This window comes from Salvelinus fontinalis, chromosome 16 (assembly GCF_029448725.1).
Source record: "Salvelinus fontinalis isolate EN_2023a chromosome 16, ASM2944872v1, whole genome shotgun sequence".
Taxonomy (NCBI): domain Eukaryota; kingdom Metazoa; phylum Chordata; class Actinopteri; order Salmoniformes; family Salmonidae; genus Salvelinus; species Salvelinus fontinalis.
Genome location: NC_074680.1, coordinates 24537472 through 24656038, shown reverse-complemented (window position 1 = coordinate 24656038; position 118567 = coordinate 24537472). Strand labels below are relative to the sequence as shown.

At 44.9% G+C, this 118567-nt stretch overlaps 3 protein-coding genes and 1 pseudogene across 7 annotated transcripts; 1 reads left to right on the top strand and 3 right to left on the bottom strand.

Moving 5' to 3' along the window:
* Nucleotides 1-5228: 5228 nt before the first annotated feature.
* Nucleotides 5229-14398, bottom strand: LOC129812845 (rho GTPase-activating protein 11A-like). Of its 4 annotated transcripts, none has more exons than XM_055864762.1 (12): nucleotides 13629-14398; nucleotides 10959-11026; nucleotides 10727-10823; nucleotides 10356-10612; nucleotides 10093-10256; nucleotides 9841-9981; nucleotides 9603-9677; nucleotides 9027-9194; nucleotides 8787-8925; nucleotides 8483-8591; nucleotides 7545-7665; nucleotides 5229-7390 (listed from the first exon to the last, which is right to left on the bottom strand). In XM_055864762.1, the coding sequence occupies exons 1-12, from the start codon at nucleotides 13758-13760 to the stop codon at nucleotides 5841-5843; spliced, it is 3021 nt and encodes a 1006-aa protein (XP_055720737.1). In that variant the 5' UTR covers nucleotides 13761-14398; the 3' UTR covers nucleotides 5229-5840. The 4 variants fall into 4 exon arrangements, with proteins under 4 accessions (XP_055720737.1, XP_055720738.1, XP_055720739.1 ...); XM_055864763.1 differs by having other exon boundaries at nucleotides 10093-10253; XM_055864764.1 differs by lacking the exon at nucleotides 9603-9677.
* Nucleotides 14399-15003: 605 nt separating this feature from the next.
* LOC129812844 (actin, alpha cardiac muscle-like) lies at nucleotides 15004-19121 on the bottom strand. Its single transcript, XM_055864760.1, has 9 exons — nucleotides 19041-19121; nucleotides 17299-17449; nucleotides 16980-17108; nucleotides 16736-16846; nucleotides 16536-16620; nucleotides 15991-16152; nucleotides 15658-15849; nucleotides 15362-15543; nucleotides 15004-15233 (listed from the first exon to the last, which is right to left on the bottom strand). Exons 2-9 carry the CDS (start codon nucleotides 17425-17427, stop codon nucleotides 15090-15092), a joined length of 1134 nt encoding a protein of 377 aa, XP_055720735.1. The 5' UTR covers nucleotides 17428-17449; nucleotides 19041-19121; the 3' UTR covers nucleotides 15004-15089.
* Nucleotides 19122-27534: 8413 nt separating this feature from the next.
* Nucleotides 27535-49497, top strand: LOC129812501 (eIF-2-alpha kinase GCN2-like; annotated as a pseudogene).
* A 4635-nt stretch (nucleotides 49498-54132) lies between these two features.
* Nucleotides 54133-113928, bottom strand: LOC129812843 (cysteine-rich motor neuron 1 protein-like). 2 transcript variants are annotated; one of them, XM_055864758.1, is made up of 15 exons: nucleotides 113178-113928; nucleotides 105573-105734; nucleotides 105173-105346; nucleotides 86280-86522; nucleotides 82187-82366; nucleotides 74555-74758; nucleotides 72344-72472; nucleotides 71875-72028; nucleotides 65905-66026; nucleotides 62281-62499; nucleotides 61066-61281; nucleotides 58960-59172; nucleotides 58037-58162; nucleotides 57242-57420; nucleotides 54133-56650 (listed from the first exon to the last, which is right to left on the bottom strand). In XM_055864758.1, exons 1-15 carry the CDS (start codon nucleotides 113464-113466, stop codon nucleotides 56459-56461), a joined length of 2802 nt encoding a protein of 933 aa, XP_055720733.1. In that variant the 5' UTR covers nucleotides 113467-113928; the 3' UTR covers nucleotides 54133-56458. The 2 variants fall into 2 exon arrangements, with proteins under 2 accessions (XP_055720733.1, XP_055720734.1); XM_055864759.1 differs by lacking the exon at nucleotides 82187-82366 and having other exon boundaries at nucleotides 113178-113927.
* Between the last annotated feature and the right edge of the window lie 4639 nt (nucleotides 113929-118567).

The window sequence follows — 118567 nt, the reverse complement described above, 5'->3', positions numbered from 1 at the left end:
AAAAATCTCTGAAACTGGAAACACTTATCTCCCTCACTAGCTTTAAGCACCAGCTGTCAGAGCAGCTCATAGATTACTGCACCTGTACATAGCCCATTTATAATTTAGCCCAAACAACTACCTCTTTACCTACTGTATTTATTTATTTATTTTGCTCCTTTGCACCCCATTATTTCTATCTCTACTTTACACTTTCTTCCACTGCAAACCAACCATTCCAGTGTTTTTTTACTTGCTATATTGTATTTACTTCGCCACCATGGCCTTTTTTTATATTTTTATTTATTTATATATATATATTATATATTTTGTTTGCCTTCACCTCCCTTATCTCACCTCACTTGCTCACATTGTATATAGACTTATTTTTCACTGTATTATTGACTGTATGTTTGTTTTACTCCATGTGTAACTATGTGTTGTTGTATGTGTCGAACTGCTTTGCTTTATCTTGGCCAGGTCGCAATTGTAAATGAGAACGTGTTCTCAATTTGCCTACCTGGTTAAATAAAGGTGAAATAAAAAAATAAATAAAATGAACAGAGCAAAGTACAGAGAGATACTTGACGAAAACCTGCTCCAGAGCGCTCAGGACCTCAGACTGAGGCAAAGGTTCACCTTCCAACAGGACAGCGACGCTCCCCATCCAACCTGACAGAGCTTGAGATGATCTGCAGAGAAGAATGGGAGAAACTCCACAAATCCAGGTGTGTCAAGCTTGTAGCGTCGTACCCAAGAATACTTGCGGCTGTAATCACTGCTTCAACAAAGTACTGAGTAAAGGGGCTGAATACTTATGTAAATTGATATTGATGTTTGATATTTAATTTGCAACATTAAAAAAAAAACTGTTTTGGGGTATTGTGTGTAGATTGATGAGGGAAAAAACATATTTAATCTATTTTAGAATAAGGCTGTAATGTAGAAAAATGTGGAAAAAGTCAAGGGGTCTGAATACTTTATGAATTCACTGTATTTATTTTAACCTACAGGGGTCCTAAAAGTCCTAATCAAATAGCTAAATTATCCTTGATATGACCATCTTAAATCATTTCCATATGTTAGCTTAGTAGTAGTCATACCTCCAAACCACGTCGCTTCATGCCTCTCTTGCAGTTCTGGAGAGTTTTGTATTGCAAACATGGTTTGAATGGTCCGCTGACTTCAAGCAGCAAGAATCTGATTGGATGTTACATTTCTAGAAACCTCCCCCCATATGCTCGTTGGTGGAACGTGTTATGAACGTGTTACTGTTTTCCGACCGGGAAGGACACATTTTGCAGAGTTATTCCATATGCTAGTTTACAACATTGCAGAAAATGGACGAAAACCTGGAGGAGAAACCTAATTGTGTTTATTACACAACATCGACATCAACATATTTTGACGGGGTTTTAAAATCGGCAACTTACCAACCTTCCTCAACACTAGCTCGCATTTCATCCAATTGGCGACAGATTTTCATGCAAATATTCTGGAATACCAATGTTTCCACCAAATGGACTCGTTGCGGATAAAAATCAGTGCGTGATGACATTATACACAAAATGTACTTTTTTTGCTTAAGTTTTCATGTACCGAAACAAAATCTAAAATGCAATGTGTTTCCATTGCATTTTCAACTCTACGGATAGTTTTGTATAGCAAATATCTGTACTCTGGTCCGGGCACCTGGGCTCTAGCCAACTTCTTGCAGATACAGTTAGGAACAACAACTACTACTCTGAGCCTGCCATCGTGGTGGCCCGCGCACTAGCGGGTAGGCTGTGCGGGTTGGTGATGATGAGATTATTATGGATAAGAGGAAGAATATTTATATTTGTCAAACGAGTCAAGCATCGATCACGTCACCAGAATAAGACACTCGATATTTATTGGAAAGCAGCATCAAGCTCATCACAGTGCACTTTCACCACCCTATGAAGTTCATCATAATTTATTTAATCTGTAGCATAATAAACTGCATGGTTTCCCGAGTCGTAGTGGGAGAACTATATGATGGTTATTATATCAATATTTGTGCATAAAGGCGTTTCCACCACCATTTCCCACATAATACATTTTACAGACACACAAAAAGATCCCACTACGTCGAACAAACAAATGATCTGTTGGCATTTATAAAATTACACCGAAACGTCCTGTTTATACGATATGACTTTACCTGCATAAAAACTGTGGATGGAAATATGGTTATAAACTACAAAAATAATGATCACACACTGTAGCATCTACAACACGAATCTAGTGAGCACTTTTGGAGCTCCGCCCAAGCAAGGCATTTGATTGGTTTCAAGTGTAGCGAGGCGTCACTGATTTACACCGGGTCTCCAACACTATTTCTCAATTTTTCTGCCATGAACTTCCCCAGGCTTACTGTATTAGGGAAGTCTGGTTCTCGATGAGGCTACCTTAGTAGAAACCCAGCCCTTAGAGTCTATGGTAGGGGCATAGCCGCGGGAAGTAGGGGTGCTGCAGCCCCCCCTGAAAAAGAAGAAGTAAAAAATATCTCAAGATTTTTTTCTCCCAAAAGTATTGCACTGGGCCTTTAATAGTCCTGCATTAGCATACCGATATAGCCACCTGTAGAGCGGGTAATTCTCAGCCCCCCCCACCCTCAAACTATTTCCCATGGCTATGGGCACTGGTATTCAACTCTTACCCTATGAGGTCCAGAGCCTGCTGGTTTTCTGTTCTACCTAATAATTAATTGCACCCACCTTATGTCCCAGGTCTAAATCAGTCCCTGATTAGTGGGAACAATGAACAAATAAGTGGAATTGGCTTCAAGGTCTAGAGTTGAGTTTGAGGGCTCTAGGGGGATAAAATATAAATTTCTTTAGTAAAAAGACAGGTGATGCTGATAATACTGCCATCGTCATCTGTGTGTAGCCCAGGTATCTGACACTGTCTGGCCAAAAAGAGTATGGATGCTTTCTCCGGTGAGATGCTGTAGTTTCAGCCACTTGTGAATTGAAGGAAAGTTGGCGAGTGTACAGTGCCCTGTTCGGATGCTGGAATAATTTTGGAAGAACGTGCGAAGGTAACCTACTTTCTGAAGTGATTTGTTTGACAATCAGATGCAAACATCATGACTGGTTGTGTTCATGGCACAATAAACGAGAATACATTTTTACAATAAAAAAAGACCTATTTACTATTAAACACATTTTTAAAATGATCCACACGCAAATGCAACTGTCAAGCCAACACCTTAACCGTTACACTAAAGAGGTTCGAACCTGTCAAACCACTACCTTAACCGTTACACTAAAGAGGTTCGAACCTGTCAAACCACTACCTTAACCGTTACACTAAAGAGGTTCGAACCTGTCCAGCCACTACCTTAACCGTTACCCCGGTTAATGTGTTGGCTTGACAGTCGCTGGACCAGTTTGTGTCCCGGTAACAAAAATATGGACACTGACTCACTCTGATTGGCTGGGCCTGGCTCCCAAGTGGGTAGACCTATGCCCTGCCAGGCCCACCCATGGCTGTGCCCCTGACCAGTCATGTGAAATTCATAGATTAGTGCCTAATGAATTTATGAACTGTAACTCAGTAAAATCGTTGAAACAGTTGTGTTTATATTTTTGTTAAGTATGGATTACTAATGCATTCATTCTACCAATGTAAGACATTCTGGTGAGCACTACTTTATTTAGTCTTCTGGGGCAACAAGTTATGACAGAATAGAAGCTGCATGTATCTAACTATAGCTGATAAACAAATGGCCTCCCAAATGTAAAAAATTATAATATGGCCTACCAAATGTCAGAAATTATAAGCAGAAACTTGTCTAAATTAGGGGTGAAAGTAGCCAGTAGGCTATACAGTCCAGTACAGAGTATCTGTCAAATAAATTATGGAATTATAGTGGATCGAAATGCACAGGTAGCCTACTTTTTGAAGTGATTTGTTTGAACATCAGATGAAAACATCACACATCACCCATGATATGCGAAACTGAGCCTGCGCAAACAAAAACAGTAAACGGGATAAAATGTTTACATGGCACTGTATCCCCTTTAAGATCAGCATATCCCAGGCATCTTATCATAACATAACCTCATAACCTGGATACAAGCTTTTTCGGGTTATTGTAAACAGGATATGTATGGTGTTTATATGCATCTACTCAATAACAGAATATTTCAGTATCCTGAATAATAATGGGATATTGGTGTGCATGTAAATGTGATCAGTGTTAGCTAGCTTGTGTTGTAGTAGTGTGACAATGGCAACAGCAGCGGATATTATCAACTTCAAAGTGGATGTTGCTAATTTGTTAGCATCACCCTTTTCAAGATAAACTTTCAAACTTAGTTTACAAATCATCACCTGGTGAGTGGCAATTTTTTGTTGTTGCGGCTCACTTGCTGTTAGCAATCTCTCTGAAAATAATGATTGTGAAACATTGTTGCATTTAAACTTTAGATCACCGATTAGGGGGAAGAACAATCTAAAAATATATTTGCAATGCAATCTTATTGTTATGATTTCATGGGGAGTAAATGGGCTGCATATTCTTTAACATTATTTGATGCTGTGTGTGACTGCAGTCACCATACCAGCCGTGTCTATGTGTTTGACCAAAACGGTTTCTAATTCAGCACCATGGAGTGCACAGGTATTAAGGTCGCTGTCGTTTCAGCACCACAAGCCTGTCACCTTTGATGTGACACTGTTGTTGATGGTGTGATAGTGGTGTTAGGCTACCACAGGTTGTGTAAACAGTTTTTTTTGTTTTTCTGGTCGCATTATTTTATGCTGTGTGTCACACGTGTCAATGCCAGTTGTCTTTGTGTGCGCGGCAGCCCGAAGCATGGCCAGGCCTGTTTGATTAATTCATAATGGCATCAAAAAGCATTGCTCTTCCTTGACTAGAACGGTCGGACTACAGAAGATATGTCGGGCGTATTAAGCGATGCTATTTTCTTGATTTGATACAACGTAAATGGGAAGATTTTTTTTGTCAGTCTGAAGTCCTAGGTCCTATAGTCAAGTTTTGCCACTGAGTAGTGACAAATTACATACAGTACCCATGCTACATTGCAGCTGCCCAAACAAGTGACTATAGTACACCCCCTTGTGGAACGAAGCTCTAAGGACCAGTAGTGATGTCGAGGTGTTGTTTCCCTAAATTATAATAAAATGTCCTATTGCAGCATTAGTGCTGACAAATGCACACAGTATTATGAATTATTCCCAACTAAAAAAAACAAGTGTTCTGAGTGTTTTGATTTATTTTTCTATTTAACAAAAATTCACATGGTAATGCACTACTTCTGAAGAGATTGGAAATACTAGGACTGTAACTGCAGAGGTGAATTAAATCAATACCGCTTGAAAGGTTTTATCAATAAATCTGCCCAAAAGGTGCCTTGATCGGTTCACATGTTTAATCCAATGCAAAATATATTTTTTTTTAAAGAAAATACATGAAATGTTTTTTAGGGGAAATAGTTTGCTTTGTAGACCTTTACCAAATGACAAACTCAATGAAAAGATAAGTAAAAGCAAATATGAAATCTGGAAACTTCCAGCCATACACCCAACCGTTGAACATTTGGCTTTCACACTAGTCGAACAGACTAGCAAACAAACTCATTCCATTACACTGATATGCATTTGCAAAACTCCACTTTTACCAACAATAGAGTAAAAAAAGGTGCCATACATCAGATCAGTCACCCCAAACACAACTCACGGAGAACAGCATCTAGAAATTTAAATAAATTAAACCCTGAAAACATAGAGGGGAATGTTTTGGAGTCATACAGTGACAGTCTATGTCCAGATAGGGAGACCTGCATAGTAAAAGGAGCAGTTCTACCAGACTAGAGGTCTATGGGCTTGGTGGCTGACAGCAGTCTGCCATCGTTGAGGGGGTTCCTGGGGGAGCCTCTGTAGCCACACACATCCTTCTCAGCCACCTGCTGCACCACAGACTTCTGACCTTCACCTCCTGGGCTGTTCTTAATGGGTGTGTCACCTTTGGCCTTAGGTTGTACCTTGTTGGTCACGTCTCCTAGAGCGCAATTCCTGGGCTTGCGGATGATGCTGGCTGTCTTCTTGGGTGGGACAGGAGGAGGGCGGGTTTTTGTGGAGCAGCCCTTGTCATTTGTGAGTCCTCCCTTGTTGTCTGCCTGGCACTGGTAAGGCAGGAGCAGAGCCCCAGCAGACAGGCCACTCTCCAGGCTGGCAGCCTTCCCCACAGGGGTGGGGGTGTCCTGGGCTCGGCTGGAGGTGTTCCTAACCACTGCAGGCCTCCTGTCCACCAGGAGAGAGTTGATCCTGCGGACAGACTGGCGCACGGGGGTACGCTGGAACTTGAGAGGGGACCTGACTGCTTTGGCCTGTGATTTAGGTGAATATAGGACGAGCTTGTTGAAGCGCTGGATGTGGTCTGCCACCCTTACCCTGCGGGTCTCCAGGGTGCCTGGGGAAGGCAGCTCCACCTGCTGATGCTCCTGCCTCCAGGGATGGGTACTGGGCTCTGGGGATGCCACAGCCACATCATCATCTACCATTACAGATACTGTACCCATGGGGGGTAGAGGGGTGTTAAGCTCCTGAAAGTACTCCAGCCCTGAGGCTCTATATGGAGTGGTCTGGACCCCAGCGGCCATGCTACGTGTGAAGTGAGCAGGGCTCTGGATGTCCAGGGCATCGATCAGCCTACTGCAGTTCACCTGGTCAGCCACAGTCTTTGCCTCTCCCTCCACAGATCTGTCACCGCTGTCACCAGCACACAGCGACCGGTCACAGGCCTTCTCTGACAGACTGCCACTCCCTCCCACTTTAAACAGGGTGCTGTCTATAGACAAGGGAGACAGAGGAACAAACTTGATCTGACCAAATGTGATGTTCTGGTCATCAGCCAGACACCTGTGAGGTGTTGGCATGCTAGAACTCTCTTTGTTTGGTGATGCACCTTTGAGTGTTGAAGATTCAGATTCAGAAGTTGCATCTGTTTCAGTGTTCTCAGGCTGTGATGCCTTGTCCTCTCCTGAGGGGGCACTTTGGTTTCTCGGGACTGCCTGCAGGTCACTGCCTGACTCAGTGAAGGCTTTTTTGATCTTGAGTAAGGTGGACCCGGTCTGGGACTGGCTGAACGAGCCCTGACTCGCCAGGCTCTCAGCGCTGAAGCCACAGCACAGCTTCTTGGGGAAGCTGGCCACCATGGGGGGCTTGGCCACCACGATGGCAGGCTCAGAGTAGTAGTTATTGTTCAGGCACATGTTCATGGGTGTGTCGGTGAAGGAGCCCCCGCCCAAGACAAGACCCCCGTCAGGGGTCTCCCCGCTCCAGGACGTCCGGAGGGCACTGCCGTCATCACACTGGGAGGTCAGCAGGTTGTCCTCTGACTTACTGTAGAACTTGGAGCCTGTGGAGTACAGTGGGCAGTAGCAGACAGCGCTTCCCTCAAGGGACAACGTATAACACAAACACTGATCCATTTCATGCATTACTTTAACTCTTAGCACATTAATTATGAAAGTACATTTAGAATAATGTTCGTTTTTAAAATATGGACTCACCATTCGACGAGCTCTTGTTTCGCAATACAGTCGGGCTAAATTCAGCATCTTTGGCGAAACGAAAACTGGTGGTGCACTCTTGAGTGGCAAGTCGCCAACCAATGGACTCTGAACCCTCTTTCTGAATCGCCAGCATGGAATGAGAAATGACATTGTTGGGATGGAAGCATCTAGGTGTAGCCGTGCACTAGAACGTTGTTTAGATGTATGACTGATGGATTGGAATTTAAGGGTCTTTGGAGTATGTTAAAAAGTTACTCTGAAGAAATGCTTTGGTCAATGTTTTATTAAATTGCAAATATACATCATTATGATGCACTATAAAATTACTGTTGTACCTAAACCAGGTTACAGTTCCATTTATGTAAATATAATATTTGGTTAATATATTAAATGTTTTAAGTCTTAAAATGTTAAGATTTCAAAAATCAAAAATAATATTTAATATCCTAGAATTGAGAGTATAAACATCTTGGTTCACTAGTTAATCAGTATAAACATTCCATCAAATGTTACAGAACTGTCATGCAGAAATAACGGTATTCTCGTCATGAAAATAATAATGTTTGACTTATAGGAAAAATTCATAATAATCTCTTACAATGGGCTCAGTTCAATTTATTAACCCACCATGCATTATTGAAAGTAAACATGAATACACTAAAACTGCCATAAATCGACAGACAACATGTAAGTAGTTAATCCAAAGATTAAAGCTAAAAATACAACCTAAAAATATTAGAAATAAGTGCTTCCGTGCTAAATTGTACCTTACAATTGCACCCTAATGCATAACTGTTCATTATTTATATTTGATTAGTACAATTAAAGTCAATAGGCTAACAGGGGTCAACAAGGCTGTGATTGAGAGCAGTCTTTCCCTTCAATTTGAGTACCAGATAATCAGTGTGAGCTCATACATGGGTATCTAAACTTACAGGGTCTCTGCTGTTCTTGCCCAGGCTGAAGCGGAGGCGCAGGGACTTACAAACGTTTTCTTTCTTGGTGACCTTGGGAGAGAAGCAACCAGCTTTCCCTGACTCCACTCTGAAAAACAGACAAGAACATGTGAGCATACCATTTCAACCATTGTCAAGTTAGACATATGATACATAATTACATACAAATATTCAAGAAGGTTGGTGCGTTTCAGATCGTTATCAGTTTGAATACAGGAACAGGATGCATCGTCATTACCACATAGGATTGGGAAATAGCCTTTGATAAACCACATGCATGTACCCGTTGACAACATGCCGGTGACTCAGTCGTTTGCTCTTTCTCCTTGTGGAGCTGGCACAATGCCTGTTGGACCTCCCAATTGAGGACAATGCATTCTGGGAGGAGTTCAGGGATTCCGAAGCACTGGGGTCCATGTATCCTGAACAACAGGAACGAAAGGGAACACTCAGCACACTCCTTTTAGTCTTTTTATTTCTAAAAATTTACGTCACCCATTTTGATTATATAGGGCCGTGTTACCTGGTACAGGAGTAGAGCTTCCACCAAACAGAGCATTAGGTAGTAACTCTAAAACAAGGTTCTTTTTGATGGATCTCCGTTTCTTGCTGGAGCCATAACTTTGACCAGATTCCAAAGGAAGTTTTCTCTTGGAGTTGGGAGTAATTATCACAGGAGTTGAAGAAAAAACTGGGAAAAATCATGAGTGAATTTAGGTTTATGTACCCCAAGTTACCCAATGAAAATTATTCAGAACAGAGTCAACTGAAATAATTCTGGATTTGCATTGATGGAGAATATTAAAGCCAATGGACAAGCACACAGGCAAAGAGTAGGCAAGACAATTTGGGCAAGCATCAAATCATTTAACGTAATAGGAAAAAAATGCTAACAAGACAGTGTTGCTACTCATTCACTACACATGAGCAAATGAAAACAATCTCAGATCAAATTGAAATTAAGAGTTTCTTCATTTCTGTGAAAGTCAAGCAGCTGATTCCTTGTTGTAAACTGGATGAGATGAATATGTGTTAGAGCTACGGGGGTATGCTCTCATTTGACGGCAGGAGGCGTGACCTAACCTGAATAAATACCTACCACATCCGTCCAACTGGGGAGTATTCGTGGGTGTTCTATTTGTTTTTAACTTATTCCGAGCTCCATTGACCATATCTGAAATGCGAGATAAAACATTCCAGATTTGGAAATTCAATAGAGCTTTACTGAGAAAGCGATAAGCCTACAGCACTGGATAATTTCAATGACCAAATGCTATACAGAATACATTTATTCTACATCAGGCAATGTCCTGCCCAGTTTTTCCACTGTATCTGACCTCCTAAACTGCGCCTGTGTCTCCTCTTGGTCCCAGAGTTTGTGTCTAACTCCTCTAATCCATCTAGAGTAGGGGAGAGAACAGCAGCCTCGCAGCCCAGCATGGCTGGAATCTTCTCCACGATGAACTGAGGTACCACACCTACCACAGAGACACATTTAGAAACTGTGAGCTATATACATTTACTTTTAACTATCACACTTAATCGCCAGTTGATTAATGACACTACAATAACAAAGCTTGAACTGTTACCGAAATCCAGAGCATGTTCTATAAGACAATGGACCACAGCTGCCTGTTGCTTGAGGCGTTTCTCTGTGCTGGCGTTCATCTTGTCTGCCCCGTCTCCAGCGTGCAGGAGGTTGGGAGCCAGGATCACAGACAGGTTACTGCTGTCCATCTTATTCACACCACTTCTGAGACAAAGCAAAACCAGGATGGGAAAGAATGATTGCCCCAGTCCAAAATGGTACAGATATACTATTTAATTACGAGACAAACTTGTGAAATTGTACCTCTGAGAGACTTTGTGGAGGAAGGCGAAGAAGTAATGTAGGATGCTCATGTTTCTGTCAGGCAGTACACAGGACAGCAGCAGGGTGGCAGAGGTCCTCTCCTCTTCTGTGGGCAGCTGCTGGGCCTTGAGGAAGGCATCATGCAGCTCTGTGGGCAGAACAGGATCTGGTAGCTCCCTGAAGAACTGCTTGACCAGGCCAGCAACATCACACGGCAGGGCAGTGGACAGGCACTCCTCACCCTTATCCAACTTCGCCTACCCAGACAAAAACAAACAATGATGCCCTGTGTTTAACTATCCCAGCAGCCAGGGCCTCCCTATTCATATCAGGGTCAACTGCAGCAGGGTCAACCTCCAGCCATCACTCACCCGGAGTGCTTTCAGGCGGACAATGGAACCAGACTTTCTGAACAAACCCTCTGTATCCACATGCTCCAGCAGACTTGTGCACGCATCCATGAGAAAGCTGGGAAAGCAAGGGGGTGGGAGAAACAGACCATGAAAAGGACAAATAATTGGACTAATACACACAAATAAACACAAACAAAATATTGAGTTAAAAAGAAGTAGAAGTTCTAGCTAAGACAGGTGTTTATCTTACCATGGTACACTGCCATTCTCCACATTGTACTGCGGAAGGCTCTCCAGCGGTACACCAAACACTTTCACCTGGAAAAACAAATGTCATTATTTCCACTTCATGTTTGATTTCAATAAGGAAGGCTTTGCACGGCCACTGGTTTAATCCTCCTATATAGGCCTAACTCACTAATAAACTTCGATTTGGTACCCCATCAATCAAACCACACCACAGAAATATCTGTGAAAGGGCACTCAAGTCTTTACATGTGAATCGTCCCTACTCAGCAGAAGGCAATGACAACTGGTTTAGAACGGTTACGCATTCCATTGCCCAAGGCGGTAGTTTATAACTCATCACCTGATCAAATACAGACTATCTGTATGTTGTGCCTGCCAAGTGCCAAACAGTTCTCTTAAGTATTTTAGAGGGAGAGACTAGAAAACAAGTGCTTCAATGTGCTGTTGAAAAACAACAGCCTATATCCTACCACAGACCTGTGCCATTTATTTAATATATTTCTTGCCAGTACATTTGAGAGAATGTATGAGTTAAATGGATAAAACCAATTGCCTTAAATCAAATTAGTCTACCTGCCACCAAGCTCAATAAAACAGTCTGTGCTATTATGTATGCCTCTTTAGGAATTTGTCATAACAGGGGGCAGACTGACCCAAATGTGTCTTCTATTGACATTTTTTTGACTCACATTTAAGACAAGGAACAATTGACTTAGCTAGCTAAATACATAAATCTTAGATAGCTATGGCTAGTCCACCCCTTAACAGCATTACTTGTTGGGGAGTGAACCTCCAACTCAGTTCTGGCTGACAGACTAGCCCTTGATCACGACATGTAGTTCCATTACATTACACATAAGTCATTATGTGTCATTGGACAAAGACATATTCTTTACGGGGTCCTATTTTTAAGATCCCTGACACTCGGGTTGAACATAAACATGCATCGCTTGCGGTACGGATTTGGAAGCATAAGGACCTTATCGTTCATATCAGAGAGAAATAATTTCCCAAAAGGTTAAATTGATAGACACCTTTATAGGGTTGGTGTTCACACGCAGCCATGATATGAAAGTGAAGTGCTTTATGTTTCTAGAAACCTATTACACCGAGAATCAAATCCAATCTACGTTTGTCACGTGCACCGAATACAACATTTATTCGATTCACGTTTAGATTGAGTATTTGGCTGCCAGAGTCAGTCTACCTCTGAACATTACACCCAGTAAGAGTACATCTTGGGTTGGCAGACAGACTAACATTAATCAACAATGAAAGTGAATTACAATGATAGGCTTAACAAATGGGGCTGGGTGAAAGTTAGCTCTTGACAATTCCTGGCAGAATTCTGCCTTCTTCCTACAGTTCTCAGCCATCATTATATGCTGACCAGAGCGGACACTTCGCGTGCTCGAGCATCGCAAAATAAATTTAGAAATCCATGTTATTCAATTATTGCACTGCTCGTGCACGCCAATGTCTGCGTTGCCAAGGGCTAAAATAGAAGTCCTTTCTATTTCTGACGCAGATCTCGCTGAAAGTCCTGCCTCTCCCATCTCCTTATTGGTTTATAGAAGCAGGTACCCACGTGCCATCTCCTCATTGGTTATACCCACGTGGGCGATTGAAAGACGAAATGTTTTGTCGGTTGTAGTGGTAAAAGTGTAGATGCCAATCACCATATAAGTTCAAAGGTGAAAAAGCCTGGAAGGAGGAGAGATGACTAAAAACGATTCGGTTGGCCGTTTTATGTGTGGATTAATTGTCGGAATAGAAGACCTTGTGCATTTCAGGTAAAATAACAACTCAATGTTTATATCCCAGGACAAATTAGCTAGCAAGTGCAAGCTAAATAACTAAATTGCCATACATGTTTAATCCTTTTCGACCTGTCCCCAAATTAATGTAATTGGTTCAGAGTTTGTTTTGATATTTTAACCTGCATGTCGTGATCGCCTTTGGTGTATGGGGACAAAATAAACGTATGCACGATAGGGCACGCGCGCAGCCGGTTTGCGTTCCGTAGCCTCGCTCACGACTGCCTCACATGAACAACAATCCGAAAGATGCGTTTTAACTTTTAGAGTCAATAATAAATCACTAGCAATATGGCTTTCGAAACATGTGGCCGTTATCTTTGATCAGCATGGAATAATCTTTCAAATTAAAAAGATACACTTACTGTACTGTAGCAGCTTTGCACAGATACATACAGTTATGGGTGCCTCCATCCAACAAAACTACACGTCTGTTTCACTCCCCGAGTTACTGTGACGTTACGCTTACACAGGTGTTCAGAGGATGCTAGATAGCCCATTAGCACAGGTGGTTGCATCTTGTTTTCCATAAACTTGCAATGTAACATGGATGTGTGGGAAGGTCACTTTTCTTCCAAAACTGTACAGCAAGTGATGCATGTTAATGTTCAACCCGAGCGTCGGGGATCGTAGCAAAAAAACTAACTACAGAAGACGCCTTAATACAATGACTTCTGTCATGTAATGGAACTGTGAGTCATGAGGGCTACTTTGGTGAAAATGCACCGAATGATGCAAATTAGTCAGGCAGGATGGTTCACAAACAAGGAATTTATCCAGCTGACAAATAAAGTCTAAAATTGTGCACGTTTCTAGTGTGTATTTAGCTTGCAAACTAAACAAAACAGACTTACCGAATAGCTAACTGTCAGCTTGCAGCTGGTGTGAGCTTTGTTTTTGTTCCAATTCTTCGTCTTTATCCCATAAGCAGCACGAAGGTGTTGCACAACAGCCAGACGCATCACATTTCTTTCAATGCTCTTCATCTTTCACTTTAACAATGACTTACACGGTGTCTTCTTAAAATGTTCAACACAGCTACCAATGTACCTAGCCAACTAGCAGATTATCTATGCGTATCCTTCTCTAACGTTCGCATAACAGCTAGCTAAAAGTGGCTAGCTAACTATCCCACGTCCGCACTTCCCTTCCTTTCAATCAGCAACAACTCTTTGCGTACGCGCTTCTTCTCATTCAAAACAATCCATCTAACGTTAATTTGGCAAACCAAATCCGTTGACACAACCTGCAACTAGCTAGGTCGACCATCAAATAAAAACAACCGCTGTGCCAACTATCCAGTCCCAGCAGAATCGATCCTGTTAGGCGCTATCATTATTGTGTAGCATGCCCACGTTCGCTACTGTTAACAGTTAGCTAGCCTGCTGTAGCGAACGTTAGAAAGTTAGCTCAATAACGATTCTCATAGCTAGCTAGCTGTACTAGCTAATTTATAGTACAGTATGCCTAAATCTATATTATAGTATTTACTTGAATACATGTGTCGAAAACGATATGACTATTGTCTTGTTTTTAGCCAATCTTAATTGTCCTAGCTAGCTACATTGCTTGCAGACTACGCTTCCCTAAAATATTTTTTTCTTGTCTTTCAAACGGCAGCGCTTCTACATATTGCGCTCTGATTGGCTAGAATGGGTTCAAATATCAAGACCCACACAAAGGAAATGCAGATGCCTTTATAAGTGCCTGTTGAGCAGCTACTGTACCTGTACCAGTCTGACTGTGCATTGAATATCCCTAAATTGTTAAATAAGTAGACTGTCCAAATTATGCAATAATTGAAAAACAGCCAACAGCTTGATTGCTAGACTCAAGATAGGCTACTGTAAAGTTTAGAAACTGGGCCAGAAATATGTGGAGACATATCTAATGGCAAGTAAAATATGAATACCAACAATACTGTAAAAATGTTATGCTATATTCACGTTTTAAATTAAATAATTCTATGTGCTTTTACATTTGAATAAAATATAGATCTACAAGTTGGTGTATGGCATCTTAATAGGCCTATATCATAATTACATTTTAGTCATTTAGCAGATACTCTTGATCAATTTATGAAGGTTAAGTGCCTTGCTCAAGGGAATATTGACAGATTTTTCACCTAGTTGGCTCGGGGATTCGATCCAGCAACCTTTCAATTACTGGCCCAACACTCTCGCTAGGCTACCTGCCACCCTACAATGCAGAAAAGAGTCAAAACAAATGTGTTGTTACAAGGATCTAATTTTATTACAACATGTATATACAGTAAATGACACATTACAAATGTATGGGTGAAGGGGGTTGACTGTTTAGAAGCACTTCCTGTGAACAATGGAGGGGCCTGCCTCATCGTACTCCTGCTTGCTGATCCACATGGCCTGGAAGGTGGATAGGGAAGCCAGGATGGAGCCACCGATCCAGACAGAGTACTTACGCTCAGGGGGAGCAATGATCTAGAAGATGAACATAGTACAGAGAATTGCTTAGTTTCACGTAGACTCACTGCATATGCATACCTGAACATTTCAATTAACTTGATGGTTGACATCCAGAAGGTTAATATGGTGGTATTGTCCCACACCTTGATCTTCATGGTGCTGGGGGCCAGCGCTGTGATCTCCTTCTGCATACGGTCAGCAATACCAGGATACATGGTGGTACCACCAGACAGCACATTGTTGGCATACAGGTCCTTACGGATGTCAATGTCGCACTTCATGATGCTGTTGTAGGCGGTCTCATGGATACCAGCGGACTCCATACCTGATAGAAGATATTACAGACGTCCATTAATTGACACAGAACACACAATTTTGTTGTTGTTGTAATAGCATTTTGTAATGCAACCATAACGTATAATGCATAAGCATGCCTCACCAATGAAGGAAGGCTGGAAGAGGGTCTCTGGGCATCGGAAACGCTCATTACCAATGGTAATGACCTGACCGTCGGGAAGCTCGTAGCTCTTCTCCAGGGAGGAGGAGGATGCAGCAGTGGCCATCTCATTCTCGAAGTCCAGAGCGACATAGCACAGCTTCTCCTTGATGTCACGCACAATCTCACGCTCAGCTAAGGGGGGCAAGTTTACAGGATGACATGAAGAACTTTCACACAACTGCACAGCAAGAGATTGCTGTAATCACACAGAAATTACAATCTAAAAAATGAGGCATAACCTCGTTGACAGTTAGCTCTCCTACACATCCTTACCGGTGGTCACGAAAGAGTAGCCACGCTCTGTCAGGATCTTCATCAGGTAGTCAGTCAGATCGCGACCAGCCAGATCCAGACGCATGATGGCATGGGGAAGAGCGTAACCCTCATAGATGGGGACGTTGTGGGTCACACCATCACCAGAGTCCAGCACAATGCCTATAGGGAGCAAACAAGGCACATTAGTGAGTCAGACAGACATGACTGACAGAGGAATGGCCGGCTGTCATATGGGAATCATTCCAAGCATTTGTCACATCATAAACTAACAATGCCGCTGACATCAATGGCAGGTGTGCCACATATCCTTCTAAACAGGGTTTAACACGTCCTCGACAACCAGGGCACAATATATCTAGCTGTCTCTGACAACTAAACAGCACACTTATTCAACATATTGTAACACGTGCATCAACTTGATTTGAGTTGTCTACTGTTGTCACACTAATGTGTGACAGCAAACTACAAATTGTATCAGTAATATAGCAACTACCCATGGTTGATATTGATACATATAAGAGGCAGTGTCATGGAATACTGACCTGTGGTACGACCGGAGGCGTACAAGGACAGGACAGCCTGGATGGCCACATACATAGCGGGAACGTTGAAGGTCTCAAACATGATCTATAACACAACAATAAGGGATATATTTCCGAAGTTTGCTTGACGGTTAACCATAGCATTGCTTCTAACAGATCATCTGGATTTGAAGTGGGGGGAATAAAGGAGTTACAAGTACCTGGGTCATCTTCTCTCGGTTGGCCTTGGGGTTCAGGGGAGCCTCTGTCAACAGGGTGGGGTGCTCCTCAGGGGCAACACGCAGCTCATTGTAGAAGGTGTGGTGCCAGATCTGCAAGAATACGAGAGAGTTGAAGTTCTCTGTTTATTATGTTGTTATGCTGCATGTATTTACTTCTAGTCTTGTCCCAAAATCCATACCAAGACTCTGATGTCAGTGCAAGATGTTGTAATCTAGGACCCACCTTCTCCATATCGTCCCAGTTAGTGATGATGCCATGCTCGATGGGGTACTTCAGAGTCAGGATACCCCTCTTGCTCTGAGCCTCATCACCTACGTAGCTGTCCTTCTGACCCATACCCACCATCACACCCTGGAAAAGAGAAAAGAGAGCTTAGGAATTACACTATAACCATCAGAGCCTACATGACAGATGACACAGCAACATACTGCACTCTTTTTGACACAGTTTGACACCCCTCCCCTAAAAATCTGTGTCTGTACAATGACACAATCTATACCAGCCCCAGTTACGTTGTGGTAGTTTTTCCTAAGTACAATACCTGGTGGCGGGGCCTTCCCACAATGGAAGGGAAGACAGCACGGGGAGCGTCATCTCCGGCAAATCCAGCCTTGACCAAGCCAGAGCCATTGTCACACACAAGGGCGGTAGTCTCGTCGTCGTCACACATGGTTAGGCTTTACTGGTATGGTCTGTGGGTGACAGAGCGATATAGGGTTGAGAATGAGTGGTGGAAACAGCTGTAACCCCCCCCCCCCCCCCCCCCCCTAACCATTGATTGCATTTCAAGCAGGCCTTTCCTAATTGTTTTTTGTTCACAGACAATTTATTACTGTACTGACATGGAAAATGTCTCCATGCAAATCCAGGTTTTTCAATATCCTGCATTTTTGTGTCTTTTGGAAGATAATATACTGCTCTCTCTTTCATACAATGGTTAATATAGTTGTATTTATTTTACTACTGCAGTGCAATTTTTACAACTCGTCTTATAACTATTTTGGTGACAGGTAGCGTAGTGGTTAAGAGCATTGGGCTGGTTCGAATCCCCGAGCTGACTAGGTGAAAAATCTTAATTTGCCCTTGAGCAAGGCACTTAACCCTAATTGCTCCTGTAAGTCGCTTTGGAAGAAGAACATCTAATAAATGACTAAAATGTATTTTGAAAATGTTATCAATTCCTTGTATTTAAAATAGCAGCTATCTATAGAATCCTAACCAATGTATGCTTTAAAAAAAATATATATATCCAAGCTTGTTGTGAAGTTACTGATACTCGTGGGCGCAACTTTGGTTTTAGAAGTGGGGAGGACATAATTATAATAAATCTTTTTAGTCTGATGAACACTGCAAACAGCCTACCCGACCATTTGGAGGCGTCCGCATGGTCCTAAAGCACAGAGATGCGTTTGTTTTGTATCACGTTCCAATGATACAACTGGGGGCGGGGCAAAAATGCAATTCCAGAATGTGTCCCCAGTGAAAGTTGTGCCCCTACCGATACTGTATCTCAGCTGTCATGATGGTTCTTATGACATTTTAGGGCAAAAGAGGTAGCTCCAAAAAGGGCCAGATCATTGGCAACAGCAGGCAAGACCAGCTATCTATTTTAAGCTCCACACCCTGGCTGCTACAAACACAGTTTACACATTGTGCCACATTGACCTCCATGGACACCTATCTGGAGCTATTTCAGGCATGGGAGAGTTGGAGCCAACCCAGAGAGCAGCTGTTGGCACATTGTAACACCTCTGTTTACAGCATGGCTCCTTACCCCATCTCCCTATAATTTACATTTAAGTCATTTAGCAGACGCTCTTATCCAGAGCGACTTACAAATTGGCTTCATATAATGGCTTCATTTATTAGACACTTTAAGATGTACCTGACCAGACCAGCATGGATCAGTGTACCGGTAACTGTTTACCAAGTTATTACACAATAATTACCTGCACCCTCCTCACAATCAGCTCATGATTAGTAATGTATCATTCACAAATCTCTGAATAGCTGAATGTTGCTTATTATTTTGGAGCGATACCCTCAATTCATTCCAATAAGCAGTGACTTCAGTTTAAAGTGTACTTCTAGTTCATTCCTCAATAAAGCTACAAAGAATTCTTCCTGGTAAAAAACTACATCCAATGCCAGAGACCAGCTGTGTCTGGTCAGTGCCAGGTCAAGATGTACTCAAATAACCAAAAAGTGGACTCCCAGTCCCGACAAAGTCAGATGTTTTCCATAGAAATAAGTAGTAATAATATGCAAGTAATATGCACTCACCAAGTTGTATTGCAAGACTGATGCTTCCACTGGGACAAAGGGCGAGAGTGAGAGGACCCCTTAAATAAGAGCAGGTCTGGGGATCAGGGGCGGAGCCTGGAGTTCACATAAGTCCAAATAAGAGCAGCTAGAAAAAAGAAAACAACATTGGAAGTAAATGTATGTGAGCAGGTGGGATGAGACTCCTCAAAATGATGAGATACTTCCTGAAAAATGCCAGACTGATCTGCTTTAGAAATAAAATGAGAAATAAAATGAGAGAAGTGAAAATGGAATGTTCTAGAAAAAAGGGAATGTTAAAAAAAAACATGTCTGGGTGTTATAATGGTATTCTTAATGTCAGGCCATGATGTTAGGTCAGTTTTAAATTGTCTTCTTCATTAAAATACTTCATATACACTGAGTGGACAAAACATTAAGGGCACCTTCCTAATATTGAGTTGCATCCCCTTTTGTCCTCAGAACAGACTCAATTCGTCAGGGCATGGACTCTACAAGGTGTTGAAAGCGTTCCACAGGGATGCTGGCCCATGTTGATTCCGATGCTTCCCACAGTTGTGTCAAGTTGACTGGATGTCCTTTGGGTGGTGGACCATTCTTGATACACACAGGAAACTGTTGAGTGTGAAAAACCCAGCAGCGTTGCAGTTCTGGACACATTCAAACTGGTGCGCCTGGCACCTACTACCATACCCCGTTCAAAGGCAATCTTTTGTTTTTCCCATTCATCCTCTGAATGGCACACATACAAATCAAATGTATTTATAAAGCCCTTCTTACATCAGCTAATGTCACAAAGTGCTGTACAGAAACCCAGCCTAAAACCCCAAACAGCAAGCAATGCAGGTGTAGAAGCACGGTGGCTAGGAAAAACTCCCTAGAAAGGCCAGAACCTAGGAAGAAACCTAGAGAGGAACCAGGCTATGAGGGGTGGCCAGTCCTCTTCTGGCTGTGCCGGGTGGAGATTATAACAACATGGCCAAGATGTTCAAATGTTCATAGATGACCAACAGGGTCAAATAATAATACACAGTCAATGTCTCAATTGTCTCAAGGTTAAAACTCCTTCTTTAACCTGTCTCCTCCCCTTCATCTACACTGATTGAAGTGGATTTAAGAAGTGACATCGTTAAGGGGTCATAGCTTTCACCTGGATTCACCTGGTCAGGTTTTCTTCATGTTTTGTACACTGTAGGTTTGCTTTTATTTTACATGTTTTTTTTACACAACAATAAAGATCATTTTGAAATTACATTTGGATTTTCAAAGAATTCTGAAAACTTTTGATAAGACATGATTAAAATAATGGTTCTGATCAATCATTATTTTTGAGATCACACAAAAAGCTGCATTGGTCATTGTAAATGTGGGTTTATGGTGTTGTTTTAAGGAAAGAGTTTGTGAGAACTGAAAAGCAATTCTGACATTTACTGAAATTGAACTTAATACAATTATCTCTAAAAATATTGAGCAGATGTGTCACAGCATTTTTATTGACACACATTTGATGTGGGTGGAGTAGTTAATGGGTGTCTGAGGGAGGAGACACATTATATAAAATCCACTAACTGGTATGAGACACTTATACCATGGCAATATGAGGGCCTTCCTTGTATGCATGGTGGCAAAAACAGATTTTTGGGCCTTCTTAATGAGAGGAATGAGAGGCTTTGGTCCACCAGTCAGTAGAACACTGTATATGTCAGTGGACCAGGCTGCTGCTGGTATGTGGGCTGAGCCCCTAAACTTGGTGAACAGCTGAGGGTAATGACAGTCCTGTCCTTCCTCCGAGCTGGCTGTCTGACTGGCCGCCGTCTGCTATGCTGAGCCCTGATTGGCTCAGCTCTCTCCTTTTAGGGTCATGGTGTGTAACAGGTGTCAATCCAGTGGGGTCATGTTGAGTTAGCAAACTGAGATCCTTATTCGTCCCACCCCCTTCGACACCCTTTAGGCGGGTCAGACAGGGGGACACTGTGGCGGATGGTTATCTTTGGAGTCTGTTAGATTATATCCATGGCTGGATTATATGAGAGCATTTTTCCTCCTCTAGGCTGTCCCACTGGATGTTGGGCCTGCCTATTTATAGGTGTTACTTTGTCGCTATTTCTCCACAGATAGATAGGTGCTGGATGCTATGGGTTAGAATTCCATTGCAGTCCAATTATGTTCTTTTGCCATCCAATGACCAAACCAGCATTGATCACTGATGTTATTGGAGAGATCATTTTTAGAATCTCACACAACCCAATGTCACACAGCTTGTTCTGAGCACAGGCATCTCTTTGAACTCTCTCATCACACCCAGAGCCTTTTACACCAATAGCCTATACCATTGAATATCTATTCCAAAATAATTTATTCAGAATATTTGTTTTTTTATGTACTATTATCCTAATTTGTCATGTAGTAAAAGTCTTGGTCTGTTTTCCCTACTTATCCACTCTGCTTCCTCATCACCATCATCCAGTATTTATTTAATTTTAAATGTAACCTTTATTTAACTAGGCAAGTCAGTTAAGAACACATTCTTATTTACAATGACGGCCTACCCCAGCCAAACCCTCCCCTAACCCAGACGATACTGGGCCAATTGTGCACCGGCATATGGACTCCCGATCACAGCCAGTTGTGATACAGCCCGGGATCAAACCAGGGATCGAACCAGGGTCTATACTGACGCCTCTAGCACTTGAGCCAGGAATTATTGTCCCTGATAATGAAACAACAAATTCGCCAATTAAGACAATAAAGCTATCAGGTGGACATATGTTTGTAGTGAATGGGATTGCATAGATTCGTTGCAGGAAATAGAATTTATCTGCACTCTTGTTTTCTTTAGATGAACATTACTGCCATCTACAGTTGTCTTTTGGAACAGTTAAGTAATGATGTTACGTCTGTGATAGCAAGTGATGCCATGTTCCAGCCAAAGATGGTGGATAAATTATGTCTCACCGGCCTTTCTGTATTATTGATGTTTAATGAAGAAGTTCTCCACGACCCATGTAAAGCTGGGATATATGGTATTTGTGGTGCAAGCTTATGTACAAAAGCCACTTCAATGTGTTTGCAAACGGAATATCATTTAAGAGTCTGAGGATGCACTGTTGAAATTATGATGGGAATCACGTTCCAGTTCCCTGAGTGCCCTGTTAAGGTGAAAGAGGTCAAAGTAGCAAGGTTCAGGGCTGTCGAGAAGCTCTCCTATGCAGAGGCAGTGAAAATTGTTGAAGCATCAAGTAGAGATGATGAAGCTATGGCAGTGGATGATACCCAACAGTCTGTCGATGTCAGTCAGATGAGAGATCCTTAAATATTAATCGTGAAGAAGGTTGATTTTATTGCACAGGTGATTAGTTGTACAGGATAAACTAACAAAAAATGTAAGAAACTAGAAATCACTGTGAAAGCGGCTAAAATGTTCTTGGATCTCCAGGATTTCCCAGCTGAAACATTGCAGGGAACGGTGGTAGGCCTGATTACCAGCGATGATGAGTCAGCCTACAGGGAGGAGGTCAGTGACCTGGCAGTATGGTGCTGGAGCAACAACCTCCCCCTCAATGTCAACAAAACCAAGGAGCTGATCGTGGGGCAGCACTGGAGCAGTTAGACCGCTTCAAGTTCCTGGGGGTCCAAATCACTAAAGACTTAAAATGGCCTAAACACACACACAGTCGTGAAGAAGGAGTGACAGTGCCTCTTCTCTCAGGGGGTTGAAAAAGTTTGGCATGGGCCCTCAAATCCTGAAAAGGTTCTACAGCTGTACCATTGAGAGTGTATTGACTGGCTGCATCACTGCTTGGTATGACAACAGCACGGCCCTCGATCGCATGGCGCTACAGCGGGTACAGCCCCCGAGCTCCCTGCCATCTAGGACCTCTATATCAGACGATGTGAAAAGAAGACACCATAGCAATAGACTAGTTTCTCTGCTGCCGCACGGCAAGGGGTTCCGGTGCATCAAGTCTGACACCAACAGACTCTTGAACAGCTTCTATCCCCAAGCAATACGACTGATAAATAGCTACCAAAATGGCTACACAGACTGAGTTTACCTTGTATCTTTATTTACCTTTTATTTCAATATTTGCACTGTCTCTATGCAGTGTCCTACACACTCACACACACTGTCACTCCAACACACACACAAACACTCACTTCATCATCTGCTCACTCACACATAATATTCACATACATTTATACTGACTATACACACGCACACACACTCACATGCAAGTCGCTGCTAGTCTGTTTATTTTATATCCTGTTTCCTAGGTCCCTTTACCCCTATACATATCTACCTCCATCACTCCAGTATCCCTGCACATGTAAATATGGTATTGGAACTGATTAAAAAAAAAAAAAAAAATCCTGTATGTAGTATGCTTACTTACTTTGTATTTCCTATTCTTATTTTTATTTTCCTAGTAATATTTTGTTATTGACTATTGCATTGTTGGGTTTTGAGTTAGCAAGAAAGGCATTTCACTGTACTTGTGCATGTGACATTAAAACTTGAAACTTTAATAATGTCTATAGATGCTTCCCCTCTCAGGCCCCAGAGCCTGTGTAGAGATCTGAGTACATTTGACTAAGCGAAGGAGTACATTGACTTCTGTTTCGTTTAAAATATATATATGTGTGTGTGTATTTTATTTATATATATCATTTTTTTTATTCTTTAAAGTATCTTTGTTTTTACCCCAAACAGTAGGTGGCGATAATACATATTTTTGTATGTAGTCCACCAGTAAAACCCTTGAAGGCCGTTTATCGGTGATGAGGTTGAAATGGGTGTAGGGTTAGCTGGTAGGGAAAATTCACACTACAGAATAGTAGGCTGATACACAGCCAATACAGTAGGTGGCGGCATGCACCTATAACATTTGTTTGTGGAGCGCCGTATTACCGAAGACGAAGGCCTCCTACCTACTATGTTCCGGTCTTTTTTAATGGGGTGGCTCTCTCATAGGCGCCAATGCTTAGTTCCTTGACAGTATAAGAACCATAAAAATAAAATGTGAGTGGGATGTATCGCTTCCTCTTACGCCTCTGGCTATAGTGGTGCAGTCAATGATGGATGTTCAACGTTTTCGAACCAGACACGATGTCAATCGCGTAACTTTATTCAATATTGATAATGTAATGTTTGGAAGTAACAAAAGACGAGTGTTACGTTGTAGTTAAATCGCCTCGATATTTAGAGGGGTGCGTGCGCGAGACATGAGTGCCCATGTAGCGCAGCTAGGATGAGTTGTCATCAGACTTCTACATGGGCGGACGACTATTCTGTACAACAGGAAAACGAACTAGAAGCGCTTGCATCAATTTTTGGAGAAGATTTTAATGATCTGAGTAATAACCATCCATGGAAGGTTGGCCTACTTTCAACACAATTGATTTATGAATAGATAGTAGTAACTTTTTACCAAAAACGTTGAATCGGTAAAATAGCCGTTTACTTGGCTCCCCGATTAGCATACTGTTAATGCTTTTTGAGCTCAAAACGTTTTTCTGCAAATAAATTACAAAATAATTATCGAACGAGAATGAATCCTCACTGAATAAACTATAAATAGCGCGAAGGGTGTAGTAGAATAACTCTAATAATTTGTCCAGGTAAAACAATATTTGAAGGAGCGTTTCACGATCTGACCTAATGGTAGCCTATATTTTGCGCTTTACATTGTAGATTTGAACATTTGTAAAGCATTTTGAACGAATAACTGTTTTGGAGCCAAATGAGCGGGCTCTTTTACGCGAACAGAGCCAAATGAGGCGACTCACCGATAAGACTCGGAATGTCCATCACTATTGCTAACTTGCAGAAGCAAAGTTGTGCTAATTACACAAACGCCATGCATGTCTATTTGTGGCTAGGTTTCCATGATCCTCTCTGTTTTCTCCTCAAGATCAAAAGACCACTAGAGGTATACCTGTGCCTGCGACCTAATGGACTAAGCAATTGGAAGGAAAGTTATGTGACAGTGGACCTGCAGGTCCAATGCCCACCTACGTACCCTGATGTGTGAGTATCGTTACTCAATCCATCAATGGGATGGATATGTCATGGAATATTCCTTTCGCTAGATTTAGATGTTTATAATGTTGCATACTGTTCCTTAGTATACACCTCTGGCATTAGGAAGACTGTTTGACCCCTATCATGACTCCAATTACATTACATTGGGTGATTCCACATACAGTGCCTTCAGAAAGTATTCACACCCCTTGACTTTTTCCACATTTTGTTGTTACAGCCTGAATTTAAAATTGATTACATTGAGACTGTGTGCAATAATGGTGTTTAACAAGACTTTTGAATGACTACCTCATTGCTTTTCCCCACATATAAAATTATCGGTAAGGTCCCTCAGAGGAGCAGTGAATTTCAAACACAGATTTAACCACAAAGACCAGGGAGGTTTCCCAATGCCTCGCAAAGAAGGTCACCTATTGTTAGATGGATACAAATAAAAATAAATAAGCAGACATTGAGTATCCCTTTGAGCAAGGTGAAGTTATTAATTACTCTTTGGGTGGTGTATCAATCCACCCTGTCACTAGAAAGATACAGGCGTCCTTCCTAACTCAGTTGCCGTAGATGAAGGAAATCGCTCAGGGATTTCACCATGAGGCCAATGGTCACTTTGAAACAGTTACAGAGTTTAATGGCTGTGATAGGAGAATTGAGGATGTATCAACAACATTGTAGTTACTCCACAATACTAACTAAATGACAGAGTGAAAAGAAGGAAGCCTGTACAGAGTGAAAATATTCCAAAACATGCATCCTGTCAAATAATTTGGCAAAGAAGTGAACTTTGTCCTGAATACAAAGTATTATGTTTAGGGAAAATCCAACACAACACATCACTGAGTATTTTTTTTCATATTTTCAAGCATGGTGGTGGCTGCATCATGTTATGGGTATGCTTGTCATCGGCAAGGACTAGGGAGTTTTGTAGAATAAAAATAAACTGAATAGAGCTAAGCACAGGAAAACCTGGTTGAGTCTGCTTTCCAACAGACACTGGGAGACAAATTCACCTGTAACGGCAGTCCTCCTCCTCTTCATCCGAAGAGGAGGAGTAGTGATCGAACCAAGGCGCAGCGTAGTGAAATGACATTTATTGAACACGACGGAAAAACAAACTAAACTTGCATAAACAAACAAAACAAATAAACGATGCAGACAGACCTCAACGACGAACTTACATATAACGTGAAGAACGCAAAGAACAGGAACAGACTACATAAAACGAACAAACCGCAAACAGTCCCGTATGGTGCAAACATATACACAGACACAGGAGACAACCACCCACAACGAACACTGTGAAAACGCCTACCTAAATATGACTCTTAATTAGAGGAACGCCAAACACCTGCCTCTAATTAAGAGCCATACCAGGCAACCCAATAAACCAACATAGAAACAGAAAACATAGAAATGCCCACCCAACTCACGTCCTGACCAACTAACACATAAAACTAACAGAAAACAGGTCAGGAACGTGACATCACCTTTCAGCAGGACAATAACCTTAAACACAATGCCAAATATTCACTGGAGTTGCTTGCCAAGACGACATTGATTGTGCTTGAGTAGTTACAGTTTTGACTTAAATCGGCTTGAAATCTACGGCAAGACTTGAAAATGTCTGTCTAGCCATGATCAACAACCAACTTGAGAGAGCTTGAAAAATGTTTTTTTTTATTTTATAAAAAAAATAAAATAATGGTCAAATATTGTACAATCCAGGTGTGCAAATCTCTTAGACTTACCCAGAAAGACTCACAGCTGTAATTGCTGCCAAAGGTGATTCTAACATGTATTAACTCAGGGGTGTGAATACTTATGAAAATTAGATTTCTGTATTTCATTTTAAATAAATTTGCACAAATTTCTAAGAACATGTTTTCACTTTGTCATTATAGGCTATTATGTGTAGATGGGTGAGAAAAAAATTCAAATGAATCAATTTTGAATTCAGGCTGTAACACAACAAAATGTGGAATAAGTCAAGGGGTATGAATACTTTCTGAAGGCACTAGCTGTATGCCGCCTGAGGCAAATGCCCTGACAATAGCCTCTGATACTGCCCAATGCTGGCCAAATGCTCTGTCTAAACATAAATATGGCTTGCTCGTGATACGGTTTTGGAAACCTTTGGAACTTTTTAACTTTCATATGAGCGTTTTTCAAATACAGAAGATAAACTTACTGTACGCAGTTTAGTAAAGTTACTCCCGACTGTATTTTGAAAAACGCGATCCAGACGGAAATGTTAAATGGAATGGCCCAATGGAAATGCGAGCAGCAAGGTGGGAGGATGTGTCATGGCCGAGGCTGTGTGAAAACATAGCCGGATGCAACTTTGCTAAACTGTGTATAATAAGTGTTATCTTTTTTATTGAAATAACCTTTTTATAAGTGAGAAATTATAAGTTCCAAAGGTTTCCAAAAACATATCGCAAGTGAAGATTAGCAATGTTTCTAAAGGTTAAAACAGAGCGTCGGGACATGGAGTCAGCTGTGGTCCATACCTTCAGGTGCGAACCCAAGAGGGGGATCTGCTGTAAGCCCCCTTGTTACCCCTTGGGTTCTAGAGAGCTAGGCACAAATGTACAGTCAACGTGTCGTTTGGTTTGGTACCATCGCCTGACAATCCTTTTTTAAGCAAAATGTTATAGATGCATAGCAATAATTCACATTTGTTGTTTGCTTGGGCGACAGACCTCCAGAGTTTGAGTTGAAGAATGCCAAAGGTCTCTCCAATGACAACCTCCAGAGCCTCCAGACACAGCTCACTAAACTCGCTGCAGAGCGATGTGGGGAGGCGAGATAGACATATACAGGCAGGCAGACGGATGCCTACAGACAAATCCACTCTGAACCAAACATGTAGATCTGAATGGTATATCTACTTGTAGTTAGGAGTAGATGATCCATGAAATCCTGTGCCATTTTTCAATGGCCGCATCTCTGTGACAGAAAATAGGCTGGGAAGAAAGGGGACGTGTGGAGCCTGGGGCTGATGCTGCTGGCACTTAGCCAGGGCGAGGAGGTCAGGGAGTTCCCGGTGTCTGTGCCCACCACCCGGTCCGCTGACTTCCAGGACTTCCTCAACAGGTATGCCTGCCTGACAAGAACCATCCATTCAGTTTGGCCAGACAGCTAGTCTCGGTGTCGGCCAGACAGCTAGTCTCGGTGTCGGCCAGATAGCTAGCCTCATCCACTTCCATGCCTGGACCTCACATTTTTATGGTGGCAATTAAAACTTTCATTTGTCGTGTGGTTAAAATCTAAATGAAAATGTGTTTTTTACAGATTTTGACTCATTAGCACATGATTTTTGAATGGTTAGCTAGATGATTTAGGAAACTTCTCTGCTTTTCTGTTCAGTTGATGAAAACTATACAGTGAACACACAGGTTCATTTAGATGTATTTAACCTTCCTGTACCTTTTTGATGTATTGTCATTCCACCATGGACTGTGTGTTAATCAGGGTTTGGCTGTCAGAGCTCGTCCTCTGTATTTGGGTGCCAGTCTTAATGTACTGCTGTGTGTATGCAGAGTAACACAATGTGGACCAGAGGATTAGATGTTGATGGGCCACGCCAGGAATGTCAGCTCTGTTCTTTTGGAAGTTTCCATGCTAAATGCACCATTCTCTGTTCTGTTCTGTGTGGTAGGGGTGTGTGTCTGAATGACGCTGACCGCTGGAACACCCAGCAGCTGTTGGACCACCCCTTCCTCAACCCTCCACCTCCGAAGACCCCTCCACAGTGCCAGGACGCTCATCCAGAAGGTGACATCTGTGTTCAGATCAGGGCCACTAGATATTTTCAGTCTCCAAGACTATAATGTTGTGAAAAAATGGTTGCCTTTTTTTAAGAGGCTTGATTCACTATGTAGAATCCTAACGGCTGTATTCTGTCCTCCCCAGACATTGGTGATGATTTTGCGTCGCCGGTCATCCCTCAGTCACATCCTCAACGCTCCGTTCAGCACTGGGCTGCAGAGGCAGTTCTCACGCTACTTCAACGAGTTTGAGGAGTTACAGCTGCTGGGGAAAGGAGCTTTTGGTGCCGTTATCAAGGTAATCCGTGTTTTAATATAGCATAGCTGACGGTAGCATTCCTAGCCTTTGCCTTTTATTAAGTCCATGGTTGTTGTTCACATAATGTTTGTCTCCTGACCCATCTTTTTGTCTCTTTCCATCCTCTCGTTATGTGTAGGTCCAGAACAAGCTGGATGGATGTTACTATGCTGTGGAGTGTATCCAGGTGAACCCGGCCAGTAAGCAGTTCCGTAGGATCAAAGGTGAGGTGACGCTGCTGTCGTGCCTCAGCCATGAGAACATCGTCCGCTACTACAACGCCTGGATCGAGAGGCATGAGACCTCCTCCACGGGGATACTGAGCTCAGACAGCTCCGAGCCCCGGCGCACAGCGGAGAAACTGCCCCAGGTCCGAGCCCCGGCGCACAGCGGAGAAACTGCCCCAGGTCCGAGCCCCGGCGCACAGCGGAGAAACTGCCTCAGGTCCGAGCCCCGGCGCACAGCGGAGAAACTGCCTCAGGTCCGAGCCCCAGCGCACAGCGGAGAAACTACCTCAGGTCCGAGCCCCTTCTCTGGGCCTCAACGAGCTGGGAATCGGCATGCTTGACAACGTGTAGGGTAACGCCCTACCCCTGCCCTGGCGAGCTCGGTGGAGTGGAGCATTTCCATCGAGAGGTCCTCTAGCGCCAAGTGCAGTGGTCACGAGTCCAGCGATGAGGATGATGATCTTTTCTGTGCCTCGTTCCTGTGACTTCTCCTAAGGCATTAGAACTATTGGAGTGTGCAGTACAAAATAGTCTTGATGGTATCGTAGCATCTATCGGAGGTTCGTTTCATGTAGTATATGCTCTGTGAACTTGATATATGGAACTAAAATGATTTACTTTTAGTATTTGTTTTGGTTTGTTTGCGTCTAGCCCATCAAACAGTGACTCAGAGAGTGACATAATTTTTGAGAATGGAGATGATATATCCCAGGTTAGTGTTTGTGACCCGATTTAGAATCATAGGCATTTGACGACCTTTCCTACTTCACAGTAAGGCCATTATTTATATATATATGTTTTGTGCAGAAACACCTTCTTGAACATGTGAACTTTCATATGCCTTAATTGCAAACTTGTATGGGATCTGTAAATATGAATGAAACATTTAAATTATGAGCCGAGTTTAGCCATAGAAAAAGCACTGTATGTATGGAGAAAGGCAAGATCCATGATTGGCTGAGATAATGAATGGAGACAATAGAGATATTACTTCCTGGAGGACAATGCCATACTGACTTGTGCTTTTACATGTGAATTCTTAAAGAAATGGGTGGGGCTAAGGCATAAGAGATTGTGAACGATGCTTAATAGGGGCGTAAACAAAAAAGAGCTCTCTAGAAAGCGTGAAAATCGTTCAAGGGCATTATTCTCCTACTTTTCTCCAAAGTGGGATAACAAGTTAATCAGATTTCAAAGAAGCATAACTTTCCCATGTTTCCCCTCGACTACATGATATAGTTTTGGAGCTCTGAGTGTACTTATGTAAAACAAAAGCCAATCTTGAAAAGTTGACACAAGCTCACCTTGAATTCAGTCACATATATTATCACCAAGTTGTGTGTTACTTTCATCAACTGAATCAATGTAACCACCATCCCTCAGGAAGAGGCAAGCAATAGAATGGGTGGTGACACGATAGAGAGCACAGACTCTCTTTATCTTTACATCCAGGTAAAGCTCCGTTCACTAGCACTCAACTAATACCCCACTAGAGGACACTGTTCTATGTCTAATATCTAACCTGTGTTCTCTCCTCCGTCCAGATGGAATACTGTGAAAAAAGCACTTTACGAGACACCATTGACCAGGGCCTCCATTAGGACATGAGTTGCCTGTGGAGGTTCTTCAGGGAGATCCTGGATGGCCTGGCTAACAGGTGTGCCTGTGAACCCTCCGTCTCCCCTAATTAATGTCCTCAGAGTGTACTGCAGGGTTCAATGTCTGCTTTAGGGTGTGGAACAGAGATGTAACGTTTAAGAGCCGAGACTTTGAGGAGAGAGGTGGGACTGTCCTGTCACATTCGGTTAGGAAGGAGGGAGTCCAGGACAGTCACTGCTTGTGATTCTACTGTTCCACTCCAAGTGTCTGCTAATTCTTTAGATCCCAATGTCAAAGGTTTTTCTAGGTTCATAGTGGAAATTGAAGTGGGATATAATTTTTCCTGTAGGAATTAATGATGACTCATTCTCCACCGTTGCAAAATTGTATCTATAGGAATAGATACAATTTATTCATAGTGTTTTGAAATGTGTTTGATGTAAAACTGTTTTAAAGGACCCTCTTCTCTTTTTCTCACACACTCAAATGTTTTGGTATGCATGTTCCTTCCTTCCAAGCTGTTAAAGCACGGGTTAGAACAACAATGATGGCATGCATGTGACATGCTTTCAGCAATGGTTCCAATTAGCACTCATTAATCACCTCCACCCTTCCAACAGTGGATGATTCCTCGAGACCTCAAGCCTGTCAACATTTTTTTGGACTCTCAGGACCATGTGAAAATTGGAGACTTTGGCCTGGCCACAGACCATCCTGCTAATGTGGTATGCCTTAATGTCCTCGGGTTCCGCTGTCTCCTGGGGATGGAGATTCATTAACTGATACCTTGAAGTTCATGTTGAGGTCTCTAAAGCCGTGTTCTCAAGTCGAGTCCCTTGTAGAACGGGTCGAGTCTCAAGTTCTGTCCAAGACGTGCATTATAAGCGCAAGTCGAGTAGTCAGGTTTTTTTTCAAGTCAACAAAAAAATAATCTATACATGCAATGACTTGTTCAATTACAAATCTTTCTGTTTGAGGCTACCAGACAGCCCTTTTCATTATTTTGTCTATAACACATTTAGATTATGTAATAATGTTAATAACAAATTCCAAATGCAAGCTTCATAAGTCAATTATTATTTTCAAGCAATTTTGACGTACCAGAAGACCACTAAGGCTAGTAATTGTTGCTTGATAATCCATTTCTGGTGAGCTTGTAAAGGTAACCGTTAGTATTCTTGATCACCAATATTTTTTTGAGCTGTATATTTATGGCAATCCTCCCTACAATTTGATGATTACACTGCGCCCAATCCTATAGCTGTACAGCAAATCAACAATCTGTTTGCTAGCTCAGTAGTTATCAAACTTTTTTTTCTCGCAACCCCCAAAAAGCAGTGTTCAAAGTTCGCGACCATGCACGCACAACAGCTGCACAAATGTAACTTCTCATTATAGCCATAAACGCTGATGCGTTTTCAAAACGCAAGATACAGAAATAAACTGTGTTTTTCGCCTGCATTTGTAGTTGAGTCGTTTCCAATGCTCATTGCCAACTGAACTGGGTAGCCCTTTTCTTCCTCACAAATACCATAATTAATTCGCCAAAATATGTTATCATCCCATAATGCAATGTTACAGCTATCTTTAGACATATAGCCAGCCAGTAGCCACCCAAACTAGGCCTATCTGAAATAGGAAATGATCAATGAAATAATATAGGCCTACATAAGCAAGTGCTTTCTGGTCCATAATTTCTGGATATGCAAGCCTGCCTTTGCGCCAATGCTGATGACTGGTCATTGGTCAACAATCAAGGCATCAGTCACAAGTCTTAATCTAACCATGATGGTGTTTCCAACCCCAGTGCAGCTCAGTGTAAACAAGCAAAACTGTAGATTTGGAATCTTCTGGCAAAAGTGGAATGTTGACGCTTTAAAAAAGTTTGAGTATTTCTTTTTGTTCTGTGTTTCCCAAATAACTCAAGAATGAACAAAGAACTGACTTTGTAGAAATCATCTCTTCCCTACAGGCCGCAGCAAGTATACTGGATATTGAGGAGAGTGGCTCTGTTCTGATTCTCAAACCGGACCCAACAGGTACTGAGAAGCAAAATCCCTCCTTATCTAACTAGCTTATAAAGTGTCTCAGGGTCTATGACTATATATTTGCAAAATTGATTATGTATCTTTTATTTCTGAACAGGGAATATGACTGGTATGGTTGGTACTGCCCTATATGTCAGTCCAGAGGTGCAAGGAAATACCAAAGCCACTTACAACCAGGCAAGAAATATGAATGGAACACACACCAATGTCAATTCAGAAGAATAAAATAAAGATTTAAAGAAACTGTCTCAGAACAATCATTCATTCAAAAAAGTAATCTCAAAAGTAGTCTAGGAATTATATCAAGGGCCTTGACTCCTGGGTGGAGCATAGACTAGTGTCCTCTATCTGTTTAGAGGCAGTTCAATGTTTTCCAACAGTGTTACTGTATCCTCACTAGGAAATATATAATTCAGGATTGATTGTATATACCAGATATAAAGGGAAGAAGGCTCATCCTGTGATCTGTGTTTCTCCTTAGAAAGTGGATCTGTTTAGCTTGAGTGTTATCCTGTTTGAGATGTCCTACCGACCCATGACCACCGGCTCTGAACGAATCTCAGTCCTGAGCCAGCTGCGCATGGTCAGTCTGTCCAGCACAGAGAACACAGACTGGGGCGGGGGGGCCACGGGAAGGGTCTCACTCGCTCATCACTGTCCCATTACTCTGTCATTCCACTCTGCTGGAGGACATCAACTTCCCTGAAGATTTCCCTGAGTATAAGAGTGGAAAGCAGGTGAGGAAGGAAGTATTCAATTCATGTTATACTCTAGCTCCCTGAAGTTGTGTGAAACTATGTAGAAGTAGTAGTTCACTTTATAATCCCACAATGGGAAGTTGTTAACGAAACCAAACTGAGTGACATTACACAGTATAGCTAGTTTGACTTTGATAGACTGATCCTTAGCCCTGTGTCTTATCTCAAATGAAGGTTATTGGCTGGCTGCTGAACCATGACCCGGCCCTGCGTCCCACGGCCAAGGAGCTCCTGAAGAGTGATCTGCTGCCCCCACTCCAGATGGAGGAGTCGGAGCTCCACGAGGTCCTCCAGCACACCATGGCTAACGTCAATGGCAAGGCCTAACGCACCATGGTCAACCAGCTGTTCTCCCAGATCACCTCCCCCGTCATGGACTACACCTACGATATCGACCTCCACAAGGTACCAGGCCTACTGCTCCGGGCAAGGTACCAGGCCTACCCACTGACGCAGTGGAGCAGACCCTCAAACCTGGCCTAGCGGACTACCACACAAACACAACCCAAAGCCAACCAGACATGAACACTTGGGCATCACTATCCTCTCTACCACGTCATAGCATCTCAGACCATTGTTTGTGACAGACAGGTATTGAAGAAATTGTTGAACGCAGAATAGAGTGGTCCAAAGTAGGAAGAGCTACCCATCTCCTCCTGTAGGTGTCACTGTAGACACAGTAATGATGCTGCTTCTGTGATCATACAGATCTCCTGTCATCTGGTTCACATAATGGCGAAACTGTTTGAGCTTTCATCGATGCCTTTTGATTCCTAACAGACTTTGTTTTACTGCAGGGCAACTTTAATTTCGACAGTGCCAGATTGCAACCGTATGTGTACGAAACAATCACCAGGATCTTCAAGAAACATGGCGAGTCCAGATTCAGACTCCTATTTTAAGAGCTGAAGTCGTTTACTCTCTTGGGCAAGTGACTTGACCCATTCCACTTTAAAGTTGCTGCTATGAAGACCTCACTGGGGCCTTGACTTGAACATCTGTTCACATACAGTACCAGTCAAAAGTTTTAGAACACCTACTCATTCAAGGGTTTTTCTTTATTTTTACTATTTTCTACATTGTATAATAATAGTGAAGACATCAAAACTATGAAATAACACATATGGAATCATGTAGTAACCAAGAAAGTGTTAAACCAATCAAAAAATATTTGAGATTCTTCAAAGTAGCCACCCTTTGCCTTGATGACAGCTTTGCACACGCTTGGCATTCTCTCAACCAACTTCACCTGGAATGCTTTTCCAACAGTCTTGAAGGAGTTCCCACACATACATAACTGACTTCAGTGGGCAAATGCTGACCTTCGATGTGCACTGCTACGCTGGAGAAGTGTGCCCTTCACGGATGAATCCCAGTTTCAACTGTACTGGGCAGATGGCAGACTGCATGAATGGCGTTGTGTGGGCGAGAGGTTTGCTAATTCCAGTGTTGTGAACAGAGTGCCCCATGGTGGGGTTATGTTATGGGAAGGCATAAGCTACGGGCAACGAACACAATTGCATTTTATCAAAGGCAATTTGAATGCACAGCGACGTCGTGTCGAGATCCTGAGGCCCATGGCCATACCATTCGTCCGCCGCCATCACCTCATGTTTCAGCATGATAATGCACAGCCCCATGTCGCAAGGATCTGGACACAATTCCTGGAAGCTGAAAATGTCCTAGTTCTTCCATGGCCTGCATACTCACCAGACATGTCACCTATTGACCATGTTTGGGATGCTCCCGCCAATATCCAGAAACTTCACACAGCCATTGAAGAGTGGGACAACATTCCACAGACCACAATCAACAGCCTGATCAAGTCTATACAAAGGAGACATCATGCTGCATGAGGCAAATGGTGGTCACACCAGATAGTGACTGGTTTTCTGATCCACGCCCTACCTTTTTTAAGGTATCTGTGACCAACAGATGCATATCATCTGTATTCCCAGTCATGTGAAATCCATAGATTAGGGCTTTATGGATAGATTTAAACTGACTCATTTCCTTACAAACTGTAACTCAGTAAAATAAATTGTTGCATTTTGCGTTTATAATTTGTTCAGTGTATGCTGAACTTATTATCATACATTTACAATAGTGTCTCTGTGGCTGTCTTTCCAGGGGCTGTGTGTCTCCAGACCCCTCAGGCACAGGAAGCTGTATGAAGGCAGTGAGCCGGCCTGCTTGATGGGCCACAGTGGCATGCTGGTCACCCTGCCCTACGACCTCTGGGTGAGCATCAGGAAGCTGTATGAAGGCAGTGAGCCGGCCTGCTTGATGGGCCACAGTGGCATGCTGGTCACCCTGCCCTACGACCTCTGGGTGAGCATCAGGAAGCTGTATGAAGGCAGTGAGCCGGCCTGCTTGATGGGCCACAGTGGCATGCTGGTCACCCTGCCCTACGACCTCTGGGTGAGCATCAGGAAGCTGTATGAAGGCAGTGAGCCGGCCTGCTTGATGGGCCACAGTGGCATGCTGGTCACCCTGCCCTACGACCTCTGGGTGAGCATCAGGAAGCAGGAAGTACTACACGCTCCGTTAACTAGCCCTCACTGATCCCAGCACTCAGTGGACTAGGGCCAGAACAACCCCGAGACAATCCTGGGACTAACTGTGTTTCCACAGTGATTTATTGTCATCTTGCATGCACTGTTTACTTATTCTCTTTTGTCTCCATTCCAGATTGCATTTGCAAGATTTGTGGCCAGAAATAATATTACCCATTTCAAGAGGTAAATCTCATAGTCAATCACTGAATACTTGAATATATCCATTTCATATGTATGTTCAGTCTTTGATAAACCTCTGAATGTAATCCTGTGTGTGTGTAGGTGGAGCATCAAGCGTGTGTTTATGTCCATTGTAATGTAATGGTGTGAGTGTGCAGGTGGAGCATTGAGCGTGTGTTCCGGCCCAGAAAGCTGGACAGGGCCCACCCCAGGAAGCTGCTGGAGTGTTCCTTTGACGTCATTGTCCCCGTCACTAATAGCCTGCTGCCTGACGCTGAGACCAATTTCACCATCGCAGAGATTATCCAGGAGTTCAGTGTCCTGCAGGTACCACACTGTTACCACTCCGTCTAGTAATTCCTCTTACCATGTTACTACCCCTGTCAGTCTAGCTAAAGTCACAGACCATGTTGTCCTTTACAGTACGCTCCCTGTCTCGCCTCAGGCCCAGACACTACTGTCCAGTTTCTGTCCCTGTTCCTGTTCACTCCTTGGGTTCTAGACAGTGCTGGAGGCCCAGTTCACCCAGCACGAACCCATTCCAACCCAGGCCTGCTTTGCTCTGCTAAAGGACCAGCATGCCTCCAGGACCCCTCTAAAATGGTCTACCTCTCCCTGATTGCACCACTTACTGTATAACCCCCCCCCCCCCCCCCCCGTGTGTGTGTGTGTGAAAGCTTTTAAGAATATATGCCACTCTGGATGAGAGGGCAGCAGCCAGCCTGTGGCTGTTATTCACTGAGCAGTCCTACAGTACTGCTTTAGGGATGAGGCTGGACTGTAATTGTGCACAGGTGTAATTGTGTTTTGATGATGCTGTTAGGAGAGGAACTACCACTCTCTCTCTACCAGGAGAGAAGCTGCTGGGTGGTGTAATGGTGTGTTGTTGGATGTTGTGTTAGGAGAGGAACTACCACATCTACCTGAACCACACCAGCCTGCTGAAGGCCGTCCTGCTACACAGCGGCATCCCTGAGGACAAACTGAGCCACGCATCGAGCATCCTCTGTGACGCCATGGTTATTACTACGCACACGGCGCTCATGTGCAAGTTAAACACACCATGCACGCGCACATTGTGTGATATATAAGTTTTGACTGTTACATCTTTGTTCTACAACTGTAACTCTAAAATGGTATCCTGTCTCTGTTCATGGAGTGAAAAGCTGACCAGGAGAGAGGTGGAGGCCAAGTTCTGTAACCTGTCCCTGTCCAACAACAGTGTAAGTACCCCCTGTTGTCTCTGGCCTCTGGTGCTTATGACCGGTCTGGTGAATTCATCAGTGTCTCGACTTTTCTCTGCTCAGGGTCCGCCTTTCTTGAACATTGCCTTGCTCTCAACCACAGAATGTCTTTTCTGTGTCTGATGTTTTCTGTCTCTCCCTGTCAGTTGCAGACGCTGTATAAATACATAGAGCAGAAAGGAGACCTGCAGGACCTGGTCCCCCTCATCACCTCTCTCACCAAACAGAAGACTGCAGTCACCCAGCTGGCAAAGCAGGGCCTTAAAGACCAGGAGGAACTCACTGGCCTGCTCAGGAGACTGGGAGTCAAGATACAAGTACGGCTATTACTAGATCTCCCACTTCCTAACTCTTACTCAGAGTCTGGTGTATAAAGAGGATGGCATTGCATGTGTTTTCCTGTGGATTTCTAGATTGATTGATTCTCTCTCATATTTGTGTGTCTTGTAGGTGGTGGTAAATCTGGGTCTGGTTTATAAGGTGCAACACCATTGTGGGGTCATCTTCCAGTTTGTGGCCTTCATCAAGAAACGCAGACGCACAGTGCCAGACATCATGGCTGCAGGAGGGAGATACGGCCACCTGGTAATGTCCCCATCTTACCACCCTCCTGCTCAGGTCCTTGGAGGTGTTGAACTATCAGGGTTTAGTCCTTATCAGAGTTCTCTTCCTGTAGATCCTTGAGTTCCGTGGCCCAGCATCCTCTGCTCCTGTCCCTTCCACTGTAGGGGCCAGTTTGGCTCTGGACAAGGTCTGTGCTGCCAGCATGGAAGAGCCAGTGAGTACTATTAACAATTCATCAGTGTTAATGACCCACAGATACAGAAGGTCATATTTGATGATGGCTTATTACTTTGAGCCTCCATTAAAGCTAATGTCCGTTATAATCCAGCCTCTAAAATGTAGCTGTTTTGGGAAAGGCTCACATTTTTCTATACTGTACAATGACAGTTGATGTGTCTAACCCCTCTGTAATTAACTCAGAATGTGTGTGGAACTCTCTGCGTGTGTGAGCACGTTTTAACCTAACTCTCTGCGTGTGTGAGCACGTTTTAACCTAACTCTCTGCGTGTGTGAGCACGTTTTAACCTAACTCTCTGCGTCTCCTAGCCCTCTATCAGTTCGTGTGACGTGCTGGTGGTACCAGTAGGCCACACCTCCATGGGCCGAGCCATCAACGTGGTCCAGAAGCTGTGGACAGCAGGGGTTTCTGCTGACATTGTCTATGACGTGTCACAGGTCAGTGATGAGCAGCCCGTAGCACCTTCTGCTGTGACAATACCTAACCAACAGGGGGTGACACCTCCATTCTATTCTACCCCACATGGACAGGCGGACCAAACTGCCTGTGAAGTTATTTACCTTGACCGTATGTGGAACTGTAAACACTCAGGGAAACGGGATCCAGTTTGAGTTTCCTTTCAAATAAGTCTGTTAGAGTATCACGTTTAAGAAACACAATGCCCAGTTGTTTCCTTGGCCGACTTTCATCATCTCTGTTACTGTAAAGACTTCAATAAGCAGTTTTTGTTTTCAGTTTGTAGTTCAAGTCTGTTGACCAACTCTAACCTGGGAAGTGTTGCTGTGTAGTTATCACCCTGGTGAATGTGACTGGTGTCGTGTCACTGTGCTGGGCCATGCCTCTCACATTCTTCATGTTTACGTGACGGCCTGTTCTCAGGCCAGGAGGTGTCCGTGTGTCTCTCTCTGGCAGAGCCTGCAGCCGACTGCTCTCCTCCCCCTGCCCTCTTACGTTCACCCTTTCTCACTCCTTCTCCCTCTTACCCTCTAGTATTCTCTCTCTACTTTTTCATTTGCTCTCTTGTTGTCCCATCGCGAACTCTATAACATCACTGATTGCTCAACTCCATCCCCCTGACCTCCCAGCAGCAATTCAAACCTTAGCTTTGTCTGAGCTCACACTGCTCTGCTGGAGAGAGACAGCATGTCGGTCCAACACATCAGGGTTGTAAACGATGCCATCCTCATGGTCTAATGTTAACCCCTTTCACATGCACTGCTTTTACTGGTCAAATCTCCAGTAAGTGCTAATTTATTGTCTGGAGATGGTTCCACTTTATTTTTGTTGGGTCTAGTTTCAAGTTTTATTGTCACGTGCACAAGTACAGTGAAATAAATGCCTTTCTAGCTTTTACTAGACAAATATGGTCAACCCTTTCCACATGCGGTCACCTGGGAGGCATATGGCAGAACTGGTTGGCCCTCTCTGTCTCAGTGATAGAGCCACTGTGAGGAAGCTGGTGGGGGAGTGAGACTGCTGGAGAGCAGAGCAGAGGTGATATACAACACAGAGATTGTTCCTCAGTAGTCTACTGTTCTGGTCTGACCCAGCTCTGCCTGCCGGAGGAAACATGTCTGGCTGTATTTGATTAGGATAAATCCGCTCTGCTGCTCACACACGGCCACGGGTGACTGCACTACCTGGACAGGCTCAGGTCTGGGCACTGGGCAGAGCAGCTCTCCGTTCCAAGCAAAACTTGGTTCTCCGCCGCTCCGGAGGAATTTGAGGCACAAGTGAAGCATTCCACCAGCACACATTTAATTATCCAGACTGTACGCTGCCATGGCCCAGTGGTATCTCAGCCATCCCTGTTCTCTCTCCTGTCCTTGCCACAGCACCGGCTCTGACATTTGGGGCGGCAGGGTAGCCTAGTGGTTAGAGCGTTGAGCTAGTAATCGAAAGGTGGCAAGTTCAAATCCCCGAGCTGACAAGGAACAAATCTGTCGTTATGGCCCTGAACAAGGCAGGGGTGTGTTACTAGGCCGTCATTGAAAATAAGAATTTGTTCTTAACTGACTTGCCTAGTTAAATAAAGTTTTTTTTTTAAATGTGTGAAATGGGGGAGTTTTTTTGCTTTTTATTATAACATTCCAGTCCTGTTGTCCAAACGTATGGCACACGCTCTCTGTTTTCACAGGAACTGATGAGCCATAGGAAAGCCACTGAAATATGCCTGAACCCAGCTTTTAATACACCCTTAAACCACCAGAACTGCTTCCAACTCGTACTCTTAGACAGAAAGCCCACCTTTTACTAAACACATCACATCAAACTACTTTTCCCATAATCCCACTGTCATCTTACATGAGAAACATGGGGCTGAGGGAGGGCTTATCCTCGAGTGGCGCAGCGGTCTGAGGCACTGCATCTCCGTGCTAAAGGCATCACTACAGACTCTGGTTCGGTTTCAGGCTGTATCACAACCGGCCGTGATTGGGAGTTCTGTAGGGCGGCGCACAATTGGCTCAGCATCGTTCGTGTTAGGGTTTGGCCGTCATTGTAAATAACAATTTGTTCTTAACTGACTTGCCTAGTTAAATAATACACTGTATAGTGCTGAAGGGGTCCACTGTAACCACAACCCCTATAGCAAGCACATGTTGTGTAATAACATGCAAGGCAGGTTCAAGTTCACCTAAACCACACATCATAGTAGCAGTTACTGTAAATGTTAGTCTGGGTCTTGAAATGGGTTGCAGGATCTGGAGCCCATTTGTGATCTTCTTGGGAGCAGGATGTACTGTTTTTACACTTGGCTATTACAAAGTAGTGTTTGCTTCTACAGCCGTCTAGAGTAGGACCAATCAGAGCCGTCTAGAGTAGGACCGATGTGGTTTCTGCATTATGATGCATTTACATGAAGCGTTTACATTCTTTGGCAGCCATGTTAGCTCTCAATTAACATTACATGAGGAATATGAAAAAATACTATAAAAATTAATAATGCTCATTCACCTAGTTCAAGCGAAAACAATCAAACACATAAAACCCACTGTGAATATCTCCATTGTTAGCAAATGACGGTAATTTATCAGTAAACGCTTTCCCCTCATTTTTTTTTACCGTTATTTTACCAGGTAAGTTGACTGAGAACACGTTCTCATTTGCAGCAACGACCTGGGGAATAGTTACAGGGGAGAGGAGGGGGATGAATGAGCCAATTGTAAACTGGGGATTATTAGGTGACCATGATGGTTTGAGGGCCAGATTGGGAATTGAATGAGACACACAGGAGATTAAAACCAACTGCTCTGGAAGGTTGACGAAGAGCCCTGATAGAGCCAGAGAAATGGCTCTTCTTTCTTCTGTGTCATCTCCATTCATGAAAGAGAACATCCATCAAATCCTGCATAGGCTCCTTGTTCTGAGCGTCCAAATACAACTAGGCAGTGAAAACCAAAAATGGAGAGGGTTTAGCCCAGTCTTTGAGCAGGGCTACAGGTAGTGAGGCTGATATTAGCCCAGTCCCCTGTACAGACTGCCTGCAGTGGAGCTTTAACCGTGCCTGTGACCTGGCCTAGGGCTCTGGGTGTTACTCACAATGGAGAAACTCAAACAGCAGTCAGGCAGACAGGACAAATCCTTACCCCAAATGAGCATTATGATGTATTTGACATTTTAGCAGAGTGACTTACAGTAGTGAGAGCATACATTTTGTGTATTTTTCCCCCCGTATTAGTCCCCCGAGGGAGTCGAACACACAACCCTGGCGTAGCAAGGGCTTTCTCTACCAACTGAGCCACACGTTCTATAGCAGCCATGTACGCTCCCCATTTAACATTACATAGGGAATATTTAAACAATGCTATGTAACTGTAAATCTAGAATTAGTACAATATTCACATTTCTAAAAGTTGGCCTAACTCTCAGTATGGCTTTGGTGTTAGTGTTTCTTGTTCCCCTCTGTGTCTGACTGTGTCGTTGTGTTCAGTCCCAGGAGACTATGCTGGAGCCCTGTAGACAGGCTGGCATCACCTGCATGGCCCTTTTTTTTATTTTTTTATTTTACCGTTATTTTACCAGGTAAGTTGACTGAGAACACGTTCTCATTTGCAGCAACGACCTGGGGAATAGTTACAGGGGAGAGGAGGGGGATGAATGAGCCAATTGTAAACTGGGGATTATTAGGTGACCATGATGGTTTGAGGGCCAGATTGGGAATTTAGCCAGGACACCGGGGTTAACACCCCTACTCTTACGATAAGTGCCATGGGATCTTTAATGACCTCAGAGAGTCAGGACACCTGTTTAACGTCCCATCCGAAAGACGGCACCCTACACACAGGGCAGTGTCCCCAATCACTGCCCTGGGGCATTGGGATATTTTTTAGACCAGAGGAAAGAGTGCCTCCTACTGGCCCTCCAACACCATGTCTCAGACAAGGACGGGAACTACATCAAGGTAATTATAATGAAAATGTATTTATTTAGCGCTTTTCCAGATGCTCAAAGCTCTTTACATAGTAACTGTTCTTTACTGTAACTGTATATGATTCTAAGTCCTGGCTGGAATGCAGCACTTTGATACATTCTCTTGGCCAGCATCTGACTACGTAGTCTAAAAGGTAATTTGCCTTTGTTGGCTACTTCTCCTACTTGTACAATAATTGGACTGCACCTGTGCTGTGAGCTTAGTGCATGTAAATGGTCTTGATATGAATTCCAAATGGTTTGATGTATACATTAGTTTGATATGAAAAATGGGAATTTAGAGTGAACGTTTTGTGTTGGAAGCAGGTCTGATTTCCCTTCCCTGTCCCCAGGTCAAGTTCTTTGAGAAGGAAAGGCAGTCCGAGAAGAGGATTCCAGAGTCTGACCTTGTGGATCACATTGTTCAGAAATGTCGGACCAAATTCTTTGAGGAGAGAAATATCCGGTGACAACACGGTTTATTAACCCCACGCACAAACTCTGTAATAGACTTTCAGTGTTGTTGGGGAAAGAGACTCATACAGCTGTTTGTCTCCTCCAACAGGGAAACCTCTGAGACTGTCTCTCTTCAGAACACCAAGGGGTCACTTGTCAATGCCTCAGGTACAATTGAACAGCCTTCTTCTCCACCCTGTATCCAGGGATGACCCTCCATTACCATTGACTTGGTTCTGGGTTGGATTTCATACGAGCTCCTGCATGGTGTTAGAGCTGTGTTGAATGGATAATTAAAGGGTGATGGTGAATATGTGAGCTGCAAGGTGATTTAATGACCGTGTTACATTTCACACCACCTCTAGCTCACATGCACAGTATATGTGAACCTTAATGCAGCACAACGGCCGTATTAGTCTGGGTAACAATTATGTCTTCTCAGTCTACTGGTGTCTGGGTGATGGTGTGAGAAGGCTGACAGCTAGTCAGAGAGGAGCTCAGCTCAGGCATATTCCCATGGTCTCATTAGTTTGTGTGTGTGTGTACGTGCTGTGACTTGACAGGATCGTCAGAGCAGCACGGGAGCAGCGCCTCCAGTAACATCAATGTGTTACTTATCTCACCAGAGGTGTCCTCCAGCGCCAGACGGCGCTACGAGACCCAGGTCTGTCAATCAATCACGCCGGTCACTCATACCTGTCCCGAAGTCGACTTTTTAACAGATTGAGCTCAGCCCAGTCACGCAGCCGACCACGAGACAATTCTCCCTGGCTGTGGTTCCCAGCTCTGTCTCACTTTAGCACTGTGGCATCCGTCAAGGTCAGACAACACGACGGCTTTTACGCACGCGGCCAGCCCAGTTTAAACGCCATTGGCTCACACGGAGCCCAACTGCATGTGAAGATGAAGTGGCTTTTGTTTCCCAGTTTCATTGTATTCATTGGAAAAATGACTTTTTACATTTTTTTCACCCTCTTCTTTTCAGATTCAAACCAGATTGCATTATCTTGCTAGCAATTTACAGAACAAGAGCAATGCCATCGAAGTTCTGGCTGTAAGTCATTTGCTTTTTCCCCCGCTTTACATGTTATCGGTTGAATCCATGTGTATAATAGTGGAATAAGCACAGAAGTTAGCTGATAGCTATAATAGCAAACATCGGCGTGCAGTGGGATTTAGAGTTCCCCTGGAGGTAGATGGCTACAAAGTGATTCCAGTTGCCGCAGAACAATAAACAGAAAACAAAAGGAGAGGGCAAGTCATTTGGAGCTAAATTGCTACCATATTTCGTTTATTTGTGGTTTTGGAGTAAATTTGAAAGGAGGTATTCACTGAGTAAATTATACAGCGTAGTATTTACTGATACGACATACTCCAAATACATTTGTCATTCCATATGTTTGTGTCTGGTTCCCATCAGAGTTAGAGGCTAGATGCTGGAGCGTGAGGTATTGAATTTGAAACATTACAGACATAATCGCCTTGATGCCGGTATGTATTTACTCAGAGCTATAAGTCTGCTTCCAGGTCACGTCATCAGTAATCCTACCTGTCTGTCATAGGTAATACCCCTAACTAAAGAGAAATGCAATTTTCTCAAAATATAAAGGCATAGAACCGTCAGCTTATGTTCCATCTATGATTTCCTGCGAGGGACCTTTACAGTAGTGCCCTTAGTGGTGGTGAGAGCACCATGAATGAGGCAATGTTCTGCTCACAGACTAAATTGATGCAGCACAGTGTGCAAATTAACTTCATCACTTTTAGCTGAAGGAACTGAATCTTCTGTTTTTTGTTCCCACTGTGCAATGTGTCTTGATAATTATAGTTTATATTTGGCTGCTGTGGTTACATTTACTTCCTTTAGAAAACAGACAACATGCTATGTACAGTGTGGTCTGGAGTACATGGTGAGATAACATCCATTGTCTTTGTGGAGTCTTAACGCACCTCCCTCTGTTGTTCCGTCCCAGGTGGACCTGCCGAAGGGAACTCTCATCAACTTCCTATCATTGGAGGTCTGTACCCAGCTCTGCTTATCATGACCTATCTGAAACAGTTAATTAAGGATATCTTGGCAGGATAGAGGAGGGAGGAAGTCCTGTTTCCTTCCTTGTCACCTTCACTCTGTCCTCCGCCAGCAGTCCTGCCAGGACCCTTTAGGTCACCTGCCCTGTCCCCCTCGCACAAACACCACGAGTTACAAGGTGTAAACTAACATTCCAAACTCCTGACCGCAGGGCCTGCCAAACGAAACCAGGAACCCCTGGCTTTCATTTTTATTTTTTTAAATGAGAATGTAAATTATATGGTGTTAAGAAACATGCTCTGAACACAAGCAGTGTTGCATAACTAAGCAGATGCTCGCTCCAAATAAATGGCGGTCCTATACAGTTCCCCTTTCACATCACACATGTGGATTTGTGAGTGTCAGAGAAAACACTTTCGCTATATAAAACAAATTACAATACATAGTGTGTGTGTGTGCCCAGACTCACAGGAAACCATGCATCACACGGACTAATTACCCCACAGAGCAGTGAGGGCCTGGGACTCGCAGATCTATCTTTTATATTTCCCACCATTTAACTGCACATGGGGGAGTGAATGTATACACAGTCTCTGACACGGTAACTACAGACTACATAAACAGCCCTGTTTGTTTGATCGCAGCCGCTATGTTGAAAGTCTGATTGCTGGTTTCTCTCTCGCTCTCTCTTTCTGCCACTCTTCTCTCCAGTTTGATGGAGATGAGCAGTTCAACATCAGTCAACATCAGCGTTAAACGTCTGCTGTCACATCTCCCCAAGCAGCGCTACCTCAAGTCCATCTGTGAAGAGATCCACTGCTTCAAAATCCTAAAATGGTGTGTAGCTTTTTTTTCTTCTTTTCTTTCTTTTTTTCCCCAGGCCCTGTGTGTTCCAGGGCAGGCAAACCCAGGCCAGCCGTAGTGTGAGAGCAGGGCAGTAGACCCCATGGCCTCGCCCCTGTGCGCTCCCAGGGTCTGACTCAGGCCTTGACTCACATTTTTTATTTTAAAAGTCATGAAACCTGAGGAAAACGGTCGAGAGCATTAAAGGCCCTTTAAAAAACAGACTTCCTTTTATGACCAGCAAACACCAGAAAAGCCCAGCCCACACTCCAGAAAAGCCCAGCCCACACTCCAGAAAAGCCCAGCCCACACTCCAGGTGTGTGGATGTCAGTCAACTCTTCAAACAGAACAGGTCAGAGATAACTACAGTCTATAAAACACCAACTCCTCAGATGATCAGATTTCCATTTGGGGTAAGGATTTGTCCTGTATGTCTGAGTTTCTCCATTGTGAGTGACACCCAGAGCCCTAGGCCAGGTCACAGGCACGGTTAAAGCTCCACTGCAGGCAGTCTGTACAGGGGACTGGGCTAATATCAGCCTCACTACCTGTAGCCCTGCTCAAAGACTGGGCTAAACCCTCTCCATTTTTGGTTTTCACTGCCTAGTTGTATTTGGATGCTCAGAACAAGGAGCCTATGCAGGATTTGATGGATGTTCTCTTTCATGAATGGAGATGACACAGAAGAAAGAAGAGCTATTTCTCTGGCTCTATCAGGGCTCTTCGTCAACCTTCCAGAGCAGTTGGTTTTAATCTCCTGTGTGTCTCATTCAATGATGAGGGGAAAGTGTTTACTGATAAATTACCGTCATTTGCTAACAATGGAGATATTCACAGTGGGTTTTATGTGTTTGATTGTTTTCGCTTGAACTAGGTGACTGAGAGGAACAGATTCTGTGCCTTGAGAAAGTATTCACACCCCTTGACTTATTCCACATTTTGTTGTGTTACAGCCTGAATTTAAAATGGATACCATTTAGATTTTTTGTCACTGGCCTACACACAATGTCGCATAATGTCAAAGTGGACTTATGTTTTTCAACATTTTTACAAAATAATAAAAAATGAAAAGCTGAAATGTCTTGAGTCTATAAGTATTCAACCCCTTTGTTATAGATATCCAAAATAAGTTCAGGAGTACAAATTTGCTTAACAAGTCACATAAGTTGCCATGGACTCACTCTGTGTGCAATAATAGTGTTTAACATGATTTTTGAATGACCACCTCATCTCTGTATCCCACAATTAACTTTTTGTCCTGAATACAAAGTGTTATGTTTGGTGCAAATCCAATACAACACATTACTGAGTACCACGACACATGTTTTCAAGCATAGTGGTGGCTGCATCATGTTATGGGTATGTTTGTAATCGTTAAGGACTGAGCAGTTTTTCAGGGTAAAAAATAAATGGAATGGAGTTTGGCACAGACAAAATCCTAGAGGAAAACCTTGTTCAGTCTGTTTTCCACCAGACAGTGGAAGATGAATTCACCTTTTAGCAGGACAATAATTGAAATGTTGCACAATCCAGGTGAGGAAAGCTCTTAGAGACTTACCCACAAAGACGTACAGCTGTAATCGCTGCCAACAGTGCTTCTACAAAGTATTCACTCAGGGGTGTTTGCAAAAATGTCTAAAACATGTTTTCACTTTGTCATTGTGGGGTATTGTGTGTAGACGGGTGAGGGGGGGAAAAAATGTAATCAATTTTGAATTCAGGCTGTAACACAACAACATGTGGAATAAGTCAACGGGTAGGAATACTTTCTGAAGGCACTGAAAGTGGGCCAAAGGCCACAGTAGTAAACAGTCGCCTGGCTGCACTGTGCCTATATACTACTCTGCCCATATGGCCCCGCAGTCATTGAGCAGCAGCTACAGCCACTCTTTAATTTACGTCAAAACAGACTCCTAACTCGCTGCCCGCCAGATCATCTGAAATACCCTGTGAAAGAATGAAAAGAAAGGGCCAATAATGATGGTGACAATGAAATAAGAATAGTCCAATTAGGCTGTTTTTCCACAATGAACCGGCCAGTTAAAACTTACCAAACCAACTTTACCTGGTGTGGTAGGCTTTCACAAGAAAGCAGTTATAGGTTATGTTGTTTGTCGTTGATGTCCATAGCAATTGTTATGCATTCCCTTTACATATGGAAACATATACACAGAGAGTACAAAACATTAAGAACACCTTCCTCAGAACAGCATCAATTCATCAGGGTAAGGACTCTGCAAGGTGTCAAAAGCGTTCCACAGGGATGCTGGCCCATGTTGAACACAATACTTCGCACAGTGGTCAAGTTGGCTGGATGTCCTTTGGGTGGTGGACCATTCTAGATACACACTGTTGAGCGTGAGAAACCCAGCAGTGTTGCAGTTCTTGACACAAACCGGTGCACCTGGCACCTACTATCATACCCCGTTCAAAGTCACTTAAATCTTTTGTCTTGCCCAATCACCTTCTGAATGGTACACATACACAATCCATGTCTCAAGGCTTGAAAATCCTTCTTTAACCTGTCACCTCCCCTTCATCTACACTGATTTGAAGGGGATTTAACAGGTGACATCATCAATAAGGGATCATAGCTTTCACCTGGTCATTCTGTCATGGAAAGAGCAGGTGTTTATAATAGTTTGTATGCTCTGTGTACTTCAACATAGCCTGCTAATGGCCACTTGCGGTTGTTTGGACAAACATTGCGTTATTGAGAAATGGGCTTTGGTATTGGGACTTAATGAGTGTGTTGTCTTTGCAGGGTTGCTGTGGTGGTTTTGTACAGCTACAAGGACGACTACTACAAGATTCTTCTGTAGCAGCTCCAAGCTGCTCCCAGCACAACAGGCTTCCTGTGGCGCTTTTCTATATAGAGAAACAGTATCTGTTTAGAAATATGACTTTCCTTTTGAGACTGTGAACCTAAAGGGAAAAGTTAACTTTTAGTGTTAAATTGTGATCCAGTTACAATCAGCTCTGAACCTCACTGCATTTTGTGCTCCTCCCTACAACTAGAAGGCAAAAAAATGGTTTCTAATCTTCTTACTGTACCTGCTTTAATGTGTAACGGTTAATGTACATTCTGAAGAGGAATGTTTTTTTGATTGCAGATAGTGTTGCTATATTTCCAAATAAATGGCCAATTCCATATTTTTAAAGTGACATGATGAGTAATGGCATTAAATCTCATATTTTCCCTCAGTTTGTGGTTCTCTTCTGTGAGATTGCAGTAGTCTGCGGGAACAAAGAATATAGTCATAAAACAAAGCAGCTCCCAACCATAGCTGAAGAACTTGATGAATAGTTATGGACTGTGGATATTCTATTACTGAGATATCTATGGGGTTTTTGACTGACTACTACGAATTTCCATTTTCCTGTTGAAATCGAACTCCGATGGTATGGAAGAACCATTATGCTGTAAGAAACTAACCTTTGGAAGAAAGGCACCTCAAATAGGTGATTGAGTTTTCAGAGCAGTCTTCACTTCCTCATGTTGAGGTTTATGAGCAAATGGTGACTGAAAGGTTGAAACAGAGGCACTGTCCACAGTGTGAATGCTTCAGGTTGTCCGTTCAAGCCTTCCTGGCCCAGTATTTTTCTGTCTGTCGTTTTATGAAGCCCTGACTGAGGTCTGGCCATTGCATTTCTCATCCATAGAGTCCTCTAAACCAGGGATCATCAACTAGATTCAGCCGCGGACTGATTATTATTTTCTTGAGGATGGTCAGGGGGCCATAACGTAGACTGCAAATTGACAGCAAGAAGCCTAAACCAATATATTTGAGAAAAACATTTCAAACCTTGCTTACAGAGTGATGGAGTGCTGCATCAGATGACCTGGCCTCAACCCAATTGAGATTGTTTGGGATCAGTTGGACCGCAGAGTGAAGGAAAAGCAGCCAACAAGTGCTCAGCATATGTGGAAACTCCTTCAAGACTGTTGGAAAAGCATTCCAGGTGAAGTTGGTTGAGAGAATGCCAACAGTGTGCAAAGCTGTCATCAAGGCAAAGGGTGGCTAGTTTGAAGAATCTCAAATATATTTTGATTTGTTTAACACTTTTTTTTTTTTTGGTGACTATGATTCCATATGTGTTATTTCAGTTTTAATGTCTACACAATTATTCTACAATGTGGAAAATAGTAAAAAAAAGCAAAAAACCTTGAATTAGTGGGTGTGTCCAAACTTTTGGCTGGTACTGTGTGTGTGTGTGTGTGTGTACACACTACCGTTCAAAGGTTTGAGGTCACTTAGAAATGTCCTTGTTTTTGAAAGAAAAGCACACAAAAAAAGTTCATCAACATAAAATTGATCCGAAATACAGTGTAGACATTGTTAATGTTGTAAATGACGATCGTAGCTGGAAACATCAGATAAAAAAAATTAATATCTACATAGGCGTACATAGGCCCATTATCAGCAGCCATCACTCCTGTGTTCCAATGGCATGTTGTGTTAGCTAATCCAACTTTATCATTTTAAAAGGCTAATTGATCTTAGAAAACACTTCTGCAATTATGTTAGCACAGCTGAAAACTGTTGTGCTGATTTACAGAAGCAATAAAACTGGCCTTCTTTAGACTAGTTGAGTATCTGGAGCATCAGCATTTGTGGGTTCGATTACAGGCTCAAAATGGCCAGTAACAAACTCGTCAATCTATTCTTGTTCTGAGAAATGAAGGCTATTCCATGTGAGAAATTGCCAAGAAACTGAAGATCTCGTACAACGCTGTGTACTACTCCCTTCACAGAACAGCGCAAACTGGCTCTAACCAGAATGGAAAGAGGAGTAGGAGGCCCCGGTACACAACTGAGCAAGAGGACAAGTACATTAGAAGGTCTAGTTTGAGAAACAGACACCTCAAGTCATCAACTGGCAGCTTCTTTAAATAGTACCCACAGAACACCAGTCTCAACAGTGAAGAGGTACCCCCGGGATGCTGGCCTTCTAGGCAGAGTTCCTCTGTCCAGTGTCTGTTCTTTTGCCCATCTTAATCTTTTATTTTTATTAGCCAGTCTGAGATATGGCTTTTTCTTACAACTCTGCCTAGAAGGCCAGTATCCTGGAGACACCTCTTCACTGTTGATGTTGAGACTAGTGTTTGCGGGTACTATTTAATGAAGCTGCCAGTTGAGGATTTGTGAGGTGTCTGTTTTTAAAACTAGACACTAATGTACTTGTCCTCTTGCTCAGTTGTGCACCGGGGCCATCAATTTTTTGTTATTTTAATGGACCCAAAAATTAGCTTTTCTTTCAAAAACAAGGACATTTCTAAGTGACCTTAGCAGGCACATTTGTGGCCTGCTGGAGGTCATTTTGCAGGGCTCTGGCAGTGCTCCTCCTTGCACAAAGGCGGAGGTAGCGGTCCTGCTGCTGGGTTGTTGCCCTCCTACGGCCTCCTCCACGTCTCCTGATGTACTGGCCTGTCTCCTGGTAGCGCCTCCATGCTCTGGACACTACGCTGACAGACACAGCAAACCTTCTTGCCACAGCTCGCATTGATGTGCCATCCTGGATGAGCTGCACTACCTGAGCCACTTGTATGGGTTGTAGACTCCGTCTCATGCTACCACTAGAGTGAAAGCAACACCAGCATTCAAAAGTGACCAAAACATCAGCCAGGAAGCATAGGAACTGAGAAGTGGTCTGTGGTCACCACCTGCAGAACCACTCCTTTATTGGGGGTGTCTTGCTAATTGCCTATAATTTCCACCTTTTGTCTATTCCATTTGCACAACAGCATGTGAAATGTATTGTCAATCAGTGTTGCTTCCTAAGTGGACAGTTTGATTTCACAGAAGTGTGATTGACTTGGACTTACATTGTGTTTAAGTGTTCCCTTTATTTTTTTGAGCAGTGTGTATATATATATGTACATACAAACTCAGTTTTTCACAATTCCTGACATTTAATCCTAGTAAAAATTCCATCTTAGGTCAGTTAGGATCACCACTTTATTTTAAGAATGTGAAATGTCAGAATAATAGAGAATTATTTATTTAAGCTTTTATTTCTTTCATCACATTCCCAGTGGGTCAGAAGTTTACATACACTCAATTCGTATTTGGTAGCATTGCCTTTAAATTGTTAAACTTTGGTAAAACGTTTCAGGTAGCCTTCCACAAGCTTCCCACAATAAGGTGTGGTGAATTTATGCCCATTCCTCCTGACAGAGCTGGTGTAACTGAGTCAGGTTTGTAGGCCTCCTTGCTCACATATGCTTTTTCAGTTCTGCCCACAAATATCTATAGGATTGAGGTCAGGGCTTTGTGATGGCCACTCCAAAACCTTGACTTTGCAATTAAGCAATTTTGACACAACTTTGGAAGTATGCTTAGTTTGATTGTCCATTTGAAAGACCCATTTGCGACCAAGCTTTAACATCCTGACTGATGTCTTGAGATGTTGCTTCAATATATCCACATAATTTTCCTCCCTCATGATGCCATCTATTTTGTGAAGTGCACCAGTCCTTCCTGCAGCAAAGCGCCCCCACAACATGATGCTGCCACCCCTGTGCTTCACGGTTAGGATGGTGTTCTTTGGCCTGCAAGCCTCCCCCTTTTTCCTCCAAACATAACGATGGTGATTATGGCCAAACAGTTCAATTTTTGTTTCATCAGACCAGAGGACATTTCTCGAAAAAGTATGATCTTTGTCCCCATGTGTAGTTGCAAACTGTAGTCTGGCTTTTTTATGACGGTTTTGGAGCAGTGGCTTCTTCCTTGCTGAGCGGCCTTTCAGGTTGTGCTGATATAGATACTTTTGTACCTGTTTCCTCCAGCATCTTTACAAGGTCCTTTGCTGTTGTTCTGGGATTGATTTGCACTTTTCGCAACAAAGTATGTTCATCTCTAGGAGACAGAACGCGTCCCCTTCCTGAGTGGTATGACGGCTGCAGAGTCCCATGGTGATAATACTTGTGTACTATTGTTTGTACAGATGGACGTGGTACCTTCAGGTGTTTGGAAATTGCTCCCAAGGATGAACCAGACTCTTGCAGGTCTACAATTTCTCAGGTCTTGGCTGATTTCTTTTGATTTTCCCATGATGTCAAGCAAAGAGGCACTGAGTTTGAAGGTAGGCCTTGAAATACATCCACAGGCACACCTCCAATTGTCTCAAATGATGTCAATTAGCCTATCAGAAGCTTCTAAAGGCATGACATCATTTTCAGGAATTTTACAAGCTGTTTAAAGGCCCAGTCAACTTATGGAATGTAAACTTCAGACCCACTGGAATTGTGATACAGTGAATAATAACTGAAATAATCTGTCTGTAAACAATTGTTGGAAAAATGACTTGTGTCATGCACAAAGTAGATGTCCTAACCGACTTGACAAAACTATAGTTTGTTAACAAGAAATTTGTGGAGTGGTTGAAAAACGAGTTTTAATGACACCAACCTAAGTGTATGTAAACTTCCGACTTCAACTGCGTATATATATGATTTTCTTTTACTCTGAAAACTTGGGGTGCCAAATAAAACCTCCCGCGGGCCAGTTGGGGAACCCTGCTCTAGGCTTTAAGAAACACCACACACAGATCTCTGGCCAAATCCTGTAACACAACACAGATAAGCAGAGCAGAGAAAGTATGCTAAAGAGAAAAGGGAACATTAAAACCTTTGGCAAACTAAGGGTGAGGGAAAGCTGATCACCTTCGGCAGCACTGGGAAAGAGTAGTTAAAGGAACAGATGTCATATCTAACCATGTTACCTCTTTTGAACCCAACAAGCACAGCACACTTCCTCATTGCAAACATGATCTCACCATGGAAATGACACAAACACTGAAATGTCTTCCCAAAGTTAAAGGTAAAGTCATTTTTGTTCACACATTTTATTTTTTCAAAATAAGTGTAAATGTTACAGTTCAACATCTAAGAAAAATGTATTTACAGTTGGCAAAAGTAAAATAAATAAGCTTGAATAACAAAGCAGATAGAAATGGTAAATGGTTTACAATATCGAAAATGTACAGCAGCTTTGGCTACCAAGTTCATTTGCCAAAAACACATGTCAAACTATAGATTAGTATTAATAAATAAAACTATGTGAAAAAATAAATAAGGTACTCTTCTGTCCACTACTTTTATCTACCTTTTTTACACATAGGAAAAACAAATAACTGTAAGCTTTTACAAGTCGCATCTTCACTTCATTTAAAGCAAATGGTTGTGATTCAAACAGACCCAAATCTACAGAATTACTTTTACAACTCTTCAATAGAAATCTACATTTGTCTCCACCCAGTTTTGACATCACAATGGTCTTTGAATCGAGAGAGTGGCAATGTAATTATGAAATCATGCCCAAAGATTTCTTATTAAACCCCAGTCTGTTTTGTAAAGCTCCAAAGCACAGCTCTTTCACTAGATCGATCAGATTGTTAATAAGCCAAGACTGTGCTGCAACAGTATGTTAACTTGAGTGGTTTATCATTACGTGATAAATATGCCTATCAAATCCCCGATGAAGCCTTTATCCCTCTAGGAATTCTCCCCCACAGCTTTTTAAAACACTGGATCCTTACAAAAGTGCTAATTTTCATGAACATGCTCTGATGTTGTAAAGTACTATTATTTACAGTTCATAGCAGTCTCCTTGAACCTCTTGCCCTCGTTCACTGTAATACATTATAAACTGGTGGAATGGGAAGACCTTCAGTCAGGTTACCTGGGTATGGAATACATAGCACATCAGTTGAACTCTTCAAAATGTACTGAATTGGGCTAGAATATGTTATTATAGGAGAAACAATGAAATCTGATAAACATTTAAGGCTATTAATGCACATGTTAACATTCTCTGGAAACAGTAGCTCCTGTTTGCGCATGGCTGTACATTAACTTATATAAGTGAGGCTTACTGTATATCGACATTACTCATGAGTCACTCCAGAAGGTCTGGCACTGCTTCTGTAGTTTCTTGTAACGAGTCGTCTTATCTGCAAGCTATAAAATAAGTCTGGATTCATGTTAATCCACTTCACCTTGAAGTCCATTGCCATTTCTATATGAAGTTCAGTCAATGGGATGATTCCTTCTGAAGGAAACCAGACTAAGAGTTATTGAGTAGAGAAGGATGAAGGACCATACTGTATTACAGACGGACACACTGGCTTCACGGCTGAGGCAGACTACATTCACTCGTACTGTATTTTTTCCCTCTCTCCAGGGTAGCTGGTTGTTTTCTGAATGGAATGACTTGGTCATCATCTTTGAGGCAGACAGGAACCACTACAGTAAGTGGCAAGAGAAGAGCATCCTTCCTCTGCATTAATGGAGAAAGTTTAGTCTGGTGATTGCAATGTTTTAATCTTGCCACCACGGAGACCATCACAAAACCAAGAAATACACTACTAGTACACATAGAAATAGAAGGGTAAAAAAGAAGCTAAGATGGATACCAAACGTTCTGAAGCAGGAGTATGGGTCTATTTTCCCTGAGTCTGCTGGGTTCTGATGTTGCTCAGTCATTGACTGCGGAGAGGAGAGAGTCATGGATCTAGCCATATATCTGCTAATCCCTCCCATCCAATTTTGATTACAACTGGAAGACCAGTTAAATCTAAAACAATTGTTGATCAATTGAGTGCTGCGCTGCAGCACATGGAAACCAGCAGACTGGAGACCATCTAGTCTAGAACCCAAACTGCTGTCCTAAAGCTTTTATACTCCTATTAGCTTCATGTTCCAGCTCCAGAGGAGGCGAGAAACAAAAATGATCATGTTCCCAGTGCAGAGCTCTCTGGCTGAGTAGTAGCCTCTCTGGCTGTCTTTCTGTCTGGTGAACTGTATGGCAAAGTCCCAGAATGGCCACATCCTCCTGCCTCCCCTGTCTCTCCTCACCACACCAGCAGCCAGGCCACAGTAAAGCTCCAAACGCAGGATATAGCAGTATGATAAAGCAACAGGAAGTTGCAATGTTTTGTGTTTCGTTGTGGATCATCAGTTTTACTGCCACAGAGAGAGAGAGAAGGGGGGAATCCCAGACGTGTGTGGCTGTACAGTACAATATATAGTTTTGTGGATCGATCACCATGGAAATGTGTGAAAGAGAGAAGAGGAAGTACTGGGTAGCCCTGCGGGCGGTGTAGAGTTTGGGGGTCCGGTTAGGGGGTTGGTGGTCGGGGGCCTGTAGTGATCTAGCGCTGCCCCCTGCCCTGGCCCATACTCAGCTTCGCCCGGGGGATGCTCATTCTCTCTACACACGGTGAGCTCATCTCTGGGGAGAAGTTGATGCTGCAGTCATTCTTCACGCTCTGGAACTTGTTCTCCTTTGAAGGTTCCATGTACACCAACGAGTTCTTATTCACATGCTTCTTCAGGATCACAGTCTAAGAAAGAAGAAGAGAGAGGAAAGATTCCCTGGGTTTCAAATATCAATTCTCTTGCCAGTTATTGATTGGATCCTACTGCTTTGGGTTAGCGTGCACTGTGTCTAGTTCGGACGGGAGAGACTGTTCAGAAAGTATGTGACGATTTTCTGTGCCACTAGTCTTATTTCATGGGGGTGTTGTAAAACTATCACATTTGCTGATAAACTTGACACAGTTCAAAGTGCTCCTTCAGAATTAAGTCCTGGAAAAAGACATAAATCCCTACTTTATGACACCCTGAACACAGGTTGTAGCAGGAGCTGGAAGATCAAGAAAAACCCACGACCCACCCACAGATTAAAACCCAAATCAACCGCCCGCCCCACTCTGGTGCTATGATTTAGCACCACAGGGGTCTAAGTTTGGGCAGCAATGCTGGGTTGCAGCAGGTAGTTTAGCTGTTAAAAGTCTGTGCCCTTGAGCAAGGTACTTAACCCTAATTGCTCCTGAAGTCGCTCTGGTCTGCTCAAATGTAAATGTTGCAATTCATTGGTGAAACTGCGTTCAGTACAGGGCCTAATGAGCTGATTTACCCACAATGCCTCTCACCTTCTTGGGGGCACTGTAGCAGGACATCTGCACCCACTTCTTTTTCTTGTTGATGAGGAGCGCCACGATGAGGAAGATGATGATGGCCAGGAGTAGACCGGCCAGTATCCAGGCTGCTGATTGGTAGATGAGAGCCATCTCAGTTTGGCTGGGGAAGTTCTCTCCCAGGCTGTTCCCGTCTGCAAGGAGAATCAAACAGTATTAATATCAGCTCTCCCCCACAGACTAGACTACACACACTGCTGTCACACGGGCCAATATTGCCATTACATTATTCCCCTTCTAATTAATTGAGATGAAAAGCAGCTCGTGCCCTTGTTTAGTGTTTGGCAGTTTTCCCTGGCCAATACCTCAGATACAGTCTTCAGATGAATGGTCTCTGTCCCAGGACTCTTATTGGTTAGTATTGTTTTGGCCACATCGATTCATCATGTGTCACTGGATTTCTCATTTGTCAAAGTGTCCCTATATAATATATATATATATATATTTTTTACCTTTATTTAACTAGGCAAGTCAGTTAAGAACAAATTCTTATTTACAATGATGGACGACGCTGGCCCAATTGCGCGCCGCCATATTGGACTCCCAATCACGGCCGGTTGTGATACAACCTGGATGACATGTCAAGTCACAGGGCTGAGCTGAGGCAGGTGTTACCACCTAGTCCCATATTATTACTATTATTAGTTAACCATCGCTGTGGGCCATAGGAGGAGTGAGTGAGTAAGTGAAAGAGAGGGAAAGACAGACAGACAGACAGACAGGCAGGCAGACAGACAGTGTTAGTGTTACCTGTAGCAGCAATGATAGGAGGTACGGTGGCAGTGGTGATCCAGACTGTGTTGTCCACTGTGGTAGTAACCCTGGTCTTGGGGTCCTTGGTCGACACCATCATTGGAACAGACGTTGTTGTCATTTCTGTAAATCAGAATATCACAACCATAACTCACATACCCATTCACTCATGTAATGTCAAACACACTTGAACCAAAAACAAATCCCCACATAAGTGAATGTAACAGAAGGTTATTGTTTGGATGAGTGTCTGTAGATCAGGTGTGTTTACAGCACGTGTTCTCTAAGCTTCCATGACCCTCCTTTGTCAAGTGCTGTTTTCCACCGAGCAAATAACCAAAACAAAGATGAAACGGCTAAAAATCACAGGGAACAATGCAGACCTGTGCCAAGGTTTTCCTCTATAGGAAAAGCTCTCAATGGCAGGCCGGCTCAGCCGGAGACAGGAAACACGTGTGAATGTGCGGATGCTTGGGGAATGTTTTTGGTCGGAGTGGGTTGTGTCACATGGAATGTTGCTGTGAGTAACCGTGTTTGCCCATGCAGCGCCAGCAAGACTGGCACTCAGGACGCGACTCACACATGCTTTCCTTATTCTAGCTAAAGACTTTTCCTCCCTTCCTACAAGTTTCACTGTGAATAATAATTTTCTCAATAACAAGCTGTACCTTGTCCCAAAGGAACGACTTGTTTTAATGCATGCTTAATATGGGTTTTTCACAGTTTTCACAAGATAAGACATAATACTGTATTCTACACACCATAATTACAGTGGACATCATTAGAGAGGGTAACAAGCAGTGTGCTCTCACCCAGCTAGACTTTCACACACACACACACACACACACACACACACACACACACACACACACACACACACACACACACACACACACACACACACACACACACACACTTACCCAGACAGTGAGGGCAGCACTGGCCCTTGCGCAGGACGGGCACCCTGCAGTTGGCAGGCGGGCAGCGCTGGGAGAAACACTGAATGGTTCCGTTGTTGCAGGAACAACTGGTGCAGGCGTTGGCCTTCCAGGTGTCCCCAGCCAGCAGCACGTCTCCCTCGCTGGAGATACAATACTCCTGCTGACTGGTGCTCACTGGGAGCAGGGGACCCTCTGTGGATGGAGGGATGGATGGAGAGAGAGGCACACCAAGGGTTAACTTTATCACAGATATTCCCCAGGCTAACACCGGCAGTATAACATCTCCCAGGCTAACACCGGCAGTATAACATCTCCCAGGCTAACACCGGCAGTATAACGTCTCCCAGGCTAACACCGGCAGTATAACATCCCCCAGGCTAACACCGGCAGTATAACATCTAACAGGCTAACACCGGCAGTATAACATCTCCCAGGCTAACACCGGCAGTATAACATCTCCCAGGCTAACACCGGCAGTATAACATCTCCCAGGCTAACACCGGCAGCATAACATCTCCCAGGCTAACACCGGCAGCATAACATCTCCCAGGCTAACACCGGCAGCATAACATCTCCCAGGCTAACACCGGCAGCATAACATCTCCCAGGCTAACACCGGCAGTATAACATCTAACAGGCTAACACCGGCAGTATAACATCTAACAGGCTAACCCCGGCAGTATAACATCTCCCAGGCTAACACCGGCAGTATAACATCTCCCAGGCTAACACCGGCAGTATAACATCTCCCAGGCTAACACCGGCAGTATAACATCTCCCAGGCTAACACCGGCAGTATAACATCTCCCAGGCTAACACCGGCAGTATAACATCTCCCAGGCTAACACCGGCAGTATAACATCTCCCTTGCTAACACCGGCAGTATAACATCTCCCAGGCTAACACCGGCAGTATAACATCTCCCAGGCTAACACCGGCAGTATAACATCTCCCAGGCTAACACCGGCAGTATAACATCTCCCAGGCTAACACCGGCAGTATAACATCTCCCAGGCTAACACCGGCAGTATAACATGTTAATCCAGAGCAATTATTGGAACGGTAGGTCTGTGTTTGAGATGAGATGATTTTAAGTGTACAGTAAAAACTAGCAGGAGGCTAGCTAATGACTAGGGAACATATGGCTGCTGTGCTCTCTGTCAGTTAAATCTCAGGCTTATCTCTGTGTCTCATTGCCCCCGGGCCCATAGATCAATGGCCTTCCTGTGATCAAAGCCTTGGTTAGATTGTATACATATCGGGAGTACTGTACGCATACTGTACATCATGGGGCCTGTCATTGAAATGTGCGTTATTCCGACATTCCTTAGAGCCAGCCTCATACATAAGGGCAAACTGCTATTCTGGGGGGAGATGTGGTGATAACGCAGCTAGCCGAGCATTCCCCAGGAGGCTCTGTGGGTTTCAGGAGCAGTCATGCATTTTTTATTTGTGGGGCTCATGCTTGTGGGGCTGAGGGAGGAGTGAGGGGCGGGAGGAGGTGGTGGGGAGGGGTGAGTGTACTGAAATAGTGCAGATGGTCACCAAGTCTGTTCTTCATAACAGGGGGTGAGGTCACGTGACCTGACCAGGAGAAACTAGTTATATAGGCTATAACTAGGGGCCAGAGTTTTTCCTAGTCATATCACATTGCCAGGAAAAACTCCCGGGCCTACAAATGACCAGTGGAAACAGACAGGGTTGTCCACATGTGTTCCTGTCTGGAGGATATATACCAATGTAAACCCAGCCAGTTTGGTCTGGTTTCTTTATAAGCCTGACATTAAACTGTCCAACAGCGTTTAACATGCACCCAGGAAGGCAAGGCTCCACAGTCCACAACCACATACTGCTGATAATGGCTCCAGCTTAGATTTATCCCACTCTGACTGACCACAAACTGACATTTCTTTCTGGAGTTATTCCTGGATGTACTGTAAGGGCTTTTGATATTATCTGAAATTGCTCTTGTCAAGGCTAATATGATGATGGAGTTCTACATTTACAGAGAAGAAAATGGCTTGGCATTAGATGCTTCCTAGTAAAGCAGCCTATGACAGATGCAGGGGATGTAAGGTACTGTACCTGGGCAGACATGGCAACAGGTGTCCTTGTTCCTGGTTGGGGCCTGACACACAGCAGGGGGACACACTTCAGTGTCGCACAAGACGCGGCCCTTCCTGCAGGTGCAGCGTGTACAGTCGTCCAGGTTCCAGGTCTCTCCCTCCACATAGAGTTCCCCCCCAGGGGCCCGGCACACCACCAGGTCCCTGCCCTCCGGCTGACCACTTCCTGATTCATCTGGACAGATGATATATAGGTTAGGAAAGACCGAGAACAGCAACACACTCAAAGAGTGCAGAGTCTACAAAGAACAAGATTCCCAGCTTACCACCCTGCATACCACTGCTGGCTTGCTTCTGAAGCTAAGCAGGGTTGGTCCTGGTCAGTCCCTGGATGGGAGACCAGATGCTGCTGGAAGTGGTATTGGAGGGCCAGTAGGAGGCACTCTTTCCTCTGGTCTAATAAAATATCCCAATGCCCCAGGGCAGTGATTGGGGACACTGCCCTGTGTGTAGGGTGCCGTCTTTCGGATGGGACGTTAAACGGGTGTCCTGACTCTCTGAGGTCATTAAAGATCCCATGGCACTTGTCGTAAGAGTAGGGGTGTTAACCCCGGTGTCCTGGCTAAATTCCCAATCTGGCCCTCAAACCATCATGGTCACCTAATAATCCCCAGTTTACAATTGGCTCATTCATCCCCCTCCTCTCCCCTGTAACTATTCCCCAGGTCGTTGCTGCAAATGAGAACGTGTTCTCAGTCAACTTACCTGGTAAAATAACGGTAAAAAAAAAACAAGATTCCCAGCTTACTACAATTAGATGTGTGACATCATTGCTGAAAGACTAAAGCCTGGCAGTTACACAACTATGTGTGGTTGTGTAGGATTGATATGATAGGATTGACATTTGTAAGGAGTTAATGTCTTGTCTACTGACAAACGGGCGACAAAGTTGTAGACTTCTTTCACTCCTAAATATTTGAACAGTCCACTGAGTCACTCCCATATAAATATCCTGAGTGACTCTGGGAGAGGTATGGATGAAGAGGCGTGGGTGTGTAACTGTGTATCAGTGTGTGTTGCTCCTTACAGAAACACAAAGTGTTCATGGAGCCTGAGGACTGGGTTGACTACTGGGGCAGTAAGTGGGCTCTTAGGAGAGTGAGATCCTAGGGGACTGTGATCTGCCAGACCTGTGTGTGTGTTGATAGACCAGGTGGCTCCAGACAAGACGTACCTTCACAAGTGGGGCAGCACTGGTCAGGTCTGACCACTGGGTTGGGACAACTGGGCACAGGGCAGGATATGAACACACACATCTCTCTCCCAGTGTGGCAGTAGCAGTCTCGGCAGCCGTCGTGCCAGCTCTCGCCCTTCTCATAGCGGTGCCCGTTGGAGGTCAGGCAGTAGCTGGGCATAGGGGTGGAGGCAGTGGTGCTTGGCAGGTGGCCACTCTCTGGAAAATAAACATGAACACAGACAAACAGACGTTAGGCAGGGAGGGAGGCTGGTGACTTGAACCTGTGAGAAACAGTCACCAGGGATGTTTCAGGGCATTAGAAATTCAAAGTGGAAATTTCATTAAGAAGAATTATTTACGGTTTATAGTAAAGGCAGCAAATGTTATTGTCTTGGCTCAGTTACAGTCCCTGGATCCTCTCAGCTCCACCTTCACCAAACACCAATATGTGACCTTCCTTTTAAAGTCCCTTTATTTCCCAATAATCCATTTACAACAGCACCACAAATAAATAAAGTTTAATCATTTCCCTGAGGTTTTTGGCACCGGTCCCAAAGCTGAGGTCCTGTGTTTCTTTTGAGGGATAGGTTTAGTTTATAAAACCCCACAAATGCCAATAACTGGCCTCCAATGTGTTTTAGAATAGACCCAGTGTGGCTGTTAAGTCCTGGGAGAACAGTGTTTTAAAATAGAACGTACTGCAGTAGTTCAGTGAATCGCACCATGTTTTCACATCCAGGGCAGATGTTTGTCTCTCTTCTCTCTTAACACACTGATATAACACATGGTTATACACACGGAAAAAGGTACAGCTCCCCAAAAGTTTCCTATCCATAAATACTTGAACAGTCCACTGAGTACCTGATCCAAGAGTATCAAAATAATGTCAACAACAGGACCGTGGAATAGACAGAAGTGTCTATGTGTGGTGAAATGGACCCACTGCACCGGCGTCTTGCTAAGCAAGAAACCAAAAATATATGCCAAGCTAAAATATTTATAATATTACTGAAAAAAGAAAATAAACACATCAAATAAAACTGGCAGTGTTTAAGTAAGCTGTTCGCAAACTTTCTTTGACTTTTGTGGTTGGTGAATCTAATCAGACATGCACACACAGGCCTCAGAGAGAGTTAAATAAAAACAAGAGTCAAAACATCCATTCATAAGACCAGCTAAAGGTCCCAGCAAATCACATCTGCTACATAGTGGGAGAAAGTCAACACTTCAGAGAGACTCGTATCTCTCTAATTCACAGTATATATCCTACTCCTCACCCTGAATCCATTTTACAGGACACAGACACGATCACTCTCACAATCACACACACATGGTCACACACAAGGTCACACAAAATGTCACAAATACACACGTACTGTATTTATTTATCTGTATATGTTATGTATGCTATGTATGTATGTATGTATGTATGTATGTATGTATGTATGTATGTATGTATGTATGTATGTATGTATGTATGTATGTATGTATGTATGTATGTATGTACAGTTGAAGTCGGAAGTTTACATACACCTTAGCCAAATACATTTAAACTCAGTTTTTCACAACTCCTGACTTTAATCCTAGTAAAAATTCCCTGTCTTAGGTCAGTTAGGATCACCACTTTATTTTTAGAATGTGAAATGTCCGAATAATAGTAGCGAGAATGATTTATTTCAGCTTTTATTTCTTTCATCACATTCCCAGTGGGTCAGAAGTTTACATACACTCAACTAGTATTTGGTAGCGTTGCCTTTTAAATTGTTTAACTTGGGTCAAACGTTTCGGGTAGACTTCCACAAGCTTCCCACAATAAGTTGGGTGAATTTATGCCCATTCCTTCTGACAGAGCTGGTGTAACCGAGTCAGGTTTGTAGGCCTCCTTGCTCACACACGCTTTTTCAGTTCTGCCCACAAATTTTCTACAGGATTGAGGTCAGGGCTTTGTGATGGCCACTCTAATACCTTGACTTTTTTGTCCTTAAGCCATTTTGCCACAACTTTGGAAGTGTGCTTGGGGTCATTGTCCATTTGGAAGACCCATTTGCAACCAAGCTTTAACTTAATGACTGATGTCTTGAGATGTTGCTTCAATATATCCACATAATTTTCCTCCCTCATGATGCCATCTATTTTGTGAAGTGCACCAGTCCCTACTGCAGCAAAGCACCCCCACAACATGAAGCTGCCACCTCCATGCTTCACGGTTGGGATGATGTTCTTTGGCTTGCAAGCCTCCCCCTTTTCCCTCCAAACATAACGATGGTGATTATGGCCAAACAGTTATATTTTTGTTTCATCAGACCAGAGGACATTTCTCCAAAAAGTACGATCTTTGTCCCCATGTGCAGTTGCAAGCCGTAATCTGGCTTTTTTATGGTGGTTTTGGAGTGGTGGCTTCTTCCTTGCTGAGCGGCCTTTCAGGTTGTGTTGATATAGGACTTGTTTTACTGTGGATTTAGATACTTTTGTACCGGTTTCCTCCAGCATCTTCACAAGGTCCTTTGCTGTTGTTCTGTGATTGATTTGCACTTTTTGCACCAAAGTACGCTCATCTCTAGGAGACAGAACGCGTCTCCTTCCTGAGCGGTATGACGGCTGCGTAGTCCCATGGTGTTTATACTTGCGTACTATTGTTTGTACAGATGAACGTGGTACCTTCAGACATTTGGAAATTGCTCCCAAGGATGAACCAGACTCGTGGAGGTCCACAATTGTTTTCTGAGGTCTTGGCTGATTTCTTTTGATTTCCCATGATGCCAAACAAAGAGGCACTTCAAGGTAGGCCTTGAAATACATCCACAGGTACACCTCCAATTGACTCAAATGATGTCAATCAGCCTATCAGAAGCTTCTAAAGCCATGACATCATTTTCTGGAATTTTCCAAGCTGTTTAAAGGCACTGTCAACTTAGTTTATGTAAACTTCTGACTCACTGGAATTTGAATACAGTGAATTATAAGTGAAATTATCTGTATGTTAACAATCGTTGGAAAAATTAAGTAGATGTCCTAACCGACTTGCCAAAACTATAGTTTGTTAACAAGAAATTTGTGGAGTGGTTGAAAAACGGGTTTTATTGACTCCAACATAAGTGTATGTAAACTTCCGGCTTCAACTGTATGTACAGTATGTGTATATATACTGTGTGTATGTATGTATGTATATTATTGTACTGCTCTAGGGATGTCATTTACTATCATGTATTGATTTGGACCTTTTTCAGATTCTTTTCCACTCTTTATGCGATGCAGAGAACACCGGAAGAAGAGTGATCATTTAATTACCATAGTGAATTATTGTAATATTTGTGTCAATTAATCCCATAAGGGATGGTTTGCCGATTTGACTCAAAATAAAATGTAATTCACTCACTCACTCACTCACTCACTCACTCACTCACTCACTCACTCACTCACTCACTCACTCACACACTCACACACACACACACTTAAACACACACGCTCACTCACACACACACATGGTCACACACACATGGTCTCACACACACACACACACTACTTTTGTTGTTATGGAAGTGTAGTCGTGTGAACGGCTGACCCAGAGCGATGGATATTGATGCGGACCAGATGAGACAGACAGACAGATGAGCACCATACCTTTGCACATGCAGATGGAGCAGCCCTTCCTGTTCTGCCGGTAGCCATCGCTGCAGTGCTTGTCACAGGTGAAGGGGGGACACTTGACACAGCGACACATCTCACAGCCGTGCTTATTCCTCCTGTGGGATAGATAGAACACACAGATGTCTTTATCAGATATGTCATGTGAGAGGGCAAGATAAGAAGGCTATCTTTACAGCTCAAATGGTGCATGTTTCAGTGAAAGCTCAATAGCCAGTAGTCTTGTGAGCGGTCTGGTGGAATGCTGCCGTGGAGCCAGATGGGCAGGTATGGTATAATAGATACATGGTTCTGTTAACCCCTGGTATATTAGTTGCCTTTGAAGAGGCCAGATAAAAGCAGCACCCTGGAACACGTGAGAGCCCCATGGTGCACAGCGCAAACACCATATCAATGCTAGAGTCTAGGGCACTGGGTTTAAAGCCAATTCGGATGCTTTCCATTTGATTCAACCTATTCAGATAGTTACTGTATTGCTACCAAAGCCTTTGGCTGATATGTGAGGCCCAGAGCAGGGCCAGATGATATTAATGCAGCCAGGTTGATTAAGGGACATAGGTACTGAGAGGCCCTGCTCTCTATTAACTATGAGCTCATCATCATGGTTGATTTGTAAACAGAGCAGGGAGTTAAATTCTGTAGAGAGCAGATACAGACCCAGACACAGGGATGAGTTAGTACCAGAGGAAAAACAAACCCTGAGGAGTTTGAGAGACGATCTACATGGGGACTGAAATGAAACTAAACCCCCACTAAATGTCCTAAAGCTATGGAGGATACAAACAGAGAGAAAACAGCCTGTAATTTAGCTAGGAACAGACGCAGATCATGTGACCTAGTTGGATCCAGCTATGGATATCATAAAACGCACACTGAGTGTACAAAACATTAAGAACACCTTCCTGGCCTCCTGAGTGGCGCAGCGGTCTAAGGCACTGCATTGCAGGCTTTACTTGGCTCATCGCGCTCTAGCGACTCCTTGTGGCCGGGCACCTGCAGGCTGACTTCGGTCGTCAGTTGAACAGTGTTTCCTCCGACACATTGGTGCAGCTAGCTTCCGGGGTTAAGCGAGCGGGTGTTAAGAAGCTCGATTAGGCGGGTCATGTTTTAGGGGACGCATGACTCGACCTTCGCCTCTCCTGAGCCTGTTGCGGAGTTGCAGCAATGAGACAAGATCGTAATCATGAAAATTGGGGTGAAGGGGTAAAAAATTACAACATTAAAAAAAAAAAATGAAACCTTCCTAATATTGAGTTGCATCCCCCCCTTTGCCCTTAGAACAGCCTCAATTTGTTGGGGCATGGACTCTACAAGGAAAGTGTTCCATAGGGATTCTGGCCCATGTTGACTCCAATGCTTCCCACAATTGTGTCAAGTTGGCTGGATGTCCTTTGAGTGGTAGACCATTCTTGATACACACGGGAAACTGTTGAGAGTGAAAAACCCAGCAGGGTTGCAGTTCTTAACACAAACCAGGGCACCTGGCACCACTACCATACCCCGTTCAAAGGCACTTAAATATTTTCTCGCCCATTCACCGTCTGAATGGCACACATACACAATCCATGTCTCAAATGTCTCAAGGCTTAAAAATCCTTCTTTAATCTGTCTCCTCCCTTTCATCTACACTGATTTAAGTGGATTTAAGAAGTGACATCAATAAGGGATCATAGCTGTCGTGTCTTTGGCTATGCCGGATTAAGTGATATGACATGCTATTCTATAAAATCCTTTTCCTGTAATTAATATTACCTGATTAAGCTAATCATGTAAATGTAATTAACTAGAAAGCCGGGGCACCACGAAAGAGTGTTTATAGAGCTGTTATCTTCTGAATAAACTCTGAAAGACCTAGTAATATTTTACATCAATAGCAGTCAATATTAATCGTCACCTTATTTCAGTCTCAAAGTTGTAAATTCTTGGTTATCTTCACGAACCCTGGCTAACAAGTGTAATCAGCAATACAAAATTGGGTTTAATTATTTATTTAGTAAATACCTAACTTATCACACAGAATTACAGATACACAGAATGAATCATACCTTGATTACAAATGATGTCATAAAGGAAAACGCCCCTAGCGGACGGAACAGATATGACAGCTGGTTACACAAAGAACGGGGGTTGGGTTTGAGTGAAAGAGCGGGAAGACTTGAGGAATAAAGGGAGAAGCTATGTCTCTATCGGCCGTAGGCAGCTACTCTATCGTAAATACAGAATGTTATGCATTCTAAATTACCGCCCATTTGGATAAGGAAAATGCAATAAATATTTACTCTGAGCTGCGCTTCAATAGGTTGGTGGTAGATGGAAGGCCGTGTTGCCCAACAGAGTCCTTTGTCCTTTGAAGAGTGTCTCTGGTGGTAAACAGAATACGTTGTAGTCTCGTCATTGTGTGGTAGATGGGATACTCTGTCCGTCCTTTCCTAGCCCACGTTTACAGCGGCTGCTGCTAACTCAACGGCTAGGAGGAATCACTTCTGTAGCGAATAAGAGTTCAAAGTTCATACCATTCGCAACCAAAGCTCACGCTGAGGTTGGCTTCGTTCTGTAGTTATTATCTGAATCCTTCTGACATCGGACCGTCGTCCTATTGTACCCGGAACAGGAGGTTACATTTTCATCAAGGGCTTATATAGTGGAGGGAGAGAAGGGTGTGTTTCATAGTTTATAACCCATGTTTCTTCACAGGGGCGGGCCACTGATTGAGCAGAGCTCTATTCTTATGAAAACCCAATTATCTCATTTGGGAAGCTAAAATTACATTTAATCTTTTCACAAATAGTTTCATTTAACTTCTCTGGGATATGTGGGACAGTAGCGTCCCACTTGGCCAAAAGCCAAATTTAAATATATTACTATAAAAAACAATCTTTCATGAAATCACACATGAAAGACACCAAGTTAAAGCTACACATGTTGTGAATTCAGACAACATGTCTGATTTCAAAAAGGATTTACGGCAAAAGCACACCAAACGATTATGTTAGCTCAGTACATAGCCACAGAAAAACACAGCCATTTTCCCAGCAAAAGATAGTAGTCACAAAAAGCAGAAATAGAGATAAAATTAATCACTAACCTTTGATGATCTTCATCAGATGACACTCATAGGACATCATGTTACACAATACATTTATGTTTTGTTCGATAATGTGCATATTTATCTCCACAAATCTCGGTTTACATTGGCGCCATGTTCAGAAATGCCTCCAAAATATCCGGAGAAATTGCAGAGAGCCACGTCAAATAACAGAAATACTCATCATAAACTTTGATGAAAGATACATGTTTTACATAGAATTAAAGATACACTTGTTCTTAATGCAACCGCTGTGTCAGATTTCAAAAAAACTTTACGTAAGAAGCACACCATGCAATAATCTGAGACGGCGCTCAAAAATAACAAAATTTCTCCGCCATGTTGGAGTCAACTGAAATACGAAATTACATCATAAATATTCCCTTACCTTTGATCATCTTCATCAGAATGCACTCCCAGGAATCCTAGTTCCACAATAAATTGTTGTTTTGTTCGATAATGTCCATAACTTGTGTCTAAGTAGCTACTTTTGCTAGCTCGTTTAGTGCACATGTCCAAACGCTCGCGCAGATGCAGGCGAACTCGGACGAAAACTTCAAAAAGTTATATAACAGGTCGAATAAACTGGTCAAACTAAGTAGAGAATCAATCTTCAGGATGTTGTTATCATAACTATCCAATAACGTTCCAACCGGAGAATTACTTTGTGTCTCTAGAAGTTATGGAAAGCAAGACGATATCGTTTGGAACGCGCGTGACCAGGAACTGGCATTCTGCCAGACCACTGACTGAAACACCTCCCATCATCACCTCCCTCTCAACATCACAGTATAAGCTTCATTCCACGTTCTACAGACTGTTGACATCTAGTGGAAGGCGTAGGAAGTGCAAACAGATCCATATCTTACAGGGAATTGAATAGGCGATGAGTTGAACATTGACCAGTCTCAGAATTCTCACTTCCTGTTTGGATTTTTTCTCAGGTTTTTGCCTGCCATATGAGTTCTGTTATACTCACAGACATCATTCAAACAGTTTTAGAAACTTCAGAGTGTTTTATATCCAATAGTAATAATTAGCATCTGGGATAGAGTAGGAGGCAGTTCACTATGGGCACGCAATTCATCCAAAAGTGCAAATGCTGCCCCCTATCATAAAGAAGTTAAATGCATTTAAATTGCACAACAATTCCATGTGAATCTGATAACTATAATGTGTAGACTTTCCCAGATACAGTTTATGTCGTCCTGTCATCAGTCATAATGTCTCAGATGACAACCGAATTGACATCATATTCATTAAGTACCAATGCATATTTTCAACTGGTTCTTTTACCGAAATAGGGTTCCTTTCCCTCCACTTGTTTGATGTTCCAAGACTCTCTATGTTTTACAAAGGCTATTCAAGAGTCCCTCAGTAGAGTCAAGAGAGAGGGAAGGGAGAAAGGTATTTATGGGGGGGGGGGGTTCATAAACATTACCCACAGGCCAACGTCATGACATAGCTTTCACCTGGATTCACCTGGTAAGTCTGTTTCATGGAAAAAGCAGGTGTTCCTAATGTTTTGTACACTCAGTGTAGATGAGCAGCAGGTTGAGAAATGATGTTGATCAGATGGGCTCATCTATTACATCACTCCAGCCTCTCTTTCTATTTGTGTCTCCCACGCTCTCTCTTTTTCTGGAATAAGTAACCCATCTTTTCAATTAAACATTGAGCTCGTTAGGTGGGATTAATTATACTATTAGTCTCTGTCGGCCACATAAATAAAACAGGAGATTAACCCTGTGTCCCACAGCAGCCGATCCACTAGCAGAGGGCACATCTCTGCTGAAACGGCAGTAAAGGCAGTATGGAGAGGCCAGGCTAAGCTCTGAGCTGGCTGGGCCCTCCGTGTACAAACACAGAGACAGAAAGTCTGGCCACCTTGGGAGCTGGGCTTTGTTAAAAGGTGGTGTGTGGAATTTTGTGCACCATGCTTGGCTCTGGGGCTGCTGTCTCTGTGCCGGCCCGGGCAGCAGGAGAATGCCGTGCACGTCCTATCAGATCCGATGATGATTTAGACCCATTGAGGAGGGGAAACGCTTTAAGTCCTCCTTTGTGTCCTGCCCAAGGCGCTCAACTGTGCCAAATGTCAATGTAAACACACCTTTAGGGCTCTGACCCACTCTGACAGCCCACTGCTCAGTGGTCACGCTTTCCCCCCTCTACATTGTTGAGATAAGAAAACTGGATTGTTCAAAGCAAGTATAGTTTATGAGGTTTGTATTAATCGTGGTTTAGTCACATACGCCACAAATTATATAGTTGATGATATATTCTAGAGTTCTCTGCAGAGGTCATAAATGCAGCCTATTTACACAAAGCCGTCTCTGTGTCTTTTCACTGGTCCATTTCAGAAGCACCACTCTGCTAGAAAAGTGATGCATTACTTAGCTCATCGAGGATTCAGACTTCTGAAGCCAGTCCTGAACCGATGCTTATGAGTGATGAAGCCACCGCTTCCTGCTCCTCTTCCCCCTTGGGTTGCCGCTCTGCTGGAATCCTGTGCAGACATATCAGGCCCATCTTGAGCGGAGGCTCCAGAGAGCATGGTTCAGATACAAGAAGAATCTCATTGTATACAATTCATAAAGGCCGCTTTTGTGCAGATGCGTTTTTTAGCGTTGTTTTGAGACGGAAAAATGATTTATGAAATGTGTTTTTCCAGCTAAAGAAAGAGTGGATTGTATGTCAGGGCCCATGTCAATAATAAACCACACAAATCACCATTCCTTCAGGCTTTGGCTTTTCAGTCGTGACCAGTGGGTCTGTAACAGCCTTTGAGCTGCGTGGAAAATAAGGGGTGAATAATGAGCAGTGCTTAACTTGAAGATGTGTAGACCCTTCAGAGGACTTACACATATCCGTAGGGGCAGGTCTTGCTGCAGGTCAGGGGTCGGCACTTGGGCATTGGAGAGCTGCACTCACACACCTCGCAGCCAAAGTCATCCTTCTCGTATCCCACAGGGCATTGCAGCGAGCAGTATTTCCCCAGGTCAGGGCAGGAGTAATCTGAAACAGTTCACATGGAGGTCACCTTACCATAGGCTGGCTCATCCATCAACACCATGTTCGTTTTCTATAGGGATTTTCATTAGCGAATTCCAATGACAAAAAAACTGCAAATACCATGCAGCCATGGTAACAAATGAGGTGCGACAGATATTTGCTTTATGTTTCTGTATTGGAGATAATGTGCCAGGGATTTGACATTTGGAACAAGTTCCAGCATGTCTGTGTTTATGGTATGTGTGTGTTCATGTGTGTTCGTGTTTATGTGTGTTTATGTATCTGTGTTTAACTCTTTGCGTCTGGTGTGAGACTCACGGTTGAGGCACTGGCAGAGCAGGCAGCCGTTGTCGTCCTGCTGGAAGCCGTAGGGGCAGTCCTTCCCTGAGAAAGAGCAGTTCTCCAGACGAGGACATAGCATAGGGCTCACCGTCTCATACGAAGGCTCTGTGGGACAGAAAAGCAGGTTATAACCTTCATATGATGCTGCTATAACACTCACAGACATGTCATACTATACCTGCCTCTGTGAAGCCTATAACACTCACAGACATGTCATACTATTCTCAAATTAGGCTTTTATGAGAGCAAAGAGTAAAGAGCAGTAGACTTAGACACACAATGTTACACATCCATCTCCATGCCAACAGAAATGGTTCAGTGTTCACGTTGCTGCCATCTGAGAGAGAGCGCTGTGATTAGAGATAAACGCAGGGCCATTACACGAGATATAGGTGCTCTCTATCAGAGGGCTTTGATGAATGAGCACCTCACATGTTGTCTAAACGACCTGGAGGAGTGCAGGAGCACGGCTTGGCTCAAGCACAAACAGAGAAGCCCGTGTGTGGGAGTCTGGTGAGTCAGAGGCTGGCACTGGACAGACCCAGAGGGCCACATCATCACTGGAGCCCACCAGGGATGAGGTGTAATGCTGGCCTGAGTCACACATGTACAAGCCACAACCAGGGGAAGCTAGGTGGGGGTTTAGTTGGGGGGGGGGGGGGCTCTCCATTATCTTGTTACATTCGGAGGGAGGAGCACCAAACGAGCTGTAACTAATTACGCTCACAAAGAAACAGTGATCCACTCCAATTAAGCTTGATCCGGCAATGCAGTCCGGAGGCTCTGTACGGTAGGTGTGACGTGATTGCGGAGCCTCAGGAGGCTTGCGGAGGCCAAATCAAGCTCTCTCCCGCATCACCGTGAGCCTCCCAAATTTTGTAACAATGCGGAGAGCTCCGTATAGCTCCGCACTGACATGATTGGTTGAAGGTAGGTTGGGGCGGTACGTCCTGTATAAACACAAACTCACTTCCTTGACAACATCCTTCACAACAGCTACGCTCTGCTCCGTGAAGCACAGGAAATATGAATGCCCTGACTTCTGCAGAGGCCGCATCGCAGTAAATGCTGTGTGGCCAATACAGACACCGGAATGACCATAAATCAGATTTAACCCCTCAGTCTAAGCCACACCTCATGCAGGTGGGTCACATATTGCGGGCTGGGCCAATAAAAAATCACAAAGGAGCCTGCAGCTGAAGAATGCTCCGTGGCCTCCCCTTTAATGAGCGGCCAACATGGCCTCCACATAGCTTCAGGGAGAGAGACTATCCTACAGTCCAGTTCCACCAGTCAGGTTCCGAGCTCAAACTGACTGTACAGCGCAGTAGGAACAGTTCCATTTACCGATGAGGACGTTAATTGCCAGATGTACATTGACATGTTATACATCGGATGTAGCTACATTGACATGTTATACATCGGATGTAGCTACATTGACATGTTATACATCGGATGTAGCTACATTGACATGTTATACATCGGATGTAGCTACATTGACATGTTATACATCGGATGTAGCTACATTGCCATGTTATACATCGGATGTAGCTACATTGACATGTTATACATCGGATGTAGCTACATTGACATGTGAGGGGGTGACCATTAATGGGGGTGAATTCCTGAAAATCAGCTGGCGAGTTGCAAGTTGTTTATGATATCAGTTTTGACAGATACACTATGTTGGCTATATCAAGAGCTCAATGGAATGCCAGATGCAATTGGTGGCGAAGCCCCTGACCCTTACACAATACATCAGAAACATTTCAATTAGACAATGTAATTAGATTAAAAACTGTGAGTTCATGTAACGCTCTTTCCTGCCCTATTACGCTAGTTGAACTGAAAATTCAATCTTCCATCAAAACGTTTGGTATGTCCATTGTCTGTAAATGCAATATAAGGCTACTTCAGAAGAAGTGCAACGTGAGATATTTCCTTGTGAGGAAATTGACTGCTTATGACAATGTGGGCTATGTCTAGAACATATTTAGCATTACATTTGACCTGTTCCTTGCTAGTTTCAGACTTAAATCTCCAACTACTTCAACACTAGCCAATCGTTTTTTCTCAGTTGTATGTTTAAGGCAGTTATAAGTCAGCTGTAGTCCCTGCTACAGGCTGTATGTGATCAAGTACAGTATGTGCATACAGATATTATTTTGTGTGTGTCTCCACACGAACCCTCGCAGAAGGGGCAGCATTCTCCAGGGATCTTGACTGGGTTCTGACAGCTCTGTTTGCAGGCCATGGCGGTACAGTGGGGCTCTCCATCCACACACTGACAGAAGGTGCAGTCATCCTCCTTCCACTGCTCCTCGTGGCCACGCAGCTTGTTGTTCACCCAGCAGCTGGCCTCCGTGCTATCCATAGACAGGAGCTCCACATCTGGATACACAGAGAGGGAGACAGACAGAGGCTGTGATCAGAAGGAGAGAAGCGTGGGAACTATACTGTGCTGTTTGGTATGCCGTCCTTACTTGTAAATGCTGTGTGGTACATATGCCTTATGACACACACTCTACTTCCTAACAGATTCAATAAAATCATCATCATAGTCATCATCAATGCCGTTGTCATCATCAACTACAGTGGAATTAGACACATTCATACAACGCCTATGAATGTGGGAACGCGTCATAGCCATGTTATTGAGTTAACAAAGGACATGGTGGAATCAGAGGTGAGGGAAGCAGGATATTCCTGGAGGGACCAGGAGAAACTGGCCAACCACCAAGACCGGTGGATGAACCCTCAAGAGTCAGGAGTCAGAGAGTGGATGTAAAGCAAATGTACTGGGATCTAATGTACGTAAGTAGAGCTGGATGGAAGAGCATGTCATATTGGAGAAAGATTAGTTAATTAAAAACACAGCGAGACATACATATCTCATTTCCTGTCTCTGCAGTGTCTTTCCCCATAAGAGGAGTTAACCTCAGCCATGTGCATGTCACACAGATACAGTTTCATCCGTGCCCCCAAAAGGCCAAAGAACAGTTCAGGGTTCAGTGCCATAAATTTCACTCCAAAGCAAAAAATCCCATTTAAGAGCATTACAGTGCATTCAGAAAGTATTCACAACTCTTGACTTTTTCCACATTCTGTTTTGTTACAGCCTCAATTTGAAATGGATAAAATAGAGATTTTTTTTGTCACCGGTCTACACACAATACCCCATAATGTCAAAGTGAAATTATATTTTTAGAGAAGAAAAATCAAATGAATTACAAATGAAAAGCTGAAATGTCTTGAGTCAATAAGTATTCAACCCTGTTGTTATGGCAAGCCTAAATATGTTAAGGAGTAAAAAATGTGCTTAAAACTTCTTAAGTATAGGGGGCAGTATTTTTGTTTTTGGCTAAAAAACATACCCATTTGAAACTGCCTATTCCTCAGCCCCCGAAACTAGAATATGCATATAATTGTCAGATTAGGATAGAAAACACTCTAAAGTTTCCAAAACTGTCAAAATATTGTCTGTGAGTTTAACAGAACTGATATTGCAGGTGAAAACCTGAGGAAAATCCAATCAGGAAGTGCCTCTTTTTTTGAAACCTCTCTGTTCTTATATATGCCTATCATCCATTTAAAGGGATATCAACCAGATTTTTCTATGGCTTCCCTAAGGTGTCAACAGTCTTTAGACATAGTTGTTGGAGGGCCAGTAGGAGGCACTCTTTCCTCTGGTCTAAAAAATATCCCAATGCCCCAGGGCAGTGATTGGGGACACTGTCCTGTATAGGGTGCCGTCTTTCGGATGGGACGTTAAACGGGTGTCCTGACTCTCTGAGGTCATTAAAGATCCCATGGCACTTATCGTAAGAGTAGGGGTGTTAACCCCGGTGTCCTGGCTAAATTCCCAATCTGGCCCTCAAACCATCATGGTCACCTAATAATCCCCAGTTTACAATTGGCTCATTCATCCCCCTCCTCTCCCCTGTAACTATTCCCCAGGTCGTTGCTGCAAATGAGAACGTGTTCTCAGTCAACTTACCTGGTAAAATAACGGTAAAATAAAAAAATAAAAAATAAAATAGTTTCAGGCTTTTATTTTGAAAAATGAGGGAGAACGATCACATTGCGTAAGTGGATAGGTGGGGGCTCTCAGAGTGAGTTTTGCGCAACAGAGAAAGGCGGCCATTGTTACTCCCGGGCCTATTGAAAAACCAACACTCCCGGTTGATATATTATCGAATATACACTGCTCAAAAAAATAAAGGGAACACTTAAACAACACAATGTAACTCCAAGTCAATCACACTTCTGTGAAATCAAACTGTCCACTTAGGAAGCAACACTGATTGACAATAAATTTCACATGCTGTTGTGCAAATGGAATAGACAAAAGGTGGAAATTATAGGCAATTAGCAAGACACCCCCAAAAAAGGAGTGATTGAGGAGGTCATTTTGCAGGGCGCTGGCAGTGCACCTCCTTGCACTAAGGCGGAGGTAGCGGTCCTGCTGCTGGGTTGTTGCCCTTCAACGACCTCCTCCACGTCTCCTGATGTACTGGCCTGTCTCCTGGTAGCGCCTCCATGCTCTGGACACTACGCTGACAGACACAGCAAACCTTTTTGCCACAGCTCGCATTGATGTGCCATCCTGGATGAACTGCACTACCTGAGCCACTTGTGTGGGTTGTAGACTCCATCTCATGCTACCACTAGAGTGAGAGCACCGCCAGCATTCAAAAGTGACCAAAACATCAGCCAGGAAGCATAGGAACTGAGAAGTGGTCTGTGGTCACCACCTGCAGAATCACTCCTTTTTTGGGGGTGTCTTGCTAATTGCCTATAATTTCCACCTTTTGTCTATTCCATTTGCACAACAGCATGTGAAATGTATTGTCAATCAGTGTTGCTTCCTAAGTGGACAGTTTGATTTCACAGAAGTGTGATTGACTTGGAGTTACACTGTGTTGTTTAAGTGTTCCCTTTATTTTTTTGAGCAGTGTATATTTGAAAAACAACCTGAGGATTGATTATAAAAAGCGTTTGACATGTTTCTGTGGACATTATGGATATTATTTGGAATTTCCGTCTGCGTTGTCGTGACCACTCTTTCCTGTGGATTTCTGAGGATAACGCGCCAAACGAACGGAGGTATTTGGATATAAAAATAATCTTTATGGAACAAAAGAAACATTTGTTGTCTAACTGGGAGTCTCGTGAGTGAAAACATCTGAAGATCATCAAAGGTAAACGATTAATTTGATTGCTTTTCTGATTTTCGTGACCAAGTAACCTGATGCTAAGTGTACTTAATGTTTTGTCGAGCGATCGATAAACTTACACAAACGCTTGTATTGCTTTTGCTGTAAAACATAATTTCAAAATCTGAGAAGACAGGTGGATTAGCAAAAGGCTAAGCTGTGTTTTGCAATATTGCACTTGTGATTTCATGAATATGAATATTTTTTAGTAATATTATTTGACTGTGGCGCTATGCTATTCAGCGTTGCTGATGACAATTATCCCGATACCGGGATGGGTAGATCAGAAAGGTTAACAAGTCAAATAATAAGTTGCATGGACTCACTCTGTGTGCAATAATAGTGTTTAACATGATTTTTGAATGACCACCTCATCTCTATACCCCTACTCATGTAATTGTCTGTAAGGTCCGTCAGTTGAGCAGTGAATTTCAAACAGAAGACCAGGGAGGTTTTCCAATGCCTAGCAAAGAAGGGCACCTATTGGTAAAAAATAAGACATTGAATATCCCTTTGAGCATGGTGAAGTTATTAATTACACTTTGGATGGTGTAGAAATACACCCAGTCACTACAAAGATACAGGCATCATTCCTAACTCAGTTGCTGGAGAGGAAGGAAACAGCTCAGGGATTTCACCATGAGGCCAATGGTGACTTTAAAACAGTTACAGAGTTTAATGGTTGTGATAGCAGAAAACTGAGGATGGAACAAAAACATTATAGTTACTCCACAAGACTAACCTCATTAACAGAGTGAAAAGAAGGAAGCCTGTACAGAATAAAAATATTCCAAAACATACATCTTGTTTGCAACAAGGCACAAATTGATGTAGTTCTGTCCTTGAGCTGTTCTTGTCTATTAGTGTTCTGTATTATGTCATGATTCATGTTTTGTGTGGACTCCAGGAAGAGTGGGGATACTAATAAAATACCAATACCAAAGTAACACTGCAAAGAAATGTGGCAAAGCAATTAACGTTTTGTCCTGAATACAAAGTGTTATGTTGAAGGCAAATCCAATACAACACATTACTGAGTAGCACTCTCCATATTTGCAAGCATAGCGTCGGCTGCATCATGTTATGGGTATGCCTGCAATTGTTACGGACCGGGGAGTTTTTCAGGATAAAAAATAAATGGAATGGAGCTAAGCACAGGCAAAATGCTAGAGGAAAACCTGGTTCAGTCTGCTTTCCACCAGACACTGGGAGATGAATTCACCTTTCAGCAGGACAATAACCAAAAACACAAAACCAAATCTACACTGGAGTTGCTTGCCAAGAAGACAGTGAATGTTCCTGAGTGGCCGAGTTACAGTACCAGTCAAAAGTTTGGGCACACCTACTCATTCAAGGGTTTTTCTTTATTTTTACTATTTTCTACATTGTAGAATAATAGTGAAGACATCAGAACTGTGAAATAACACATGGAATCATGTAGTAACCAAAAAATGTTAAACAAACCAAGATTTATAAAAAATTGTAGATTCTTCAAAGTAGCCACCCTTTGCCTTGATGACAGCTTTGCACACTCTTGGCATGCTATCAATCAGCTTCACCTGGAATGCTTTTCCAACAGTCTTGAAGGAGTTCCCACATTCTGAGCACTTGTTGGCTGCTTTTCCTTCACTCTGCGGTCCAACTCATCCCAAACCATCTCAATTGGGTTGATGTCAGGTGATTGTGGAGGCCAGGTCATCTGATGAAGCACTCCATCACTCTCCTTCTTGGTCAAATAGCCCCTACACAGCCTGGAGGTGTGTTGGGTCATTGTCCTGTTAAAAAACAAATGATAGCCCCACTAAGCGCAAACCAGATAGGATGGCATATCGCTGCAGAATGCTGTGGTAGCTGGTTAAGTGTACCTTGATTTCTAAATAAATCACTGAAAGTGTCACCAGCAAAGCACCCCCACATCATCACACCTCCTCCTCCATTATTCATGTTGGGAACCACACATGCGGAGATCATCCATTCACCTACTCTGCGTCTCACAAAGACACAGCAGTTGGAACCAAAAATCTCAAATTTGCAAATTTGGACCAAAAGACAGATTTCCACCGGTCGAATGTCCATTGCTCGTGTTTCTTGGCCCAAGCAAGTCTCTTCTTCTTATTGGTGTCCTTTAGTAGTGGTTTCTTTGCAGCAATTCGACCATGAAGGCCTGATTCATGCAGTCTCCTCTGAACAGTTGATGTTGAGATTACTTGAACTCTGAATAATTTATTTGGGCTGGAATTTGAGGTGCAGTTAACTCTAATGAACTTATCCTCTGCAGCAGAGGGAACTCTGGGTCTTCCTTTCCTATGGCGGTCCTCATGAGAGCCAGTTTCATCATAGAGTTTGATGGTTTTTGCAACTGCACTTGAAGACATTTTCAAAGTTCATGAAATTTTCCACATTGACTGACCTTCATGCCTTAAAGTAATGATGGACTGTTGTTTCTCTTTGCTTATTTGATCTGTTCTTGCCATAATATGGACTTGGTCTTTTACCAAATAGGGCTATCTTCTGTATACCAACCCTACCTTGTCACAACACAACTGATTGGCTCAAACACATTAAGAAGGAAAAGATTCCACAAATTAACAAGGTACACCTGTTAATTGTAATGCATTCCAGGTGACTCATGACCTCATGAAGTTGGTTGAGAGAATGCTAAGAGTGTTTAAAGCTGTCATTAAGGCAAAGGGGGGTTACTTTGAAGAAGCTCAAATATAATATATATTTTGATTTGTTTAACACTTTTTTTGGTTACTACATGATTCCATATGTGTTATTTCATCGTTTTGATGTCTTCACTGTTATTCGACAATGTACAAAATATGAAAAAATAAAGAAAAACCTTGGAATGAGTAGGTGTGTCCAAACTTCTGACTGGTACTATAAATCTACTTGAAAATCTATGGCAAGACCTGAAAATGGTTGTCTAGCAATGATCAACAATACAATCTGACAAAGCTTGAAGAATTCTGAAAATAATAATCTGCAAATGTTGCACAATCCAGATGTGGAAAGCTCTTAGAGACTTACCCAGCAAGACTCACAGCTGTAATCACTGCCAAAAGGTGCTTCTACAAGGTATTGACTTAGGGGTGTGAATACTTATGTCAATGAGGTTTTACCCATTTGTTTGAAGTCTAGGACCACAACATAATGAAGCCTGTTTGAGAGGCAACCCAGAAAACACATGGAGCTCCATTTGAGGTCATGTATGCCCTCTGAATTCTGGGAATCTATTTTGATGACTTAAAAGTTTACCATAAATGATCATGATTGTTTTTATTCAACAATTTATTGTTAAGAGAGGCAGGCCATTACCACGGCAGCGCTGTGAGGTGGAGCTGGAAGGTGGTCTGAGGGCAGTGCACTGAACCTGTGTGTGTGTATGTGTGTGTGTGTGTGTGTGTGTGTGTGTGTGTGTGTGTGTGTGTGTGTGTGTGTGTGTGTGTGTGTGTGTGTGTGTGTGTGTGTGTGTGTGTGTGTGTGTGTGTGTGTGTGTGTGTGTGTGTGTGTGTGTGGTGAAGGAGTGGGTCTCCCTAAAGACGGAGTCCTATTTGCCCGATTTGATTCCAGCAAAGATTTGGCTGCTGTGACTCCTTCATCTGTGTGTGATTATACTGAATATGAAGCAGTTCTGCTTTCCTCTCAATCTCTTTATTTCTCTCTCTATCCATCTCTCACACTATCAATAGCAAGCCTAAAAATACAAATTACAATACCTTCACACACAGCCGTGAAGCACTTTTAGGGCTGTAGGTGACTTGACCTGTCTACAAATAGATTAGAACAGGTGTGCAGCTTGGGTTGCTCTTAATAACGACGACAAACCAAATACCACCCCCAGCTTAGAACAGTAACACTGACAATGGCTTCATCAATGACTGGAGATTTCCATGGCCAAGCAGGGACACAAGATGAAAGCATTCCCCAAAATCTCAGGGGCTGAACATTCCAGATGTACCTCCAACACTGACCTCCAATAACCTCCTTCAGTCTCCCTCCCTCTCATGTGTCTGATCAAAAACACTGGCAGCCAAATCTGTCCACCACCACTATGCTTCACGAGACCGTCATTTGTTGGCCATATGCGCTGCCGAAACCCAAGCCTTTTAACAGCTCCAACCGCAGGTACCAGTGTTTTTACTTGCCTCTGAGGGCATGTGTTTTAGTGTCGAGGACAGGTACAAAAGGGGTCTCCCTCCATTAAGGCAACCAGATATAATGAAGCCAAAGCACTCACTCAAAGGAGGTTTATGTTCCTGACCTCCTACCCATTGCTCATTCTTTTGACCGGTCCTTGTATGTGAAGCATGTTAATGACTGCTGAGTCCAGCTGAATGTAAACGGAAGCCATTAAGGTAAGGATATTGTACAGCGTGTTGGGAGCCCTGGGGGAGTGTATTACAGCCCTGTCTGCTCCGTACGTCTGCATGCCTCCCTACTAGCCTCCCTGTCTGTCTGGCCACACTCAGAGCAACACTAATGACAAACGGCCTCCCGAACTGTGCCAGCTCACCTCCACCAATCAAACAAAATCTCACATATCTATAAAACTATCTGTAATAGATACTGTTGTATAACTTTAAAATGATGTGTGTACCTATGCATACAGGGCAGCATTCTCCCTCTGGGATGTAGAAGTTCTCACAGTCCAGTTCCGCACATTCCGCTTTGGAGCAGAAGGATATCCCTCCTCGACACTGGCAGAGCCAGCAAGGGTCCATACGGTACACCTCCCCCTCGGAAAACTCCTTCCCGTTGTGGACACACTTGGGGGAAACTGGGAAAGTGGAAGGGGAAACAGACGCTGTCAACCTGAACGACATGTGGGGCTCTTGATGGCTAACATACATTCACGGCTGATGAATGAACATACTATGCTAAACCATCCCATTTGGTATGTATTAAATAGCTTATCCACCCCAGGCCAGAATGAGTTTGTTGCTTCTGTAACCGTGCATTAACTCAGATGCAATAATTACAGTGTAGCTAGCTGTGGATGGAACAGAAGTGTATTTGTGTAAAGTCGTGCTGAGCTATGCACTTGAGCCGAGAGCCCTGGGGACTGGGCTCCAACAGCATTAGACAATGAAGCCAGCTCCATTGGGTGGAACTTAGCAGAGATCTGTGGAGTCTTGGTGTAGGTGGCGCACGCAGCGTAGCTCAGCTCAGCCCAGTGCTGGGTAAAAGAAAACAGCAGCGGGCTGGGCTGGCACAGTGTGGTCTGGGGTGCTGGGCTGCAGACAGCACACAGGCCATGTAAAGCCAGCGTAAGTACCGGAAACCTCCACTGTCTGTCTCCAAGCGCCGGCCCACAGAACAATGTGGGATCGCCGGCCCACAGAACTACTGTACGGATCATTAGAGACCCTTAACAAGCCCTGAGCAGCCGCCTCGCAGACACTACCGTCCAGCCACTGCCCACGATGCTCCTGGAACACCCCGAGGAGTGGGTGTTTGTATTTGTGTGAGAAAGAGAGTGGTAAAGGAAAAGCACTCTCTTTATTTAGTATTTCATTCATCAAAGACAGCTTTTTTCGCCATAAAGTTCTATAATTTCAGTGATTGCCATATGTCATTTTATTGGATTACCAGATAAACCATTTGTCTATGACACTGTCATTGGCTATGACTATGACTCAGTGACTCAGGGCCTTGAAAGACCACATTAACTTCTCATTAAAACCATGACCATTAAGTTACTGCAGGAGAATGGTTACGTAAGTGGACCCTGGTCATTGTTTAATAAATGATGGAGTGGAGGGACAGGTACCAGCACCACACACAGGAGAAGTCTGCCTGTGGCATTCAAGGGTGCCCAGATGCTAACAAATGTAGCTAGCCCTATTAAGGTTTCCATGGGGGGAGGCAGCATCTGTATACCATACCCTGGTAGAGTGCTGTTCTGACCCCTCACCTTTCTCCCTGCTTCCTGGACCAGCCCTGCACTCTAATACAAAGCAGGTGGGCCAACTGAGTTGAAAGTAAAGTGAGGATTTGTTCTCTCTCTTTCCCTGTCTCTCTTTCCCTCTACCCCCCCCCCCTCTCTCTCTCTATCTCTATATCTCTATCTCTCTCTCTCTCTCTCTATCTCTCTCTGCTTGCCTGCCTGCCTTGCGTGCAGCATAACCAAGCAGACAAAATGCAATAAGTACCTTGCCGGGCAGAAATCAAAAGGCATGGCAACATTTTTAACGCTTGGGAAACAATAGGAAGTCACATGACGGGATGTTCACATGTGATTTCCGCAGTATTTGCTAATGCTAATCCCTAAAACAAACTAGCGGCAGAGACACTAAATTCCATTCATGCATTCTGATTTCCAGTCCAATCCATATTGAGGATAGGATAGTGGCCGGGGCTGAAGGTATCATAAAACCCTGACCCTGGCCAACCCTAAAACATTCATGATAAACTGACATGGTGTGACTTGTCTTTCCCAGCTAACAAAAATGCAAAACCCAAATGATAAACAATAAATCTTTATTATTATTTATTTTTACCCCGTTTTCTCCCCAATTTCATCGTATCCAATTGGTAGTTACAGTCTTGTTTCATCGCTGCAACTCCCATACGGAGGCGAAGGTCAAGAGCTGTGCGTCCTCCAAAACACAACCCAACCAAGCCGCACTGCTTCTTGACACAATGCCCACTTAACACGGAAGCCAGCCGCACCAATGTGTCAGAGGAAACACAGTGCACCTGGCCACCGTGTCAGTGTGCACTGTACCCGGCCCACCACAGGAGTCACTAGTGCACGATGGGACAAGGACATCCCTGCCGGCCAAACCCTCCCCTAACCCGGACGACGCTGGGCCAATTGTGCACCGCTCCATGGGTCTCCTGGTCGCATCTTGCTGCGACAGAGCCTGGACTCGAACCCAGAATCTCTAGTGGCACAGCTAGCACTGTGATGCAGTGATTTAGACCACTGGGCAACTTGGGAGACCATGATAAACAAGAATTCTGAGGAGATTTTTCTCAGTTTACGGCTTTAAAGTTCTTGGAAAGCATGTACCATACTAGTCTACATCAAGTCCTGACCTAAATCCATGCTACATGCTACATGCTACATGCTACATGCGACTCCAGACTGTTTGCTCATCTAAGGGTTGATAAACAGTAGGCTACTGTAGCATGGTCATTTGGGACCATCTGTAATGTCAGATAACATCAGGTCAGAAAGACCATGCCAGCTCCTGTCCAGTCACCCAAACTCATTCTTCAGCCAGAGCTGGAGACAGTCTCTCGTCAAACATGGGCAAAACACAAGGGGTCCATTGTCATATTAGTCTGTACACTGACCAAAAACCCACCAAAAGCCAACCTCTGGTCTGTAAAATCATGTGCTCAATGCCTAAGGTCGCTGGCAGCTGGGTACTATTATGTGTTTCACAGAGAAATATTATAGGACGCCCAAACTTTGTTAATAATGGTGTGTTTTGTGGATGGGGCTTGGTGTTTGTGAGTGACCCAACATATGTGGGATGTTTCTTTTCTGAGGAGGTCTTTGGGGAGACTGGGGGGGATACTAGGGGGTAGGTGCCATGTCTTCATCCCCAGTCTCTCTCTGTTTGATTTCTGATGTGGGCGCAGTCATGCAGGGCTAACCGCCAGTAGGGCAGGCACAAAGGGCGTCAAGTCCGGACCCAAAGAGCAGCAGACACTTGTTATCAAAACACTGATCCCCTAGCCTCTGCAGCCGCCATTCAGCCCTCACCGGCCTGCCTGACTCAATTACACTCCCCCTGGCAGACTGGAGCACATAAAAAGCATTCCCATCAATGAACTGTTGAACCTTTTCCTTTTTGACGTATGACCAGACAGGAACTCTTTGACACTGCACTTCTGTTGAGCATATTGGTAGCCTAAGCACTTTTTTGGTCACTGCACTCATTAAGTCCATTCATTCCGGGACACGGCACACATTTATGGACGCAGAGGGGCCAGAATGGGAATTTGTTCTGTTGGTAAAACAGCAAATATTTGCTGGGAGGGCAGAGTAAACAGCCAGGTTCAGGTCCCCTCCCTCCCTGCCTAACTCCCTCTCTCCCTGACTCTGTGCCTCCCTGACTGACTGGCTGGCTGATTGGCTAGCTGCTGTGAATGTGAAATCTAACTCTGGGCTGTTGGAGGAGAGTGACTTGGCTGCACTACCAACATCTGCTCTCTCTCTCTCTCTCTCTCTCTCTCTCTCTCTCTCTCTCTCTCTCTCTCTCTCTCTCTCTCTCTCTCTCTCTCTCTCTCTCTCTCTCTCTCTCTCTCTCACATACACAAACAAACACACACACACATACACACAAACACACATACATAAACACACACACACACACATACACACATACACACACACACAAAGGGCGAGAACACCAGTTGTGAACACAATCTGCCTAACGAGACTCATTATGATTAACATGCCAAGAGGCATTGAGATTATTTGCGGATATACACCTGAAAAAATTATATGAACCGTCGTCACACTCTGCAGTGGCGGAGTGTAATTACCATCTCATTACTGACTGTCCTTTTCATCACAGGACATTTAGTCAACTGGGATTTTGGGGGGAAATTGTTTTCTGAATAAAATAATTACCTCCACAAAGGCATAACATTTCACACCAGCACCATTTCTCTCAGCAAGAAAACAAAGAAGACTACACCAATTCTTGGCCTGCTATGTTTATATACATTACCTTTCACGCATTCGAACACGTCGCAGCAGTCCTCTGGCTTGCCGGTGGCCTGGCTGAGTGGTACAGTCTTCTGGCCGGAGGGGCACCGGGGCTTGTGGCACGCGCGGAAGTCACAGGTGCACTGGGAGGGCACAGTGGGGCAGCAGCCAGCAGGGGGAGTGTAGCTCTTGGTCAGAACCGAGCCCTCAGGGCAGGAGGTTATGGACAGAGCAGGGCATGTGATCCCGACACACTTCATCTCCTCTAAAATAAAGATACACACACACACCGAGTCAGTCACATACAATAACAACCCTCAGTGAGGCATACTGTAACACCACCTTCCACCCGGCTCCAGGCTACAACAGTGCCCACACTGTTCGCAGGGCGGCAGGGGAAAAGGGGGGAGAGGAGTGGGTCTCCCTGGCCTGCATGCTAGTGTTAGTGGAACAGTGTAGAACAGTGGTGCTCATGTTGCAGGCTTGGGGCTGAGTTCACAGCTCAGTACAGTCATCAGATCCCCTTCACTCCGTGGCAGCTTTACAGCATCCTGTTAGGACGGAGAGTAAGAGCTACGCTAGGCTCCAAACACGACAACCTCTCAGCACATCCTGTCTAATGCCTGCCCTGATCTCTGCCTAACCACTGGATCCAGCTCTCACCCCAAACAGCCTCTCCATCTCACCACCCATTAATACAAGGCCATGTTCAACACTGGCCTTTTTCTCCTGCCCTGAGCCTTATTTTAGAAATCACACTACACTTAGCATAGTAGGAAGCCAGAGCCAACATAATGGTCCTGATACCCTGGTTAGGGGGTGCAGGGGGCTGAGGGGTATACTTTGGACACCATTCAGGAAAAGTAAAGTAGACTGGAGTGCCCCTCTGTACTCATATTGTAGAAGAACAGTAGCTACCTTACAAAGCTTGGCTTACCCAATCCTTAACCACTGTTTATTTTTGGTTCTACCATGTCACTGTAATATATACAGAGTCGAGGGATTGGGTGCTGCAGATTTACATCCTGTCCAATAATTGTCAATGTCTAAGTCATTTCACAGATCTGCTACTAGGACTAGGCTAGAGTGTAGATCTATGGCTTTTACGGAGGACTAGGGAAGAGAGAGTGGAATGGTGGAATAAAGCAGTGTATGATGATGACAGTGGAGAAAATTGGTAATTATGTTTCTATTTCATGTATTCCCTTGGGCCTTTACGAAAGGGAACGCCATGAAGCTGATAAAGTACTATTAGCCTCATAAGAGAGGGAAATTTAATGGCTATGATTGCGTATGAGAGGAGTACTTCAATCTCTGCATGCATTCTGGTTTTGGTGGAGAGAGAATACAATGGGTTGAAAAAGCTTGGGGTTAGTGGATCGTCCAAAAGCTGGTTTGTTGATGTCCTTCCCAGACTTTCGGCGGTTCCCTGGTGCAACACGACTCTAGCAGGGGGGTCTTATCCCTAACATTTGAGCACCTGTAAGAGGATCCCTGAGGCTTTTCCCACCAGATGGGAAACTGAAAAGACAAATGGAGGGACTGGAGCCCAGGGTTCTGACTGTTTCCTCACTGACAGACAGTCCAACTCCACATACAGCCAATGACTCTAGTATTACTTTCAGTGGTCAAACCCTCCGAGGTTGAACATATCGGTCTGACCCAATGCTCGCCAGGCATGTTAATTGTCTGGTTAAGAAGTCATTTGAAGTTTCCCTGACCCAGAAAAGATGAAATGTTAAGTTGTGACTTGAGCAGGAGAATCATATTTGGGGTGGGGGAATATCTGACAGACGAAATTAAGGATAAAGGTGTTGGATTTTTCCTTCCCTGAATAAATAGTGCAGGAGTGGGAGGTAGCGGTCTTCACAGGTCCACCCAAACCGAATACCCCAGACCCGAACCAAGACCTGAGCCGTCCAGGTCCAAAATTCTAGCTTTTCCAGCAGGTCCGGGTTGGGTCCTGTTTGACTGTCATCGGGTCTTGGGTCTATGTAACTACAGCTGATAGACCCGAGTGGACCTGAATGGATCCGACCAAGGATCTGCATAGCCTACAGCATATTTATTGTACGCTAATAAGGGGAATATAATGACAATAATATAAACGCTATATGTAACATTTCTTCTGAGTTACAGTTCATATAAGGAAATCAGTCAGTTGAAATAAGTCCATTAAGCCCTAATCTATGGATTTCACATGACTGGGCAGGGGTGCAGCCATGGGTGGGCCTGGGAGGGCATAGGTCCACCCACTTGGGAGCCATGTCCACCCACTGGGGAGAGGCCCAGCCAATCACAATGAGTTTTTCCCCACAAAAGGGCTTTAATACAGACAGAAATACTCTTCAGTTTCATCAGCTGTCCGGATGGCTGGTCTCAGACGATCCCGCAGGTAAAGAAGCCAGATATGGAGATCCTGGGCTTTCGTGGTTACACGTAGTCTGCGTTTGTGAGTCCGGTTGGACGTACTGCTCGATTCTCTAAAACAACGTTGGAGGTGGCTTATGGTAGAGAAATAAAGAATAAATTCTCTGGCAACAGTAATGGTGGACATTCCTGCAGTCAGCATACCACTTGCATGCTCCCTCAAAACTTGAGACCTCTGAGTCATTATGTTGTGTGACAAAACTGCACATTTTAGAGTGGCCTTTATTGTCCCCAGCACAATGTGCACCTGTGTAATGATCCTGCTGTTCAATTAGCTTCTTAATATGCCACACCTGTCTGGTGGATGGATTATCTTTGCAAAGGAGAAATGCTCACAAACAAGAATGTAAACAAATTTGTGCACAAAATTTGAGAGAAATAAGCTTTTTGTGCGTATGTGTAACGATTGTCGTCGGGAGAAAGAGAAGAGGACCAAGGTGCAGCGTGGTAAGTGTCCATATTATAATTTAATCAAAACTGAACACTAAACAAAATAACAACGAGGAAAAATTGAAAACAAAACAGTTCTGCAAGGTGACATACACTAAACAGAAAACAACCTCCCACAAACACAGGTGGGAACAGGCTACCTAAGTATGATTCTCAATCAGAGACAACGATAGACAGCTGCCTCTGATTGAGAACCATACCAGGCCAAACACACAGAAATACAAAACAAGGACAACATAGAACACCAAACATAGAATGCCCACCCAAACTCACGCCCTGACCAACCAAAATAGAGACATAAAAAGGATCTCTACGGTCAGGGCGTGACAGTACCCCCCCCCCCCCCCCCCCCCCCCCCCCCCCAAAGGTGCGGACTCCGACCGCAAAACCTGAACCTATAGGGGGGGGTCTGGGTGGGCATTTCACCGCGGTGGCGGCTCTGGTGCGGGACGTGGACCCCGCTCCACCTTAGTCTTGGCCCACTTAGGTGGCGCCTCTGGAGCGGGGACCCTTACGGCCGACCCCGGACCGGGGACCCTCGCAGCGGGCCCCGGACAGGAGGGCGACTCTGGCTGCTCCGGACAGGAGGGAGACTGGCTGCTCCAGACAGGAGGGAGACTCTGGCTGCTCCGGACAGGAGGGAGACTCTGGCTGCTCCGGACAGGAGGGAGACTCTGGCTGCTCCGGACAGGAGGGAGACTCTGGCTGCTCCGGACAGGAGGGAGACTCTGGCTGCTCCGGATAGGAGGGAGACTCTGCCTGCTCCAGACAGGAGGGAGACTCTGGCTGCTCCAGACAGGAGGGAGACTCTGGCTGCTCCGGACAGGAGGGAGACTCTGGCTGCTCCGGACAGGAGGGAGACTCTGGCTGCTCCGGACAGGAGGGAGACTCTGGCTGCTCCGGACAGGAGGGAGACTCTGGCTGCTCCGGACAGGAGGGAGACTCTGGCTGCTCCGGACAGGAGGGAGACTCTGGCTGCTCCGGATAGGAGGGAGACTCTGCCTGCTCCAGACAGGAGGGAGACTCTGGCTGCTCCAGACAGGAGGGAGACTCTGGCTGCTCCGGACAGGAGGGAGACTCTGGCTGCTCCGGACAGGAGGGAGACTCTGGCTGCTCCTGACTGAAGCCCGCCGCTGGAGGCTCCGGACTAGAGGGCGTCGCTGGAGGCTCCGGACTAGAGGGCGTCGCTGGAGGCTCCGGACTAGAGGGTGTCGCTGGAGGCTCCGGACTAGAGGGCGACGCTGGAGGCTCCGGACTAGAGGGCGACGCTGGAGGCTCCGGACTAGAAGGCGTTGCTGGAGGCTCCGGACTGACGTCCTTCGTTGGAGGCCTCGTGCCATAACTCCTCACTGGAGGTTTTGTGCCATGGCTCCTCACTGGAGGCTTCGTGCCATGGATCCTCACTGGAGGCTTCGTGCCATGGATCATCACTGGAGGCTTCGTGCCATGGATCATCACTGGAGGCTTTGTGCCATGGATCATCACTGGAGGCTTCGTGCCATGGATAACCACTGGAGGCTTCTTGCCATGGATCATCACTGGAGGCTTCGTGCCATGGATCATCACTGGAGGCATTGTGCCATGGATCATCACTGGAGGCTTCGTGCTATGGATCATCACTGGAGGCTTCGTGCCATGGATCATCACTGGAGGCTTCGTGCCATGGATCATCACTGGAGGCTTCGTGCCATGGATCATCACTGGAGGCTTGACTCTGGGAGAACTCACATGACTCACCAGGCTGGGGAGACATGCAGGAGGATTAGGGCTTAGCACAGGCACAGGACTCACCAGGCTGGGGAGACATGCAGGAGGCCTCGTCCTTGGCCGAGGCACCGGATACACTGGGTCGTGGAGGCGCACTGGAGGTCTCGAGAAAAAAGCCTGCACAACCCTTCCTGGCTGTATGGTGACTTTGGCCCTGCACCTGCGGGGCGCAGGCACAGGACGCACTGGGCTGTGCAGACGCACTGGAGACACAGTGCGCAAAGCTGGCGAAGGATAACCCGGGCCGAGGACACGCACTGGAGAACAGATGCGCTGAGCCGGCATCATCCCTCCTGGCTTGATGCCCACTCTAGCCAGGCAGATGCGAGGAGCTGCGATGTAGCGCACCGAGCTATGAACACGTACTGGAGACACCGTGCGCTCCACCGCATAGCACGGTGCCTGACCAGTACGACGCTCAGCACGGAGAGTTAGCTCAGGTCTCCTACCTGACTCCGCCAATCTCCCCGTGTGCCCCCCCAAAAACATTTCTGGAGCTGCCTCTCCTGCACTTCTCCTCGAGCCAACTCCTCATAGCGTCGCCGCTCCGCTTTTGCTGCCTCCAGCTCCTTTTTCGGACGGCGATACTCTCCCGGCTGTGCCCATGGTCATTTGCCGTCCAAAATGTCCTCCCATGTCCAGGAGTCCATTTTCCCACGCTGCTTGGTCCTTTGTTGGTGGGTGGTTCTGTAACGATTGTCGTCGGGAGAAAGAGAAGAGGACCAAGGTGGTAAGTGTCCATATTAATAATTTAATCAAAACTGAACACTAAATAAAATAACAATGAGGAAAAAACGAAAACGAAACAGTTCTGCAAGGTGACATACACTAAACAGAAAACAACCACCCACAAACACAGGTGGGAACAGGCTACCTAAGTATGATTCTCAATCAGAGACAACGATAGACAGCTGCCTCTGATTGAGAACCATACCAGGCCAAACACACAGAAATACAAAACAAGGACAACATAGAACACCAGACATAGAATGCCCACCCAAACTCACGCCCTGACCAACCAAAATAGAGACATAAAAAGGATCTCTACGGTCAGGGCGTGACAGTATGGAACATTTCTGGGATCTTTTATTTCCACTACATGTTGCGTTTATATATTTTTTCAGTGTATAAGGCCTAGCCAACATATTAAGATATATTTCTTAACCAAAAGAGCAACTTCGCTGATAAACATAAAAACAATTGTCACTCGGGTCCAATTGAAACGGACCGGTTAGGTTACGGGTTGGGTCTAGATCTGGTTAATGTTGGGTCCATTCAGGTTTGGTTCTGATTGTTTTCGTGGCCGGGTCCCCCTTTCAGGGCCGAGTGGCGCATCTCAGTGCTAGAGGCGTCACTACAGACCCTGGTTCGATTCCAGGCTGTATCACAACTGATCGTGATTGGGAAACCCATAGAGCGGTGCACAATTGGCCCAGTGCCGTCCTGGTTAGGGGAGGGTTTGGCCGGGGTAGGCCGTCATTGTAAATAAGAATTTGTTCTTAACTGACTTGCCTAGTTAAATGTTAAATAAAAATAAATAAATACAAATATTGGGTCCATTCGGATCTGGGTCTGATTGTCCTCGGGCTCATTTGGATCCGGGTCTGGTGGTCCTCAGGTACATTTGGGTTCGAATCCAACTTTTTGGATCCAAAAAGACCTTTAGTGTGAGGTATCTGTACTGTACGGTTTGCTCTAGGAACCTGTGAACAGTCAGGGCTGGCACAAAGCTCGCATTGATAAACTTTGTTACTGAATAGTGTCATAGAGAAGGGGGAAAATTCCCCTGAATTAAGTCGAGCAACAACCCTTTTAACGGTTTTTGGCCTAATTCCTACATTTAAGTTAAATAAACTTCAGTTAGATAGAAATAATACCTCTGAAATCAGCCTAACAGCAGTAAGTCAGTATCAAATCAAATCAAATGGTATTTGTCACATACGCCGAATACAACCTTACCGTGAAATGCTTACTTTTCCAACAATGCAGTGTTCAAAGTAAGAAAGATTAGCCCCCCCAGAAAAAGGAAATTGTAACACACTAAAATAACAATAATGAGGCTATATACAAGGAGTACTGGTACCGAGTCAATGTGCAGGGGTACGAGGTAGTTGAGGTAATTGTAGGTAGGGGTAAAAGTGACTAGGCAATCAGGATAGATAATAAACAGAGTAGCAGCAGCGTATGTGAAGAGTGTGTCTATGTGCGAGTGTGTGTACGTGTGTTGCTGTCCAATAGAGTGATTTACATATGAAGACTTTTTAAACCATGAATTAAACGTTGTGCAATGTTTGCATTGAATAAACTTTCAGTGTATTGTATGTGCCCCAGTCAAAGAAAACAGATTTCTCATTCACTTCTAACAATGGGCGGACTGGAGCACGCTTGGAGACAAGCTGGCAGACATACTATTGTCATTCAAATGAATGACATTGTAGCCATTTGTGGAAATGCTCCAAACCAAGGAGGTCCAATTAATATAATTTTCTAAAATATACATTTATGAGCACAACAGGCATGGAAACAGCATGGTAAACTCAGTGGAAGATAGATTTCAGCACATGTTTGTGTTCTATTTGGAAGCACCAATGGGGTAATTAGAGAGTCAGTGGTCACTAGAGCAATTTCTGTATCACAATGGTTGCTATTCTCTAGCTCAAAACAAAAACACAAAGTCCTAATTTGGCATGCTTGATAAATTCAGTCTGTAGAATGGCCAAAATATTCTCTTGTTGGGGTGGTGAGATAGTATGGAAAACCTAGCAACACTCTACCAAAGCCTTAATACACACATGTACAAACAAACACACGCAGACGCACACACACACACACACACACACACACACATTCACATGCACACACACTCACGCAACCTGAAGCCGGGCTTGAGGTGGAATCTGAAAATGTGTTTATTACCACAGAATGGGCTATTGTAAACAATGCATATTTCTGGCATCTCAGAGCTCATTCAAAAAAAAAAACTCTTTGTAAATGAGCTTTTTTCTACAGAGGGCACAGATGCACAGTATTTGTCTGACTAGAGCAGCTCTGGTAGGCAGAGGAGGCTGTGTTGACAGCCTGAGTTTACTCATGGAAAAAGCGCACAATGTGAGTTCTGTTCAGTGACTGACTTTGGAAGCAAGTCAGCAGAGAACAAAGCTGTCTTAGTACAGCTGCCCTCCGTGGGCTTCTGGTCTGTCCTCAGGTTTTATACAGTTTGTCTGCAAAGGGACCCATCAGGCCTGTCTCTCTCTCACAAAAGCTGTGGAGGTCTGGCAATGTGCCCACTGGCGGTTGGGGCTGAAAACGTCTGCATTGTTCTCTATAATAAAGAACTAAGTCTGAGAGGTGGCAAAAGCCACAGGGTCACAGGAGAGAGAAACATAGACTTCTGAACCTCACACTCTAGTTAGAACAGTCAGGAGAGAGAGCAGCAGCAGCCCACCGTCCACACTCAAAAACACACACAGACCTCACAGCTCCTCGCTCTCTCACTCTCATGCGAAATATTTGTGGCTGAAAAACGGGATCCTGGTGACTCAGGCAGCAGAGCTGCAGCTGCGGGTCGAGTGTTCTCTTCTCTCAGAGTAGCTCAACACACCCTTCCCCATATTGTCAGATCTCCAATGAGATTGGCCCAGGGAAAGTGAGTGAGAGAGGCTGAGCTTTTATGATGCTGAAAGGGCTGAACAATGTCTGAGAAAAGGGGACTGATTCTTTTCAATGGGCCATTGTCTTCAATAGAGCTGGCGCAGAATGCATGGGAGTGGAAGGATGGCACAACTATGGTCCAAGTTGTATGAAACAGGAACAAACGGGCCATAAGGGGAGCTTCAAACAGAGTTAACGGTCTCTGGATCAGCCTTAGAAGACACTGAACAAAAAAGATGATTTGGGCTGCCACGCTCTGCAGCTGCCCAGTTTGTGGCAGTTAAGGCTGTTGAGTTACGCAACAGTGTTGGCCATCTGCGCGTGTTTACTTACCGACGACCAGGAAAAGCAGAAGCTGGTGATATGATCTGTGGCCAGGCTAGAGCTGGAGAGCTGGGGCAAGGGCTGGAGGGCAGAGATGGATCTGAGGCTGGCGGCAAGGGCTGGGGCTTGGGTTGGGGAAGGACTTGAGGGCCGGAGCACGGCAGGGCTCAAAGGGTTGAGGCTGGGGCTTGGGAAGAGTTGTGGTGTCTGGTGATCAGGGCTATAAGCTGACTGAGAGCAGTGAGATGACTGACAGGCTGAGACAGTGATCCCAACTCGCCTAGTGGAGACGCTCTTTGCCTGAACCACCACACAAGCTGTGTTTTGTTTCCCCTCTGAAATGAATGCCATGAGACACACACACACCCGCACACACACACACACACACACACCCACACACAAACAACACACACACTTGGACATGAGCAGGCTCGCTGCGCGCGACAGGGGCCGTAGTTTCCGCAAATGACACACAAACACAGAGCGAGGAGAAATGTAGCACCCCTGCCAGCTACTGGCAGTATGGAATGGCGAGTAATAGCAATACCACAAAGAGGCTGCAGCCAAGTAGAACTAATGATGCTTTCAGGAGAAGGACCTGGGTGGGAGGGAGTGTGGTGCTACAGGTGGGCCAACTCCGTAGTACCAAGCTTCATTTGTACCATGGCATCATGGTGGGCATGGCTCCCGTGTCTGACCCGCATCAACTCCACTTTCTCTTTTTCCTCCCTCCACATTCTCCCTTTTAAAAAGTACTCATACGATTATACACTGCTCAAAAAAATAAAGGGAACACTTAAACAACACAGTGTAACTCCAAGTCAATCACACTTCTGTGAAATCAAACTGTCCATTTAGGAAGCAACACTGATTGACAATAAATTTCACATGCTGTTGTGCAAATGGAATAGACAACAGGTGGAAATTATAGGCAATTAGCAAGACACCCCCAATAAAGGAGTGGTTCTGCAGGTGGTGACCACAGACCACTTCTCAGTTCCTATGCTTCCTGGCTGATGTTTTGGTCACTTTTGAATGCTGGCGGTGCTTTCACTCTAGTGGTAGCGTGAACCACACAAGTGGCTCAGGTAGTGCAGCTCATCCAGGATGGCACATCAATGCGAGCTGTGGCAAGAAGGTTTGCTGTGTCTGTCAGCGTAGTGTCCAGAGCATGGAGGCGCTACCAGGAGACATGCCAGTACATCAGGAGACGTGGAGGAGGCCGTAGGAGGGCAACAACCCAGCAGCAGGACCGCTACCTCCGCCTTTGTGCAAGGAGGAGCACTGCTCAAACGGTCAGAAACAGACTCCATGAGGGTGGTATGAGGGCCCGACGTCCACAGGTGGGGGTTGTGCTTACAGCCCAACACCGTGCAGGACGTTTGGCATTTGCCAGAGAACATCAATATTGGCAAATTCGCCACTGGCGCCCTGTGATCTTCACAGATGAAAGCATGTTCACACTGAGCACATGTGACAGACATGACAGAGTCTGGAGATGCCGTAGAGAACGTTCTGCTGCCTGCAACATCCTCCAGCATGACCGGTTTGGCGGTGGGTCAGTCATGGTGTGGGGTGGCATTTCTTTGGGGGGCCGCACAGCCCTCCATGTGCTCACCAGAGGTATCCTGACTGCCATTAGGTACCGAGATGAGATCCTCAGACCCCTTGTGAGACCATATGCTGGTGCGGTTGGCCCTGGGTTCCTCCTAATGCAAGACAATGCTAGACCTCATGTGGCTGGAGTGTGTCAGCAGTTCCTGCAAGAGGAAGGCATTGATGCTATGGACCGCCCGTTCCCCAGACCTGAATCCAATTGAGCACATCTGGGACATCATGTCTCGCTCCATCCACCAACGCCACGTTGCACCACAGACTGTCCAGGAGTTGCTTTAGTCCAGGTCTGGGAGGAGATCCCTCAGGAGACCATCGGCCACCTCATCAGGAGCATGCCCAGGCGTTGTAGGGAGGTCATACAGGCACGTGGAGGCCACACACACTACTGAGCCTCATTTTCACTTGTTTTAAGGACATTACATCAAAGTTGGATCAGCCTGTAGTGTGGTTTTCCACTTTAATTTTGAGTGTGACTCCAAATCCAGACCTCCATGGGTTGATAAATTTGATTTCCATTGATAATTTTTGTGTGATTTTGTTGTCAGCACATTCAAATACGTAAAGAAAAAAGTATTTAATAAGAATATTTCATTCATTCAGATCTAGGATGTGTTATTTTAGTGTTCCCTTTATTTTTTTGAGCAGTGTACTAAACGTCAATACTGCCCCATTTTACAAATGATGTATTCAAACACTAGGAGCAGTTCCATACGAATGGAATTCTACAGTATTACATTGCATGTATTTAAGTATTTTGTTGTTGCAGTGGGGACAGTAACAGTACTCTCGAAAAATGATACTTTAAGGAAAATGGCTTTAGATATTTATTTATTTTATGTTTAGCTCACATAATATAATTTAAACTTATGAATTTCAGTGTCTGTATTATAATAAATGTGGCAATGTAGACATTAATAAATGCATTTCTATAGCTTCCAAAATACCAACATGGAGGAACGGTGGCTTCAAAACAGTGTGTCAGTCACCTAGTATATACAGTACCAGTCAAAAGTTTGGACACACCTGCTCAGTCAAGGGTTTTTCTACATTGTAGAATAACAGTGAAGACATCAATACTATGAAATAACACATATGGAATCATGTAGTAACCAAAAAAGTGTTAAACAAATCAAAATAATGTTACATTTGAGATTCTTCAATGTAGCCACCCTTTGCCTTGTTGACAGCTTTGCACACTCTTGACATTCTCTCAACCAGCTTCATGAGGTAGTCACCTGGAATGCATTTCAAGTAAAGGCAGTCAATGTTGTTCTCCCCCTTAGACGAGAAGGAGCATGGATAGGACCAAGATGCGGATTGAGGGAAATAAGCCATCTTTTAATGAAAAACAGCAAACAAGACACTACAAACTACCAAACAACAAACGTGACTAACCTTCAACTGTCCTGTGAGGACACAGGAACAAACACCCACAAAACACCAGTGAAACCCTGGCTGCCTTTGTATGACTCTCAATTAGAGACAAACAATACACACCTGTCTCTAATTGAGAATCATACCAGGCCGAACACAAAACCCCACATAGAAATACAAACATAGACAAACCCACCCAACTCACGCCCTGACCAACTAAAATGAATACAAAACAAAGGAAAACAGGTCAGGAACGTGACAGAACCCCCCCTTAAGGTGCGAACTCCGGGCGCACCAGCACAAAGTCTAGGGGAGGGTCTGGGTGGGCGTCTGTCCACGGTGGCGGCTCTGGCGGTGGACGAGGTCCCCACCCCACCATAATCAATCCCCGCTTCTTTATCCCCCTCCCAATGACCACCCTCCCACTAACCCCACCTAAATGAAGGGGCAGCACCGGGATAAGGGGCAGCACCGGGACAAGGGGCAGCACCGGGACAAGGGGCAGCACCGGGACAAGGGGCAGCACCGGGACAAGGAGCAGCACCGGGACAAGGGGCAGCACCGGGACAAGGGGCAGCACCGGGACAAGGGGCAGCACCGGGATAAGGGGCAGCACCGGGATAAGGACCAGCACCGGGATAAGGGGCGGCAGGTCCTGGCTGAGGGACTCCGGCAGGTCCTGGCTGAGGGACTCCGGCAGGTCCGGGCTGAGTGGCAGCTCCGGACTGTAGGGCAGCTCCGGACTGTAGGGCAGCTCCGGACTGTACGGCAGCTCCGGACTGTAGGGCAGCTCCGGACTGTAGGGCAGCTCCGGACTGTAGGGCAGCTCCGGACTGTCGGACGTCTCTGGCAGCTCCTGACTGGCGGGCGTCTCTGGCAGCTCCTGACTGGCGGGCGTCTCTGGCAGCTCCTGACTGGCGGGCGTCTCTGGCAGCTCCTGACTGGCGGGCGTCTCTGGCAGCTCCTGACTGGCGGGCGTCTCTGGCAGCTCCTGACTGGCGGGCGTCTCTGGCAGCTCCTGACTGGCGGGCGTCTATGGCAGCTCCTGACTGGCGGGCGTCTATGGCAGCTCCTGACTGGCGGGCGTCTCTGGCAGCTCCTGACTGACGGACGGCTCTACTGGCTCGTGGCAGACAGACGGCTCAGACGGCGCTGGGCAGACAGACGGCTCAGACGGCGCTGGGCAGACAGACGGCTCAGACGGCGCTGGGCAGACAGACGGCTCAGACGGCGCTGGGCAGACAGACGGCTCAGACGGCGCTGGGCAGACAGACGGCTCAGACGGCGCTGGGCAGACAGACGGCTCAGACGGCGCTGGGCAGACAGACGGCTCAGACGGCGCTGGGCAGACAGACGGCTCAGACGGCGCTGGGCAGACAGACGGCTCAGACGGCGCTGGGCAGACAGACGGCTCAGACGGCGCTGGGCAGACAGACGGCTCAGACGGCGCTGGGCAGACAGACGGCTCAGACGGCGCTGGGCAGACAGACGGCTCAGACGGCGCTGGGCAGACAGACGGCTCAGACGGCGCTGGGCAGACAGATGGCTCAGACGGCGCTGGGCAGACGGGCCGTTCAGGCACCGCTGGGCAGACGGCAGACTCTGGCCGGCTGAGACGCACTATAGGCCTGGTGCGTGGTACCGGAACTGGAGGTACCGGGCTGAGGGCACGCACCTCAGGGCGAGTGCGGGGAACAGGAACAGGGCACACTGGACTCTCGTGGCGCACTCTAGGCCTGGTGCGTGGTACCGGAACTGGAGGTACCGGGCTGAGGGCACGCACCTCAGGGCGAGTGCGGGGAGAAGGAACAGTGCGTCCAGGGCTCTGGAGACGCACAGGAGGCTTGGTGCGTGGTGCCGGAACTGGAGGCACCGGGCTGGAGACACGCACCATAGGGAGAGTACGTGGAAGAGGAACAGGGCTCTGGAGATGCACTGGAAGCCTGGTGCGTGGTGTAGGCACTGGTGGTACTGAGCTGGGGTGGGAAGGTGGCGCCGGATATACCGGACCGTGAAGGAGGACACGTGCTCTTGAGCACCGAGCCTCCCCAACCTTACCAGGTTGAATGGACCCCGTAGCCCTGCCAGTGCGGCGAGGTGGAATAGCCCGCACTGGGCTATGCAGGCGAACCGGGGACACCACCTGTAAGGCTGGTGCCATGTACGCCGGCCCGAGGAGACGTACTGGAGGCCAGATACGTTGGGCCGGCTTCATGGCATCCGGCTCGATGCCCAACCTAGCCCTCCCAGTGCGGCAAGGTGGAATAGCCCGCACTGGGCTAAGCACGCGTACTGGGGACACCGTGCGCTTCACCGCATAACACGGTGTCTGACCAGTACGACGCCCTCTTACTCCACGGCAAGCCCGGGGAGTTGGCTCAGGTATCCAACCCGGCTTCGCCACACTCCCCTTTAGCCCCCCCCCCAAGAAATTTTTGGGTGAGCCTCTCGGGCTTCCAGCCTCTCATACGTGCTGCCTCCTCAATCCACCGCTCCTGGGCTGTGGCTGCCTTCTTCACCTCCCGAGAGCGGTGATTCTCTCCAACCCTTCCCCAGGGTCCTTTTCCGTCCATGATCTCCCAAGACCATTCCTCCTGTGTCCAGTGCCTTAGTTCCTTTTCTCTCTCCTCAATCCGCTTGGTCCTGTTGTGGTGGGTGTTTCTGTAAAGGCAGTCAATGTTGTTCTCCCCCTTAGACGAGAAGGAGCATGGATAGGACCAAGATGCGGATTGAGGGAAATAAGCCATCTTTTAATGAAAAACAGCAAACAAGACACTACAAACTACCAAACAACAAACGTGACTAACCTTCAACTGTCCTGTGAGGACACAGGAACAAACACCCACAAAACACCAGTGAAACCCTGGCTGCCTTTGTATGACTCTCAATTAGAGACAAACAATACACACCTGTCTCTAATTGAGAATCATACCAGGCCGAACACAAAACCCCACATAGAAATACAAACATAGACAAACCCACCCAACTCACGCCCTGACCAACTAAAATGAATACAAAACAAAGGAAAACAGGTCAGGAACGTGACAGTGTGCCTTTGCGGAATTTGTGGAATTTCTTTCCTTCTTAATGTGTTTGAACCAATCAGTTGTGTTGTGACAAGGTAAGGTTGGTATTAGGAAAATAAACCTAATCTGTAAAAGACCAAGTCCATATTATGGCAAGAACAGATCAAATAAGCAAAGAGAAACAACAGTCCATCATTATTCAAGACATGAAGGTCAGTCAATACGGAAAATTTCAAGAACTTTGAAACTTTCTTCAAGTGCAGTTGCAAAAACCATCAAGCGCTATGATGAAACTGGCTCTCATGAGGACCTCCACAGGAAAGGATTACCCAGAGTTACCTCTGCTGCAGAGGATAAGCTCATTAGAGTTACCAGCCTCAGATTGCAGCCCAAATAAATGCTTCACAGAGTTCAAGTAACAGACATCTCAACATCAACTGTTCAGAGGAGGCTGCGTGAATCAGGTCTTCATGGTCGCATTGCTGCAAAGAAACCACTACTAAAGGACACCAATAAGAAGAAGAGACTTGCTTGGGCCAAGTAACACGAGCAATGGACATTAGACCGGTGGAAATCTGTACTTGGTCTGATGGGTCCAAATTTGAGATTTTGGTTCCAACCGTTGTGTCTTTGTGAGACGCAGAGTTGGTGAACAGATGACCTCCGCATGTGTGGTTCTCACCGTGAAGAATGGAGTAGGAGGTGTGATGATGTGGGGTGTGCTTTGCTGGGGACACTGTCAGTGATTAATGTAGAATTCAAGGCACACTTAACCAGCATTGCTATCACAGCATTCTGCAGCGATACGCCATCCCATCTGGTTTGCGCTTAGTGGGACTATCATTTGTTTTCCAACAAGACAATGACCCAACACACCTCCAGGCTGCGTAAGGGCTATTTGACCAAGAAGGAGAGGGATGGAGTGCTGCATCAGATGACCTGGCCTCCACAATCACCACTGACCTCAACCCAATTGAGATGGTTTGGGATGAGTTGGACCGCAGAGTGAAAAAAAAGCAGCCAACAAGTGCTCAGCATATGTGGGAACTCCTTCAAGACTGTTGGAAAATTATTCCAGCTGAAGCTGGTTGAGAGAATGCCAAGAGTGTGCAAAGCTGTCATCAAGGCAAAGGGTGGCTACTTTGAAGAATCTAAAATCTAAAATATATTTATCTAAAATATATTTAGAGTTGTTTAACACTTTTTTGGTTACTCCATGATTCCATGTGTTATTTCATAGTTTTGATGTTTTTACTATTATTCTGCAATGTAGAAAATAGTAAAAATAAAGAAAAACCCTTGAATGAGCAGGTGTGTCCAAACCTTGGACTGGTAGAGTATATAACTGCATTTCACCCATATTAACCTTCTGAGGTTAGCCATGAGGACCAGCCCATGGTTGGGAGTTTAAAGTTTAAAGTACATTGATGTAACGTGCTATACAGTAGTTGTGCAAAACAACCCAACGGATTACACCCACCTTCCGTTTTCCCAGATCTGCTCTCTGTAGGCCATTACAATATTACGTCATATGAGCAACATGAATCAAATCAAAGTATTAGTAGCTACAGAACAAGTCCTCTTCTGAAGGCCACATCGGGAAACTCCTTGTGCACAGCAGCTTAAAGCCTTATCATTCATCAAAGTCATAAAAGCACACACCGGGCCGGAGAACTAAGCAGAGACCCCAGGCCATTTTATGCACTTGACACAAATATCTTGTTAAGATGGCTTCCCTGACTACCCCTAGCCAGCTTCCTAGCTGGCTCCCTGGCCTGGCCTGGCCTCCTTCTTTTCCACTAATCTGATCAATCCTCAGAGATTCTGTCTAATACTTCCTCCTTAGTGACACATGGTGCCTGTGTCAATGTCACCTCAACGCACCTATCATGACATTGACCGCCTTTTGAAGTCCAACAACGTGTGTCAGCATGCGGAAAGTACATATATAGAGAACCTTTACAGATACTAAGAGATGACTGTTGGTGATCAAGCGCTGCAGACAGTGAAGTAGCAAATGACGTTTGCGCCCCAAGTCTTCAAACAAACAGTAAACAGGAACAGCAGTCAGGACGGTCGGCCCGACTCAGAAGGCTACTCTACAATCTGAACATGAAGAGCCAGTCCCAAACCACTACCATATGTAAATGTACAGACAGAGGATGTAGTGTTCAAATACAGGGCTGAAAAAGTTCTTAATGTACTGGCAATAATTTTGCTTTCTTCTTCAACTGCGTGTGAAGAGGTGTCGAAATCACTGTAAATCTCATGCAGCAAAACCAGAGCTTATATTATATTTAGACATCACATGCTAACGGACACATTCATACCGAGCTAAAGCACTACTTGGTGAGATGGGTAGGCCCACGACCCCTCTAAAGTTCCTGCCACTATGCTAGCAGGAGCACTGCAACCAGGGTTATTCATTCAAAAAAAGCACTGACGACAGACAGCAAGATCTCCACCAAGCCAGTCAGACAAAACAAGTTAATTATGACTGCCTTGAACACACACACACACACACACACACACACACACACACACACACACACACACACACACACACACACACACACACACACACACACACACACACACACACACACACACACACACACACACACACACACACACACACACACACACACACACAAATAAACCCGTTACTTGATGAGCGGCTGTTGGAAGGGTGTATGAGGAGTGGTGAAAACCCTGGCTGCTAAAAAATGTTGTTTACTGTTTTCAGTGTTGTCATTTCACGCTGTCGTCCTCTCTTGGCTGCCCTTGACGACGGGAAGTTGCGAAATGCAGCAGTCGACTAGTGTATATTTTTCATAGTGACACAGGAGAAGCTAATGACACTCTCTCTCAACAATACAATGTGAGCACAGTTTCCCACATGTCTAGAGGGATTTACTGATCAAATTTGGCTTAGGAGAAATATCCAAATACACAGCCAAGGGACTGTAAATGCTCTGTAACAACCCCAACATTTCTTTGTAGATCTAATAACCTCAGATAGGCCTCTATGGCACGTCGCCAGCTACAGTACTACAGCTACACTGGCTGCTCTACCCCATACATCATTATATTATCAGGAATTATACCAATTTGCAACAGCAGATTTTCGCCATTTCCCAACTGAATGATCCAATAAAAAAAAAGAATGAAAGTACAAACATAATCTGATGTGGCAAATCTAAAACAAACTTTTTAGTTCTGGATCTAGTCAAATCAAATCAAATTGTATTTGTCACATGCGATGAATACAACAGGTGTAGACTTTACCGTGAAATGTTTGCTTACGAGCCCTTCCCAACGATGCAGAGTTAAAAAACGATAATAAAAATATGAATAAAAAACATGGAATTGGGCCTCCTATGCTGAACATATGTGCTCAGTATACTGACGCGAGTCCAGCCTTCTGGCACAATGTGGCTGTATAGTATTATAAAGCAACTAATGATAACTAACACAGCGAGACAGAGAGAGTCTCTGAGTTCACTCACTGGCACTTTTTCAATGAGACCAATGTTCTTCATACGTACAGAGAGAGCTGCCATATTGGCTTCATGCATCTCTCTCAGTTCTGTCAAAGGGGCGAAATAGAACCCACCTTAATAACAATTCTCACTTAGAAGTAACAGTCAGAGAGTCAGCTACATGGATACTTACACTTGGCCTCTCTATGAACCACATTTAAACAAACAGCCCATAATCGTCACTCTGGTACCTGAGCTCTGTGGAGTTCCATCTTTCTCCTCACTCAGGGCTTTAACCCTGGACAGGGACAGCCTTCAGCCAGCACACTATACTGTTACACTTTACAGCCTGAACACTGTGTAAGCAGATTTATAACACTTCATATTTCCACAGTGCATTCTCCTCATAATATAACTTCTCTCTGCCTTTCTGTCTGTCTCAGTGTTGGCATGGAAAGGACTTTGAAATAGACTGACTGGTTGTCTACTACACCTCTGTGATTTTTCACAGGTTGTGCTGACTCGCTGTACTGTATGAGTCAGGTAGCACATGACTCTACGTAAATATTAGGGTAGATGCCTATCACTATTACCACATATGCTTAATAAGCTGAGATCAACTCAAATAGAGATTGTGTAAAACAGCAATACAAGGATTTTGTAGGATAAAAAAGGTCAGATCTGTTTTTGAATCTGAATCTACATTTTGTTCACTGTATCAGCCCACTTTCTGCAATATGACTTGAGCAGTTGTTGGTTAGTTTTGAGTTAGTTTTAGGTTAGTTCAAGGTTACCTGCGGCCTCCTGGCACTGGCTGCGGTTGATGTAGGCGAAGTGGTGGTGGCAGCTCTGGGACTCACACACACAGCCCTGTCCTGTCAGGTTGCACCCAGAAAACATGCAGGCTGGGTTGGAGGGGCCCACAAACTTCTCCCTGTGCCTGTCCCGGTGCTCATGTCTACGGCTCTCTAAAAGAAAGAGAAGAGGGGACAGGACATAGTCAGTCATCATGAGTCACTGACAATAGCACCACATAGATCCACGCTGGGGCACCCTCATGCAAAGCCTGAGCTTGTGTGTCATCACTAAGATATGTTCCTAGCGTTAGTCACCAGCGTTCAACATCTGATACGGATTAGCAACGTTCAAAGGATTGCATTCTTTGCTCCTGACTGCTAGTTGTGGGAGACTCACCTGTCTTGCCGGCCCTCATACAGGATTCCATGTCAGGGTAGGAGAAGGAGCCCAGGCAGGATTGACGAGCGTCACACACACACATGGCCCCCGCTCTGTCACAGCCCGTCTGCAGGGGGCAGCGCTCATCCTCCAACCCAGCCTCCGGGCTGTCAGGCATAACTGTGGAGAAGAGGAAACGTGATATTAGAGGAGAGGAGAGAACTAGAAGAGAAGCATCATCAGAGCGATCCAGCACAGCGTAGTGGGGCCTGGGCTGCATCAGAGCGACCCAGCGCAGCATAGTGGGGCCTGGGCTGCATCAGAACGACCCAGCGCAGCATAGTGGGGCCTGGGCTGCATCAGAGCGACCCAGTGCAGCATAGTGGGGCCTGGGCTGCATCAGAGCGACTCAGCGCAGCATAGTGGGGCCTGGGCTGCATCAGAGCGACCCAGCGCAGCATAGTGGGGCCTGGGCTGCATCAGAGCGACCCAGCGCAGCATAGTGGTGCCTGGGCTGCATCAGCCATCCCTCCCTGATCTGTTCCTGCCCTGCATATCGTGCCATAACACCGCTGTTGAGCTGATGTGTTTGCTTTTGTTCCACAGCGAAGGGCCCTCCCAGGGTTCCCCTCTGCTGGCTGTCCTGATTCCTCCTCTGCTCTCTGTGTGCCACCACCATGGCCCATGCCAAACCATGTGATTAGTGTTTCATTTTAAGGTTAAAAAAAAGTACCTGTCACTCATTTTAAGGTGAACCTTGTTATGTGAACTGAACTCTTATTTTAATACGGTGATACTATTATTTTTTATTATTATTTATTACATAAGAAACATTGAACATCTGATAGTCAAATCATGGTGTAAAAGCAGGTGAGCTGGTTATATTCTTTTTAGCCATTTTCTGGTGTTTTGTTACCCTAGAAATGTAATATATATATTTTTTAAATTCCCCCCTGTTGCACACAACAAGCTTCCATTCCCCCCGTCATAAGGGGATTTATGGATGATTTAAGATGAAATCGCCAACCCTGTTACGGTCAACCCTGTTAAGGTCAACCCTGTTACGGTCAACCATGTATTACGGTCAACCCTGTTACTTTATTTGACAGTTAATAGTCACTTACAGTAGCATTTTATTTATTTAACCTCTTGAGATGGGAAAACATGTTTTTATTAAGGTGAACATGTGCTCATCATGACAGAATGTTACAATTATGTGAAATGAATAATTCACTAACCAAAAGGGACTGATTTCGTGGAATGACCCAGCTCCTCCAGGCTGAGCTCTACACAAACACATCTAATGACAATGGTGGGTGGAGTGTGGAGGGGAGACAGGGCCCCTCTCACCATGTGGCTTAATTACCACCAAACCCCTGGGATCAGAAGACCCACCACGTCAGCTGCCGGAGCGAGCCCCCCTTTCTGCTCCTCAGGGACCCCCACAGGGTGGCTCTGTTCATGCCTGATGCAGTGTTGCCTGCCACAGAGTAAACAGGCTCAAACAGAACAAGCCACAGCACAGTGCTCTGCTCCTCTCCTCTCCCTCCAACGGCTTAGCCCCTGGGCCTCAATCAACAACGTAAAGACTTGATTACTGCTTATCAAAATATTCTGGCTTGTCTCACAGACACATTTAGAACTGTTGTAGAAAATGAGCGCCTGAGCGGTGCCATGGGTATACTTTTCATTGAGCTGCGATGGGTATACTTTTCATTATTTTCTTTCAGAAAGGGAGGCCTTGCTTTCATACTGTCCTATGGGCCAGGAGACAATGCATTGATGATTCATTAAATATGATGGTGTATGAATGAAACGTGTAGAAAATACTTAAGAAAAATCACGTTGTTAATTTATTAATAAGAAACATAGAATTGTGTTATTAGATGTTGAGGGAAAACAGGGATGAACTGCTATTCCTTTCAGAAGTGGTCCTTGAAGTAGAGCTCTCTGTATGTAGCCTATAGTGGTCACCCAGACTAACCCATGGCCCTCTCTGAGGTGTTAATTCTGCAGCTCAAAATGTGAATATGGCCAAACAGAATATTTTTCAGAGACTCTAAAAGTGATTATTTCCAGAGTTAAATATTGGGTGGCAAACAGTCATGGTCCCTATGAGCTAAACCAGCTGAGACATTGGGGAGAGTAGAGGGGGGAGGAAGAGGTACCCACTACCCATATTAACTTTGGCTTGGCCTTGAAATGTCATCTCATAGAAAACTCCTCTGTCTATCAGGCAGCCTGGGTAGACCAGCCAGCTGGTAGAGAGAAAGGACAAGCTTTTCAAACAGACCTCTACTGCCTCGCCAAAACTCTTCCTCATTTCCTGTCACTTTTAAATGATCCGCACCTCCAACGTTTTTCTATCTCTGAGCTTTTCTGTGCCTAGGAGAGTATTTGTACTTTTCTGTGCCTAGGAGAGTATTTGTACTTTTCTGTGCCTAGGAGAGTATTTGTACTTTCTGTGCCTAGGAGAGTATTTGTACGCGGCATTCATTGACGCTGGGGGTCTGAGTCTGTGGGATGCTTCAGGAGTTGGAGGCAGGAGGTAGACAAAGCATAATGAGAGGATGGGGGGGGGGGGGGGGGTGAACCTTTAATTACTGTAGCTAATGATTAGGTTGACCCCCTGGCTGTGATATGACCCCACTTAGCTGGCCTGGCCTGGTCCTGCTCTGACTCTGGCCAGGGCTTGGATCACAGCTGGGTCTCTGGGGGAGTCCTCTCAGCCATGGAGACTGCTTGTCTTGGCATCTGAAGCTGCGATGGGAAAGTTGACCTCTGAGACCCTGTGGCTGATAGCGGGCTAAAAAGGAAGTGTTTGAAATATTAGATAATGCTAGAGGAAGAGGGAAGTGGACAGCATGTGAAGAAGTACTGGACAAGACGCAGTGCTCTTGAGGACAGACATTCTGTGAGGTGGTATGTAAATGCTCTGGAGAAGGTGGGAGCTTTGAAGAGAGAAGATGGGGCAGTGAGACAGCTAAAACAAAAACACCCTGGCCAAACATTGATATCACTCAAGTGGTGCAATACCCTTTGGGGGTGAAGTTAGTTATCTATGTGTTTGGATTCACAGGCAACTTTCCCTAATCACAGCTGTCATAACAATAAACAACCACTTTATTGTTAAATGTGCAACCAGAGGGAAAAAAACTCTAGACCACCTTTACTCCACACACAGAGATGCATACAAAGCCCTCCCTCGCCCTCCATTTGGCAAATCTGACCATAACTCTATACTACTGATTCCTGCTTACAAGCAAAAACTAAAGCAGGAAGCACCAGTGACTCGCTCAATAAGGAAGTTGTCAGATGACACGGATGTTAAGCTACAGGACTGCTTTACCAGCACAGACTGGAATATGTTCGGGGATTCTTCCGATGGCATTGAGGAGTACACCACATCAGTCACTGGCTTCATCAATAAGTGCATCGATGACATCGTCCCCACAGTGACGGTACGTACATACCCCAACCAGAAGTCATGGATTACAGGCAACATCCGCACTGAGCTAAAGGGCAGAGCTGCCACTTTCAAAGAGCGGGACTTTAACCCGGATCCCGCTATGCCCTCTGACGAACCATCAAACAGGCAAAGCGACAATACAGGACTAAGATTGAATCGTACTACACCGGTTCCAACGTTCGTTGGATGTGGCAGGGCTTGCAAACCATTACGGACTACAAAGGGAAGCCCAGCCGCGAGCTGCTCAGTGACACAAGTCTACCAGACGAGCTAAATAACTTCTATGCTCGCTTTGAGGCAAGCAACACTGAAGCATGCATGAGAGCTGTTCCGGATGACTGTGTGATTACGCTCTCCATAGCCGATGTGAGTAAGACCTTTAAACAGGTCAACATTCACAAAGCTACAGAGCCAGACGGATTACCAGGATGTGTACTCCGAGCATGCACTGACCAACTGGCAAGTGTCTTCACTGACATTTTCAACCTGTCCCTCGCGAGTCTGTAATACCAACATGTTTCAAGCAGACCACCATAGTCCTTGTGCCCAAGAACACCAAGGTAACCTGCCTAAATGACTACAGACCCGTAGTACTCACGTCCGTAGTCATGAAGTGCTTTGAAAAGCGGGTCAAGTCTCACATCAACACCATTATCCCAGAAACCCTAGACCCACTCCAATTTGCATACCGACCCCAACAAATCCACAGATGATGCAATCTCTATTGCACTCCACACTGCCCTTTCCCACCTGGACAAAAGGAACACCTATGTGAGAATGCTATTCATTGAGTACAGCTCAGCGCCCTCAAAGCCCATCACTAAGCTAAGGACCCTGGGACTAAACATCTCCCTCTGCAACTAGATCCTGGACTTCCTGACGGGCCGCCCCCAGTTGGTAAGGGTAGGTAACAACACATCTGCCACGCTGATCCTCAACACGGGGGCCCCTCAGTGGTGCGTCCTTAGTCCCCTCCTGTACTCCCTGTTCACCCATGACTGCATGGCAAAGCACGACTCTAACACCATCATTAAGTTTGCCGACGACACAACACTGGTAGGCCTGATCACCAACAGCGATGAGACATCCTATAGGGAGGAGGTCAGAGAACTAGCAGTGTGGTGCCAGGATAACAACCTCTCTCTCAACGTGATCAAGACAAAGAAGATGATTGTGGACTATAGGAAAAGGAGGACCGAGCACGCCCCCATTCTCATCGACGGGGCTGTAGTGGAGCAGGTTGAAAGCTTCAAGTTCCTTGGTGTCCACATAACCAACAAATTATCATGGTCCAAACACACCAAGACAGTCGTGAAGAGGGCACGACAATGCCTATTCCCCCTCAGGAGACTGAAAAGATTTGGCATGGGTCCTCAGATCCTCAAAAATTATACAGCTGCACCATTGAGAGCATCCTGACTGGTTGCATCACTGCCTGGTATGGCAACTGCTCGGCATCCGACCGTAACGGACTACAGAGGGTTGTGCGTGTGGCCCAGTACATCACTGGGGCCAAGCTTCGTGCCATCCAGGACCTGTATACCAGGCAGTGTCAGAGGAAGGCCCTAAAAATTGACAAAGACTCCAGCCACCCTAGTCATAGACTGTTCTCTCTGCTACCGCACGGCAAGCAGTACCGCAGTGCCAAGTCTAGGTCCAAAAGGCTTCTTAACAGCTTCTACCTCCAAACCAGAAGTATCCTGAACAGCTAATGAAATGGCTACCTAGACTATTTGCATTGTCCCCCCATCCCACCCCCATTTTTACGCCGCTGCTACTCTCTGTTTATTATCCTTGCATAGTCACTTTACCTCTACCTACATGTACATTATTACCTCAATTACCTCGACTAACCGGTGCCCCACACATTGACCCTGTACCGTTACCCCCTGTATATAGCCTCGTTACTGTTATTTTATTGTTGCTCCTTAACTATTAGCTATTTTTGTATTTTTCATCTTCATTATTAGAATTTCTTTATCTTCAGTTTATTTCAGTAATTACTTTCTTAAAACTGCAAAACTGCAAGCATTTCACTGTACCTGTTGTATTCGGTGCATGTGACAAATACAATTTGATTTGATTTGATTTTAAGGTGAAAACTGTCCTTCAAATGACTGCACTTAATATACAGTATGCAAATCCAGTCCAAAAGTCGTCATAAGCTTACACTTACACTGGATATTTTGCATTCTGTTCAATATCAATTGTACCAAATATTTTCTCATTGAATGTACACGTTTGTCAACTACAGACATCACATGAATACTTGGTCTACTTCCTTCGACCTCTATCACTCTTCCATATTGACCACCCAGAACAAGGAGCAGAGAGAGAAGCAGGGATCAGCAAGCGGAAACCCCCTACTCCTGAATGCGACCCAACCACTTTAATACCCTACCCCTGGCATGGGAGGGAAATCCCGGATCAACCTGGGCCCTGTGAGGTGTTTATTTACCCGCACCCAGCCAACTCTGCTGGGGGGCCACGTGCATGTGCTGGGGCCCACCGCTAAGGGACCAGAGGCACGACTCAATCATGGAAGCCATTCACATGGACCCATTCAAAGTTGTTAATTTGACAGAGGAAGTAACTGGGGGTATGAAAGGGGATTAAGGCCTCTGAGAACAACCTTAAATAAAGCCCAATCAGGGACACTGTCTCCTGGGACACCCTGCTGTCGGAGACCTCCAGACCTCCAGACCCCACAACGTGATGATGGAGGGCAGGGTCATGTAGATCCGGCCCCAACGTGGGACTGCTTTCTCTCACCTCTGGTAATGTCAGTCCCATGCAATCCCTTTATTTCAGTCTGGATAGAGACCAGGTGAGGGACTGACTGTGTTTGAAGTGATCCTGACCATGCCCCATGCCCACCTCTCTCAGGGGGAAACTCCTGTTCTCCCTCACCAACTGTGTGAAGAGCTAATCTTGGCTAGAACACATGCACGCCTGCACGCACGCACACACGCACGCACGCACACACACACACACACACACACACACACACACACACACACACACACACACACACACACACACACACACACACACACACACACACACACACACACACACACACACACACACACACACACACACACACACACACACACACACACACACAATGGTGATGGATGGGTAGCCTAGAGGCCCTATAAGAGATTTAGAGAGCCAGCCTCTAGAGTATAATCTTCCTGGGAGCCAGGGATATCATGTGCACAACAGCTTTATAGACTGTTAGTATACAACTGGTATAGGACATGGGTCTGATAGGAGGGAAGGCAGGGACACTACAGTGTGATTCATGGTAAGGTCATTCAGATAAATCTGCCAATGGCCTTTGCAATTTTGCCTTGACCCCAAGGGAGCCCTCAGAGCCACATCACAGGCCCACTGATTGTGCAGCCACATCACAGCAAAACACTTTCTACAAGGACAGCCAATCTGTTTCAGGATCAAATTAAGACAGAGTACTTGAAGTGTACATGCACAGTTACAGTCAACACATTTCCCATTGTTAAGCCGCAAATGCTTTTTAAATATTAATTTTTGTTTAATCTCAATTCAATTACTTTTTAGAGATGTCAGGTTGGGCTCTGGCAGTAAAGTCTGAACTCTAATAAGACTGACGTGGAGGCATGCTGCCAAAGCTGTTGCCAAACCTATTGTCATGCCTGCAAGCGAAGAGAGCTGGAGTTTAAATGGGGAAAGTGAACAGTCTATCTAACATGAGACGTCCTCTGTTGGCAGTCAAGAGCTACTTAAACCTTGAAATCTGGTCCAACCAACCCACTGAGAAGAGAGACAATGTCAACACAGCACAGTCAATGGAATCATGAACTGGCTGGCACACTGTAGTGTAGCCAAGCCAAATGACAATAATCACTTACTACGGAGATTAAACTTTTATGCCCTGAGCTGAGAGTGATCTTGATGAACAATCGTGTTGTTGGAACCTCAAAGCCAAACCTCCTATTCTTCCATCAATCAATAAGAAATTATTTCCTAGTAGCCTTACTGTAAAATTAAGATATGTTTTGCCACTCTAGGTTATGCTCAAAATTTCAGAATGGGAAACAATACCAACATTTAATTGGGACTACTTTATTCATAAAGTGATGCAAGTCTTATTTTAGACATAGGCTACGCACCTTTACAAACTCCTATATCAGGGAGCGTTACAGCTCCCTTTTGGCTGACAGCCGCGCAGGTTAGTCCCAAGGCGCAGTAGCCCAGTTCCCAGTCCTTGCCGCCGCACGGCTCCCACTCCAGCCGGCTACACTGGTCGCAGCATCCGCACGGGTCCTTGGCTAGAGTCCGGCCGCTATCGCAGGCTTTCGGCGGACACGTCCGGATATCACAGGGCTTACATTCATGGGCCATCAACACACGCACCAGAATTGAGAAATGCACGAATGTGACCAAACACTTACTGAACATATTTCAAAGCTGATGATGAGTTCAACAAGTTCGGTATGTTAAAAATGTAAGCAGACTATTTTCTTCTGTCAAGTGAACATGAAATCCGCGAGGTCCGTTGTTCCAAAATGTAAAAGTTACCGTTGAAAAATGTATTTAAAAAGTTGTTGGTGCCTTGCGCTGTCAGTACCTTCACTACAACAGACTAGGCAGCATATAGCCGTCTACAATAGCCTACCGTGGAAAAGTGAACGGATGCTCCTGGTCTGGTCTCTCCGGTAGGAGAGATGCCAGTAGGTATGTGTACTTTCAGTGTCGTTTCAATTAAAATAATATTATGCTACTCTCACGCCGCGTCCTACGACATCCACTGTGTGCGTATGTCTGTCTTCTGCGTTAGGAGAAGAGTGAGGATGCCCTAACACCAAAACACGGGGATGCAATCTGAGACCCAAATTGACATTACAGGCACATAGAAATTAGCAGCACCCCTTCCTCTTGACTGACATGGACGCCACCCAGTCACAAGTAGCGAACGGAGGGAGGATTTGAATTTAGATATCCCCTAATCGTTCGGCTGGTCCTCTCATTTTGTTACGCAATAGGTATGCATTCTCAATATAACCTTGACAGTCCCGTTGAACATAATGTTCTTTCCACTTTTACTTTTCTTTTAAACTTTTTAACTTAATGACAAATGTATAGTTACATTTTTTTAAATCACATTTTCATTTAAAACATGCTGTTTTCTATTTTAATATATTTTCAATTCAATTGAGGATTATGGTAAATGCTCATTGTAACTGATTTTGAAATATCAAATTGATTATTACGCTTGTATGCAATTCAACATATACATGTTTTTCAATCAGTAGGCCGCACACTAGGGCATCTCAAGAAGCACGTAGACCAGCATTCAGGTGTGATCTCAGTCACACACAAACACAACAACATGCTGGGCACATTGCATAATTCGTGGAATAGAATTTATATCTGCACACTGGACATCATTCAATCCCAATAACTCCAGTTGATGGCCCATGTCAAAGTATAATTTGCCTATCCAATAGCCCTTGTCCACTTCAGAGAGCTGTTAAGCAAGGCTCAGCCACATCTTGAGTTCTCTCTGCCCAAGACAGTGCAGTGACCAGTGGAGACCTAAAGTAGTGGTGCCAATGACCAGTGGACACCTTGGTCAGGTCTATATGAGGTACGTCGTATTGTGCCATTTACAATACCGTTTACAAAGTAGCCTACAACATCCCCTGTTAGCTGTTTAGCTCGCCACTATTAAGACATGTTGGCTATAGGCCCTAGTCATGTGTATTGTCTTGAGATGTTCAGCAAAACTTAGCTACCGTTAAAGATAACTCCTTAAGACTGGACATTAGGTGCTTTTTTGAAACATGGTGGGTCTCTTGAGAGTCCACTGCTGTAGCTCATAGCTCAGAGTGGGGTCCCTGATGGCCGATGGGTGCCCCGGCTTCATGTCATACAGTCAGGGTACTGGACTCAATGATTCTCACACAGAGGACAGGCCGCTTTCAGTTAGCTACAGTTGTTTTTATTCACGTTGTTTATGTTATGACGGCATATCAGATATTGGTCCAGAAAAGGTCTTGTAACACACAATATTTCTACATTTGTTTATGTTACTTGTCGGCAAAGCACCACAGTTTATTGAATCTTTTTCAGCTCACTATGACTCCTGGTGGTAATCTGTTTTGGGTCTATGTTTCCCTGCTTATGCTCATGAACAGAAAGCAGTGCTACTCACTAAAACTCAACAACTGTTAAGAAATAATCTACTGGGGTTCAGTACTGTAACGGAATTCTTCGTCCTCCTCTGACGAGGAATAAGAAATGTCGGACCAAGATGCAGCGTGGTGAGTATCCATTTTAATGTGAATACTTGAAACATCAAAATAACGAATAAACGAACGAAGACGAAACAGTCCCGTAAAGTAACAACACAAACACAGGAACACACAAACAGGAACAATCACCCACAATACAAAACAGGCTACCTAAATATGGCTCCCAATCAGAGACAATGACAAACACCTGCCTCTGATTGAGAACCATATCAGGCCAAACACATAGAAATAGACAAACTAGACAAACAACATAGAATGCCCACTCAGATCACACCCTGACCAAACAAAACATAGAAACATACACAGCAAACTATGGTCAGGGCGTGACAGTACCCCCCCCCCCCCCCCCCCAAGGTGCGGACTCCGGCCGCAAAACCTAAACCTATAGGGGAGGGTCTGGGTGGGCATCTGTCCACGGTGGCGGCTCTGGCGTGGGACGTGGACCCCACTCCACCATAGTCATTACCCGCTTCAGTGACCTCTTTGGAGCGGCGACCCTCGCCCCCAACCTTGAACTGGGAACCCTAATAAAGGGCCCCACTGGACTGAGGAGCCTCTGGACTGAGGGGCGGCTCCGGACTGAGGAGCGGCTCCGGACTGAGGTGCGGCTCCGGACTGACGGGTGGCTCCAGACTGACGGGCGGCTCAGGCGCCTCTGGACTGACGGGCGGCTCAGGCGCCTCTGGACTGACGGGCGGCTCAGGCGCCTCTGGACTGACGGGCGGCTCAGGCGCCTCTGGACTGAAGGGCGGCTCAGGCGCCTCTGGACTGAACGGCGGCTCAGGCGCCTCTGGACTGAAGGGCGGCTCAGGCGCCTCTGGACTGAAGGACGGCTCAGGACAGACGGGCGGCTCAGGCGGCTCAGGACAGACGGGCGGCTCAGGCGGCTCAGGACAGACGGGCGGCTCAGGCGGCTCAGGACAGACGGGCGGCTCAGGCGGCTCAGGACAGACGGGCGGCTCAGGTGGATCAGGACAGACGGGCGGCTTAGGCGGCTCAGGACAGACGGGCGGCTCAGGCGGCTCAGGACAGACGGGCGGCTCAGGCGGCTCAGGACAGACAGGCAGCTCAGGACAGACGAGGCGCACTGTAGGCCTGGTGCAAGGTGCAGGAACTGGTGGTACTGGGCTGGGGACACGCACCTCTGGGCGAGTGCGGGGAGCAGGAACTGGAGGGCTGGTGCGTGGGGCTGCCACAGGAGAGCTGGTGCGTGGGGCTGCCACAGGAGAGCTGATGCGTGGGGCTGCCACAGGAGGGCTGGTGCGTGGAGAAGGCACCGGATAGACCGGACCGTGGAGGCACACTACAGGTCTTGAGCACCGAGCCTGCCCAACCCTACCTGGCTGAATGCTCACTGTAGCCTTGCCAGTGCGGCAAGGTGGAATAGGCCGCACTGGGCTATGCACACGTACTGGAGACACCATGCGTAGGGCTGGTGCCATGTACACCGGCCCGAGGAGACGCACTGGAGACCAGATGTGTAGAGCCGGCTTCATGGCACCTGGCTCGATGCCCACTCTAGCCCGGCCGATACGAGGTACTGCTATGTACCTCACCGGGCTATGCACACGTACTGGAGACACTGTGCGTATCTCCGCATAACACGGTTCCTGCCCAGACCATCTCTCTCCACAGTAAGCACAGGGAGTTGGCTCAGGTCTCCTTCCTGACTTAGCTACACTCCCCGTGTGCCCCCCCAATACATTTTTGGGGCTGCCTCTCGGGCTTCCTCCCGCGCTTTCGTGCTGCTTCCTCATACCGCCACCTCTCCGCTTTCGCTGCCTCCAGCTCAGCCTTGGGGCGGCGATATTCTCCAGCTTGTGCCCAGGGTCCCTTGCCGTCCAGAATTTCCTCCCAGGTCCAGGAGTCCTGCGATCGCTGCTGCTGCTGCTGCCCGTTACCACGCTGCTTGGTCCTTTGGTGGTGGGTGATTCTGTAACGGAATTCTTCGTCCTCCTCTGACGAGGAATAAGAAATGTCGGACCAAGATGCAGCGTGGTGAGTATCCATTTTAATGTGAATACTTGAAACAAACAAAATAACGAATAAATGAACGAAGACGAAACAGTCCCGTAAAGTAACAACACAAACACAGGAACACACAAACAGGAACAATCACCCACAACCCACAATACAAAACAGGCTACCTAAATATGGCTCCCAATCAGAGACAACGACAAACACCTGCCTCTGATTGAGAACCATATCAGGCCAAACACATAGAAATAGACAAACTAGACAAACAACATAGAATGCCCACTCAGATCACACCCTGACCAAACAAAACATAGAAACATACACAGCAAACTATGGTCAGGGCGTGACAAGTACTGGATTTGGCAAAGGATAAATGAGTCCTTGTGCACAGATATGCTCTCTTTTCAATGGAATGGAACCTTTACTGTATAAAAATTATTAATATATACAGCTCTGGAAAAAATTAAGAGACCACTGCAAAATAATAAAATTCTCTGGTTTTACTATTTATAGGTATATGTTTGAGTAAAACAAACATTTTTGTTTAATTCTATAAACTACTGACAACATTTCTTCCAAATTCCAAATAAAAATATAGTTATTTAGATAATTTATTTGCAGGAAATATTAACTGGTCAAAATAACAAAAAAGATGTAATGTTGTCAGACCTCGAATAATGCAAAGAAAATAAGTTCATATTCATTTTTAAACAACACAATGTTCTATTGTTTTAACTTAGGAAGAGTTCAGAAATCAATATTTGCTGGAATAACCCTGATTTTCAATCACAGCTTTCATGCGCCTTGGCATGCTCTCCACCAGTCTTTCACATTGATGTTGGGTGAATTTATGCGACTCCTGGCGCAAAAAAATTCAAGCAGCTCGGCTTTGTTTGATGCCTTGTGACCATCCATCTTCCTCTTGATATCATTCCAGAGGTTTTCAATGGGGTTCAGGTCTGGAAATTGTGCTGGCCATGACATGGTCTTGATCTGGTGGTCCTCCATCCACACCTTGATTGACCTGGCTGTGTGGCATGGAGCATTGGAAAAACCAATCCTCAGAGTTGGGAAAACATTGTCAGAACAGAAGGAAGCAAGTTTTCTTCCAGGACAACCTTGTACGTGGCTTGATTCATGCGTCCTTCACAAAGACAAGTTTGCCCGATTCCAGCCTTGCTGAAGCACCCTCAGATCATCACTGATCCTCCACCAAATTTGGCCTCTCCAGGTCTCGCACTCACTGTGAAATTTGTCATCAAGCATTA

What these genes read in the sequence shown, in the direction of transcription:
- LOC129812845 (XM_055864762.1), bottom strand. Translation starts at nt 13,760, where the DNA reads ATGAAGAGCATTGAAAGAAATGTGATGCGTCTGGCTGTTGTGCAACAC. An exon ending in AGAACATGCTCTGGATTTCG is followed by an intron (nt 9,982 to 10,092) that starts GTAACAGTTCAA and finishes TCTCTGTGGTAG; the next exon opens with GTGTGGTACCTCAGTTCATC. An exon ending in CACCGGCATGTTGTCAACGG is followed by an intron (nt 8,592 to 8,786) that starts GTACATGCATGT and finishes TCTGTTTTTCAG; the next exon opens with AGTGGAGTCAGGGAAAGCTG.
- LOC129812844 (XM_055864760.1), bottom strand. Translation starts at nt 17,427, where the DNA reads ATGTGTGACGACGACGAGACTACCGCCCTTGTGTGTGACAATGGCTCT. An exon ending in TGGGAAGGCCCCGCCACCAG is followed by an intron (nt 17,109 to 17,298) that starts GTATTGTACTTA and finishes TCTCTTTTCCAG; the next exon opens with GGTGTGATGGTGGGTATGGG. An exon ending in CTTCCAGCCTTCCTTCATTG is followed by an intron (nt 15,544 to 15,657) that starts GTGAGGCATGCT and finishes ATCTTCTATCAG; the next exon opens with GTATGGAGTCCGCTGGTATC.
- LOC129812843 (XM_055864758.1), bottom strand. Translation starts at nt 113,466, where the DNA reads ATGTTCAGTAAGTGTTTGGTCACATTCGTGCATTTCTCAATTCTGGTG. An exon ending in CTCCATCTGCATGTGCAAAG is followed by an intron (nt 62,500 to 65,904) that starts GTATGGTGCTCA and finishes TTTATTTTCCAG; the next exon opens with AGAGTGGCCACCTGCCAAGC. An exon ending in TCCTATCATTGCTGCTACAG is followed by an intron (nt 57,421 to 58,036) that starts GTAACACTAACA and finishes TTCTCCTTGCAG; the next exon opens with ACGGGAACAGCCTGGGAGAG.